Raw genomic sequence first — 139,976 nt, forward strand, 5'->3', positions numbered from 1 at the left:
AAAATATCCGGAGCTACGAAGAAGTACGGTTTCTCTGGGTTTCTCCTTGCTTCTTGATTCATTTTAAGTTTGTCATAGAATCTAGACATGTCTTTTTTATATGCATCAGTACATTCTTCCTTCTCTTCAGATATTATTTTGGGAATAGCCCTTGGTTTCACGGTGGCTTTCTTTGCAGGCGGGGACTGGTTCTTCGTTTGAGGGGCTGGCCTCTTGCTAGGCTTCTTGGTAGGTGGGGGCGGGGGAGGCGTTGGAGACCTCCTTGGAGGTGTTGGCAGCGGCGTTGGAGACCTCCTTGGAGGTGGCGGCTGCGGCGTTGGAGACCTCCTTGGAGAGGGTGTGGATGCAGCCTCGTCTTCCAACACAATGTCATCGTACAGAGCACTATGATGATCTGGCGATTGAACAATTGGATTTAGGTTGGGGGAGGATCTGCTACAAAAAAAAAGAATGACATATTATTATGAGCAGATTGTTAATTATTTAAGCCAATACAAATTAATGATGTAGTGTTTTCATCCGCACGTACCTATGGTGAGGTAGTTCAGGAGGAGGTGGAGCCGACATCCCTGGAATGATGATGTAGCGCTTCCGCCATAGAATGAATGTCTTCTCCGCTTCTCCTAGAGTCTTCTCGCCATCACCTCCAGGAATGTCAAGAGGCAAATCACTAAAACCTTTTTCAGCTTTATCTACCAAGATGGTAGCATATCCTTCTTGGATTATATTCCCATGAATCCTTGGTGTCTTGGTTCGGTCGATAGGATTAACAAGACCGATAGCCACCTTGATTGTGGAATTCTCCTTCGGAATGTGTAGCTCACACGTTGTACAAGGTTCAGTGACGTCATCCATAGGGAAGCACAGTCCTGTGTCCCCTTGATTTGGTATCTCCGTGGAAGCGCAGCTGCTTTTCAACTGAACAGATTGGCTAATGTTGATTCCTGGCTCTGATGCCTGCTTGCTTGCACTCACTGCTATTTGCACTTGCCTTTTAATTTCCTCCTGCATTCTCGCTTCAAGGTTTTTTCCCGCTCATGTGCTTCACGCACCGCTTCCTCCAACCTCTGGAGCCGTTGTGCCTCTTCTTCCTTCTTTCTCTAGCGACTTCTGTAGGAAGGTCTGTCCTGAGGGAATCCATGCTCCCACGAGACACTTCCTTTGCCTCTAGTTCGGCCACCATGTTCAATAGTCCCGATGGCGTATGTCAGCTCATCCTTCTCTCTGTTGGGCCTGAACGCACCACTAGCAGTAGCTCTCTGAGCATAAAACAATCTTTCTGCTGCTTCTTGTAGTCTTGCGCCATAAACGCACTTCCCTGTCTCCTGGTCTAGTGTTCCCCCATGAGCGAAAAATCAATTCTTTGCACGTTCTCCCCACTTGAGTGATTCTGGTCTGATACCCTTGGCAAGAAGGTCTGCTTCCATTTTGTTCCACTTCTTAATGGCAGTCGGGTAGCCACCTGATCCCAAGGTATGGTGGTATGTCTTCTGTTGGGCATTACGTTGGTTCTTTATCACCCGACTCACACCCTCTTCCGAAGTCTTGTACTGTACAAACTCATCCCAATAGGGCCTCTGCTTTGAGATCGGGCCTGGGACAGTAAAATCTGGTGCTATGTTCTTCTTGACATACGTCGTGTATAGGTGTTTCTTCCAAGTCTGAAACTAGGTGGCCATCTTCTTCATTGCCCAATCCCTAACTCGCTCCTTCAATTCATCACCATCTATTATATCATCATAATCATCTGTTTAGAGCGTGAAATGTACCAAGACATCATTCCAAATTAACGCCTTGTCACGATCGGAGACAAAACTGATATGAGGAGCATTGGTCTTCTTCTTCCATTCACGGGTACTAATCGGGAGCCGGTCCTATACAAGGTAACCACAGTGGTGCACAAATTTCATTGTATTCGGCCCCCCGGTTCTCCTGTATCCACATTGAACTCCGAGATGATGAAGCGACCCTCCAATGGCTTTTTGGGACCTCGAACATTTTTACTCTTCGTTGTAGTTGTTGATGTCGATCCAGAGGGCTACAAAACATAAACATTATTTTTAATGTCATGAGCACACATAAGACATATGATAATATATATATATAGCTAATAATAAAAAATATATACTTGGCCAATATGTTGTTGCTCATTTTGTTCAAGAGCTAAGTACTGACTCCCGTCATCTACATCCTCTTGCACGTTATTTTTAGCACCATCATCGCCGGCAACTTGAGTGCCAGTGTTGATCAAATTCATCATCAACTCCTCCTCATCCATATTTCTCGGGTCGGCCATCTAGCTTCAAAAAACAAAACCAATATATAGTACGTCAAATCTTTGCTTATTACATGCGTAAAATCTACAAACAATATGCATTATTAAATCTTGCCCCTTGATCATGGACGCAATTCGCCACACTAGGATGAACTACGTCGGTACTAGGGCGAATTAGGGCACGAGAAAGGGCGGTGTGACAAGAGTGGCGGTGCTCCACTCCGCCGTATATATGTCTGTACACATGGGTGAACGAGGGCGGCGGTGCTCCGCCGTATACATAGAAACGCATGGACGAAATGCATATGAATACAAATGACGTATATATACGTGTCGGCGCGGTGGCCGGTGTGCTGACGACGATGATGTGAGGCGGGCCGGCGTGCTGAAGAAACATTGAAGTTTTCCTTCATTTGTCTGTAGCCATGCATGCAAGTCCAACAAAAACTGCTAACATCATCACATGTGATATTTTTGATAAACTAAAAAACGCTTAGTTTACAAACTGGGTATCAAAATTGAGTTCCTATTTGACCATTATATATCCTACAACAAATCCTTCAAAAAAAAAGACCCTACATGAATATATTTGGATAAAATTTCGTTAACAAACATTGATCTATGAAGATAGAAAAAATTCTTCTATTGAAACTGCATCTTGAAATAATGGCATATCATATAGTGATGAATATATGGCGGTTGATGGGTTGGATCATTAGCGGATGGTTCGTAGCGTTGTTTCCAAATAATATATAGCGTGTTTATTATACAAGCCATGGATTTACATCGATCTAATTAATTTCTAAAGTAATTTCATTGGTGATCCTTAATTATACTTGTCATGAGTTCAGGTCCCAGTGATCTTAAAATGTATTTTTGTACCATAAAATGTAGTTTTTGACACTCTAATTAAACTTGCTAATTTATCCATATAATATCCAAATATTCAAAACTTGCCTTAAGATATGTTTTTATTTAAAATCATTTAGAGTTCCAAATATTCATTTTTAGTTTCTAGATTTTGTGATTCAAAATTTGGAATTTTCAATCGACCTCGACCGTTGACATGGCTTACACCAAAGTTGTAGTTTTCGACGTGATCTATAACTCGGCAGTGGAGGGCTCGGACGAATGTACAAAGAGATCGACGAATATATCACCTCGATCAAGCTCGGCAGTGTACTGGAGGGCCTCGGGCCGGCGCGGTGGGGCAACGCGCGGTGGAGGGCCTCGGGCGCGGTGGAGGGCCACGGGCAAGCGCAGAGGAGGGGCACGGGCGCGCGCGGTGGAGGCCGCACGAGGAAGAAGACGGTGGCGCCGGTGTCACGGAAGGCGAACGGACGCGGCGCGAGGAAGAAGAGGGCGGCGGTGTTCGACGAGGAAGAAGACGAGCGGATCGATCTGCCAGGCGCTGGAGGTTATATAGCAGAGAGAATTACTCCCGGTGCCAGCCACCAACCAGGAGTAAAAACCCTTTACTCCCGGTGCGTATTACCAACCGAGAGTAAAGGTTCCTTTACTCCCGGTGCGTGTTACCAACCGGGAGTAAAGGTATACATTTACTCCCGGTTGGTAACACGCATCGGGAGTAAAGGCTTTTTTTGGCGGGCCACGAAACTGCAGCCCACCTTTACTCCCGGGTGGGCTTCCCACCCAGGAGTAAAGGTGGCCTGCAGTTTTGTTTCCCGCCTGTTTTAAGCAATAGTCTTGTTAAATACAATAGAAATGCAATAGTTTTTATTAAATACATAGTAAATTAAATAAAAAGCATAAAATTATTTTGTTAAAAATATGAATTTTATTTTTGTTTATTGCACATAGGAAAAATCGATAACCTAACTTTTTTTATTTTTTGTTAGAATTATAAAACATAATGTAACTAATATTTATTATTTCGTTAATGCAAAAATGTAGTGTTTAATTAAAATTATTAAAATTATTGGTTTTGGACAGGAAATTTATTTTCACATCATTTTAACGTTAATATTTTAATTTTTCATCACTCAGTATCCTAATTTACCTTTTTGAGAGAGAAATCCCACCAAATCAAACATTGATTTAATTTGAAACATGACATAATAAACATCTGAATTCACAATTATTACATAATATCTCAAACACACACTATATTAAATCACTATATCATCAAGTGGGCACAGCAGTGAACTTCTTCTTTACGTATGTCCCTTGGTTATGATCGCTTCGTAACCATGGAGTGTCCTCATCATTTACCAAGATGCTAGGGTCTTTGTTCACTTTGAAGGGCGGAATTCGGTCATCCTTTTCATATTCTTCTGATATGTCCGACTTGTCCTCAATTCCCACGATGACTCTTTTCCCTGAAAGAACTATGTGGCGCTTTGGCTCTTTGGTTGAGTCATTATCGTTTTTCCCTCTTTTTGGTTTGGTAGACATATCATTGACATAGAACACCTGATTCACATCCTTGACAAGGACGAATGGTTCATCTTTGTACCCAATATTACTAAGGTCTACTGTTATCATTCCATACTCGTTGTCTACTGTTACCCCGCCTCCGGTCACCTTGACCCATTGGCACTTGAACAATGGGATCTTCAAAGTAGGTGCATATTCTAGTTCCCATATTTTATCTATGCGTCTATAATATGTCTGCTTATTCCCATTTGGGTCTGTGGCATCTATGCGGACACCACTGTTTTGGTTGGTACTCCTTTTATCTTGGGCTATTGTGTAGAATATGTTCCCATTTATCTCGTACCCTTTGTATGTGATAATATGCCATGATGGTTGCATAGCCAATAAATACAGTTGCTCATGGATGCTCTCATCACCTTGACATTTTTTTTGCAACCAACCGCCGAAAGTTTCCATGTGCTTATGCGTAATCCAAGCTTCAGTCTTCCCTGGAAACTCGGATCGTAAGAGATCCTTGTGTGTCTCAATATACGGATCTACCAAAGAGGAGTTCTGTAGAACTGTGTAGTGCGCTTTATTGAAATAATCATCATCCGTACCAATATATGTTTTCCTCCCTAGTGTCCCCTTTCCGCTTAGTCTCCCCTCATGTCTCGATTCAGGAACACCAATCGAGTCAAGGTCGGGAATAAAGTCAACACAGAACTCAATGACCTCTTCTGTTCCATAGCCCTTGGCGATGCTTCCTTCTGGGCGAGCACGGTTATGAACATATTTCTTCAGGACTCCCATGAATCTCTCTAAGGGGAACATGTTGTGTAGGAACACAGGACCGAGAGTGAAAATCTCCTTGACTAGGTGAACTAGGAGGTGTGTCATAATATCAAAGAAGGAAGGAGGGAACACTAACTCAAAGCTGACGAGACATTGAACCACATCATTCTGTAGTTTAGCTAGATCAGTTGGATCAATTGCCTTCTGAGAAATTGCATTGAGGAATGCACATAGCTTTACGGTGGCTAGACGTACATTTGGAGGTAGAATTCCTCTTAATGCAACTGGAAGTAATTGCGTCATGAGAACGTGACAGTCATGGGACTTTAAGTTACAGAATTTCTTCTCTGGCACATTTATAATACCCTTTATATTCGAGGAGAATCCAGATGGTACCTTGATGTTGTTTAAGCATTCAAACATGATTTCCTTCTCCTCTTTGCTTAGAGTGTAGCTAGCAGGACGTAAGTAATGGCGTCCATCATCTGTCTTCTCTGGATGCAGGTTGTCTCTTTCTCTCAAACAACGCAGGTCCTGTCGTGCTTCAAATGTGTCCTTAGGCTTTCCATACACACCCATAAAGCCTAGTAGGTTTACACAAAGATTCTTCGTCAGGTGCATCACGTCGATCGAGCTACGGACCTCTAGGACTTGCCAATAGGGTAGGTCCCAAAATATGGACTTTTTCTTCCACATGGGTGCGTGACCGTTAGCGTCTTTCGGAATAGGTTGGCTTCCATGTCCTTTTCCAAAGACGACTTTCACATCATTGACCATATCGAGTACATCCTCACCGGTTCGGTTGCGAGGCTTGGTCAGGTGGTCTGCCTTCCCTTTAAAATGCTTACCTTTCTTTCTTACGGGGTGATTTACAGGAAGAAATCGACGATGGCCAAGGTACACGACCTTTTGACATTTTTTCAAGAATACACCTCTAATATCACCGAAGCAGTGTGTGCATGCATTATATCCCTTGTTTGACTGTCCTGAAAGATTACTTAGAGCAGGCCAATCATTGATTGTTATGAACAACAATGCTCGCAGATCAAAGTGTTCCTGTTTGTACTCATCCCACACACGTACACCTTCTTTATTCCACAAAATGAGAAGTTCGTCAATAAATGGTCTCAGGTACACATCGATGTCATTGCCAGGTTGCTTCGGGCCTTGGATGAGCACAGGCATCATAATGAACTTCCGCTTCATGCATAACCAAGGAGGAATGTTGTAGATACTTAGAGTAACAGGCCAAGTGCTATGACTACTGTTCTGCTCTCCAAAAGGTTTGATACCATCTGTACTTAAAGCAAACCTTAAGTTTCTTGCGTCATTTGCAAACTCCGGGAATTCTCTGTCGATTGCTCTCCACTAGGACCCATCAGTAGGGTGTCTCAACATATTGTCTACCTTACGGTCTTCTTTGTGCCATCGTAACAATTTTGCATGTTCTTTGTTTCTGAACAGACGTTTCAAGCGTGGTATTATAGGAGCATACCACATAACCTTGGCAGGGATTTTCTTACGCGGACGTTCACCCTCAACATCACCAGGGTCATCTCGCCTGATCTTATACCGCGACGCATGGCATACCGGGCATGCATCCAATTTCTCGTACTCTTTGCCACGGTATAGGATGCAGTCATTAGGACATGCATGTATCTTCTCTATTTCTAGCCCCATAGGACAGACAACTTGTTTTGCTTCGTAGGTAGTGGCGGGCAATTCATTGTACTTCGGAAGCATCTTCTTTTGGATTTTTAGTAACTCTCCAAATCCTTTGTCAGATACACTATTCTTTGTCTTCCATTGCAGCAATTCTAGTGTGGTTCCCAATTTTTTCTGCCCTGCATCACAAGTTGGGTACAACAATTTCTTGTGATCTTCTAGCATCCGCTCGAACTTGATCTTCTCCTTTTCACTTTCACATTCTCTTTGTGCATCACGAATGACCTGACAAAGATCATCAGCTGGCTCATCTTCTGCGGCTACCTCTTCTTCAGCTTCTCCCATTGTAGTATCATTGAAGCACGCACCATCAGGAATAATATCATTGTCGTCCCATTGTTCTTCTTCACCTTCTTCCATTACAACACCGGTTTCTCCGTGCTTTGCCCAACAAATATAGTTTGGCATGAAACCCGACTTGAACAAGTGTGAATGAAGAGTCCTTAAGCAAGGATATTCCACCGTATTCTTACATATGGCACATGGGCAGCACATGAAACCATCGCGTTTGTTTGCCTCGGCCGCACGTAACAAAGAATGCACGCCGTCAATGAACTCTTGGGAGCGGCGATCAGCATTATACATCCAATAACGGCTCATCTGCATTACATGATATAAATATCATATTAAAACCTAGATCATAATTAATTATTTATACAACATGCGTGCCACCACAAAAGATACAAATTTATGAAAGCATCGCTACAATATAGACAATCCCAACTACCACTAAAAGAACTAAAATTAAATACATTTCAGGAGCACAAGGATTTCGCGACCAATCTCAACTAAAACAGATAGATCCCCCGATTGTGCAACATCTTTGGGCTTCTTTGGCTGGATCACTGCCTCATTAGCCGCCGTATCTGCCTGTTGTGCAAGATATTTTTGCACGAGTTCAACATACTCTTCCTCCCAGTAGAAGCCTGAACATCGTCCACTGCCATCCCACTGAAATTAAAACAAAAAATTAGAACTTTAATCACAACCATCATGAAAATAGGTATAAACTAACCATAATCATTAAATACGATAAAATAACCCATATTGCGATCCGGACACTTGTAGAAGATACGATCCTTGTTGGGACCCTCCTTCTTCACTCGGTACTCCATCACAATCTTCGTCTCATCACGACACTTGCCGCATGGAATGAGAGGAAGGCCCGGCCTAAGTCGCTTTGGAAACCCATGAGAGGCCGAGGACCCGGAAGCAGTTGCCATCTACTCTCTATACTCATTTTTTAATACACTATAAATTTCTCCTTTTATAAACAAATAAAATTAACAAACTATAAAATTATCTAGATCTCTAAACAATGATATTTTTAATGGTCATTGTGTTCTCGTCTTTTACTGCGGCAGATAAGTAATTCATATGATATTTCCGCAAATTAACAGAAGAATGGGAATGTACACACATAACAGACTACTACGTTTAGGTACGGTGATTGACAGACTACTGCGACGATATCGGGACATGTGAATAAATAACCATCCGTACTAGTTGACCTTGCTTACGTGATCAGCTCGGCGAGCATGTCTCCACCGGACGGCACCGTACTTGGTCAAGGAAGAGCTCCGATTCTACGAGGAAGGGAACATGGTCTTCCACGACCGTTGTCGCTCTCCCTCGTAGAATCAAAGCTCCTCCTTGACGTCCGTTACCGCTCGGCAGAGAACATCCTCGCCGACCTGAACACGGTCCGCAAGTTCAACTAGTAAGGATTTGCTATAATTTTCTAACTATTTTCTAACTTTATATTTATATATACTACGTTTAGGTACGGTGATTGACAGATTACTACGACGATATCGGGACATGTGAATAAATAACCATCCGTACTAGTTGACCTTGCTTACATGATCAGCTCGGCGAGCATTTCTCCACCGAACGACACCGTACTTGGTCAAGGAAGAGCTCCGATTCTACGAGAAAGGGAACACGGTCTTCCACGACCGTTGTCGCTCTCCCTCGTAGAATAAAAGCTCCTCCTTGACGTCCGTTACCGCTCGGTAGAGAACATCCTCGCCGACCTGAACACGGTCCGCAAGTTCAACTAGTAAGGATTTGCTATAATTTTCTAACTATTTTCTAACTTTATATTTATATATACTTTAACCTTCTTTCATGTAAATATACAAGCTTAAAGTGATTTTGAGCTCAAATTGCTTACAAATGAAAAAAACCACAATAAAGAACCATAAATATATATAGTGAACAAAACGGCATAAGATAATGGTAAAAAATGAGAGTATGAGATTGGTAACCTTTACAACTGAAGAATCGACGAAGGAATCGAAGAAATCGACGGAGGAATCGAAGAATGGATGGAGGAACAATGGAGGGAGGGAGGAAGCAAGAACACTACTGCAGTGAGCTTCAAAATGTGCTGAGCTCGGGCTCGGGGCCGGGAGGAAGGAGGAGACGGCCGATTTATAAAGGGAGAACATTTAGTCCCGATTGATGGATCCAACCGGGACTAAAGGTAACTTTCCAACCCCGGGCGCAGCCACAGCCCGGGAATAGACCTTTACTCCCGGTTGGAGCCACCAACCGGGAGTAAAAGTATACCTTTAGTCTCGGTTGGTGGCTCCAACCGGAACTAAAGGTCCCTGCCACCTCTGTCTGGCGCAGTAGCCGTTGGGCAGGGACCTTTAGTCCCGGTTGGAGCCTCCAACCGGGACTAAAAGTATTTCTAGTCCCGGGGGCAAAAAATTCCGAAACTAGAGCTCATTTTGACCGAGGATCAAAGATCTGTTCTCTACTAGTGATCCGAGTCCTAACCCATCCCGTTTACAATCGTGTAGTCCTGAGTCCCAACCTATCCCGTTGACACCATGCCCTGAATCAACGCAAGGGAAAACTGGAATAGATAAGCACGAAGATGTGAATCTGGTGTGTGGCGGCCCCACGAGGAAACCCTCTTCTTTTCCATGTTCGTTAACCATCCGTTCAGTGTTGATGCAAATTAATAAACGCCGTTCTCCCGTCCAACGTTTTCCGTCCTTTTCCATGTTTCTTTTCTGGCGTGTATGTTTTTTCCGTCTAAAGTTGATTTTTTTTCTTCTTTTCTGTATCCCATTTTTCTTATAAATTTTAAAAAATAAATAATAAATACATCATTATGGGTATTTAAAATATTATAACAATCTTTCCATGATACATAAATATTTCACCACTAAATTATTGATGTAATTTTGATTACCGAAATAAAATTTATTATTATTAGAACCTAGATCAACGGATGGTTCAACTAATTAAACCGTAGGCTCAAATCTTGAGCAGTTTGTCCTCCAACCTAATTAAAAGATATGTATCTCCAAACTATACGTATATATCCGTACAATTTTCAATAAAACAGTGAGAGCTGACATGTCAAAATCGAGAGAGGTCTCATTATAGAATAGACCAATCCTCATGATGATAACTAACTCTTTGTTGACTTTTATTTTTAGTCCTCAAAAGGAATCACAGAACTCAATATCTAACTCACCAACACATGGACATTATGAAAAATGAAGCTATGATAAATTTATGAGTACAAACTTTTTGGAGCTTACAATGGGAGAAAAAATATCAAGGTTGTATTTTAATTGATATAGATGTCATAGTCATCATAAAAAATATATAGATGCAAATTCTATAGAAAGAGAAAACCAAATATATAAGTAATATTCGTTTTTCATTAGCGTTTCATAGTATTTTTCTCTTCCGTTGTAACGCACGGGCATGTTTGCTAATATGTAATATATTCAACGAAATTTAGTACCACCAGCACCGAAAAGGAACGACGGCACGAGCAATCAGAATGCACTTGTGAAAGTTCATTTGAGTTTAGTATTATCTATTCGCAATGCGCTCAAGATGGGCACAAGTGTTACCATATCCACCGCAAAATTCGAGTGAGTGAATCCTCGGTGAGGAGGAATGCCGACGCCGTTAGTCTTCTCCATGCATGCCCACCGTTTTTTTGGACAGCGGAAGTTTTTTTTTTGTTAACTTTTTGTTTTGTTTATATATAGAGTAAATTACATCTACAGCAGAATAACTTAGGTGCCGTTTGGATCCCAAAGAATTTTGAGAATCCGAATAAAAATGATCCCAACAGTTTTATTGAATTTCGATTCTAAAAATCCCTGAGTTAAAATCCCTATAAAACTTCATTCAAAAAAAAAATCCCTATAAAACCTAGCTCGATGAGAATCTAGATTGTGGGATTTTTTTTTCTATCCAGATTCTTAGAATCCGGAGGATCCAAACAGGTCCTTAGTAGATGGATGCATATTTGAGTATTTTGTAAGTTGTTGAAGCAATATGTGTCAATGTTCGTGGCACATAGGTCCTGTTCGCTGGGAGGAATCTAGAGGAATTTGTGAGAGAGTGAACAGTATTTTTCAACCCGGCACCGTGATTTCTGGCTGGTTTTCTGACCAGCCAAACGGCGCCATACACTGCAAATTTGCACATAGCCCATGTTTCTTCTCCACATGACCTAGTAACGTTTGGATCGTATATACACCAATCTCCTAAATTGTTGCACTATATAAATTACTTACTAGTTGGATCAGGATCAATCTACCTTCACTGACTATGCTGTACAACGAGTGCAATTTACTCTCATATATACAGTATACTGCAGGAGTTTCACTGACGAGCATGCGTGAACACAGCTTGACTACTTAAGCCCCCTTTGGCACGGCTCATCCAAAATGGCTTCACCGGTGAAGTCAAAGCCAGTTAAGCCAGAAAAACTGGCTTTTCTCGGCTTCTAGTTCATTTTAACCCCGGCTTACAAAAACGGCTTCACGCTACAGTGTCTCGATTTACGCAAAATAGATAAAGCCGAAGTCGGCATAAGCCGTGCCAAAGAGGGCCTTACTCTGCGGCTCTGCGCTTTCGGCATCTATGTTATGTGCTTGCTTACTGACAGGTGAGTCCAGATGAGTTAGGTTCGCGGAAAAAAGGTACCACGCGCGACCGTGACCGCATCGACGAGCCATGCCCGCGCGCGGCGCGGCCGAACCCGAACGGATAGGGACATTCACCAGGGCACAACGACGATCGAGGGGATCCCACGATGGGAGAGTTGCGGCTGCACGGTGCCGTGCGACCTTTGCAGTCGCGCTCGCGCTCGCGCGCGGTGGAAAATCCCGCCAGCATCGCCCACTCGCGTCGGTCGCGCGCGGGGCCGACGCTGCACTGGACGTCCAAATTAAAGCAACGACGACAACGAGAGCGCAAACAGAAAAATAAACCAAGAACCGATCAGCCAACGAGCCCCAACAAATCCCAATGGGCGATCGATCAAGGAAGCGACGCGGGGGACCCGACACCGCGCCGCCGGGCACGGGAGGCGCGCGCCGCGCGACACCGGGAAGCGGCGGGCAACACGATCGCGAGGCGTCATTGCCCGAGATCGACGCGCCCGCGAGCGCGACGGGCGCCCACTCCCTGCCGGCTGCCGCGGGCAGTAAAAACCGAGACGACAGGGGGGATCCGGGGGGGGGGGGGGGGGGGGGGGGGGGAGAACCCACGGCTTTCTTATCCGCAAAACCGCAACCGCCAACCGGCTGGCTGTCCGCGTCTCGGCGAGTCGGTTTGGCCCCTTTTGGGTTTGGGGGCGGCAGACGTCAGCGGCTGGGCTCGAGTACTCGACGATGGATGGATCATGGATGCGTGCGTGCGTGCGCGGCTGTCCGCGTCGCCTTTCGACTTTCGAGTCGGCCAGCATTAGCGTGATGATAACTAATGATAGTGGTTTTGCTGCTCGCTCGACCCAGTAGCTTACCGAAGCAAAGCGACGCTGCTTTGCATTGAACCAAGCTGCTGCGCTTGTTTCGTTCGTGGCACGTACGAAAAGGGTTGGGCGATTAAGGGGTGAATGATCGATGCGAGCAGGCGTAAATCAAATCGATCTTTCTTTCTCGCCGGCGCCGGAGTGAGGTGCCTCGTCACAATAGCCAATCCATGCAAACCGGAGCGGAGAGCCGGAGATCAGCTTTCGTTCTCAAGACAAAATTAAAAAAAAATGAAAAGGATTGGATCCGGAGATCAGCTTTCGTTCACAGGGGAAAAAATGAAAAAAAGGACAAAAGCTTTCGTGCACAGGGAAAAAAAAGAAAAAAAAGGAGAAAAAATTTCCTATTGTACAGTCGCCTGAAATCTGGGCTCTCTCTCAGGCGACGTTCGTACGCTCTGTTTCCTTTGTTGGGTACGATCTTTCTTATCGGGTCCAGGCACTGGAGGCCGCATCCGCTACTACCTAACGGACCGAGAACCCAATTCAGACACTGTTCGTATTCCTCGATTCCCGCGCACAGACAGGAAAGGTATCGTGCTTTCTGGAGCTCGTCGCGGTGGCGATTGTTCTGCCCCTCTCCGTGGTCCTCCCCGTCGAGGCTCGTCGGCGTCCCCTCCTCAGCGATTTGGAGGCTCACTGCTCCGCCATAGCTTGAGGTCAGCAGGTACCTTCTTACGCTGTGCTCTCTCCCTTGATTCGAGCTCTGTTTTTTTGGGTCATCTCTGTTTATGATTCAGTAGATCTACGATTTGATTGCATCTTTGATGTATTTGTGGTTCGATTTCATGGAGGATGAGTCTGCTTGCTTTCGCCTCACCTGGACAGGCGTTGTCTCGCCGAGGATTTGGCTTGTGTCGTCGCTTCAGCGGCAGCCGACGAGCGACCGGGCGGAAGCAAGGTGGGGTGGGGATGATGTCAGGCGAGGTGGAGGAGGGGTGATTTGCGTTTATTTAGCCCCTTGATTTTGCGCTTGTTTGATTTTGTTGCGGGTTTTCGGAAGTCCCCCTGCTCGAGGGGTAGCAGGACAGGCGCCAGGGCAGCTGCAGCTTGCCTCCATGCTGGGATAATGCCTCTTTGGTCTCCATGCTGTGGTCTGGTTTGATTTGCGGCTGGGATCGAGGGGGAGCTAGGATTTGTTTGATTTTTCATTTTTTTAGTCGCCCTGAAGGAACCTGACAATTGTGAAGAGGCTTGCATTGCTGGTAGAAGATTGGATCCAGATGAAGTATAGGGGATCCAGCAGATCCGGAGGAGCATTGCAATATGGCATGGGACAACACGGTCTTCAGTTGTGGCTCCATACTTGTCTACGGATATCATGAATGTTACCATACTTTGAATTGTTTTGCTGGGCACAATCATTTTACTATGCTCGGCAAGTACTACACAGTCTGGTGCTGCATTCGAAAAAAGAATGACTATTGTTTAGTTTCCACAGTTACATCACTTTGTGTTGAGCATGTCTTTATATTTTGGCTTTGAACGTCAAATAAATAATCGTTTCGTCTGTCAGTGAAACGCATTGGACCTATTAATCGAAATGATGTTTTTGTATGTGTTTGATAATCAAGTGTTGGCAACTTCATAACTTTGGTATTAGAAGAATGGAGGTATTCCATATAGCTTATTGATACTTGTTTACGGATATGGTATCAGATTGTAGTGTGGAGTCTGAAATGAGTGTAAGTGTATATAATCGGCTCTGTAATTAGGACATTTCTGAAATAGCATAGCTGTATGGCACTGAGATCCAACCTGGTTCATCAATGTTATAAGTAGTTGATTGTGATACATTGAAAGCTACCAGCACCATATGGATAAGTATAAAGCTAGCTGCTATCATGCAAAGTTTTGGATTAGACTGTTGAATGCTTTATACTTAGAAGATCAATGTTTTACCTATTTTTTTGGCATTATGTTTGGAAATAGAAAATTTATATTCATCAGATTGTCAGGTAAATATCAGTTTAATCACTACAATGCTCTTTGAAGCATTTCTTGCAAACTACAAAATAGGACAATCCATCATGAAACACACAAAATAATGAGCACCTATCTTTTAAAGTTTTAATTTCTTTGTTAGATCTAATCATGTAGAATGTCAGTGGTCCTAAAACTGATTTTGTGTGCCTTTGTTATATAATTTTGATAACTGAATTATGTGTTGTACTATACTATTGTACTATCTGCATATTAATAAGAAACCATGAGAGTGCTATGTATTTCACATTTCAGGACTAAATTTCCTTTGCACAATATATGAAAATTCTATAGGGTGAGCAATACTGTCCACAAGCAGCATGTCAAGCATCTAGGTGTTCTGGTCAAAATCATGCTCCTGTTCTAGTAATTTCCTTCTTTATATAGAAGTCCTCGTACTAGTAATTTTAGCTTCTTATGCACTTGACATGCTAGGCCTTGACCCCTCATCTGTAGAGAGCTTTGCTAAATTTCAATTCGATTGGTTTTTTACTGCAGCTAGCAATGAGATCATTAATCATTTTTTTTATGTAGCCATGGATGATAATGAGTTTCTTTCTGATGGTGAGTCTACAAATGGTGAGAGTGAGGATGATCTTCCCAACAACTCAGAAGAGGAAACCTCTGATCCTTTCAATGATGGCGAGGTACTAAGTTCATTTTGACTTTGTTTTTGTGTGTGCACTTATGTATTATAATAATTTAATATTTGATATATCTTGTTGCCTTTTTTATGATCCAAATCCTGAAGATGATAATATTGATACTAGTGAAATACTGAAAACTTTGAAGCATGTTCAAAAAGTCATTTGTGGAGTATGTTCTGAAACCTTTGTCTGTTAATATCTGATATATCGTGTTGTGGCTGTTTTAGTTTTGTATTACTCCTGTAGTAGTAGTAGTTTAGGGTCCATGTTAGTTTATTGTTCCTGTATATACTGCATGATTATTATACTGTAGATGATTGAGTGATACGGGTGGCATTGGTCCTTGCCTATTTTTCTTTTCTGTTCTTGAATGCTTGATCTCATCATGCACTTTTGTTCTTGTATAGTGCTATTTGCATTTGAATTGTACCTGATATTTTTGTTTCTATTATGTATTCTCAGTTTGCTAAGTTTGTTGAGAAGAAAGAGAAAGCAAGGGGTTCAGGTGTCCAGACTGGAAAGGTAAATTCAGTAGCATTATGATTGAGCGGATACATGATGAGCATGATATTTCTGGGAATAGGTTTTGTTCAAAAAACATAGCCAACTAATCAAGTTTTTTGCTAAATTTGTCACCATGTTTAGTGATTCTAGTATCCTAACCAGATTTTCTTTTTTGTTGCATTGTTTTACAGAGTATCAGAACGGTTAGAGGTAGAGGTAAAGGGAAATTAAGTGGCGCTGCAGGTACATCAGAGAGACTAGGAAGTAGGTTTAATAGCAAGTACTTTGGAGAAAAGATAATAGCAAAGTTGGATGAGCGCAAAAAGAAAATTATCAGCATCATGGCTTTGGAATTTCACTGGAGTACGATGGTTGCTCAGCACCTAGAGGCTTTGTGCAATGGATAGCAGATCAAGTAGATGTGAGTTGTAGTGACATAGTAGTTGGAGGGAAAGTGATTCCATTGGATCCATTGTCAGTCCATCTCTTTTTAGGGCTTTCAAATGATGATGAAGATATTAAGGAGAATTATACTGAGTCTACGAAGAGCAACTTGCTTTCAGCAATCAAAGAGCCCTCTTTGCCCATGATCAAGACATTTGGGGACAAGTTGGTAGGAGGCACGTTATCTAATGATGACGTGCTTCGATACTTCATGGTTGTAGCCTTGTCTACATTTCTTTGTGCTAATTCTAGTACTTATCCGAGCCCACAGTATCTAGGTGCATTGATTGATGTATCTAAGGTGAAAGAATGGAATTGGTCAAAGTTCATCTATGATTGGATGTTTTCTTCCATTACAAACTACAGAAAGAAGCATCGAAGTACAATTAGTGGTTGCAGATACTTTCTAGCTGTAAGTGTGCCTATATTTATATTTTTTTTCCTTTATTCAGTTGTCCATTTTTTGGTTATGCAGCATGTTTTAGTGATGCCTTTGAAATCATATGTAGGGTTATTATCTTGATTATATCAACTTTGGAGTACGTAATCAGCTGCCCCTAGATCTGCCAAGAATCCATTGTTGGAAGGGCTCGATGATCAAGACCTTTGCTTCATATGATCATGTGTCTGGTGACATTTATGGAAAGCGACCGGTGAGTAGTGAACCTGAAAATTCATATTTGTAGTTGTGATGTTGTGTATCTATGAGCTTTATTGATGTATCATGTATCCTTGCTGCATGAGTTTAGATCTTTCTGGAGTTGTATAAATGTTTCTTAGTCTTAGTGCCCTAAGGCTCTTCTTATTCTTACTGTCAGCAAAATATTGACCTTGTGCTTTCTTAGAAAAAATTCTCTTCTGATTCTGCTAACACAACTTTTCATCTATTTATTGTGGTTTTGCTTGCCCAATATACATTGGTGTTGTATTGTCTAGTATGAAAAAAATCTACCAAAAATCTTGAGTGTTGATCTTAGGTTGCTTACTTGATCAAAGGCATTTATTGTAATCACCAATAATATAAATTACAAGTTACGACCATTGCAATTTTAGTTATAAGCATGTGCAATATGCATGTTAAATCTGTGCAAGTGTCATTCTTGTATTAAGTTCATAGCTCAAGATTGTGATTTTCTATAGCGATGTTGTTGGTCTGACTACGATTAATTTCAGAGGCTGCCTGTTTAGTTTTTAGAACCAGTGGCTATCTATTTAGTGAAATTTGGTAATACATTGAAGAAGCATGTTTTAGCCAATTATCTTGATGGATTGATAATGTTCTGTAGTCATAGAAGAACAAATCTTTCTTTAACTTTTTCCTTTTTTATATCTTTGTAGTAGTTGCAGGCAGTGTTTCATTTTGTCCTGTGCAGTATTTATTAAGTTTTAGAAGTAATTTATCTGTTGTGTGATATCTCAAAACTTTCTACATCTACTTGTCCTATCCAAATAAAAGCTCTTCTTTACTTCTCTTAGCCAAATAAATGGTCTGAACACCCTATTGAAAGAAAGTTGTGTTGAAATAGAAAATATCTTCCTCTAAATTTTATTCTAAAAATCATACATGCATGACGAATTCTGGAGCGTTGGATGGTAATCTAATAGCCCCTAGTTCTCTATGAAGTTTGTGTGGCTGCCCATGCCTTGTTAACATTCTGTTATTGGGTTTTTGTTGACTTCTAATGCACATCTAGAGTTGTATTAGCTGTAAGGGTTTTTTGAGATCACTGGTTGAGTTGATTTTATGTAGGTGAAATCCATCGATGACACATGCTATGCTGAAGAGTATCTACCGGAAGAGGCTTGTGCTCTTTTTAGGAGAACTTTGGATAGACGTTGTGATTTTATCGGGACAAATGTATGTGTCTTTATGCAATCCTTTGATTTGATCATTTCATTACTCTTGTATAATGAAATTTACATGATTCATATGTTACTATTAACTTGGCATTACAGGACATGGATAACATGTGCAATATTTTTGAAAACTACCATACAAGACTAGGCTTTAGGAGCCCGGGCACACTTGTTGCTAAGATGTTTATGTACATGCATAGGACTCATGTAATTAATCATGGTGGTGATGCTTCTGATGAGGCTGAGGGTTCTGCTGCTAGAGTGCCCCCTCCAAGACATGATGATGGTGATGATGGAGTTGTTGATGGTATCCCTGCTGAATATGAAGCTCCTCTTCCTTCTCTAGCACATCATAATGGTGATGATGATGCTGTCCGTGCTGAATATGAAGCCCCACTGCCTTCTCCAGGACATTTTGTTGTGCAAGATGATGTCTTTGATGCGGGAATGGCTGGTGATACAAGTAAAACAGCTGTGAAAGAAGTGGATGGTGCTGCTACTATTGCAAATAATACCATTATTGAAGATGTGCATCCTACAGTTGCTGCTCCTACTGAAACAAATGAAGAAAAATGCTCTATGACTGATAAAATTGAATCTGATGGATTATACGATGGATCTGGTGGTGAGAATTGTCGTGCTTCTCAGTCAATTGAAATTATTCCTTCCAAAGACTCATTAGCTGAAGGTACATGGAATGTTGTGTAACATTTATTTCTACATTTAGTTGATTTGTTTGTATGTGTGTTCATAATCTTATGATTATTTTCAGGTTCAGCTATAAGTAAAAGGAAGAGGAAAAGATATGCATCACAATATTCGAGCGCCAATAGTGTAGCGTCTAGGACTCGACTCTCTCAACGTCTTGGCAAGTCCCCTCTGAGTCACATAAAAGATCATAATGCTGAGGTGAATGTTTCTATTTCTCATTTTATTTGTCTTCAGTTGTGTATTTTCTAAATTGTTGGGTCACTTTTGTCTTTTTAGGCAACTATGCCGAAATCAAACTGGAAATGGATGTAACAAGGATAATACTGTAGTTATTGAGGAAGACCAAGTGTTAACTACTAATGTTGCAACTAAACGTCAAAAGCTCCATCTAAAAGTGAGTTTTGCATTATTTGGTTCTTGTTTTTATATGCTTTTGTAGCTGTTCTGCTATTCCATGATCAGATAGGTATAGGTTCCAGCATATTTTTGCTGTTAGTAATATACACTACTAGGTATTGATGTAGTAAATGAAATACCCTACTGAATGGACTTGTTTCATTCTGTTCTCTATTGTTTAGGAAGGCGAAGCAACTAGTGCATATACTGCTTCCCCCTTGGTTCCTACTGTTCATGAAAGCGAGACAACTAATGCGGCCGCTGCTATCCCCTTGGTTGGTACAGTTGAGAGGGCCCCAGGTTTGTCCCGCTGATGAAAAAAAATGCTTTACAAAATCTAAGATATATGAATTGGGCTCATGTTTGAGCATGGTCTCTATGTAGGACAAACAGGAGAAGCACCGAGTCTAAGGAATGCTATTGGTTCTCTGAGTGGTCTTGGTCCTTGTGGAGTGGAGAATGCTCAAGCTGGTTCTAGAGCTGACTTGGATGAAAATGCAGTTTCTGCTCAAGATCTTAATGGTTAGTCCCTATTTTTTATGTTGCATTCTCTTTATCAGTAAATTGCACCTTTGTAATTCTGCAATTGTAGTATTTGAATTGTGCAATATGACTTTTTTTTATTTCATTTAAGTTTCAGCCTTCTTTATTGTCTTATATTTTTTTGCTGGAAAAGCACCTGTCAAGGAACCTTGTCTGAAGACGAAGACTCCATTCTTTCGTAGCCCTAGTGTACCTTCATTCAGAATGTTTGAAGAACTAGATGACTTAGGAAATTATGTTGTAGATCCTAACTTGAGGCGCCATGTTGGTACAACTTGTGATACATCTTGTCCTCTTGATAGAGCATTGTCTATGGTACATGTCCTCTTCCATCTTGTTTATTCTTCCCATGCTAAGTCATTATATATTATGTATATGAAATTTTATTTATTCTTTGTTGCTGCAGTTGAGTAGAGTTTCTACTTCAGGTCAGAAAGTTGGTGCTAATATGTCCCATGGAGGTGTCCCTGGAAATGTATGTTGTTTTGTTTCTGTACATGCCAAGTAGTTTTTGATGTACAAGGAATGTTTTCCCACCTGATTTAGTTTCATTTTTTCATAGGTTGAAACCAAAAGCAACTTGAACTTGAAATCTAGGTCTGCATCTAAAGAATGGGTTTTTGTTGATAAGCCGACGTCTCCTAGAGGTGGTAATGTGAGCAATGAGGAGACCATTGGCACTGGAAATGCTAGGACTAAGATAAATGGGAATGTTGAAAATGTAATCCTCCCTATTGCATTATATCGATTTTGTATTATGATGTAGCTTTTGATCTCTCTGGTCTTATTTCTGTATTTATTGTTGTTTTAGGACGTTATCCGTATGTAGTCTTTAGCTTTAACTGAATATTCTGAGATCGAAGAAGATCCAAGTCAACCTGTTCCTCTTGCTGCAGTCAGTCCTTATGGAGATCCTATAAAAATTGTAAATAGGCGTACCTAATCTTATCATTCTGGAAAGTTTGTGGTGGGAGATAATATGATGGTGCCTGCTTCCTTTTGCTTTATCTTTTTTGGAGACATGGTAGTAGAAGGGGAAGTAGTTAGTACAATGCTACATGGTAGCAGTTGGGGCTACTTTTGGATCATGTAATAGCTTGTATAAGTAGTTGTAGTAATGTTCATACTCTTGCGAACCAGTACTAGTGTTGTATATATATTTGGAGTAAATGCCCCCTTCTTTTTTCTTTGTAAGTGTATCGTATTGTATTTGTGTGATTTTTTGTGATGCAGTTTTAGGATATATTGAAATTATTAGATCCTTGCTCTAACACTATTAGTTTTTCCATTTTTCGAACAATTTTATGTGTTCCTTGTTGTATGTTTTGCAGACACCTATTCAATCATGTCTTCCATCCCATTGTGAAAAGTCTGTGGTTGGTGGGCCTTGCTTGTCTGCAAAGTCTGTTGGCGGCAATGGATTTGTATTGAACTCTGAGTCATCCAGTGAAGCTGTTTGGCAGTCTTCGAGTTCAAAGGTTGCTATTCATCATCCTAGACGGCTTGCGAAGCCCAGCATGTACAAGATCAGCCCTTTTATCATCCCTCAATCCACGATTAGTGTGTCCAAACTTGAATCTGATGTGTATGAAGCTATTTTGAAGATGGGAGAAAGCAGCGAACACTTGAAGTAAGTTTGAAATTTACACAATCTTCCCATTCTTAGCCTTCTGCAGCACCATGTGTTAATACTTGTACCAATTCACTATGAATTGTTTTGTTTTTGTGTTTGCAGTCTAAAAGCGGTGGATTATGGGTTTGTTGTTGTCTTGTTGAGTGCACTTTCATCTTCTCTTCGGCCTGGCGGAAAGGTCAACCATTTTGTAGTGAACGCATTTTGCAAGCTGCTGTTCCTTAGAAAACACCCCAGGGATTCTAAAAAGCATTACTTCTTCTCTAAAGTTGGGGTTAGTAGTCGTTGATGTATTCTTTGTAAATTATATGTTTGCACTATATGGAAATAATATCGGTCAATTTGTTATTGTAGGATTATCTTATTGGAAATCATCGTCATGATGATGAGAAGGAGAAGGAGCTATTTGAGACTGCTGTGAGATGCTTTAAGGGTGCTCATCGTGCCAGGCCTTTAACATCCAGCGACTATGTGCGTAACATATCTTCTCTATTATTTGAAAAAGAGTACTAGCATAAATGTTGTGTTCTAGTCCTACTATGTGATGTTACTAATAATCACAATGTTTGTTATTTTATCAGCTCTATTTTCCAATACTCTTCCATGATCGGTGGTATGTTGTTGTACTGTATTTTAGCCTGAGATGGTGTATAATCTTGGATTCATGCACAGTGTGCTTTGGAGTAGACTCAGCTTTCCACAAAGCTGTGAAAGATGAATTTGTAAGTATCAGTTTGTATTTGTATATGCACCATTTGTCTATTTTTAGTATTGCAGTGGCAGTTTTCCCATTATTTTCAGTGCTACATTAGTTTACTATATCCTTCATCGAAACAAATATTATTTTGCATGGTGTAGTCATTTTCTTTTTGCCTGATTTGTAGCTAGACAACTTGGCCATCGTCTGGAAACAAGTTGTTAATATCGACTATGGCTTACATGCATTCCATGTCTTCTTTGGAACTGTACCCCAGCAATCTGATAAGTATGTGATTGAAATGTAGTCCTTTGATTTATATAGATCATGTGGATTTTGTTTGTGCTTATAGTCCCATTGTTTCCTATTTTTCCCTTTTTGTTTTTCTTTTTTTAGCATAATCAATTATAGTGGTGTGTATGCTATAAAGAATCTAGAGCATTTTGAAGTCCATCTGAATATGTTGGAGAAGTACACCGAAGATGATATTAGTCAACTTCACATCAAACTTGTTAATGACATGGTTTTCAATGAATACAATAGTGCATATGATGGTACATGCAAAGTGAAGGAGGTAATATTAGTTCCAACGTCACTTTGTTTATTATAACTTCATGTTTTTGAATCTAATTGTTTGTTTCTTTTTTTTCTCAGGTCTCTGGCAATTTGAATCAGGGAGCATGATTTGAGGCTTGTCTCTAGATCTTGCGTTTAGGTCAATATAGGGTGTAGGTTCTTGCTATGAGTGCATGCCACTTTGTAAAGAAGTAGCTAGTTTGGTGAGAGCATTTGATGCTAAAGTGGTTGTAAATTTTAATATACATTGAAGAGGCTAAAGTAAACAAGATGATAATATTCTGTTGGATTGCTGATGTTAACTCTTTTGTACCCATTATTCTAGCTTTATGGTTTTCTCTATAAGTGTTTTTTGTTGTGTACTACTAACCTTTTATAGGGAAGACAAGGAGAAGTTTGAGGGTTGTGCATGTTTCTCTTGTCTTCTTGTTTATAGATAGTTCAATTGGGTCTTGTGTTATATTATTATGAGTTTGATTTTGTTCTTACAGACCAAGATGTTGAAGTATGACTTTTGTGCATGGATACTAGAAGCACCATGAGGGTACGCGGTCAGTTAAAATCCAACCAGCATCTTATTGAGATCCTTTGTCCTCAGTACCATGGCAACAGGTGAGTTTTGCATTTTTTTAAATTTAGTCTATGTAGCACTTGCTTTTTAACTCATTGATAGTTGTTGAATTGATCATATGATGACAATATGAGTCGCCTTGTTATATGTTTCTTGTGATTTCTTTGTTATTTGTGATTGTGCTTACCCTCACCAAGTTTTTATCCTTGTCCTTCCATAGAAAGAAATTGTCCTTTGTGATTTGTGCTAACACACCTTGTCTTATGTTTGTTGTGTTTGTGATTTCTTTGTTATTTGTGATTGTGCTAACCCTCACCAAGTTTTTATCCTTGTCCTTCCATAGAAAGAAATTGTCCTTTGTGATTTGTGCTAACACACCTTGTCTTATGTTTGTTGTGTTTTGTGTCAGCCCACACCAAGTTTTTATCCTTGTCCTTCCATAGAAAGAAATTGTCCTTTGTGCTCTATCCTATGTGATCTGTGTTTGTGTTAGATGAAGATTTGTGGAGGTAGGCCAAGATGTGGGGGTTGTTCCATCTGTGTTTTTCAACAAATTCTATGCTTGGTCTGAATATACCAGAGTATTTGTTACTGCATAGTTCACAGGAGGTTCGATGGCCTCATCAATAATTGTTATGTGTTTTTCTTGATCTAGAATAATTTCATCATTTAGTTGTCTTTCATGTTCTGTATATTCTGTGCAACCATTTCTTGCATATTGATTATGTATGCAACCATGCTTTTATTTAATTTGGTTGTTTTCTTTAGGGGTTTAAGAATTTTTCCAAGTCTGCAAGAGAACTAGTAGACCGAATGCAGAAGATTGATAGTCCATGAGGAAGTAAGTTTATCCATTTGCCTTTGTCGTTACAGTTGGATCTGATTTTCCCTTTGCTTTTAGTCTTATGAACTGCATTTATCATGCAGTTCTACTTGTGTCCATGGTACTTTGCAGTATATTATACTGTAACCATGCTGCCATGCTTGCTAATATTTCTGTCAACTTTTTCCTATGTATTGTGATTTGACTACATTATCTTGTTTGTTGGGTTTGTCTGTACAGGAAGATGGGAAGGCCACCTAGCTCCAATTCTGCCGATATCAGGAGTGGGAGGCCACCTGAGCAAGTTAGAGCAGAACATGCCATTGCTCAAGCAGAGGGTCGCCTTTCTTGATATTGCTAGGATTTGTGAACTCTTTGTGTGAGTGATTGAAATATTTATGTGTTGATAATTTTAGTTGTGAAGCGTGATGGTAATTTTCATAACAAGGATAACTCAAAAGTTGTTATTTTTTGCAGCTTGCAACAAAAAAGAAAAATGACAATCCAATTGAAACCATGGATGAAGCATATGGCATGTATGTATGTCTGCACCAAGTTCTCTTAGCAGTAGCAGTAGCTGTAGGCCACTGCATATGTAAACCAAACAACTTAAATATTCAGTCATGTAATTGTAGTTTGATGTAATGTAAATTGCAAGTGTAGGGCACTGCAATTTTAGTTATGAGCACGTGCAATCCATGTTTTATCAAGTTGCGGCCCAGTAGTCTCTTCCAGTAGCCTCAGATAGATACATTTCATTGTAGGTCTAAAGATATAATAGTACTGAATTTACAATTGCTCTATTACTAATAAATTACATAAATTATTTGGCCACTGTAATTGCAGCTATTAGCATTCCATCTCTTGTTTTTGGTTTTCTCAATTCTTGACTTTCCCCTTCTTTGGTTTGCTTACTGCACTTGCACTGCTACTATTTATTGGTGTTGTCAACATCTCCTGCATGATAATATCAACAACATTAGATGAATATACATATGAAGAAGTGACATCTGTTGTTGTAGTGCTAACATTTACTTTTTACCTATGTTTCTCTGTGTTACCTGATTTCCTTTTCTTTGTTTTTTAGGCACAGGAGGAAAATGCTTTTTTTGGCATGTCTTGATGTTATGCCCTCCTTCACGACAGTGTGTACAGGTAAAGTTGCTTTTTGCTTTGCTTCTGATGTCCTCAACTATTCCTATTTGCCTGATCACTTTCTTGGGCCTTCCTCTTTTCTGAGCATTATTATGGTCTTGCAAAAGCATTGTATCACTTTCTTGAGCTGATTCTGTTTGAGGTAGTCTGACTACATCATTAGCATCTTGCAAAACATTAGTACCACTTTGTTGAACAGATTGTGATTGTTGCAGTCTGACTTCATCTGCTGGTTCATTGAGTTTTCTTTGCATTCGCTCGGCTTCTTCTAGAACATAGTTGAATGTTTCCATTGTTCTTGATCCATCTGAAGCAATATTGCTCAACTTGTTTGACAATATGTTGTGCCTCAATGGCCTGCTCTTCTCAATCTCTATTTCTGGTACAGTATTCTACCTTGTCAACTGTTTCCTCTCTTTAGCCCTCCATCTTTCAATGAAATAACTATCATCTAGCTGAGATATATTTAGGTTTGTGAGCACCTTGATGATATGGCAGCATATTATACCATATTTTTCAAATTTGCAACACAGACATCTGTAGTTTTTCTGTGTCAAGTCTACTATCACAATGTATCTCCTTGTTCTGAACTCAAACTGCCTATGGTACTCTGATTTTAACACTGCATAAACTTGATCTTTCTGGAGTTCTTGAGCCTCATACTTTGTTGCCAATATGAGCTCCTTTTGAAACTTGAAGAATATCTTTCTATTGTACAACCTTGCAGCCTGCCTTTCGAACTCATATGTCGTACTCAACCAAGGCATTGATCTGGTTTCAAAGTCATGTTCTGCTTGATTCTTTTCTGTTGTATCTGAAATTCTTTGGAACTCATTCATAAATCTCATAATACTATACCTTGGTGTGACATCCAGTTTGAATAATGCATTTGTGCCTTCACTTCTCGCTATAGAGTTGATGAAAGGGAAGAAATGTTTCTTGAAGTAACATGGAACAAAATTTTCCCTATTAAACCACATGTCATCAAGGTATCTGAAGCCACCGACATCATATGTTTGTGGCAACTTCTTGTACAAGTACTCAAACTCTATTTCGATCAATGAGTTCCTAAGAATGCCAAAGAGATCGTCATGCAGCTTCTTGTTCCTTTCCAATGAAAATATCCTGCCACCTTTCTCCTGAGCTTTCTTCACAATGTGGAAGAAGCAGTTTCGATGAATAGTGTTTGGTAGAACGTTTCTGATAGCAGCCTTCATTGCTAGGTCCTTGTCAGTGATTATAGTTTTAGGGTGCTTTCCTCCCATACAAGTCAGCATTGTCTGAAACAACCACTCAAAAGTTTCTGTAGTTTCATCCATTATGAAAGCACAGCAAAACAGGCAATTGTCCCCATGACCTGTAATACCAACAATTGGTGCAAACTTGAGGGAGTACTTGTTTGTGTTGTAGGTTGTATCAAAACTGATGCAATCTCCAAATTCCTCATAGTACCTTCTGCTTGTACCATTGAACCAGAAAATGTTTTTCACTTTGTTGTTTTCATCTATGGAAAACTTGTAGAAGAACATTGGGTCCTCAGCCTGTTTCTTAGAGAACCAGTCATACACTTGCTGCATGTCATTATCCGATGTTGCCTTATTTATCTTTGTCTTCTCATTGCTGATATGTTTCTTGTTGTATGGAGTGACATCCCCTCTTATATAAGATAGGACTGCCATAATCTTCCTATCTGGTAGGTTCACTTTGTTAAATGTTGCAATAAGTTCCTTCTCCATTTCAGTCATCCTAATCTGTGAAAATAGTTTATTCTTCTGATCCTTGCTTGCAAACGCATGATTATGCTCAAGATTCGACCTGGTTATTGTCCATTCTCCATTCTGTAGTGTGACAACAAGTTCAGCGGGGCACTCGGTTGGTACAAGCGTACTTGTTTTCCTTTTGTTTGGCACAGGATTAGGTGTTGGCGGTGTACCAGAAATCTTCTTTTTGTTATTTCTTGCGCTTTGGACTCCTGAAACAGAAATCTTCCTTTTGTTGTTTCTTGTGCTTCGTACTCCTGAAACATCAGTGCTACCATCCTCCTTTCTCTTACCAGACAAGTTACACTTGTATGTGACCCTTGTTACCTGGCCATAGTTGTGATCTTTCTTGTCTTGGCACTTGTATGTGTGCCATTTGACCAATGAAAACCCGACTATAAATGCGTAGTCATTGTAGAAACTGTACGCATCTTCTGTTGTTTTGAATTTCATGCCTAGCTGAGGAACATGCCTGCTAGCATGTTCGTGAGACAAACGCTCAGCTGCCATAATACTTTGGCTTTCAATCTGAATTGCCCTGAGCTCTTCTTCATCTTGTTCTTCACTTGCTACTAGATGTTGTTTTTTCATGTTGCCCTCTGTATCTTGCTCCCCTTCACTGCCTTGTTCATCTTGTCTTTCCTCATGTACCATGTTTTCTTCATTTGCAAACTTTGGTACTGCTTCTGATTCTTCATTTCGCAGGCCGTCTACATCATCTTGTGGTGGCTCATAGATTCTGTTGGTAGTGATGAACATCCGGTTCTATTTTCACAAGTAAGGAAAAAGGTGTACTGTTAGATATTTCATCTTGTATTGTAGCAAACAAAGTAATTTAGCTGTATATGTAGAGAACAAGTAAATACCTCTAGTGGAAATGGCTCATTGAGTATGTCCATGAAACTTCCTGTCATTTCAGATGATAAAAATTCTTCATAATTCCGATTTGAAGATTTAGCCTGAGCTATGACTTGGTTCATAAGGCTTGTATAGCTTGATCCGCCCTGTGATAGTACATAACTTGTTCCTCCTGGTGACATGATCACCTACAAATTTTGGGGTTCACCATTACAATAAAATCTTAGTTCTTTTGTTAGTACCCATTTTTTTTAAAAAAATGTGAAATGCGAGTTTTAGGAATCTCACTTCTTGTCTCTGCATTTCTTGTTCTTGTCCATAGCTGCTGTAGTTCACTGGTGGTATTGAGCTCTGCTGTTACAGCATGAGGTCAGTCAAATGCCAAGGAGATAGGGAGGAAGACAAAGTAGTGGAATAACACATTGAAGCAAGACAAAGTAAGTCAAACTTGTAGTGCCTGCTGCATTATTATTATTATATTTTTTGCACAGGGTTTGATGAACTTATATATGTCACACTGACAATATGTGTTATAAGTCGAATTCCTTTTTACCTCATGAGTATTGTTGGCATTTTCAATGTTTGTATGAAACATGTAGTAGCTCTTAGGATTGCATTCCACTTCTCTTTCGGACGCACCCTGCATATGAAGAAGACTATCCTGTCCATAACAGTTGTAGTCCAGTAGTGCTGATGAACTATCATGTTCATTACAAACAAACAAAAAGAAACTCAAATATCAGTAGTTGCAATTAGGAATAGTCTAAATTACAAGTTTGTAGCATTGCAATTGTAGTTTTCTTAATATGTAATAACTACAATTTTTATTTACCTCATTAGTATAATTGGGGTTTACAATGTTTGAATCAAAATTGTAGTAACTTTGAATATTGGCTTCTAAATCTCTTGCTAAAGCACTCTGCATATATTAAGATAAACCGATTAGTGAAAGCAACACTGCCAAAGCACTCTGCATATAATAAGATAAATCAATTTTTCAAACATGTTCACAATGTATGTTAGCTGTTATCTCTGATAATTGTGTAAGTTCTAGTCCGGTGTCATCACATCCAATACCCATTTCCCTTAAGAAGTCTTCATCTCCTATTTGATGCAGTCCTTCGTTGTGAACCTACATAAACATGCAACAAACTATTATTTTTAGGTGTAAGAAGATCTTTTGCATTGCAGTCAGCCACTGGGCAGTGACATTTGTGGTGGTCATCTAAACTTACAACCAAAACAAACAAGCAAAAAAGAAGGGTGTCTGCCTCTATTGCAATTCTGTCATGTGCAAGGAATTTCATAAGCTGTTCAATTTGTGATCAAGTTGCCTCTGAGTTCTTTACAAGTTTCCCCAAAATCCTATACAAGTTACCTCTAAATCCTATACTAGTTGCCTCTGAATTCTATACAAGTTCCCCCTAAATCCTATACCAGTTGTCTCTGAATTCTATACAAGTTGCCCCTAAATCCTTTACAAGTTGCCTCTGAATTCTATACAAGTTGCCCCTAAATCCTATACAAGTTGCCTAGGTTCATAACACATTATTCTTGTAGTCATCAACCACCATGTAGGCATGGATCCCACTAGATTTGCTCTATGGTCACTGTTATGATTTGTAATTGTTGGAGACAGATAACTGGAAATCTAAATCGGTTTGACAAGTGTACTTTACTTTGGATAACTATAGAGCTATAGCAACAGCAACAAAGAAGACAGAAGCAAGATGGTTATGGTTCAGGTGTTTCAGTGAACTGATGCAATGAGAAAAAGGAGATGAAGGCAAGAAATAGAATAATCTTGCTGGTTAGTACCTTTTTCCTAGGCAGATCATATCCTTTGCCCTTGTTCATCTTCTTGTATTTTACCTGTGCATTTATTCTCTAATTTTCGCTCTTCTCTCCACTCTAATTCCCCTTCTAGATCCAGATTGATCGGGGATGTTTCTTTCTTGCTGGAGGGTGAAGTGGCAGAGCTGTAATTTCTATGTACTGTTTTATTGGGCCGAATAGCTGCTTTGTGGCTCGAATAAGTAGTTATTTGATATAGCGGGTATCAGATCTTGCACCCGTTAAGGTTTGGCGGGCCCGGTAGCTGCTTTGATTGGGTTTGCGGGTTCATTTGCGGACCCGTTTTGTTGCCTGCTACAGAAAAACAACAGAGAACAGATCTGACCTTTGGATGTAGATCCAAGGGCCCTGGACGTCGCCTGAGATGGAAATATAGCAACCTATTGCGGTTCCCACTGCGCCACTACGATGTTTGGTGGTTGCTATGTACTGGTGTATTATTTGTATTCGATTTTTCGGCCACTGACCAGTCACCATACTCTAGGGGCAACTTTCCCCTGGATTCTACCTGCCATAAGCTAAGACAAATAGTCGAGCTGTTAAGTTGCCTTTGAAATGCTGAAAAGGCTGACTTCCGAACTAATGAACTAAAATCTGAAAGGAATATTGAGATGAGCTTTTCTGGTTTTTGTTGTACCGAGAACATAGCTTAGCAAAAAGGCCATAAAGCCATCTGTTATACCGAGAACATAGCTTAGCAAAAAGGCCATAAAGCCATCTTTTAAGTTAAAAGCTTAAAAATTGTAGCTCAAACAAACATGCCCTAAGTCTATTTGTTAGTTTGTTCCATAGTAGGGTGGTGACCATCTCGTTTCGCCAAACAGACGCCCAACCATAAATATCATAGTATTATATTAAACTAAAAATGGTATTTAGCTCGTAATACCTTTACACTCTTCCATGTTCCACAAGTAATCCGGATATACAATTCGTGCTCATACAAGATAGAACAACAAGTGTCTACGGCGGCACGAAGTTCGATTTCGAAACGTATTGGAATCAATGATGATCATTGAATAAATTTCTAAGCCATGAATGCCTCAAGTGATGGCGTAATAAGTCGCACGTTCCGTTGCAATACACAAACGAGTTTGCTGGTCTATATCAAAGTCTATTTATATTAATATTAAAGAACGAAAATTTCTCTCCATCAAATTTTCGTCACTCTCTCTCTCTTCCCGGTCCATTTGTCCCTCAGAGTCTTGACCGGTTTTAATAAGAATAATATAATACGTGGTAAATTAAAGATAAGAGTTCTAATAGGTGTACTTTCTCGTCTAAAACCTGAACTCGCGACCAAAATAAACAGTTGACACAAGTTATGTGTTCCGTTGCAACATGCAAACATGCTTACTAGTTTAGTATTAAAGTTAAAGGAAGAAAAATTCTTCATCTAGATACTCGTCACACTTTCTCTCCATTGGTCTGTTCCTTCACTCCTCTGAATATGGGAGTTTGTTTTAGCTGGTTTTATAAAGAGTAATATTATGTGACGAATTATAAATTATAATCTCTTATAATTTGTTTGTTGTCGAACATACGACAAGTGCTCGTAAGAGTTGGAATAATACGTGTTCAGTGACGATAAGAATATTAGAACATAATATCACACAGTCTGTAACAAAGAAACCACAAACGCAGTATACACGCCCGACAAACACGCACAGTTGCAGGCAGAGCACAGTGGGGACGAACATGAACAGGGAGGGGCACGCGCTTCGGGCGCGACAAGAAATGGGGGCGCACCAGCGCGAGGGCGACACGCGCCGCGGGGCCCCGCCACACGGGCTTGCTCCTCTGTGGCAGGCAAGGCCGCAGGCCGGGTCGCCGGCCTCCATCCGGTCGTGCGCTCGTGCACCCGCGCGCCGGCCCCCGTCTTCGGCTTTGCCGAGCCGGGTCACCCACCTGGCCATCCCTTCCCCGCTTCCGTCCGCTCGGCCTCGAGTGCTCATGGGTGGGGTGTTGACCCGTCCGGCGTCCGCCGTCCGCCTCCCGCGGCAGCCGGCAGCACTGCCCGATGGGGTTTGAAATTGACCCTCTCGTGGAGTCCGTGGTTCGCCCGGGGCGGCAAGGCGAGTGGCCGCAGCAATCATCGCGCCATGGATTGCCTCCGAGCCTTGGCGCGGCGAAAGCAAGCACACGGACAACACAGGGGCCAGGGCTGGGCTGGCTAAGTGGCCAGGCTAGCTACCTTTGCGTCTACAAGTTGTAGTAGTAGTAGTATGCAATGCATGGTGGATGGAATTTGGACGCTGACGTACGTCTCTTTTGATTTTGATTCAGAGGGTGGCATGTCTCAACATCGTCTCTGCTTTATTTCGTCTCGTCGCAGCGATTTGGCGATTTGCTGTCTGTGCAACTTAAAGCATCCTACGGCTCCGGCCGTGAGATATGCAGTGACTGGAAACTAGCTAGCCTCTATGGCTATAAACAATAGGGGTATGCACGTGTCGGTGAACAATTAGGTGCGTGCTCTTATGGTCACGTACACTACGATGCAACAAAGTGTCAAAACCCATTCTATGGTCTAGAACTCTAGAAATGAACATAGGGAATCGCTATTTCACTAGAGAGGCGTTGTGGGCTTGGGCAGCCTTACACAAAGACACGGATATCTGACTTCTCTTCCGGTGAACCCAATAACTCTAGTCTAGAACGGAAAAAGAACCCTGGAGTTTGGGAAGCTCCAAATATATGAGCCTGCAAGTTTTCTCAAATGTGGAGATGATACATGTTTCTCTGCAGATAGTTTGTGATAGCATGATCTAAAAAGAAGGTATTGACTTATCATTTCCACCATTCACCCATATTTCAATTAATTTCTTTATATACTTTATTATAGTGCTACTAAGGTGATCTAGTACCTTCCACTTCCAGTCGTTGCCATGTTCTTGCACTCGCACTACCCACTAGGGTTATTTTTTTTATAACAGAAAATAAAGGTACGTGCCCTATTCTTGCATGCGCATCATTAAAATGCTGACTTGTAAGCAAGTACTTGACCGTGCTGCGCTGCCCAACCCAGGCGGCTTTTTGAGAGAACAGCAATCGCGTGTAAGCCCTTGTTAAGTTCCATCAATTTGGATTTTGGGACTACTGTAGCACATTCATTTTTATTTGACAAATAGTGTTCAAACATGGACTAATTAGGCTCAAAACGTTCGTCTCGCAATTTTCCACCAAACTGTGTAATTAGTTTTTCTTTTCGTCTACATTTAATGCTCCATGCACATGCCGCAAACATTCGATGTGACAGGTACTGTAGCAACTTTTTGGAAGTTAGGGTGAAACTAAACAAGGGCTAAGTGTGCAGACATCAGCGGGGCTCTAGCACTACCGCCAAAAGGATTCTGCATCGTTTTCCGTAGGCCCGTACCGTCTAGGCGTCTACAACTCCCCACATAACACCCCAAATTAGGTAACCACGGGTCCAGCGTCTCCCAAAGAGAGAGACACACGCAGCCCCTCATGTTTTCTTAGGGCAATGAGAGCTTTCGACGGTGATACGACCCGTGATCGAGCGATCCAACGGCTGAAAGATTCTGTGTCCGGGTCGGTGGATTTACGGGCATGATTGGTGCGGGTGATGGGAGTTGCCGGGTACGAATCTCCCCGCCGTATACGAAAAGAAAGAAACCAATCTTTGTGTAGGCCAACGGGCCTCTGATTTCAGTGTGGGGGCTCTCAGTAGCATTATTGATCGAGGTAGCCACTCAGATCACAGACAGGCAGCCAGAGTCCTCCTCCAAGTAGATCAGTAAACCATGTCCAGTTCAGTCAAAATTGTCGACCTCGACATGCTCGGTCGACCATTAACCACCTCATCCAATTGGTCTTCCGGATAGTGACGTTTTACACTGTTGCACTGGATGAATGGGCATATTCAGACAAAAGGGCACATCCATATGGAAGAGAAGATAGCAAAAGCTTGTTACCTTGTACTTACCTACCTCATGCTTGATGACGGCCTGATAGGAAGTGATCTTCAATTTATCAGGTCGGAGCCCCGATCTTTGACGAGTGTGTTACCACACGAAAGGTGAACCAATCCTAGAAGCAAAGGAAACCAAGAAAAAACAAACAGCCATCTTCTTTACCTCTGATCGTGAACCATCTTTTGTGAGTTTTTTCCCCTTCATTCTTGTGATTCAAGATCCAAAGAGAACCAGATAAGATTTCCATGTCCTCCAAAGATGATGGCCTCATATATAGCTCTTAGGCCATTAAAAGAGTCGAGAACGAGGTGCCTAGGTGCCAAGTGATTTGACTCGAGCCTGGAATCGAATCCTCTCCCCCGTAAACCCCGAAGCCTCTAATTCTTTCTCCAGCTTAAGCCTAGCTATCCTCCTTCGATCCAGTTGACGGATAATCATTATGATTCTTCTTTATCCTGCAGAAGCAACACCAAAAAATTTTCAGCCGATAGCTAACCACAGCATTTCTGTCAACGACATGCTGAATATTCAGATTGTTAAACTGTTGGATCATAGGGATCATAGATCTAGCCATAGACTTGTCCTATTCGGTATAAAAGGTGAAGCAGTAGATCCTAATACATGTAGAACGAACTAGAGAGAGACAGGGAGATGGTGCTGAACCTGACACCGAGGAGGGGGAGGGTTCGGTGGCCGCCATTGGGTTCGTTGGTGATGTCTGCACACGGGCAGCAACGGTCGATGAAGATCGGTCGGAGATGCGGTGCCGGCGGTGAAGATCGACGGCGGCGCAGTGCAGCGGTGGAGGCACTTCACTGGCTGCGCCCCTCACTTAGATCAGGTTTAGGATTTGTCGGTGGGGAGGTCGGCTCAGGTCAACCTCGTAATTAGAGCCGCCGGCCCCAGCTCTTTATATAGCGCAGGGTGACAGGGGCCCTCCAGCCATGGTGGGCTGGGCGCCCCCGATCAGGGCACAAATCAAAGGTCCAACTGGGCCGTTAGGTCCAGTTAGGTTAGAGATCAATCTAACACAGATGACAAAGACGAAAACTGAGGCATCTCTTATTTGCCCTGACATAATGCATCTTCATATCTGGATAGTCTGAACTCAAGGAGGTTGCACTTGAGCATCGGCATACTGAGACACCTTAACTATGCTACCGAGCAATTCAAAGTTTTGATGTTAACATGGTATTGTAGCAAGGAATCAGTACATGCAAAATAACTCAAAACAAAAGAGTTATTGTAGACTGTTCCTAGGCCACCAGATTTAATACTGACCTCAGCATCAAACTCCCTATTAGAGTGAAGCCATGATTAGTATTTCTTTTTGTGAGGCTTATGCATTGACACTCCAATAAAACAGACACCATGGATCAGCGTAGTTCAGATTTTACTTTAAAAACTGGGCTCCTTAAGGCCTGACAAAACCATGTTGCCAACTGGAACAAAATCATCCTAGGAATGAAAACATCACACCGTAGGCCACCAGAACTGTTAGTTTATAAAACTCAGTTAAAGAATGAAAGGTAGGAAGCAACTGGAACTGCACAATGTTTATGTGTCCAAGCATAATAGACAGTGGATATGTTTTTTCCTTTAGTTGATGAAAAAAATAATGCCAAGTTGCCAACTTCAGAAGTGCAAGTTCCTTTTATCCAAGCAAATTTCAACTGGGGGCCACAGCAGTGGACAGAAGACACCAACCTTGGTACCTTTCTGAAATATTCTCCCATCGAATGAGAGCTCTAGCAGAAACTGTTAGCAGCTGCTGCAGAATAAAACAACATTCCTTAGAATTCCCACTGTGATTATCACTTGACCACACTGTTCTAATTGAGAAAAAAATATTACTGGCATCCCAGGCTACAAGTAGATCATACAGCCCTCTGGAAAATTATAACTCGATCACATACCAGACTCAGTATAGCAGCTGATCCATGATGCATTGCTCTCACCTCTCAGGCATACGTATTTTAACCTTAGGGTCCATTTCCATTCCACAATTCTCCACAAATGCCTGTCACTGTTATCCAACCACCATCCCTTTAAATGGCTAGAGCACCTGGTGCTAGTGATGTTATTCAGGGCCTTGCATCCTCACGGCCTTTGTTTGATCGCAAATGGACGGTCTTGATGGAGACACTTTTGGAAGCATGCTGGCCCGGCCCAGTACATTTAGAAAAGCTGGCACAATAATAATAAAAATCATAATTTCCGTCAAGACATTTGGTAACTTCAGTCTCATGTATAATGTGCTACTAGTACTACTGCTGTCCCTGACTTCTGTAAATCAAAGCAGCACAAAAAGGCAAGTTCAACGTTGCAGCTGTGGGTCCTATTCATTTCCATGATTCTTGCACACTATAAATCCACCCCGGTACCCTCTCCCCTTCTTTCACAAGCCACCCTTCCCTCCATTTCATAGCTCGAGTGAACATGTACCCTGCTGAGATTGCTAGTGTTCAATACTTATCTCCTGCAAGTGCAGCCTCTTTCAAACCTCATTACCATGTAGCTACCGACGACTTCCTCTACCAGTATAGCAACCTTCTGGTGCCTCACTCTTCATCCTACCAAGATGTTGCTCACTTGGTTCTTGAAGCTAGCTTCCCAGTTGGTAATAAATCCAATTCGGAGGAGTCAGATGACTATCAACGCAGTCTAGCAGAAGAGCGCAGGAAGAGAAGGATGATATCCAATAGGGAGTCTGCCCGACGATCACGCATGAGAAAGCAGAAGCAGCTGAGCGAGCTCTGGGCGCAGGTTGTTCACCTCCGCAGCACCAACCGTCAACTCCTTGATCAGCTCAACCATGTCATCAGAGACTGTGATCGTGTCCTCCACGAAAACTCCCAGCTGAGAGATGAACAAACCAAATTGCAGCAGCAGCTAGAGAAGCTCCCTGTAGAGACCACAGAGAGTGGTGTCATGAGTCCTGACTCTTGAAGTATTCAGGATTCCAAGTGTTAGATGAGATAATATGAGATTTACTTCCTTCGTCCTATCCTGAGGCTTTCATTTTTGTATCTTTGCTATATGTTTGGTATCAATGCTAGTATGTAGCGGTCATGTGGTAAAATGGCGAGTTCTCCATTTTCTTTCATCATGTTCTGTTGAATGTCACAAAAAAGATCAAGTAACAATGAACTTCAGTAAGTTATTCCTCAGAATAGGGGGACATGATAAAGCTATTAGCAGAATCAATGCTAGATAAAAGACGTCAGTGAGCCACTCATTCCATACTCATCCAGCATAGAAATAAATTCACAAAAACTGGAACACATTTGGTAACTAGGGAAATGCATTAGTCAAGAATCTCTTTTTGGTTACTTGGAAAATGTATGTCTATGATATTCTTAGTTTCTTATAATGAGCTATCAGATAGAGCGGCAGGGTGGATAGATTGAGGAACTATAGAAAACATGACGTATGCCGTAAAATTGTTGCTCAAAACGACAATGAGAACCTGTAATCAACACAAGCATCCGTATGCACTGTTTAAGTATTGATAAAGATTTCATGCTGTTACTCGCAATAGATGGTAGTGGAGCATTCCCATAAAAGAAAAGAAAGGGTGCTGTCAAAGCACTACTGAGTGCAAATGTAGTTACCTTTATTTTTCAGCAAATTTAATCGTCTGCACAGACTCCTAAATAAGTTATGCAAACCCAAACCTGCCCAATCTGAAATATGGCCAATGCACCTGATTGTGCAGATCACTGGAGCTCCTGTCATAAGGCTGTGTGTTACTGGGTTTCCAGTCACAAGGAACCTCCCTGAAACTTCGGGGTCATCCTACAAACTCTTCAAAAACATGAAACCAATAATGTAGAATATGCTACATAGTGCAACATATAATAAAATCTCACCAGTGAATGCAAGGGCCCTTGGGGGATTAGAGTTAATATCATGCATAAGAAAAGGTGAAGTTCCTTTTTCTTTTTCCCAGTATATCAATCATGATATTTTTAGTCATCAATGCAAAAGAACAAAATAGCATATACAATGCTAAATTAACTGTATAAATCCCAAACTACCTGTTTCTGTGTAAGGTAGATGTGTAAGGACATTATGAAATTTCCCTCATCCCTAAATACAAATGTTTGTAACATAAGGACCTGAATGCTAGAATCAATCAAAATAGTTCATGATATCTTTTATGAGCAACAATAATTGATTTTCTCTTGACATATCTCCTAAATTTTCAAACAAGATTCCATCCATCCTAGCTTGGACTCCACTTAGGGCGGTCATGTCCTGGAGCACTCCCTTCACTGCCCTGTCAACTCCAAGCAATGAACCTCCAATGCCGGATAAGATCTCTGGTAATGATGGGGAGGGCTTTGAAACTTCAACTAGCTGGATCTGCAGTGTTTAGCATACAATCAGCATCTGGAAGTGAACTCATTATGCATTTCTTACCAAAGTCACTCCATGAATACAGGAAGCTTGCATAATTTGTCGAGAAGTGAAATAAAGTACGAAAGCAAGACATAAAGAAGTAACAGAACTAAAACAAATCCAAACAGAAACGGATGAACTAAACATGGAAAGCTCTGCTAGTTCAGAGAATGACAACCATTGATAAGGTAACAGCTGAATACTAGAAAAGAAAAATGCTGCACTCATATGCATGCAATATAGGAATTTAATCAAAATACGTAAGTCTTTATAATAGAACATACCTTCTTATCCTTGGGTATATTAGCTTTCTGTTTTGCAATAGCAAGAGCTTGTGAAAGTCCACCTACTGAATCAACCAACCCTCTTGAAATCGCATCATGGCCGCTCCACACTCGACCTTGAGCAACAGTCTCCATCTGATCAACCTGGAGGGACAAGCACTTAGCACATATTTGAAGATCCATTATCTACTCAACATCTGAGATCAGTCCTTACACTCATTGATCGCGACATGGCTGCTTTATCACGAAACAATGCATAAGCATTTTGTGCTGACTTTTCAAAAAGCTCTGCCTCGTCTGGTCTGTGGAAATACATCAAGTACTTCAAATTCAAGGCGGTTCATACGATAGTAAAGCATAAAACAACTAACTGCAAATCTGGAAGCCATGAAATTGGTAGCAGTGCAGACAGCCTGGCCAATCAGTGGTTCCATTGCAACCCAGTTGCATTGATGCTCTGTTATGAATTATGATGGGCAAGCACTATCACAGAAGGCGTCAGGGTGGTCTGCAGTCATTGTCCAGCTGGTATAGATCTTTGCTTGATAGCCAAGTTCAGTTAGTTGCTTGGTTTAGATAAAGACGTTTGTTAGTAAGTTACTGTTTGTTAGTGTCTAGATATGATGGATTCAAACAGCCAGCTACAAATATGATAGTTTTGGGTAAGCAATAAATTAATCTGTTCTCTCATCTCCTTGCTCAGAGCCTCACCGGCGTCAACCACTTACCACTGGCAGGAAACCGGCAGCAGAACGACCAAAGGCCTCCACCTCCCTCAGCTATCCTATTCGGTCAATGCCTCATGGTTGTGACATTCTCCATTAAGGTGGGAGAATAGGTTCAAATGCCGGACTGAACCATTTTCTCAAAAAAAAAAAAGGATAAGGGTGTTTAAACTTATCAACTAAGATTTTTCATAAGAAAAAACAACATGTTAACTAAGAGGAATTACAACAGATGGTCATCTTGGCTTCAGTGCTTCACAACCATAATAGAGGGTCATGGTTTACTTCTTCTCTATTCACACACAAAGCATGGAGGGTCATGGTCTCATGGACTTACTCTCAGTTCTAAAACGAAATATTACACATAACACATCAAATGCCACAGTTAATTATATGATATAAGCCCACAACAAATAACTCGCTCAATAGGCTACATTATGGAAGTTCATGTTCACTGAGGTGCTGTTTGGTTCCACCACTGGCAACATCAGCGTGAAGGGAACGGCTTCCTAGCGGCAACGTAAATGGAATCAGCTACTGCGCTATCTGTTTGGTCCAGCGCTGGTAACAGGAAAACGGTTGCCAGACAGGAGCGCTATCAGCTACCACCAATAATTGGGCGTGATCAGTTTGCTGAAGGCCCGGGTCTACTCCTGTGGTATGTGTTACCATTGTACTCCAGGCAAACAAAAACTAACGTGATCTAATCGCACTGTAATCGATTCACATCGAAAAAGGAACCAACCAAACAGCACCTAAATGTTTGTGTGGTTCATGCAGTCATACTTCAACACTGCAGGAAATTCGCAACTCATAATTTCAAAAATGTTGTCGAGATATCAATGTGAGGAGAGGTAGAGGAAGACCGAAGCTGACGTGGGGGGAGGCAATAAAAAGAGATTTGAAAGGTTGGGTGTCAAGGGCGTCGAACCCTCGACGCGCAGGGCCTCGGCTACGAAGCTCGTAACCTTCGGCCGTCTTCTCCGGTGAGGTTATGCCCCTCTACCGTAGGCTTTAGATAAGATGGGAGATAGGATAATAATCTTGCTTAATTGTTAACACGCTGATACAGAGAGTTTATAGCCTTACGGCTTTAACTAACCGGGAGCCACGCTCCTACAATCAAGGCCGGCCCATGCAAAACAAAACAGAAAGCTATGCCAAAGAAAGGAAACTCCGATCGCCTTCCAGTCAGCCACTGCTCGCGGTGATCGCGCGTGGCTGCTCCTCGCGTGCGCGCTGCATGCGCTCGGCGCGTTCCGCGTCGCGCCGGATGTCACGGGCCCGGCGTCTACGTGTATACGTGCGCCCGACCATGACATCTCCCCCCCCCTCGAGACTCAGCTCGTCCTCGAGCTGAAGGGCAGGGTACTTGACACGGAGAACGTCGATGTCCTCCCAAGTTGCCGAAGCCGGAGACTCGCCCTTCCACTGAACAAGGGCCTGGCGCACGCCTCGCGCCAAACGAAACCGAACAGCACGTTCCGGTTCCGGGGTGATGGCGCCGTGATGGAGAGGAGGCAGCGCTGGTGGTGCACCTGGTGGCGGCCCGTGGAACATCTTGAGCAGGCCAATGTGGAACACATCATGGAGACGAGCTCCGGCCGGGAGCTCCAGACGGACGGCCACATCGTTGATGAGCTCGGTGACGCGGTACGGCCCATAGAAGCGGGGCTTCAGCTTGCCTGTGCCGGACTGAGGGAGCGACGCGGCGGGCCGCTGGCGCAGACGGAGGAGCGCCCAGTCGCCCACCTTGTAGGCAACGTGGCGGTGGTGCCTGTCATAGTGCAGCTTCTGGACCGCCTGAGCTTGCTCGAGCCGGTAGCGGATGTCGGAGAGAAACTCGGCCCGCTCTTCCATGCTCTTGGCGACCGCTGCGACCCGCGTGTCCCCTGGTTCGTAGGAGCGGATGGAGGGTGGATCCCTGCCATAGACGACCCGGAACGGGGTGTCCCGAAGTGATGACTGGTACGCCGTGTTGAAGGTGAACTCCGCCCATGGGAGCCAGCGCAGCCATTGCCGTGGACGGTCCCCTGTCAAGCAACGCAAGTACATAATAATCACCCGGTTAGCCGCCTCGGACTGCCCATCCGACTGCGGGTGGAATGCCGTCGTCATGTGCAACTTGGTGCCCATCAGCCGCATGAGTTCGCGCCAAAATGTCGAGGTGAAGATGGGGTCGCGGTCCGACACCATGGACTGCGGAACGCCATGGAGACGAACGATCTCGGCGAAGAAGGCTTGCGCGACGGACTCGGCGGAGTACGGGTGCGCCAGCGGGATGAAGTGGCAGTATTTGCTGAACCTGTCCACCACCGTCAGGATGACGGATTTGCCGCTAACTCGTGGCAGCGCCTCGACGAAATCTAGAGCGATGTCGGTCCAGACGCCCTGGGGCACCGGCAGGGGCAGCAGGAGGCCGGCCGGGCTTAAGTGCTCGGACTTGTAACGTTGGCACACCACACAGGAACGTACCCAATCCTGGACGAGCTGCTTCATGTTGGGGATGTGGAAATCGCGCCGGAGGCGGTGCAGGGTACGCTGGACACCCTCGTGACCGTCCCCATGTGTAGCCTCGATGATCTCCCGAGCTAAGGGCGATGCCGGAGGAATGTACAGCCGGCTGTTGTACTGCAGCAGGTCATCGACGAGCGCCCAGGGGCCCGTGCGCGTGCCAGCGGTGACCTCGGCGCGAAGGGCAGTGAGCGCCGGGTCCTGGCGCTGCGCGTCAAGCAGCTTGCCGATGAAGTCAAAGCGAGGCGCAGACAGCGCCAAGATGGCGGCCTCCTCCGTGTCGCGGCGTGACAGGGCGTCCGCAACAGCATTCGCAGCGCCCGGCTTGTATTCCACGGCGAAGTCGAACCCCAGCAACTTGCCCACCCAATGATGCTGAGGGATGGTGGCGAGGCGCTGGTCCAGCAGGTACTTGAGGGAGTAGTGGTCGGTCTTGACGACGAAGCGCCGGCCCCAGAGGTACGGCCGCCAGTGACGGACGGCGTGCACCAGGCCGATCAGCTCTCTTTCGTAGGCAGCGAGGGCACGATGACGCGGCGCGACGGGGCGGCTGAAGAACGCCACGGGGTGGCCGTCCTGGACCAGCACAGCGCCGAACCCGTGGGTGGACGCGTCGCACTCGACGGTGAACGGCGAGGTGAAATCCGGCATGGCGAGGACGGGCGCCGATGTCACTGCTGCCTTAAGGGCGTCGAAGGCAGCGGCGGTGTCCGCGGTCCAGGAGAACCCGTCTTTCTTGGTGAGGGCCGTCAGCGGGGCGGCGATGATGCCGTAGTTGTGGACGAACTTCCGGTAGTAACCGGCGAGGCCGAGGAAGCTGCGCACCGCCCGTGCCGAACGGGGAACCGGCCACTCGTGGATAGCCTGAACCTTGGCCGGGTCCATGGCGACGCCCGCCTCGGATATGACGTGGCCGAGGTAGGACACCGAGGGGGAGCCGAAGGTGCACTTGCTGCGCTTGACGAAGAGCCGGTGCTGACGGAGCACGAAGAGGACAGAACGCAGGTGCCGCAGGTGGTCGGTCCAAGTCGCACTGTAAATCAAAATGTCATCAAAGAAGACAAGCACGAAGCGTCGCAGAAACGGTCGGAGCACGTCGTTCATCAGCGCCTGGAACGTTGCCGGGGCGTTGCACAGCCCGAACGGCATGACGAGGAACTCGTAGAGGCCGTCGTGTGTACGGAAGGCGGTCTTGTGGACGTCCTCGGGCCGCATCCGCACTTGGTGATACCCCGACCGCAGGTCGAGTTTGGTGAAGAAACGGGCGCCGTGGAGTTCGTCGAGGAGCTCGTCGACGACGGGAATCGGGAACGCGTCCTTGACGGTGAGGGCGTTGAGGGCGCGGTAATCAACGCAGAAACGCCATGAGCCGTCGGCCTTCTTGACGAGCAGGACCGGCGAGGAAAAAGGCGAGTCGCTGCGGCGGACGACGCCCTGCTCGATCATTGCGGCGCACTGGCGTTCCAGCTCGTCCTTGTGGGCCGCTGGGTAGCGGTATGGACGGACCGCCACGGGAACGGAGCCAGGCTTGAGGACGATGGCGTGGTCTCGGCCACGTGGAGGTGGGAGGCCCGTCGGTTCGCCGAAGACGTCCGCATATGCGACCAGGAGCTCATCCAGGAGCGTCCCACTGGCCGCGGCGATGGTGCGCAGTTGCGCTGTCGCGGTTGAGGCCACGCCCTTCCAGGCGACGCGTTGCCCGTCTCGCTGGAACGCCATCGACCGGGAGGCGAAATCCCACACGATGGGACCCAACGTGCCGAGCCACCGAGTGCCCAGCACCACGTCGAAACCTGCGAGGGGCATCACAAAGAGATCGGTGTGGAATGTGGAGCCGTTGATGGTGAACGCCGCGTCCCGGATGACACCAGGGCAGGCCACGCGTTCGCCGTTGGCGACGATGGCCGTCATGCGCGGGCTGGACTGGATCGGGAGGCCGGCGCGCCGGGCCGCCTCCTCCCCGATGAAGCTGTGCGTCGAGCCTCCATCCAGCAAGGCGAGGAGGGAGGCGTCACCTACGGTCACCTGGAGCTGGATCGTGTCCGCGATGGGCACGCCGGCGACGGCATGCAGGGAGAACACGGGCGCCTCCGTATCCCCGGCGGCGGCCGCCGCGTCACCCTCAACCGCGCCGTTGTCGATCTCCACCCCGTCGACGAAGAAGAGGCGACGGCAGAACCTGTTGTGGCCACGGGTGAATTTCTCGTCGCAGTTGAAACACAGACCTTGGCGGCGGCGTTCGGCCATCGCTTCTGGCGTCAGGCGCCGTGGGTTGGCCGCGTCGCGACCCTGTGGGGCGGCCGCTGGTGGGGCAGGCAGCGCCAACTGCTGCGCGGGCGCGGGTAGCGCGAACCGTGGCGCAGGCGCAGGTAGCAGTCCACGCGGCGGGGCTCGCGGAGGAGGTGGCGCCGGCCGATCGTGCTCCATCAACTCCACCTGGCGTGCCAGGCTCATGGCTGCGGCGAGCGTCTCCGGATGGTGGATGCGGACGGCGTGGCTGAGAGGCGGCAGAAGACCGCCGGTGAAGAGCTGGACTCGCTGGGACTCGTCGAGCCTACCCGCGCGCGGCAGGAGCGCCTGGAAGCGGTTGGAGTATTCCTCCACTGTTCCCGTGCGCCGGCACTCGGAGAGTTCGAAGAGCGGGGCCGAACGCAGGGGTGGCCCGAAACGCAGGTTCACGAGTTCCTTGAAGCGCCCCCACGTCGGGGCTCCCTCATCCTCGAGCAGCTGGGTGTACCAAGTCTGCGCGACGTCGTCCAGGTGGTAGGACGCCATGCCGACGCGTTCTTCGGCCATGGTGCGGTGGTGACGGAAATACGCCTCGAATTTGTTGAGGAAGAGCAGCGGATCCGTGGTGCCGTCGTAGCGGGGAAAATCCCACTTCTTGGGCCGGGGGGGCAGGTCGAGGTCGCGCGGCCCTTCCGGGTGGCGCGTCTCGCTGCTGTCGGTCATGGAGGCCTTGTCCTTCATGGTCGCCATCTCGGCCTTCAGGGAGGTGAGTTCGGCAGACATGTGCTTGATCGCCTGCAAGAGGTCGGCGATGGAGGGCTCAGCCATGTCGGCGGCTGTGTTGGCGGCGGCGGCGGGTGCTGGGGCTGAGGATCGAATGGATCGTGATACCAGGTTGTCAAGGGCGTCGAACCCTCGACGCGCAGGGCCTCGGCTACGAAGCTCGTAACCTTCGGCCGTCTTCTCCGGTGAGGTTATGCCCCTCTACCGTAGGCTTTAGATAAGATGGGAGATAGGATAATAATCTTGCTTAATTGTTAACACGCTGATACAGAGAGTTTATAGCCTTACGGCTTTAACTAACCGGGAGCCACGCTCCTACAATCAAGGCCGGCCCATGCAAAACAAAACAGAAAGCTATGCCAAAGAAAGGAAACTCCGATCGCCTTCCAGTCAGCCACTGCTCGCGGTGATCGCGCGTGGCTGCTCCTCGCGTGCGCGCTGCATGCGCTCGGCGCGTTCCGCGTCGCGCCGGATGTCACGGGCCCGGCGTCTACGTGTATACGTGCGCCCGACCATGACATTGGGATATACCTAGAGATCTTTGTTTGGATAGGAGTGCTTGGAAAGCAGCTATTGACGTGCCTGAACCGTGACTAGGGGCTCATGTTGGGTTTCAACTCTAGCCTACCCCAACTTGTCTGGGACTAAAAGGCTTTGTTGTTGTTGAACAACATATCGTGAGAGAAACTAAGATCCAAAATATACTTTGAAAAACTTTTATCCTACCAAAATATGCCTTACATTAATGGGCGGAGGGAGTTTATGACACCGGAATCACTGCAAACTATACCACAGTTCCAGTGTGCTGCTTTTATGTTGTTCCTATTATTAACTAATGGTCCAGTATTACTAATAACATGATGTAAATAATGCAACATCTGACCTTAAAGGTCGTTGATCAGCAGCATTAAGCTCAGCGTATAGACCCTTGGATAGAATCTCTTTATTGAAATCAATCCTCTCATACAACTTTTGAAGGCAGAACTTCCCTGCAATCCCATAAACCAGTATTAAAACATGAATAAATAAATAACGATAGCTCTACTTACTACCTGAATTCTGAATAGACTAGAGTTAATTCAATTCTGAAGAAGTGACAATTGCAGGTGGATAACCTTAGAACCTTAGATGTTGGAACACAAGATAATAAGGATCACCTGTAACAACTCCAATTGATCCTGTAAGAGTAAGTTTCTCAGCAACAATTACTGGTGCAGCCATTGCCATGTAGTACCCCCCACTTGCAGCAACATCAGACATCGAAGCAACCACAGGTTTAGAGTTAGCTAGAAGTCTGATTTCTCTCCACATCCTAGTTAAAGCAAGAATTCGTAATATGTTACTGAATACTCTGCTGCTGCAGCTGCTGAGAAGTAAATCCTAAGGCGTAACTTACAGGTCAGAAGCAAGAGCATCACCACCAGGGCTGTCTATACGTAAGATAACAGCTTTGTACTTTTCTGATTCTGTAAAGCGTAAGAAGCTATATAATTAGAAGTGATAGAATTGTCAGTTGAAATAACAGGAGTTTGCACAATATGTACATGCTCATGTAAACTACAAGAATCTCCTAGAGTCCATGGGACTACTTCCTCTGATCTTAAAAATAAGTTTCAGAACCTATGCTGCTAAAAGATTCAGTCATGACCATGTAAAGAATTAGATAGATTAACAATGGAAAATTGATGTTAACTGGCCCATACACACACACACACAAAAAAAAAAAAAAAAAAAAAAAAAAAAAAAAAAACTCGATCAGTGGGAGAGACGTCCCCCTGATATTGTTCTAAGACAGGGGCCCGCTGAACCACGAAACAGGCAGAAACCTCCCACATAGTCTTACTTCTTTGGCGCAACCCTATGCTCTTCTATTACTCAGGAAGGTGGGCACAACAATGCAGTGTTTGGTTCAAGCTCAGTTTGGCAGGCTGCTCACAGCAAGCCTTTGCCGCTGCGCTACAACCATATCCACTCAATTGGTCCATATGAAAAGTACTTTCAAGACATAATCATCTTCATCTTATAAATCATATTTTCATATAATTTTCTAGTCAAAGTTCCACCTATTTGTGTAAATGTCCCAATGCCTTTATATTTGTGGTCAGAGAGATAGAGCAGGAGGGTGGGCACAACAATGCAGTGTTTGGTTCAAGCTCAGTTTGGCAGGCTGCTCACAGCAAGCCTTTGCCGCTGCGCTACAACCGTATCCACTCAATTGGTCCATATGAAAAGTACTTTCAAGACATATACATCTTCATCTTATAAATCATATTTTCATATAATTTTCTAGTCAAAGTTCCACCTATTTGTGTAAATGTCCCAATGCCTTTATATTTGTGGTCAGAGAGATCGAGCAGCGCAAGTAAAATTTTGGGGAATAACAAAATAAGGTTGCAAAGTGAGCTTGTAAGGTTTGCTAAAGTGTAAAGGAAGGGATAGTGTTACAGATGGTTTTGCTGAATTTTTTACAAGAAAATATCTTCATCTTCAGCATATCTGGTTTAATTGGGTAAAAAAAATCCTTTGAAGGGGCCAAGAGCGTAAATGAAACAAGTCCTCACTAGCTATGGGATTCCATGAGTTAATTATTCTGAGTGGTTCTGCACAAACTGAAATTGAACAATGAATTGGCATAGATAAGTGGAAATGGAAAGCTTCAATTTTTCATATTAAGCAAAGAGTGACTGAATGCCTTGCTATAAAATGATCTCTATTCAACATTTTTTGGCTGAACCAAAGGGGGTATGGAGAGGCAAATTAAAAAGAGATTATATATCATGTGTTCAGTATCAATTAGAAACCCACATATATGCCTTTTAAATTTGCAGGGGGGCTTGAGCAATGGTTGGTACTAAGTAAATTCCAGATCAGATTCCAAAACAAAGATATAAACTGATCGCTGAAATAATATAGCAAAATTACCTGATCGCTTACAAACAACAAATCAAATTTACTTCTGAAGGAGTATCAACTGATCGCTGAAATAATATTGCAAAATTACCTCTAACAGTTCGTATCTTCTCAATTAACTGCTCAGCGATAATGCCTGAACCAGGAGCACTCAATGGGCTACGGGTCCGTGTTATACTTCCAGAAGCTCTGATTATGGCAATTTGTTCACCTCCTCCTTGTAATCCAAGAGTCTGTTTACTAACACGCGAGTATTTACTGTAAAGAGAATCTTCACTAGTTCAGCACATGAAACAGTAATACTAATAAAAGTATATAGGAATTAACATCCTGGACTAGAAAGCATAGGCAAGCAGGTTCCACTTGTTTTGGGTCACTGGGATGACACAAAACTTGATAAAATGAACTAAGATAGCATACATGTAATATAGGTCTGTTTGACATGTTCGGCTGGAGGAGACCTCTATGGGCCTGTTTGGTTGCCTGCATTAGCCTGTATCGAGGCTTGTGCAATGCAGTTTGCTCATGTTTGGTTGCCCGCGAGAGGCTCTTATGCAGGCTTGTGTAATGCAGTTTGCCCATGTTTGGTTGCTCGCAGAGGCTCTTATGCAGGCTTGTACAGTGCTCAAAGCAGGTCCAATACAGGTTACAGGATTAGTTAGTATGCCAGATTTGGTCATACCAAGCAATGCAGATTTGCACAAACTAATGAGGCACACAAAAATGAAATATTTTAACCTCCCCTGCCTCTACAGACCTCTACTAGAACATGGAGGTGATTGCATGCAACACAATGTGAGCAACCAAACATAATTTTACCGAACACGGCTTGATTGGACAAGGACAACCAAACACCAAGACATTGCAGACGTTTATGCTGGTTTGGGTTATACTGCATAAGCTCTAAGGGCAGCTCCAACGTGCTTGCTAAGCCAGTGCTAGCAGGAGAGAGAAACTAGATACACAGGTGTAATACATTGGAGAGATGGTGCTATGCTAGAACCAGCAAGCACCTGTGGGCTATTTGAGCACCCAGTGCAAACCAAAAAAAAAAAGTTGTGTCAGAGCAATAGATACAGGTTCACCACACCACCTTTACATCCATTGGCCTGTGAACAATATTTTATTTGTTGCAGGTCCCATCTTAGTATGTGCTAAGAAATTTATACACTGGAGACTTTTTTGCTAGCAAAGCACCTCTTGACGTGTCAGATGTTTGCACCTTGGCCAAGATTATACGTCGGAGCTGCCCTAATGCAAGTAAGGTTAATGCAAGCAATCATCACACCCTATGTAAAGCTATATTGCGCAGAATGAGTAAAATAATGCATACTACAGAGCTTATCTATATCTATATCTTGTATAAAGCTAATCTCCACTACAAGTTCTATCTCAACATGCAAGCCATCCACATCATCTCCCACTAACTATCCACATAATCTCCCGCTAATAACCATGTCATACACTCATACTACCAACTTTCAACCTTTTAATGCAAGCTATCCACGTCATCTCCACTAAGCGAATTACTACTTTCAATATATAAGAAATATAGAAGGCATCCATATGTTGCTATTTGTTTTGCCATTCCATCATCTTATAATTCGATCTAATCATGTTTTTTTTATTCGATTCTTTTTTATTGCCTTGCCTGGTCTTGGTAAGAATAGATGTAATGTAAGAACATATAGGTTTAGCTCATACATGCAACTGTTTTATTTCTAAAAAACCTGCAGCAATGCGCAGGGTATCCTTCTAGTCGCATGTGTTTCAAATGTCAGGATTTGAAATGTAACATAAAAATATATGTACAGAAAAAACTAAAAAAATCAGCCAGTTTTCCAGAACAATTGACAGGAGCATTCTGATAGACTACTTTATTCCTAGTGTCACAGAAATACAAAAATTACCTGTAGTCAACCATACGCAGACTTTTCTTGTCTTTCTGCCCTACTCTCTCCTTTAGTAATGTCATTACCTGTTGAATTAGACAATGGCAACAAAGACACATGCAGAAGAAAAGTAAGTTATATCATTAGAACCGCATTTCATTTATGAATTGTTACTATGCATAACAAAAACACATTTGTATTGAACACTAAAGGGGACACTTAATGCTGTCAGTGAAAGAAGTAAAGTAATTGTGTATCAATAGCTTGTTCCATAAGTTCAAAACTTTGGTTTCCTTATTAAAAAGAACCCTTTGGTTCAAAACAAAATATAGCATGGTATATGCATCACGAACATAAATGCCTTGCAGCTTGCACAATGCTGCATCTATTCATCTTCATGCATACTTGATTATCTTTGGCACCATGAATTGCACAGACTGCCAATAATTTATTTCTTGCCAAATTATACAATGGTAAAATAAGGAACCTATGGATAGCTAAAACGTTAATTTACTGTCCTATATGGATCCTAAACTTTTGTCAAAACTTCTTAATAAGAATTGACTAAAAGGCCCTTGCAACCTAATTGAAAAGTTCTTTGTTCCATCATGGATGGGGGAAGGCAATATTTAGAAGGTGGCAAAATGAAGAATAGTCATCTGATGAACACATGGAAGTTAGCAATTCACATGCCAAAACCATAAACTAGAAATCGATATTCTTTCACTCCTACAACTGTTGTGAGCAATATATTGTTAATGTCCATAATTTACTTTCCATTTTGCTTCATGCAGCTCTTTTGGGTTTCTTTTTTTAGGTAAATACACTAGGGGAGCCCCCTACTGCAATAAGACACAATCTTCTCCAGTTTCATCTTTCCGTTGAAAATGACTTAAATAAACAACCAAAATGGATGTGTTCTGAACATGAAATGCTATCTGTAGTAACTATCTGTGCAATTAACTTCACCATGCTAACAGTTAATTCAGTAACCCATACCTCATCATCATACAGTAAATCTGTTATCCAACCTTCTTCCTTGAGTCTGGCAACCTGGTAGACCCCTGAATTAATAAATCCCTCGATTTCTTCTTTTTCCTTCCCTGTAGAGCAAACTCTGCAATGACATTTTCTCTTAACACGAGTAAAACAGATTTGCTGGAATTACCATGTGTAGAAGATATTGTTTCCAGCCAGTTTCCATAAATATTGTCAAGCAGTGTCGCCAGCATCTCCCTGACTTCATTTGACATGCTCTTGCGTGCGAGTTGATCTCCAGCACTTTTGTATTTACCAATTCGTTGAATTTCTGGTTCTATTCCAACTTTCTCAAGGACACCTTACCGATGGAATTCAAAATTATTAGATACCCTCAGACGAACTTAACTGCATTCAAGTTATCTGTGTGTGGAATAATAAAATGTAAAGTATGACCAACTGTACAAAACTTAGCACCCAGTGAGAAGTGAAACTAACAGAAATGCATTAGACAATAGTCTCAGCAGTCATAATTTCATAAAGAAGTAAAACTTTAGGTGATCAATATCATCCCAAGACACAAATTTTATTTTTGCAGAATCAAAGATATAACTAATCACTAGTGTTTCTTCTAACATATTTATAAAACCTAGTATGAGTATTTTCAAGATAAATCTGTGAATACCATTTCTGCAGGCCCTATCTAATATTTGGAGGTAAAGGTCGCCAATATTTTAGAAAGTTAACTGCATGTACTTAATGAATCACTTTGTGTTTAACTGGAGTGGATATACTAAGAGCATAACAATTACTATAATAGAATGAATTATCGCTGTACTAAGAGAAAATACGTATAAGAAAGCACATTCCAGGTAATACACACGAAAACCATCCAATCAGTAATCAGAGCTAACAACTTAACTAGTTCTATTGCACCGCTACAACCATGATAAATCAGCAAAATCTCTTTCCACTATTAAGAGATGACACTTAAAAACAGGTTTTCATAAGAGCATAATGCTTCTTGTTCAACACCCCACCCCCAAGGGCCCAACAGAAAAAAAAGGAAAGTAGATGTTTCATGTCATTTTCGTACAAGAAATTACCTCTGAGAAATGTTTGCCCAACAGTTAGGCCAAACAGAGCAACGTAAGCACTTGGAGGTGCATATAGCTCACCACATGCGCAGGCAAGGTAGTATTCTTTCTCCCCACAAACAGGCATATAACCAACAACAAATTTACCTAAAAGAATGTTCAAAATGTGTTCATCATCCGCCATGCATGGACATAAGTAATGAACAAAATTTAGAGTAGCTTCTATGAGTACCAGACTTCTTGAAATCCACAATGTGCCTTCTGATCTCATCCACCTTCGCCCACCCACATCTCAGTGGCTCTATGTGCAGATAAATCCCTGAGATCCGTGGGTCATATGCTGCCTTAACAAAATTCTCACAGATTTGTGGTAGTGACAGCCCTGACGAGAAGCGTGTCTTCAATTGATCAGATATCTGCAACCATTACCAGCGACAACAAAAATCACAAAGTCACACCATAGAGCATACGCCATACATTAGCAAAGTTGACAACAACTGGGGGAAGAAGACAAAGTCTAGATTACACAATGGTAAGTAATATTGGACGAGAGTGGAGCCAACACCACAAGATTCTATGAAAGCAAAGCTAAACAGCCAGCACAAAAATATTAAGGGTGATCACAACTGGATTATTATAATCTTAGATTACACATAGGATTATTACAGTCTAGATTATGAACTATAATGATGTGAGTGTTTGGATTCCTGGATTATTCTTAGTTCAAGTGAAAAATATTCATGATCACCAAAAATCAGGTCCGCGGTGGATATAATCCAGGTCATAATCTAGGCCTTTTGGGATCAAAATTAGATTATTTTAGCTGATTATTATAAATCACAGTGGACCCAAACAGGCCCTAAGACACACACTACGAAGACCTTCAGAATGTACGAAATGATCAAATCGCATTATAGGAGAGCAAAAACGGCAAGTGCTCCGTGCCGTGCGGAAGCAATCACCTCGCCACGTAGCTTCATCTTGAGGACGCTTCCTTTGCGGACGCGCTGCCACGGCGGCGCCACGAGCATGCGGAGCTTGACGGCGAGCTGGGTCCCCCACCCAAGCTCTTCGACCTCGAACGCCGGCACCGCGGGCGATAGCTGCTCCTGGGCCTCACTGGCGGCCGGAGACGGCTCCTGCTCCTCTTTGGTGGGCCCGGGGGAGGACTCCACTGCGCGGATAGGGACGCGGAGCGGCGAGGGGAGGGTGCGGCGCGCGGCGAAGGGGGGAGGGGAGGGGAAGGAGGCGAAGTGGTGGTGCTGGGAGGGGGAGAGCACGAGGGTGGCAGCGCAGAGGTGGGAGGAGTGGCAGTACGGCGCCGCGCGGAGCACGAGAAGCCTCGCCATTGCCAAGCGAGCTTCTGGACGCTCGGGAATGGCGGATGGCAGCAGTTGGAGTGTGGGGGGACTGGGGAGGAAGGAAGCCGAGGAGGTGTGGTGGACCGGGTCTAGGGATTGTGGGGTCGGGAATGGAGGGGATGGGCCGGACGGGGATAGCTCTGGGGCGGTTGATTTGTTGCCACGTTTATCTCTAAAAAAAATAGTATATGTAAGTTTTGAAGGAAAAACGGCAGTAAAGGCATGTAATCTAATGACGATATTTTATTTGTATATAATAATCGCTTTCATCGTTTCAAACTTCTAGAATGGGTCGATTATTCTGAATTTCTAAGTCAGCTGGCAAATCTCACTTGGTCACAGAAAGGGGAAAGCCACAGGAAGGACCCCACCCCCCGATTGAGCTCTCCCATCTGGCCGTCTCGCATAGATACCCTTCAGCCGCCACGCGACCAAAAGTGAACGAACCGTCGAACCGCACCAGGAAAGTCTTCGCTTCGCTCCTCTCTGGTCTCTGCGGCTCCCTCGGCGATCGGCGATGGCCTTCTCGCCCCCGCTGATCGACTGGGAGGCGGAGAGCTACCCCGCCTACCCAGACTTCGCGGCCATTCCCTTTTTCGTCGTCTTCTTCCTCGTCGTCCGTTTCTTCCTCGACCGCTTCGTATTCGAGGTTGTTGTTTTTCCCGCTCATTTTTTACCTATCATTTTCAGCGATGCTTGAGCCAGTTATATTTCATAAAGTATGAAGAGAGGGAGTCGATTTTTCGACGAACTATGAATTGTGAGCAGGTGCTCGCTGCTCATGATTAACGCGGGTGGAAATCCAGAGGATTTGTCAATCAATCCATTGTCATTTCAGGATTTGCTAGTACTATTTACAGGGTTCGAAATTTCGGCGAAATTTCGCGAAATTCGGTAATTTCGGTGGTGGCCGAAAGAAAAATCTGAAATTTTGTAATACACTAATACATGTGTTATATAACTTTAGACTCAATTTTTTATTGTTTATATTGCATATTTTTGTATTCAATAGATGTGTAGTCATAAATCATACTGATATTTGTTTAGATTTAAATGTTTTTTTATAAAAAAGCATACTTCATGTGCTAGTCTCTAAAAAAAATTCGCCGAAATTTCGGCCGAATTTCACGAAATTCGGTAGTTTCGGTGGTGGCCGAAATTTTTGCAATACCGAAATTGAAAACCCTGCTATTTATCTCACTAACATGTAACTCGTGTAGTTACATGCTGTTGAGACAGGGAGTGGCAAAACCTAAATTCCTATCTGAGTGATTATACTTACGGAGGCGCCTATTAGGCAGAAATTTTCAGAGGCACCGACACGCTAGGTTGCTAAGAGGATGTGCCAATTGTTTATTAAGTAGCTGCATCTACGCTATTCCATAATTGGCTGCTTTTTATTTCTTGCTGTTCAAGCGAATCTAAAGGAGGATTACTTGTGAGCTGTGGCCGTACCTTTTTGGGAATGAATGAGAGTTATTTGACATCTTCCAGATTAACTATTTCTCTTTTTCAGAAGGTAGGCCTATGCATTAGCCCTCATCCAGCATTTTGTGTATAGTGGTTAGCCAGGAAGCTGATTTTCAAGGAGGATGAGAAGCTTGGTCCTACTACATATGCAGGCAAGAGAAAGATCATGAAATTTAAAGAATCAGCTTGGAAATGCATTTATTTCCTTTCTGGGGAGCTATTGGCATTGTCTGTGACGTACAACGAGCCATGGTTCAGAACCACAAGAAATTTCTGGGTTGGACCAGGTGATCAGATCTGGCCAGATCAAAAAATAAAGTATGCCAGACATCTTCTCGTTTTTTGAGGGAGCAAGATCTTCTTTGGCCACCTTTTATTATTTTATTTGTACCAAGTTATAACAAATGGATTTTATTTCCCAGATTTAAACTCAAGGCGGTCTATATGTATGTTGCTGGTTTTTACACATACTCGATATTTGCCCTTTTGTTTTGGGAAACAAGGCGCTCAGACTTTGGTATTTCAATGACTCATCATGTAGCAACCGTTTGTCTGATAGCACTGTCTTACATATTCAGGTACACTGGCTATCTGGATTTTTTTATTTATCTTTGAATCCAAGTCAAGTTGCATTCTCATACATCTTTCTTCTCAACACATACTCAGACACTGACGGTTTGTGAATATTTCTTTATAGTGGCAGTTGCATTTTAAAAATAATATTATCTGGAAATGTTTTTTCTAAAACAGATTTGCTCGGGTGGGTTCAGTTGTCCTTGCCATTCATGATGCAACTGATGTGTTCCTGGAGCTTGGAAAAATTTCCAAGTATAGTGGCCACGAGTTTTTTGCAGATGTTTCATTTCTTGTTTTCGTCAGTTCCTGGGTACTCCTTCGCCTTATATATTATCCATTCTGGATTCTCTGGAGCACGAGGTAAAGATGAGTAACTAATGCATGGGTCTGTGTACTTTAGGCGCTCGGTATTAATAAGACTATGCATTTATTCTTAAATTTCAGCTATGAAGTTGTTCTGACTCTAGACAAGGAGAAGCATAAAGTTGACGGGCCAATATACTACTATGTATTCAACAGTCTTCTCTTCTCACTACTTGTTCTACACATATATTGGTCGGTTTTAATGTATCGGATGCTTGTGAAGCAAATACAGTCTAGAGGGCACGTTGGGGATGATATACGATCTGGTAGGTTCTCCTTTTCGTTAGATTCTTTGGTTATTATATGAGGCTGAAATTGGATAAAACATTCTTTGGAGTTAAATTCTGGTTACAGTTGAATATACCATCAGCTCTTAGTATTCCAGCCATGCATGTATGTCTTGGGGCTCATGCATTATCTATCACTTGCTAAAAGACTAACACGTACTATAAGAATCAGATTTATTTATGTATCATAAGACTCACTGTTACCCACCCTCATGTAGATTCTGAAGGTGAAGAGGAACATGAGGATTGATTGAGCTGTGCAAAGTCTGGAAGATGATAAGGAACATGGGGATTGATTAAGCTGTATAAGTTCCGAAGGCGAAAAGGAACACGTGGATGGATTGAGAAGTGTGAAAAGGAACATGTTGTACTGCAGTATCAGAGCATTCTGCTGTTTTCCTTTTGTGCTGGTTCTTGATAAGTAACAATACATTAGTGCCCTTCTCTAGGTGTGCATCACTATAGATGTCACTTGGGCATTATCTATTGATGTAAAATTAGGTCACATTCTATAGCACACACACAACAGTTAATGGAAAACGTTAGCAGTGCGCATGTCTGCCTGTACCTTGGCCAGTTCGCCCTTTCAATACTGGGCTTAAATCAATGCTAACTTCTCATGAAGTTATGTGAAACAATAAGAATATTGCAATTTATGCTACCTTCTCTAAGCTAAAATTCATGTTCACTTTTACTAAAGATAGCACAGAAGCATATTATAAGTTATGCCCATGAGTCGTTTTTAATTGTTTTGATTGATAACCAGTCTATGGCATTCAAAATATGATATCTTACTTTCAGTTGAGTGCCATTGGCATGGTTGTAGCTTCTATTGCTAGTCATCTGAAACACTGATATTTTACCATTAACCTTTTGTTATCAGAGCATGCTCTAACAATAGAATATTTCAAGTGAACTTACAAAACAAAAGTGTAGTACCAAGATAATGAAATAAGCAGTCTGCCAAAAAAAAAAAAACTATTCATTATATCCTAGAGCTTCTGGTCACAGCAAACCATATGATTGCTGACCCTATCAGATTGTAAACGGAACATAGTATTTCCTCTCATTATATCAGAACCATGGAACGGTACCATAGCTACTATTGGGTAGATCTGGTGGCGAGGACATCTGATCCACTTTAAGCTCTACATCTGATATTTTGGCGAAGCGACCCTTGATCTGGGGCCGTGCTTCAGCATATGCTTTTCTTGTTGCGTACCTTATGGTCTTATCAAACTTTCTTGCCTGCCTTTTCTCCTTGTACCTAAGGATCCTGGCTGCTCTGTCCCTGGGGCTCAAATGCACTGGCATCTGAAACGAGCGGACTGGTAATAGGTCCACCCCACCAGTTGTCAGAATATTGAGGTTTGATATACCTGCTATGGTATTGTCTGGTACTATACCCGCCTCCATTGATGAAAGAGATATCTGAGATGAAATTGGCAAATAGTTACTGAATATGTGAATGATAAATTGCAGGTATACATACCATGCAATAATATTGATCTGGGATCCAATTGTTTTGACTTTTACTCTATAAACTAAAATGTAGTATATCACAAGTTGAGAACTTGTACATGATTAATGGGCTTTGTCAGAATATAGAACTGCAACCACTCTATTGGTTCTTGTTTGGATCCTAATGTAGGGAGATAACTGGAGGAAATTATTTGTCTAAAAGATTTAAAAGGAAGAAAGATAAACATAAAGAGGCAAGCTAATGCAAAATAAGAATATAGAATACAGATGAGTTGCATCCTTTTGCACCCACAGTGAAGTTTTGCAGAGTATTGATTCAATCAATTTGGATGCTTATTCAGAAGATAAATAGATCACTACATGATAGTTTAGAGTACGGCAGTTTATTAATGGATTAACCTGAGACGATGGTGCTTAAGATTAATAGATCAGTTCATGATTAATATAGAAATAGATTACTTACGCTGCTGGTGACAGAGGCCGCGTTTTTTGCCCCTCCAATTCCATAAACACTCTGCTGCTGCTCATATACCATGGCGAGCTGTGAAGGTACTACACACTCACTCCATTCCTTCTCTAGATACCTTCTATGTATCTGCTGTTGCTCTTGCATTCTGTACTGCTCCTCTGGGTATCCGGTGATGTTGCTGTGATAGTACGGATTATATCCACTAAAATCAAAATATTGATCTACATCACCAAAAACCATTTTCTTGTTGCTATTGTTGTTTGCAGTGGCGATGGAGTTGGTACAATTGCTATAATCAGAATCCTCCGTGAGCAGGAGCCAAGAATCCACTTCCTCTTCTTCCTCCTTGATACCATGGGTAATAACAAAAGCTTTTCCCTCATCAAAACAGGAGGCAGCTGGAATAGTAGCAGCTTGAAGTGGCAGCACAGGCACTCGCTGGTGTCTCTGAGCTAGTGTATTTGCAGAGTGCACCTTTGCATTACAGGTGGTACATAGTGTTGGTGCATCTGCACAGCACGTCAACACTGTGGATGCACTCTTGCATACCTCACATACATGCACGCGCTCATGACATGATGCCACTTCATTAGCAGAATGAACCTGTTTATCACATGACACGCAGAGACACTTAGCATCAGAATGACAGTAAACCACGCTTTGCACTGCATGGCGTCCATCGCATGGCCTGGCCGTTGGAGAACTTCTCCCCACAGCTTCCTGCTCGAAAAGGTTAGTACTGAAATTACAATTCATGAACATAGAACCTTGCGACTTGTACTTCTAAAGTATAGAGGTATTAGCTAATTTCGTAGCTTACGTATCTTCTCCCATTCTTCTGGTCTCTCATAGTTTCTTATGGTTTTTTGAACTTAATTTGGAGGTGTGTCAGTGGCAGTTACCACTGTTCGAAGTCCAGTACTTCAGTGTGTAGTCTAATAGTAGGGTGGCACTGGAATCCAGAGAGTAACATGTAGTGCCATTCATGGGGCTGAGCAGAGCTGTGCCCCTAGGCCCTAGCTTGTAGCCTCTGGATGCTGCTAGTGCACTGCCTGCCTTGATGCCAATCTTCAAATGCAGTGTCATTTTCAGATAAGCTTTACTCCAGTTTGTAGAATAGAGAATAAAACAGAGCACTTTTTTCAGGCAAGTCAGGATCGTCTGATTGAATAAGTGCCAAAGAACTTTGGAAACCAGTTTGAAGACTCTCACAGTTAAGGTGTTAAGACTTTGGAAACCAAAGGTCGAAGAATTTATAACAAAAAAAGGAAGTGAAGGGTGCAGATGCCCCTTGCTCTCTTTATGAATATCTTTTGCAAAAGAGAAAGGAAGGGTGGGTGTCTTGGATTCTAGTTTGATTTTTTCTTTTGTGCCAGTGTAACATCCCAGATGTTAAAAGCAATTAAAAACTTGATCATGAGCATCATCAAGCATAATCACCAAGTGTCATGTCATTTATGCATTTCAAATTTCAATTATAGCATGTCCATGTTTCATTGTGGTGTTTCATATGTTGCATATATTATGTTCCACATGTTGCATGAAATGATATCAATAATGGTGATTAAGACACTGTGTGATTTTATATATATGAATTTGCCTAAACAAGTAAAATTTTGTTAAAATAAAACTTGTAGTACAAAAGTGAGTGCTTTCTTATAGAATCAACATGTGATGATGTTTCCAAGTTAAACATGTTTAAATTTGAGCTCAAAGATTGGATTTGGTGCTGAATTTCACACGGCCATTTTGATTAAGTCCCTGAATTTTAGTTATTAAGTTCAATCTTTGGTGATTTATTAAAATGATTTTCATGAATAAAATTTGCCCAACTCTTGTTGCATGAATTGGAGTAATGCTTGAGCTATGTTAATGTGTTATTAGTTGAAATTTTTTATCAATGTTTAGTCCCTAATTAGTTCACCAAAGTTGTTAATCTAACTGATTTTCAAAACCCTAACAGTCAGGGCTGGGAGATTAGTGTTTCAGTGTCATCCTACCCCTGTTCTCGCTCCTTGATCTCTCAATCCAGTTAGAATTAGGAGGTGAGCCTTAAAGCAAAGATGAAGACCTCATGAAGATGAACAACTTTCATTTTTGGTGATCATCGAGCTGCTGTTTGGATTTGGGAGAATAGGGAAGAAGAAGGTGGACTGTCAGGTTGCTACAGTAACATCGCGCGGAGCACTCTGCCTGCTCGCCGCCGCCGCCGCCGACCGTTTCGCGCCGCCTTCGCGCGTGCAAAAACGCAGCTGCTTCGGTGGCAAGACCCCAAGCAGGAGCTGGACGCCTGGACGCTTCGCCCTCGTCAATACCTCGCCCGACCGGCCACCGTCCTCGCCTTTCCCTTCTTCCAGCGCCGTCGTCGAGCTCTTGCTCCGCCGCCGATTCCTCCACCTTTGCTCCACCCGCGCCCAATTGCTCTCGCAGCCAGCTCTGCCATGACTTTGCGCATCTGCTGAGCCATCCAGCGCCAACTCTACCCGCCTGAGTTGGCTAGACGCCATCATCTTCCTCGGCGACGTCCGCAGCGCCGCCGTGACCACCCCCACCGTGGCCAGGCCGCTCCGATGAGCCTCTCGCCAAGACGTTTCGCGTGCTAGCTTCGCCATGATCCCCTGATGCTTATCGGCTTGCCAGTTTTCGCAGATAAGCCACAGACGCGCCAGAACGTCATCACTGCTGCGAGTTCATGACGCCGCCGTCGTCCTAACCGTCGACCACCGAGCTCCGCCTCGTCCCCGTCTCAACCATGACGCGCATCGAAGTCGCGGTGAACTCCGGGTGCTAACCGCGCCGCTCGCTTAGTCTCTACCGCACCATAGCCGCCAGAACGCTGTCGCGCCGCCGTGCCGCCATGGCCGCTGCCAAGCTCGCGCAACGCCCTAATCCGAACAACCAGTACCGTAGTAGTGTCCACGAGGTTGTGGGGAGCATTCAGGTGTAGTCCCCGTCACCGGTAGCCTCGCCGTCGGCCGCCTCCGCCTTGCCGGAGCGCCGTCGTGCCGCCATAGTCACCGGTGTGGTTGCTGCCGTGCCCGTTTCGCTCAACGAGTACCACCAGCGTGTGCGTGAGGTCGAGAGGAGTCCGCCGGGCCAAGCCTCGTCGACGACGACCTCGCCGTCGGCAAGTACCCGCCGGTCAAAGGCGGCGTCGCCGCCGCCGCAGTCTACGCAGGCGCGCTGCGCTGTTGACCGGGTCCCGCGTGTCAGTGACCGCTGAGGGTTGAGTGGAAAATGTTTTCCTCGGTTTTATCTTTTTTAGAAAATGTTAAATGTGCTGATTCTTGTAAAATTCATAACCAAATAATTAGAGCTAATAAAAATGTAAAAAATTTGTGTAGCTTTGTTATGATATGCTTAATCATGGAAAAATATGAATTGGTCATTTTCAGTAGTTTTGGTATGTCTAAAAAATACCTCTTTTAATTAATAAATGTACCTTCTATGATTTTTATAGGCTAAAATAATAATCCTTTAATCATGAAACTTTTTGTGTATGCTTTACATGCTTAGACCTGCCTTCATAAAAATTATGGTACTCTTTTGATAATTTTAATTTATCCACTTAATTACATGCTTTAATTATTAATTAATAAATACCTAAATAATTAGGATAAATCATAAAATGACTTTGGTGTGTCTTTATCCCTTGATTGTAGACCTTGGGACACCAAACCCTTTGTTGTTCCTTGGCAACTTAATCCTTTCCATGTTATGCTTATAATTAATTAACTTGTTAGTTAATAAAGTAGTTTACTTATATGACTAATTAGTTAATGCATGTGATTAGGTCATGTGATGATCCTTGCTTGCTCTCATGGTTGAACCTTGTGTTATGCTAGTTAAATGCCTTGCCTTGCTTGACTAGTGTAATGTGATGAGTGTTGCTTTCTTAATAACCACGTAATCAACTTGTTTATATAATTATTAAAATGGTAATTAGTTTAGTTTTATAAGTTCCTTCTAAAGATCATGGGTTAAGATGAACGTTAATCACTTCTTGCTGATCCATGTTAAGTTATGCCTTTCATGATAAATAACTAATTAACTTGATAGTTAATTAACTAAGATACGTTTATGCTAATAACCTTAGTTTCTTGGTGAAGGAAAGTTGTACTCAATTTTCTTAACTTTGTTAGACTTCTGTTAATGTAATTGTGTGTCTCTCATCATGCACCATGGCATGTAGTCCATCATGTTAAGCAAAACATCATTTTATTACGTATAGTGTACGAGAGTATAGTGTACGAGAGTGAGAAGGCTCATGTTGATCAAACTTTGGAGAAGGTCCATCCACCCGTGGTGTTGGTGCCTAGTCTAACTCCTTTGATCCACCGTGGAATCTAACCTTCTTTGCAACACAGGCAAGCCCCGAGCATAAACCCTTCTCTAGTATTTACAAATCTTTATTACACTTTAAGTCTTGTGAGATGTGCATTAAGTAATTAGGAGTTGGTCAAATACCGTTGCTGCATAATTACCTTGATTTCATGTATTCTTAGTCGTACCCTGCTAGTATGAATAGGTCGGTATCTCTTATGCTTAGTAATGCTTAGACTTCGATAGAAGTCAGATGATGGTTTCATCATTCGCGAGATATAGGTTTTACCTTGGTTCTTCTCGGCTCCGTTTATGGATCGTGAGAATACCATGAATATGTTAATGTTTAAATTGAGACCGGGAGGGTAGCTTGCATCGTGAAATGATTCGATGTAGTGCTCCGCCTGTGTCGATTGAGGACCGTTCATTGTTAGACCTGTGTGAGTCGAGACCTTGTAGTACTAGCCACATACTCCGGCAAGCCTAAGACCTCGGCTATTCCATTATGTGAAAAGCTAACTGCGCACTGGGGGTGGAAGATGGTGAGAGTAGCGTGTACCCACCTTACGAAAACATCACGGATGACGTAGGACGGTGGAGTACTGTATTCTCAGGTAGCGTAGACCGGTTCACGTTTTGGAGGATCCGAGTAAAGGTTGATATATGTAAGTCTTGGACCTACATATGTCGTGTGGTAAGGAAACCCCAGCTAGGCCAAATCGATTCGAATCGTCATGCTTCTCGGAGAAGGAGACTCGATTCCCTGATCTACATCGTTGTTAATCAATGGAACATGGTACTGATAGTAACATGGTTACTTGTGGATAAGAGATGAACATAAGATGAGATGGTTAATGAAGTGATTGAACTAGATCAGGTGCAAACTGGATACTACTAATGACTCAATACAAAGCTAAAACATTGAAAGTAAAGATCCACTCATAGTAAGCTTTTCTGCAAAAGTTACTTCTTGCTTCAATCTTTCCTTTAAGCCAGCATGCCCTTGGAGTCTTCTCTTTTGGTCGGATAAGACTTGTTGAGTACCCTCAAGTACTCACGGTTTGTTAACCCCTGTTGCAGGTTCTGACTTGTGCTGCTAATTGCGGTCATATCGGTGGGCTCGATATGATCTGGCTGTCTCTCCTACCTTAGGTGTTTTACTTAAGTTGCTTCCGCAGTTCTCCCATCTTTTGGAACTTAAGTTTAGTTTTTACTTTGAACATGTTTTGTAACCTAATATTGTAAATCTTTCGCACTCTGATATAAGTTACTTTTGTACCAACTGTTGTAATGTTGTGGTAACTACATATTGATCCTGTATGAGTTGTAAAATGTGGATGATTTGGGGTTTCTCGAGGACACCCGACACACTACCGGAGTTATCCGGCGGGTGCACGCGGGCCATATAATTTGGGTGGTTCTGTCACAGTCAGCTGTTGGCATTTCCCTTAGCCATTCCGCTTTTGGAACCTCATGTGAGGTAGGAACTTGACATACATGGGAAAAGTTCTAAAGCATCCTGTCATGTCACTAGATAGTTTCTCTGGCACCTTGAAATCATTTTGTTAAGAGTTTGTGCCCAAACTTTTCTTTTAGGATTTACCATTGATGGTTTCATTTTGGGTTATTGTAAAATGTATGCTGTTGGATAGCTAATACAACTTTGAGATAGAATGGCCGATGTGGATACTTTGCTTTTGCCTCAAATATTTATTAGAGAATGATTAGTGAGCCTTTTCATTTGAATTTTTAGGACAAACTCAAACAGTCTACAGAAGATACCAGATACTTCATATCATGCAAAAAATAATGAGTCATGACTAAGAATTATAGTGCATTCAATGAGGTTTGATATATATGTGCTTGATAATCTGCCCCTTGAGGACCTTACCTGCTTTCCTCGCAGTATGTATTGGCAATGGAGGAGGTAGGAAGTTCACGCACACACTCAAGTTCTTCGTTGCCACCTGTCTACACTTGGTCTTTGTCAAGCTTTTCGAGTTCTTCGTCGCCAACATCGAGCGCTATCGCCGTCGCCGTACCTTGCGTCCAAACTGGCAAGCGTGTTGGCCCAGACTTCTCGCGTTCAGGGCCGGCGTACCTTGTGTCCAAACTGGCAAGCGTGTTGGCCCAGACTTCTTGTGTTCGGGTGGGAGCGTTTGCTCTTGCACTGCCTCTTCGTCCAGCACAACCATGTCACCGGCATCGTTATCTCTTCACCAACTACTTCCTCTACTTCGATAATCGTGGGCTGCATAAGTATTAGAGATATGTATAGTCCGGTACATGTATATCATGTAACTTGTACTCCAAGTTGTATCTTGAATATATATATGAGTCCACCCTCCATAATAGGTGTGAGGTGTTCCCTAATTCTCTACATGGTATCAAGAGTTTGAGTCCTTCCTGCTCTAATTTCTCTCCTGCGCCACCGACTCCACGGCCGCATGGGCACCCCACCTCACGTTGCCCGCATGTTCCTGACCTCTTCCCCTCCAGCGCTGTCGGCCCCCACGCGCCCCTACAATACCTCACTCTGACTTGCCTAGACCTCGCCTACGCCGTTCAACAGGTGTGCCTCTTCCTACACCGCACCTTACTTTGATCAAGCGCATCCTGCACTATGTTAAGGGCGCCCTCGATGCCGGTCTTCACTTCGGCAGTGGTGGTGTGTCCTCCATCGCTGCCTACTCTGACGCTGACCGGGTCGGCTGCCCAGACTCCTGGTGTTCTACCTCTTACTATTGCATCTTCCTAGACGACAACTTGGTCTCCTGGTCTTCAAAGCGGCAGACTACAGTGTCCCGTTCTAGTGCAGAGGCAGAGAATCGGGCAGTTGCTGAGTGCTGCTGGCTGCGATAGTTGGTTCAGGAGCTTCATGTCTCGATTCCTTCGGCGACTATTTTCTATTGCAACAACGTTAGTGCAGTCTACATGACAGCCAATCCAGTTCATCATTGTCGCACGAAGCACATCGAGATTGACATTCACTTCGTCTGCATTGCTTTGGGGCAGGTCCATGTCCTCCATGTCTCCTCCGCACATCGGTTCCCGGACATCATGACTAAGGGACAGTGACTTTAGGTCCGGTCTCTGTGTCCAGTTTTCTACCACTGTGACTGCGGGCGGGTATTAGATATATGTATAGTCTAGTACATGTATATCATGTAACTTGTACTAAGTTGTATCTTGACTATATACATGAAATCCACCCCCACCCACCCAACCACCCCCATAATTGGTGTGAGGTGTTCCCTAATTCTCTACAAATAGCACCTCCTAACCCCACTATTCTACGCATCACAACCATCGTCGAGACCCTCTCTGCTAGACATTTAAACGCTAACGCATGGTTGGGGCCCTCTACCTAGAACATCCAGTATTGGTAATACTGGCATGTGCCTTCATCCACGACGTGTTCCTGTGGCAAACCCGATGCATGCTTCATCCATGACGGTTTGAATGCATCACCATTTTTGTCTACGTCCTCAATGGCAGTGACTGCGTCGTCCTCGGCGTCGCCTTCTTCCACGATGACTACCTCGACACATCTCCATCATCACTACGACGCATGTTTTGCACCCGCGGTTTCGTGTGCGACCGCCTCGACATCAGCTACCTTGACTACTATGCTAACCACGACTATCTCTAGCACATCTTCTATCATGCCTACTTCGACCCATGCTCGGCTACCTCGACGTTGGCACAAAGGGCTACCGCCTTGCTTGAGCACTCCGGCCACAACATCTGCGACACATCAACCATTTGACTACAAGGGGGATGTCAGTTTGTCAGCTTACTACCTTCAGCTTCTTCTCCACTCTCATCGTCTGCGCCACTCCCGTTGTGACTGCAGGGGTTGTTAGAGTATTGGGATATCTCCAAATATGGTAGATTATGATCATGTAACCCTGACTTGCCTTATCTCTAATGGTGCTTCTTGCCTCCAAGCAATATACTCTTATATAGTCTGCCCATGGGGCTCAACAATACAAATCAACTATTGCACCAATTATCTCCCTCCGATACTCACCACATAGATCTTCGTTACACTTGATTTCTTTTGCTTTTGTTTTAGACTTTGGTGTTTAATTCCTGCCCCCTGTCGGTTCCTTTTTTTTAACAGAATGTTTTTTCTCGAATGCGCAAAAGATTTGGGCATCATTTTAATTAAGGTGGAAGAGTTTAACACAAACGACGCGCTGCTGACGAGCGCCCTAGGAGGTCTAACTATCGTAGGCTGGACCGTCCTGACTTACAGAATCAAATTTTGATATTACACGAAAGGTAGACATGGTCATCATTTTGACAGAATGTTCCAGATGATTCCTAACATGGGCATGCAGATTTTTAGCCTGCTGTAACTTTTTTCGGTTTGAAACTGTAGCCTTCCATATTTGATCCTTATTGCCATCATACAATGTTCTGTTACATGGAGTCAGATATCCACGCAAAATATTTGCTATTTTCTGGTGAAGATTTTGTATTTGTATAGATGTAGGACAGAAGTTGAGTTTCAACAACAATCTGGGAGAGTTGACCAATGCACAGACAACATGGACACTTCCAAGCCTCTGCATTCCAATGGGAAAAGTTTTTGCTTTTTACAAATTATAACTAGAGTAATAGAATATAAAGAAAAAATACAAAAATATCTTACATTAGAAATTGGAAATATTGCTCTATGGTCTTATTCTACCAACAGTTACATAACCTGTAGATGTAGTAATGTACCATGCCTAGACTAGGTTGTGCTCTTTTTTTAATCTTTGTACAGTTCAGCTGATTGAGATCTGCTTCGATTTCTGACAGGATGCAGCATCAGTTGCTTCACTTTGTAGTATTTACATATTCTACTGGGAAACAACTGCTGAATACTTCTTGCCTCGGACCGTCTCCAATGGTATCATCTCGGCCCAGAAAGTTCCACTGCTTGCACCAGCAGCGACGAGTCATCCGTCAGGTCAGAGTGGCAGCGGCTGAAGGAGAACTCAGGCACCTTGAATTTGTGTGACTCAGTGTGTTGCGACGCCTCCCACCGCTCTGCAAGCCCATCGCCTTCCAGCATCCTGACCACCTCTGACATTTTGGGCCTATGACCAGGGAGGAACTGAGTACATAGCAGTGCCACTTGCACCATCTCCTCCAGCTCAATGCGGTCATATTTGCTCCCCAGGCCCTTGTCGACAAGTATGTCCAGCTGCTTCTCTTGGTGCATCTTCTTCACCTGAACAGCATCAATGTCCGTTAGCTCAGGTATGATCATATGCCATGCCTTCTCTATTAAGGGGAATTCCTAACTTTGGGAGGGTACTTATTATTTATTAGTTTACTTGCTAGTAAACTACTCCCTGAACAGCATCAATGTCCCTTTGGGAGTAGCTAGTAAACCTCTAACTAGCTTGTCTATATAATTGTAATTCCTCCCAAGGGTCAGAAACTAGAATGGGGCATTGGCAGGTCAAAGAATAAAAGAACAAGTTATGTAGACCATATTAAACTGATATTGCATTAACTTACCCAGTCTAACATGGCTCCCTTCTGATTTGATGACTTCCCAAACTCCAGTGCCGTCTGACCAGTGATCAGCTCCAGCAGCAGGATTCCAAAACCAAAGACATCTGTTTTCTCAGATGACTGGCCGGTGGAGAGGTACTCAGGAGCGATGTGGCCGACAGTTCCCCGCACAGCTGTGGTGACATGTGATTCACGGTGGTCTAGGAGCTTTGCAAGCCCAAAGTCCCCGACAATTGCTTCGCAACAGTCATCTAGCAGTATGTTTGCTGCCTTAACATCTCTGTGGATGATCTTGGGATCACACTGCTCGTGCAGGTACAGTAGACCTCGTGCTGCACCAAGTGCTATCCTCTTTCTGGTGATCCAGTCCAGTGGTGGCTTCCCTGTAGTTTAAGTTGGTGAAAAAAAGTTAATGTTTTGGTTATAAGGGAATCATATTCTTTGTTCTAATATTCTGCCCAAAGCAGAGGAAATGGAAACAGAACGAAAAAATCAAATTTCAAATCTTCTTTTGTTCTGCTTCTCAGCTTGGGTAGGTTCTGCCTTCAATTATATCAGGTAGTCGCATTGTTTGGGAATAAAATCAAGCAGTCATGTTTAATTCCATATACATTTACTTGAGGAAATTTAATCTTCAACAAAGAAAGGCTCGTGACACTGGTGACTAGTGCATTCATAACTTGAAAAACTGCTTACCTTTCAGGCGCAATGCGACACTCCCATTCGACATGTATGGATAGACTAGTAGCCTCTCACTGGCGGTCATGCAGAATCCATAGAGTCTCAGAAGGTTCCTGTGCACTGCCAAGCTGATCATCTCGACTTCAGTCTGAAACTGTGCTTCCCCGCCTGCAGCATTACCATCTTTGAGCCTCTTGACGGCTACAAGACTTCCATCTGGGAGCTGCCCCCGGTAAACGATACCAAACCCGCCTTTTCCTAATATGTTCTTGCTGCTGAAGTTTTCTGTTGCAGCCTGGAGCTCTCTGAATTGAAACCGCTTCATATTTCCGAGGTTGACGTTCTCTATGTGCTGGTCTGCAGTAGCCAATACAGTAAGATGGAGATCAAACACTGACCATCAAGATTCACGATCAAGGTACTTAGTTCATGAATTGATTAGTAACTTAAGCATTTTACTTACCATCAATGTTGAAAAGAGTCTTCCGGTTTCGCCTACACCTCCACCAGAATAGCAAACCAACGGCAAGGAAAACGAGGCTGATGAAGCCAGTTGTAGCACCAAATGCAATTGCAACTTTATGGCTCTTTGCTTTCGCAGGCACCAGAGTTCCTTTAGATAAAAGTTGTCATTAGATCAATTTGCTATCTACAAAATTATACTTGAATCTGTGAGATAATTGAGCACAAGTGTCCTTAATACAATTGCTAGCATCATGAACTGATTGACTCTGCATACCCTGTGTGTTATTCAGGCCGTAAGACATTGGCATAGGTAAAGACCCATAACAATCTTGTTCCATGGTTGCTGCACAGATCAGTGGATTCCCTACAATGCTGCAAGAGAATTGTGTGAATATTTTTATTCCTGGTAACTCAAAGTTTGAAGGTAAATATGTTTCAGTGGAAGTGGAAATTTTGGTCAAGATAAATAACAGAAGGCTATAGCCTTACTTGAAAGTCCTTGTCAGGGACCCTGGGATTGGACCACTCAAATTATTGTAGGACAGATCCCTGAAAGAATGCAAGTTAACAGTGATCAATGATCACCACATAGCCAACACAGGACACATATCACGGAACAGCAAAACAAGCAATGAGTACTCACAGGAAAATAAGGTGTGATAAATTAGCTGATGATGAAGGGAAGGCACCAGACAATGTGTTGTTGTTAAGCCTCCTAGTAAGAGCACAATGTTGGAGTAATTAAAAGTAAGAATAGACACTTCGTGTCTCCTGAGGAACAACAGGACATGAATAGAAAACCTCCAGAATAGCATTCAAGACAAGTACGGTGGAACAGAAGTCCAACTGTTCAAAGCTAGTACAGTGGAGCAGAATTGCACTCACAGATACTGAAGGCTTTCAAGGTGGCCCACAGAGCTTGGGATTTCACCAGAGAGGTGGTTGCTGGACAGGTCAAGCGTTTTGAGCTTTCTTAGCTTGCCAATCTCTGCTGGGATTAACCCGTTTATGTTGTTGTTCTGCAGAAGACTATAAAGAACACATAGAGAACCAAAATGAGATCTCTTCTTGCCCCAAGAAACATAGTAAATGTAGAAATTTGGCTAAGCTAACCATGGCAGCAAAGCTTACACTGTCTCAAGGTTGGTCAAATTCCCTATACTTGGGGAGAGAATGCCAGAAAGGTTCTGGCTTGGTGTTTCTCTGCCAAATGGAAATAGCCAGAGAAACGATAAGATGCAGAGGAAACATTGATTGAGCTGAAGCGCGCGCACACAAAAAGTGGTAGGTGACTTGCTTACAAGCCGGTGACAAGATTCTCTGGAGAGCAAGTGACCATGGTCCAGCTGCAAGGATCCACAGAGTCTTGGTCCCAGTTCTTTAGCACACCATGAGGATCCTTGAGGTAGTCCTTGATTATCATGAGAGCTTGAACTGCAAACAAATGAGAGACTGTCACTACAACAATGTAGCAAAACGGGAAAAAATGAAGAACCAATTAGAGAGTTGTTTGATTTGAGAGAATCACAAGGATGATTATAAGGACCAATGAAAGAGAACAAACACAAAATAAACAAGATATCTCTTGACATTGACCTTCATAGTTTACACCCTTGGGGGAGAGGAGGCCGCTTGCAGGCCCGCAAGAGCAGAAGAGCAGGAGCAGCAACAGGACCAGGGAGGAAGCAGCAAGAACCACCCCCATTGCCAAGGCAGCGCAAGAGCGTGGCCTCCTCGGCAACGAGTTCAGGAGCTTGCTCCGTGTTCAAACATGGAAGCAAGGGTGAGGCCAAGGCGAGGAAGAATCATGCAGCCTTTCTCTTCCCACGGAACCAAATTGCCAGTGGCAGTGGAAGCCTGGAAGGGGTGCGGGATGCGGGATGCCTCTGCTCTGAGAAGCTGTCAGTATAGCATACAAATGAAACAAAAGAAGATGCCTGTGCTCTGGCCGCAAGCAAGCAGGAGCACAAAAGGAGGGGGCGAGGCCGCGAGGGCCGAGGGGGGGACAAACACGCCTGCTACCTGAGCATGCTTGGAATAGAAAATTACAGAAAAGGAGGCAAGAAAATTCCTCCTCCCTCTCCCCTCTCTCTCTCCCTGTGACTCCCTTTTATGTTCTTGGGGCCTGTGAAGAACGAAACCAGGCTATGAAAAACAGTGACCGTGTTTGTTAACTTAAGGTGCCCAGGCTAATCCAAATCCTGTTTGGTTTGAGGTCCGCTCCTAAAATTCCTGTCACATCGAATATTTAGACACATGCATAGAGTATTAAATATAGATTAATTATAAAACTAATTACATAACTTGCGACTAATTTGCGAGACAAATCTTTTAAGTCTAATTAGTTCATGATTTGACAACGCGGTGCTACAGTAACATATGCTAGTGATAGATTGATTAGGTTTAAAAAAATCGGCTCGTAAATTAGCCTCCATCTATGTAATTGATTTTGTAATTAATCTATATTTAATGTTCTTTATTAGTATCTAAACATTTGATGTGACATGAATTTTAGAAGGGATTAAAGAAACAAATACCCCTTGTCCAAAGTTTACAGATTATTATTGATCCCACTCAAGAAAGACATCAACTTTATCGGAGTGTGGGTGTGTTGCAGTGGAGTGAGACTATGACAGGTCACGACTCACAACAGCACCTTTAAGTTGATTGGGGATTCTTGCAACAAAAGAATTCTCCAAAGCATGGGCAGTTGGACAATTAGCTCGGGAAGTGAGAATTCTGGTGTGAGCGATAAACAACCGGGGCAAAGTGTCTTTAGCTAGTAGGAGAGACTGGGGGAGTGGGGAGGGAGGGAGGATAATGACAGGGAGGAAGTGCCTCTCGGCTCTCACCTGACCTGAAGTGGAGGGGGAAGGGGACAAGGGAATTTTGGTCTTCTTGCAGTGTGGATGGAGAATCAAGAGCCAGCTAAAAGCAACGCAATCCCGGTCACAAGAACAAGAGGGACAATAGGAGTACTACCATCATGTTCCTTATGTCTACTGTAGCAGAATAGCAGTAGCCTGGGCGATGGGTTATCACTTCACTTGGCAGTTAGTACAAAAGAAAGATTACCATCATGCAAATGCTTGCACACATGTACCGAGTATACTTGTAAAAGTTCTTAGTGTTGTCCCACACGATCATAGGCTCGGATGAGTTGACCACTTACCAGTCTTGCCGAGCACTCGCTGGTGTTGCCGAGCATTCACTAGCTAAGCCGACCACGAACGAGCGTTGTCTGACCACACACTATGGCTAGAGGTTGAAGAAGAGGGAGAACAGAGCATACACACACAGTACCAGCACCAGCGTTGGCCGAAGCCCTGTATAGGAGATGACAAATCTGAACTCTTTTTGTTGAGTTGCAGTGTCAAACTATATATACAACTCTATCTATCTAGTCCTAGTACAACTGTCCTGTTGCAACAGTGACTAGATAACACAATAGGACTGACTTCTGCGTCTGTCCCTGCACGTGGCTACAGTCCGGTAGGTGAGCCGTTCGGCGCCTGTCTCTACAGCGGCTACAGTACCACAGCAGTGAGCCTTTTCGGCGCCGCCTTCCCTTGTTGTGTGTTCACACAAGGAAGCAGTAGATTATCTAACAATTCTTCCCCTAATCATGCTGCTATCCCTTGTACCCCCTCCATGCCGATCATCTCCTTCAGCTCCGTGAGTCGAAGACGTCCGAGCGGCTTGGTGAGGACGTCCGCGAGTTGCCGACCAGTTTCGACGAACTCGATGATGATCTACCCTCCATTGACACAGTCCCTGAGGAAGTGGTGGGCCCAAGGGGTCGTCGAGCGGGCGCCGCTCCCTTTGGACCACGGCGTGGTGACAGTACATCCGTCATTTGTAGAGGGCGCGAGTCTCTTCCTGGACCATAGTGGTTGTCGTATGTCTATGTTAGATTTCGTGTCTTAAGACCGAAGGCGGCGCCTACAACAATATTCAGACTCTGCAATTCTGGAATGGTCTAAAGCACCCATCTCGTCGAACCCTGGCGGTACTTTTCCTGTCGCGGCATAGGGCATGGTCCTTGGTGCTGCGTTTGACTCGAATGTCATGTCGTACCCTACGCTTATCCTTATGAAGGAGCAGGGTATACCCGTCGGGTGAGGCGGAGTCTGCCCTCGGCCGTCGAGCGAGGCGGAGGTGGACCTTGGCCGTCGGGTGAGGCGGAATCTGCCCTCGGCCTCAAGTGAAGTGGAGGAGGCCCTTGGCCATCGGGCAAGGCGGAGCCTAGCCCTCGGGGGTCGGGCAAGGCGGAACCAGTCTTCCGTCGTTCGGACAAGAGACGCAATAACGTTCTCATCTGATCGGCACCACTATAGGAGTGCTCAGCCTCAGTCTTGGAGTGGTCGGCACCACTGTAAGACCTCTTGGCTCCGCTATGGGAGTGCTCGGCACCCGTCCTGGAGTGGTCGCCACCACTGCAGAACCTCCTGGCATCACTCCTGGCGTGCTCAACATCCCTCCAGGAGTGCTCGGCACTCCTCCCTGAGTGCTCTACATCCCTCCCAAAGTGCTCGGCACTGCCCCAGGGGTGCTCGGCTCTGTTGCTGGAGTGCTCGGTGTAAGGAAAATGGACTGTTGGACCATTTACTTTGGATTTTGGTGTTTGATGATCAACACAACCAAATTAGACTAATGAAGTTGCAAGTGATTGTTTTGTAGTTCAATAGGATACGAGACGTGACTTGGATGAAGGCGACGTGATGATCCGATGATCAACACCATAAGCAAAACCCTAGGAGCATAAGAGAAGACCCAAGATATCAAGCAAAGTCCAAGCACGAAGATAGGAACCAAGCCGTACGTAAGATCACAAAGAAACGAGCTCATAGAGGTGACCGGACGCTGGAGGAAAGTGATCGGACGCTCCAATCAAGAGGCTCAGCAATAGGTGCGATCGAACGCTGGACCGAACGCTGGCGGCAAATCGACCGGACATAGAACTGCAGCGTCCGATCGAGTACAGAAAGGTTCCAGAGCGGCGAAATTGCGACCGAATGCGTCCGGTGGCATGTGACTGAACGCTGGCAGCGTTCGATCAGTTGATCGCGGCTCTAATGGTCAGGATGGCTGGACGCGTTTGGTCAGGACGTGATCAGCGTCTGGTTAGTAGCAGAAAAGCGAGATTTCATCCCCAACAGCTACTTTCTGAGTGGGGCTTATAAATAGACCCCCAACCGGCCATTTGAGGTGTGTGGAGCTGAGAAAATATATCAAGGGTGTTGATACATCATTTTAGTGATCTCTACTTGCATAGTGCTTAGTGATTCATTAGGTGCTTAGCGTAGGTGCTTTGCGAAGTGCTTAGATTGATTAGACCACCGCTTATGCGCTTGCTCTAGGTTTAGGCCTAGTGTTTAGTGAGGTTTGCATACCTCTTACCACTCGGTACTTGCGCGCACCATTGTTGTACATCGGAAGGCTTGTAGTCTTGCGAGATCACACCAACTGCGTTTATAGTGTGGCCGCCACCGTATACAGGAGGGAACAAGGCCTGCGGCGTTTCGGTCGGAAGCTTGATAGTGAAGACAGTGGGGAGCATCCGAGAGAGGCTTATCGGAAGGCACGTCGGAGACCCACTTACGTGTGGAGAAGGCCCGAGGCTATCCATGGAGTTACCCGACTAGGAGCTTGGCCTTGTGAGGGATTCCTTGCGAGGGGCTCCAACGAGGACTAGGGGGAAGCTTGCGTGCTTCTCGATACCTCGGTAAAAATACCGGAATCGTCGATGGGAGTTTGCATATCTCTACCTTGCTCTTTAGCTTCCGCATTTACATTGATTGTATTACTCCTTTTGCGGTAGAGATAGCAACACATTAGCAACACCATAGTTGCATATTTAGATAGTTTATCTTTTGCATAGGTTATGTTAAGGTTAGAAAAAGAGGTCATAGTTTAGAAGTAGAATTTGAAGTTGCCTAATTCACCCCCCCTCTTAGGCGTCACGGTCCCCTACACTCGGCATCCCTCCTGGAGTGCTCAACACCTCTTCCCCAGCGTCTCCACCACCGTAGATGACCAGGTGCTCGACGACAAAGGTGCTGGTGAAGCCGCTAGCTTTCCCTGTACTCGGACTGCTCCAGTCCTAAGCCGCCTTCTTATCGAACAAGATGTCGTGCGAGACAAGTACCTTGTCTCAGCATAGGTCATAGAGCTGGTACGCCTTGGTACCCTCCATGTAGCCTAGGAATACCATCGGTGTGCTCCTGTCCTCTAGCTTGGTGAGGATCGGCTTTGTCTTCCTGATGTGACCGATGCAGCCGAATGTCCGGAGGAAGGACATGCTCGACTTGCGCCCATACCAAGTTTCGAACTACGTCTTGCCCGTCAGGGCCTTGGTCAGAGCACGGTTGAGGATGAACACCGCCGTGGTCACCGCCTCACCCTAGACCCTTGTTGGCATGCCTTTAGCCTTCATTATGGATCGAGCCATGCTAACCACCATCTGGTTCCGCCTCTCCACCATGCCATTCTGTTGTGGCGAGTATGGTGCGGTGTGGTGTCGCACCACACCCCAATCCATGCAGTACGCAGCGAACTCCACTAAAGTGAATTCGTTGCCACGATCAGTCCTCAGCACGTGGAGCTTCTTGTTGCTCTCGTCCTCCGCACGTATCTTGAACTTCTTGATCGCTACCACCGCTTTATCCTTGCTCGTCAGGAGTTGCAGTCACATGTAGCGACTACAATCATCCATGAGTAGAAGGAAGTACTGCCGACCACTGTTTGTAGCTGGCGTGATCGGCCCACAAAGGTCGCCATGGACAAGCTCGAGAGCATCCTTCGCGCGATACTTGGCCACCTTTGGGAGCGGTAGCCTCCTCTGCTTCCCGGCCAGGCAGTTGTCACACAACTCGCCTCCATGCTTGATGTGGGATAGCCCTTGGACCATCTTCTCTAGCTGACCAAGCGCGTCGAAGCTGAGATGTCCGAACCGGGCTTGCCACATCCATGGTTCCTCGGTGTGCCTTGCCACCAGACACACCGGCTGCTCTACCTTCAGGTTGAGCAGGTATAACCTATTTAGGGACCTTTTCACCTTGGCAAGAAGTCACTGCTCTCAGTCCCTGATCCTAAGGACACCATCCTTGATCAGTATCTCGCTACCGCGCTCATCTAGCTGACCAATGCTGATGATGCTGGAAGCAGCTGCGGGATGTAATATACATCCGTTAGCGCGTGGTGCTCCCCATTCTGGCACTTGAAGATGATGGTGCCACGCCCTTGGATAGCCACCCTTGAGCCGTCACCAAACTTCACCGTACCGGTAACATCGCTGTCGAGCTCGGAGAAAGATGCATTGGAGCTTGTCATGTGGTTACTGGCACCAAAGTCTAGATACCACCGCTGCTCCTGGCCGACGCCCACACGTCTGAGGTGGACTTGGACGCGTGGTTCATCGAGGTTGACAGCCTTTAGGGCCTTCCAAGGTACTTCCACTGTCGTCGCCTCTTCCTTCTCCTCGGCCTCGGCGTTGTGCAATGCATAGAATGTCACCATCAGGATAGTGGTCTCATCATCATCATCAGCTTGCACCAGATGTGCCTCAGCCTTCTTCTCCTGCTTGCGATTTGGGCACTCCTGTGCCCAATGGCCCGTCTTCCCGCAGCGTCGATAGGCATTGGGGTCGACCTACTTCTTCTTCTTTGAAGAAGCCTTGCCGCAGCGTTTGCCATCGCCACCGCGGCTGGAGGAGGCTACCTTCCCGGAGTTCCTCCGAGCAGCCCACTCCTTTTCTGTCAGCAGTAGTTTGCTGTTGTCCTTCATTGCTGTCGCCTGCTCTAGGCGCTCGTCCACCGACCGTATACGGCCTGTTGAAAGGGTCGAGATGGCGACTAGAGGGGGGGTGAATAGTCTTTTCTAAAACTTAATCGCGTCGGCTAACCGAAACAAGTGCGGAATTATAACTATCGGTCTAGCCAATACTACACCCCTCTATCTATATTCACTAGCACCTTTCAAAGATACTAATTAAGCAACAAAGGTGCCAGGCTAGCTAGAGCTCTTCTAACTAATTCTAGAAGCAAGGTCACACAAACCAATGCCACTAGTACTTTAAGCGACAAGGGAGCTCCTACACATGCTAGTAAGCTAAACCACAAAGCCACCTAAGCTCACTAGCAATGCTCAACAACAAGGCAACCAATGCCAAATTAGAGAGCGCAATTACTTAGCTACATAAACTAAGCAATATGACTAACAAGGTTACACAAACCAAATTAGCCACGCAAGGAAGCTACTCCTATGCCACACAAGCAAGAAGGTAACTAGCAAGCTACACAAGCTAACTAATTAAAAGAGCAACTACACAAGCATAATGTATATTAAAAGTAATCACAAGCTTGTGTAATGGGGATGCAAACCAACGGGAAGAACAAGGTTGACACGATGATTTTTCTCCCGAGATTCACGTGTTTGCCAACACGCTAGTCCCCGTTGTGTCGACCGTTCACTTGGTGGTTCGGCGGCTAATTGGCATCACCCGCCAAGCCCGCACGTCGGGCACCGCAAGAACCTACCCCGGAAGTGAGGGTAGCTCAATGACATGCTTTACTAAAGTTGCTCTTCGTGGCTCCCGCGGGGTGAGCACAATACCCCTCACAAGCTCTTCTCCGGAGCACCGCACAAGCTTCTTGCGGGCTTCGACGGAGACCACCACCAAGCCATCTAGGAGGTGGCAACCTCCAAGAGTAACAAGCACCACCGGCTTGCAACTCGATCATCTAGTGCCACTCGATGCAACCTCACGATGCAATCGCACTAGAATCGCTCACTCACATAATCGGATGATCACTATCAAGTATGTGTGAGATAGAGGGCTCCCAAGCACTACTACACAAGCCACCAAGGCTCTAGTGTGCTCTCCAGCCGGCCCAAGGCCGACCATGGCTTCTATTTATAACCCCACGAACAAATAGGGCCGTTACCCCTTCACTGGACGTTTTTCGGGTCGACCGGACGTAGCACCGGACGCACCGGATGCGAATACCGGACGTGTCCGGTCGCTATACCGGACATGTCCAGTAGCTGTCTGACCACCACGTGTCCGACCGTTGCCTCCAACGGCTCTCTGACACGACGACCAGACGCTCAGCACGAAACAACCGAACTCTCTGCTGCTGAGTTCGATCGAGTCCAGTAAGCCTCCAGGGCCGACCAGACGCGTCTGTTAGAAACTGACTGGACGCTGAGCCTCAGCGTCCGGTCGAGTACAGTAAGCACCCACTGACAACCGGATGCGTTCGGTCACACCGGACCGGACGCTACCAGCGTCCGATCGACTGTACTGTCGAACACCGCGTGTTCTGATTCACACCGGACCCGTCCGGTCGCTAAGTACGTCGCCAAATACCGGACGTGTCCGGTCACCATACCAGACGCGTCCGACCACTCTGTAACCAGCGCGACTAACTCGTTTTCACCTCTATCTTCTTCACCCTTGCTCAAATATGCCAACCACCAAGTGTATCACTTTGTGCACATGTGTTAGCATATTTTCACAAACATTTCCAAGGGTGTTAGCCACTCTACTTGCCACGCCACTCGATCCTAGCGATGATGCAAAGTTAGATCACTCGAGTGGCACTAGATGACTGATATGCAAACAAGTTTGCCCCTCTTCATAGTACGGCCATCTATCCTAAACCTGGTCATAAACTTCTCTACACACCTATGACCGGTGAAATGAAATGCCCTAGGTTATACCTTTGCCTTGCGCATTCCATTCCATCTCCTCCAATGTCGATGCAACACATGCACCAACACGATCAATAATGATATGATCCACTTCATATCATCACGTGATCATATTGGTTCATCGATCTTGACTTCACTTGCTTTTCACCGTTGCCTTCGTCCATCGGCGCCAAGTCTTGCTCAAGCTTCACCGTCACACGGTCCATCGCTCCAAAGCCTCTGACTTGCCCTTTACACTTGCAACCGGTCCATCGAGCCAAGTCTTGTCTTGATCTTCTCCACCTTGATCACATGACTCAATGTCATGTCTCATGTGCATTTAAGCTCCTTCATCATCACATGCGTGAGCTTTGCAACATCTCCAAGCCATTTTCACCTTCATAGCATATGTTGCTCACACATATGTACCTGTGGACTAATCACCTGTATATCTCACATAAACACAATTAGTCCACCTAGGTTGTCACTCAATTACCAAAACCACACAAGGACCTTTCACCTGTCACATTCTCAATGGTGAGGGTGAACAAGTCCAGCATCGTCTGTATGGAGAGAGCGATCTGGATGTACTTTGCCGGCATGGAGTGGAGGTACTTGGAGACCGCCTCCTCTTCATCGATGGTGACGCCATGGCTCTTTAGCTTGCTGATGAGCGTCTGCAGGCTAAGGGAGAATTCCTCCACCGTTTCACCATCCTTGAACTTGAGGTTGGCGTACTCCTACTTCAGAAGCTGAGCCGTCGTATTCTTTGCGCGGTCAAAACCGACGTGCATCGCCGCAATAGCCTCCCACGCCTCCTTAGCAGAGCTCTTCGCCCCTAACGGCTCCCTGTACTCCACCGGTACAGCAGCGAGGATAGCCTCCAACGCTGACATGTCATCTTCCTCATTGTCGGTGCCCTTGTCAATAACATTCTAGAGCCGTCGGGTTCTGAACTTGACCTTTATGGTCACCGACCACTCTCCATAGTTGGTGCGAGTCAGTGTCGGCCAACTGGTGCCGCTGACCTCCCGCACTGTGCGAACAACGACCTCCGGTCGTGGTTGGGCAGCCACAGTTGTGCCACTCCTGTCGCCTATTTCCGAACCGTTCGTTATCGCCAGCGGTTAGTCCGGCAACGACGCTTTTACGGCTCTGATACCACTTGTTGTCCCACAGGATCACTGACTCAGGTAAGTTGACCACTCACCAGTCTTGCCGAGCACCCGCTAGTGTTGTCGAGCACTCACTAGCTAAGCCGACCACGAACAAGCGTTGTCCGACCACACACACTATGGCTAGAGGTTGAAGAAGAGAGAGAACAGAGCATACACATAGTACAAACACCAGCGTTGGTCGGAGCCCTGTATAGGAGATGGCAAATCTGAACCCTCTTTGTTGAGTTGCAGTGGCAAACTATATATACAACTCTATCTATCTAGTCCTAATACAACTGTACTGTTGCAACAGTGACTAGATAACACAGTAGGACTGACTTCTGTGCCTGTCCCTGCATGTGGCTACAGTCCGGCAGGTGAGCCGTTCGGCGCCTGCCTCTACAGCGGCTACAGTACCACAGCAGGGAGTTTTTCAGCGTCGCCTTCCCTTATTGTGTGTTCACGCAAGGAAGCAGTAGATTATCTAACACTTAGTAGTGTTTGAGCTGAAAATCTTGTAAGGATTGGCTATGTGTGGTTGCAGTCTCACAGAGACCGGATATTTTCCATTTTCCAAAAAAAAGCATCTAAAAAAGTGGAAAACAAAGCTAGAGATTCTAATAGCTTCTCTTTCATATATATATATATAAACAATTATTAGAGGGTCATCCGTGCTTTCCTGTGTCATGTGATGGGACTTGTTGTTTAGAAGTAGATGGGCGCATGTAGCGTAGTGTTTAAGGAAGGGAGACTGAAAGGTTTATGTGATGTTTAGGGCAAACAGATTGCTATCAGTCTGGTGATGATCCAGGAGGCCATCAACCTCTATTCCTTGTTTGATCTGCAAAGGAGAAGGGATGGGCAGATGGGCATGCTCTTCGCCTCTTCCTGTCCTTAGGTATTGAAATCATTGCAAGGCTAGCTTGCACGAAAGACCTGACCTTTCTTTTCAGTGAAATGAGGGATGCTTTGCTTTGCTGCCTCTGCACCCCCCACCCCCACCCCCTCGCTTTTCTCTTTTCCTCTGCCGCACCTCTCCTTTATGTCATTGTGTGTGTGTGTGTGTGTGTGCAAAGAGCAAAAGCCAATTGCCAATCTGCAATACTGCAATGTGCCATACCATACCATGCCGTACAGGCATTGGTTGGTAGTGCAAAGAGATAAGGAGATTGGAGCGTACACGGGGGCATGAAAAACTGAAAAAGATAGGTCGTCAGGGTAGACAAAGATGATAGCCCGGGTTTTACTGATGTTCCAGCAGAAGTGAGCATGCTTGATAAAGCTCCAAGCATGGGGGCGTGACTCATAATGTTGCTTCACTTGTCCAAATCTCAACTTCCTGTCCAAGGGAAGCCTGCATCATTGGCCTGGTTGGTTTTCTAAGCACGAGCTTTGGATTACCCTTTTGCAACCGTGCAACTTTATGTATGGTCATCATCTGAATGATGGCACTTAGTAGTTGCGAAGAAGATGTGGCCTCATCAGCTGTGCTAGTTTAGGCTGCGGCTGCAGCAACAGCTGCATAGATTCAGTACTACTACTACTACAGCAATCTTCGAGGTCAACAAGAGTACTGACCCAAGGACAACAGAGAATCCATTTCACGCGTATGCACAGAGCATACAGTGGCATGCATGCCAGGAGCCCAGGATACGGCTGTAGAAGATCTGTGCATCCACATCCACTGCTCACAGCCACTGCACTGCACCTTGCAAGTATCATGCACCTTGTATGCTGGGGTTTGACCATTTGACCAGGTGATCTCATCCCTCAAGCATGAACGCATGGTGGCCAGTCAGGTCATCAACAAAAAGGCTCTTTACGCCATTCGCCATTCCTCCCTCAAGTATCTTTGACCAGCATGGTAAAAAGGTTCCACAGGAAGGGCTTTCTACGCAAGTAAAACCGTGCCACGATTCTAGTACGTTTAATTTAATTTTCTTTTCAAACAATAAACCTTTTTTAAACCAAATTTGGATGGTTATTTGCTTTTACAACATAGCTATCTGCAGGTAGTACCATTGAAGTGGCAAGTGAATCTCACAAACTATTGCAAGATAGATGCCATTTTGCCGTTGGATCTTTTGCTTGTCCTTGTTTAGGGCATGACTATCCCAAGGGAATCTCTACATTCCACAAGTTTGGCCACGCATTAGAATCCTACTTAACCCAACCCACTCCTTTGCCTGGCCGGGATTGGAATGAAAGGGTAGTTGGCGCCCCGGCGCGGCAGCTCGAGAGCAGCGCAAATCTCTCAAAGCAAGCACGCAACCACTCCAGCGTGAGCCTCCCTGGCTCGGTAGTCATTCCCACAGTCTCCTAGAGAGACTGGTGCTTGACATATCCCAACAGTAACAAACCACAGAAATCCCGGGGACCCAACTTTGTCGTGTCTCCTGTGTTTGCCACAAGCTTTCAAACAGAAGCGCCGTGAAGCTAAGATCCAGATGAAGCATCAAAAGATCAGAGTACCAGTGCAAAAACCTGAGCTGTTTCCCTACGTACCCACAAACAGCTCTGAATTCTGAAGGGACGGTAGCACAGACACAGCTGCGTACCCGCGAACATCTCTGAATTCTGAAGAGACGGTAGCACAGCTGTATTGTCATAGGGTGTGATGGGTTCTTCGGTCGCTACTAAAAATTTATGTCACATCGAATATTTAGATACCAATAAAAAATATTAAATATAGATTAATTATAAAACCAATTACATAGATAGAGGTTAATTTATGAGACGATTTTTTAAGCCTAATTAATCTATCACTAGCACATGTTAATGTAGCATAACGTTGTCAAATCATGGACTAATTAGGCTAAAAGATTCCTCTCATAAATTAGTTGCAAGTTGTGTAATTAGTTTTATAATTAGTCTATATTTAATACTCTATGTATATATTAAAATATTCGGTGAGACAGAAATTATAGGAGCCGTAGAAACAAACAGGGCCGACTGTGCTTTTATCGATCCGACAATCTTTGCGTGGCTCCAGACACCGGAGGTCAAGAAAACTGTCCATCAAATAAACAGAACGAAGAGCCCTTTGCCGCACGCTGGTCGAACCCAAGAGAACTTCTGAACCATATGCACCCCGTAAAATTTAGCTGCTCCAATCGAGCACAAGCCAGAAACTAATCCTAATATAAGGGCACCTCCAACCAACCCCTCCAAATTTAGCCCCTACTCTTAAAAATGAGGATTCCTCGTCCAGATTTCAAACCTCATTTCTTCCTACTTTTCAACCGAACTCTTATTTCAGGCTTCCTATTTTCTCTCACCTATATTTTATACATAACTTGTAACTACCAAGTCCAGCATTTTATATCTAAACTGCGTTAGTATTATTGGAATGGATATTTCTTAATGATAATTTTATATGGCTAAATATTGAAGGAATTATTTTTTTAAATAATTTAGAACTATATTTTTTTATTTGTCAGTCTTAGAACAGCTATATATTTGAACGGACACTCTTCCAACGGCTATAAATCAAACGATCGCTCTATCTGCAACGGTTATATTTTTCCGTCTATATATATGTGTGGCCATTCCCTTTCCTGAACCAATTCCAACATTGCGCTGCTTCTTGTCCACTGAAAATGAGTCGTCTCTCATGACTAGATTCATCTTCTTCATCCGATGATGGTGATGATACTCTTGAGGAAACTCTTACTGCGTTACACCAAGCACACACTCAATATCACGCTCTCCATGCTCCAAGATGGAGTGGTTCTGTACCTGGGCGTCAGTAATAGTCATGAACTGATATTACGCTCAACGGTGAGAGAAAGAACTGATATTATGCTCGAACTGATATTACGCTCGGACTCAAAAGTCTTGTGCTCATGATAATAGTCATGAATTCGCTTCCAATAAGTACTACGAGTTTGATCAGTGCCTTGAACTGGATCCAAGCTAATTTCTAGCCATGCTTTCATCAACATAGTGTCTTCCTGGGGAATGAAATTTCTAGTCCTCTTCTTACTTGGTTTCAGGAGGGGAGTACAATGTTCAGCAACTTGTTCAACATGTGTTTCAACTTGAAAGTCATCAAAACACAGATCATTGTTGTCACCATTGCCTGAGAGCAAATCAACCCAACTCTCCATTTATTCTTCCTGGATATAGGAATTGACTATATTAACAAATTAACCACAACCTTTTCCTTAAAAAAGAATCAAGCACAAGCCAAAATTGATTAAATAATGCCGGTCTTTACTTCTCACCACACTCTAAATCTTACGCTCACACCACTTGCTCTCTCTGTCTTCGCTTTGCAGCGCTCCCTCTCTCTCTCTCTTCACTCTGCAACCCACGGCACCAACGCACCGCGCCACACAGCAACGCACGGTAGCAGCGGCACAACAGGGTCGCACAGCAGCAAGGGGCGCACAGCAGCGCACGGCAGTAGCGGCACAGCAGGGCCGCACAGCATCGCAGCAGCGCACAGCAGCGCACGGCAGCAGCGGCACAGCAGGGCCACGAGTAGCGCACGACAGCAGGGCGCGCGACCTTGTTGGCCAGCGGAGGGCGACGCGAATCAGGGGCGCAACAGCAGCCCAAGGCGGCCCAGCACAGGCGGCCGGCAAGCGGCGGCGGCCACGCCGCCCAGATCTACGAGGTATATTTCGTATCCCCGTCTCCCATCCATCTAGAAGCCGAGAAAGCAGCCATAGATGCCACAATAACGAGAAGAGGGGAACAGGGACGTACTAGCTCGGAGATCTCCGCGGTGGCACGGGAAGATGGCCGTTGGCCCGCTCGGTGGATGAGGCTCGGGATGAGAGTCGCTCAGATGTGGGGGACGAGGAGAGAGGAACGAGGGATCCTCATCCGTCGGGGTTCAGATAGGACACCGGTTGGAGAAGTTTTTTTTTGCGTTTTAGACCTCAAAATGAGATGAGGGATGGGATAGTATGTTGGCTGAGAGAAAATTGAATATTTGACACCTAATATGTGCGCCCGTGAACATTTGACATCCAATTCGCACGTCGTTGAAAATTTAACACTCTGGATGCGAATTTGTCGAAAGCAGGTGTTTTCTCATTCTTTTCTCCATTCAACATTTTTTTCTATTTTCTTTTGGCTTTCAAGGCAAGGCTGAATGACCACAGTACCCTTGGCCTTTATCCATCCATTTCTTCTGAGAACGAACGCATCTCATACTCTGTTTTCTTCGGCTGGGTGCCGCAGCCACTGGGTCCCGTACTCTCCATCCCTTGCCCGCCGTCGCTGGGTGCAGGAGGCATCGTCGCTGGCTGGGCATGCACTGGGCCGGTCGCAGGGTGCTGGGCGTGGGCCATGCGTTCGCGGGGCCGGTCATCGGTGCTAGACGAGCGGCCATGTGTGCGTGCGCCCGGTCGCCGGTGCTGGGCGCTGGCTCTAGGGCAGTGCCACCGCAGGCAGGAGCAGAACCACTGCAGCTCGTCGTCGGCATGCGACGCGCACCGCTCCAGCAGCACCCCGCACTTCAGGCGTTGAGGAGACCGAGTACAGAAGTTCAAGATGTGATTTTTTTTGTCTGAACCTGTCGGTGGCCAGTGGCAAAGGAGATGAACAATTCTTTTGTGCAGTGCTGTGAATTGTGCATCGGTGCAATTTGTGAATGATGTATATGAAGCTGATTTATGAACAATTCTTTTGTGCAGTGCTGTGAATTGTGCATCGGTGCAATTTGTGAATGATGTATATGAAGCCGATTTGTTCAATCACTTGTAACTGAGTAATCTTGTAATGCAAGAAATTGAAGTAATGGAACCTGTTTCTTGTCAATTTTGAGATATGTTCAGGTGGTCTGAAATTCCAGCAACATATACCATTGACATATGTCATGAAAAATCAAATGAAGTAGTCATGACAAGCAAATTTGACCATACAGCCACAGTACCGCATACATTATAAGGTTTCTTAGGAATTTAAGAGGTCCACAGTTTAACATAGGTAGAGGTATCATCTAGGTGCACATGTCCCTGGGAATTTAGAATTACAAAAGATATGACAATATTCTTGGATTGTCTCATGGGGCATAAATTTTCCCCTTCCTTGGAGTCAGCTTTTTGTTGATAGCTCTCTTTGTTGGAGACTTCTTTGGCCTAGTTGGGGTAGTCATAGGATCTGTTGCTCCACCAATTTGACTGAAAAAATATAAAGTCTTAGGCAAGATGAACGAGCTCCAAAATTTGTCCTTCATTTGAACAAGGATTTTTACCTTCTTTGTAACAGGTCCTGGGTTAATATTGACGTGACTTGTCTCTCCCATATTCTTCATGGTTAATTGCAGTTGGCTAAAAAAAGAGTAAATGTTCAGTTTGGAAACAACTGAGGTTGCAACCAATTCTACAGGTTTCTCTTCCACATCAACATATAGAAACATCTTCTTATCGATCAGTCTTTCGAAGAAGGCAACAGACAAATCTTTATCATCCACTATTTTCCTTTCCCCACCTTTGCTCATATCAAATTCAGATACTACAGGATGCTGGTTGCTTCCCCACTTGGCCCTAATTGTCAGGTCCTTTTTCTAAGTTCTGCAAATTATAATAGCGATAGTCCACCACCCATTCATCATATTTGCGCTGAACATCAACTGAGTTAGCATTATCTAGTTTTGTTGTAAAAGGTGAAACCTGAACACATAGTTTAAATGCCCCATCCGGATCGACCCTACCGAGTTGAAAAAAGAGAGAGAACATAACCATGAGCATCAGCCATGCTTCTCCCCCAAATCCAAAAAAGCAACTTTGGAGAGGACATGGGAGGGATAGGGATCTGCGTTCTTACCCTAGGGGGACCTCGAAGGGGATCATAGCCGACCTGATCCGGTCACCCAAAGCTCCTCCTGCAGTCCAAGGACCAAACCCTAGCAGCTTCTGTTCACTCGTGAGAGAGAGGAGGCAATGAGAGAAAGAGAGAAACAGGAGAGAGAGAGAGAGAGAGAGAGAGAGAGAGAGAGAGGGAAGGAATGCAATGCTTCTCATCCAGCCGATACGTTCCATAAAGAGATAAGGCTAATGGGTACTTTGGTCATTCAGCCTTGCCTCGGAAGCCAAAAGAAAATAGGAAAATGTTGAATGGAAAAAAGGAGAAAACACCTGCTTTCAACGAATTCGCACCCAGAGTGGCCCCGTTCGCTGGTCTAAAACTTGACTGAAACTGGCTAAAAAACACTGTTCCGACTGAATTGTTGTGATAGAACTGAATTGTTGTGATAGAAAATACTGTTCCGGCTGAAAAAAGAAGCCGAACAAGCTGAATATGGGGTAAGCCGAACAGGGCCAGTGTCAAATTTTCAACGGCGTGCAAATTGGATGTCAAATGTTCACATACGTACAGATTGGGTATCAAATATTCAATTTTCTCGTTGGCTGGAGTTGCCCTAAGGCGCTAAGATATCGCAAGATTTACAGGCACATCTTGTGATAAGTCATCAACACAAGACCTGGAACGCACCTACTAAGATTTGACAACCCAAGGAAACAGTGTGCTCACCGAACTGATTATAATTGGCTAAATCTAATCATTAATAGGATAATACGCCAACAAGGATAATCCATAATAATATATAGGCAAACTCATATAGTCATATAGCATCAGCCACCGTGCAAAACATACTGGTGCGGTTCACGCAAGCAGGGCAGGCTAACAGGATCAAGTTACATACTACACCAAGAAAGATGTGCACAGGGAGTTGCCGGATTCTCAGATAATATGGTCCTGGAATGGTCCTCAGAACATTGCAGACGTAGCCTCAGCAACTTCCGTTACAACTTGGTCATAGTCTGACTTCAGTTTATCCTTCACCTCTTCACTGAGCTCCCCCTTGGTTGGTTTGGTCAGAACCAAGACACAACAAGTCGGTCTCTTCGTAGTTCCCGCGGTCGCAAGATCCTGTACAGAAGGTAAATGACACATCAGTATATTGGGCTTCTTTTCTATCATAAGCATTCATTATAAATAAGAAACTGCAATACACTTTAAAGAACTAACTTAACATGTATTATTTCCCCAATTGTTCTACTTTTAATCTCCAAGTATTGATTTTAACTTCAGGTAGAGTATTTTGAGGGTGTTTGGTTGCTAGCCACGACTTGCCATGCTTAAGGTTAGGCAAATTGGAAAAAGTCTACTTAACCCCCCCCACCTATTATACTTGGTCTACTTCACCCCCCAACTATGAAACCGTCTGTTTTACCCCCTGAACTATCTAAAACCGTCTGTTTTACCCCCTGGGTGGTTTTCAGCGGCGGTTTTGCTACAGTAACAGCGGGCTGCTACAGTAACGGTGGTTTGCTACAGCGCCGTGATTTTGAATTTCTTTTTTTCATTTATTTTCGGTGAATTTTTGAAAAATCATAGTAAATCATAGAAAAATCATAAAATGAAAAATCTAATTTTATTGGACTCCACATGAATAGATCTACACAGTGAATATATAATATGGTATGCTTTAGTACAAATTTTTTTTGTAGCTTTAGATTAATTGGAAAATCCAATTTTGTCTGTAATTAATTAGAATTTATCTATAACTAAGTTATACATAGTCCAATGAGTACGAAAATTTTACTATAGTTCAAGCATACAATAATTAGCGTACCATAAAAATTTTACCACAATTGGACCATAGAAGCTGCAGCTATGAATTATTCCAATTAATTACAGACAAAATTAGATTTTCCAATTAATCTAAGGCTACAGTAAAAATTTTGTACTAAAGCATACCGTATTATATATTCACTATGTAGATCTACTCATGTGGAGTCCAATAAAATTAGATTTTTTATTTTATGATTTTTCTATGATTTACTATGATTTTTCAAAAATTCATCGAAAATAAATAAAAAAAGGAAAATTCAAAACCACGGGAACTGTAGCAAACCACCGTTAGTGTAGCAACCCGCTGTTACTGTAGCAAACCGCCGCTGAAAAACCCCCCAGGGGGTAAAACAGACGGTTTTAGATAGTTCAGGGGGTAAAACAGAAGGTTTCATAGTTGGGGGGTGAAGTAGACCAAGTATGATAGGTGGGGGGGTTAAGTAGACTTTTTCCTAGGCAAATTTGACCAACTTTGGCCATTGTTTGGTTACCACCACGAAGTGTGGTAAGATTGCCACCGTTAGATTAGGCCCCGCACGTCAATGACTCAAAAAGTGTAGCAAGATTCTCTTAGGCTTAAGGTGTGGCAAATATTTTGAGCGCTTAACCTTAGGCAAGTGGCAAATTTTTTAGGCTAGGAACCAAACATGCCATATTAGTATTTACATGACCATGGATGTCTTTTAACGATTCATTTAGAATATGTATCAAATGACAAGACAAATAGGTTGTAGTACTTTGTTGTTATGTAACCAGACCTAAAACAGGCCTTCACTAACAAGCAATAGTTACCAGGAAGATGACAGAATTTTCAATGTATAAAGAAATTTACGCATTTTGGTCATCTGATAAGCAACTTTTAGCATTCTTTGTTTATATGGACATGCACCATGCAGTAGTATTTGTCATCTCATAATATGTTACACGGAAGTGACAGAATTTTATACCCACACCACTACCGAATAATTGAGCCTAAATAAAATGGAGGAAATGTGAACCCACCTCTTTTGATGGAACGTATATGTAAGGAACATTAGCTTCCTCACATAGTATTGGAACATGTGTAATCACATCAATAGGAGAAACATTTCCAGCAATCACACACAACCTGCAAAAAAACAAAGCAGATTCCGATGATGCTAACAATTAGGCAATAAATGCTTTAGGAAATCTAAACATCCGGAGAAGCAATTTCTCCACAGTAGACAACAGTTCATTTTGCATCCAAAAAATGGACAATTTCATCACAATAAGTACATTCAATTACCATTTGTTATTCATGTGGGTTTCCAAGTAAATCAAATCCAAATGGTAGGTATTGTTGCAATTTTTTATATGAGTAAAATACCACTACGGTACATAATACCATTTCGTAAGTGAAGATGTATATAAACTCTAAGTGAGAACCATTTGCCCTAAGCTGATTGCCACGAAGCCAATTAGCCAATTCAAAGTTTATCAAGCACTGGACAGGAAGGGAAAAAAAAACTAGATTTGACTTACCCTTTGTTCCCGCGGCGAATGCTCTTGACTACCTCTTTGACTCCGCGCTTGAGGCACTTGGCCTCGGAGGCTGCAAATTCGCCAAGAACCGAATCACAACAGGATGAGAAGAAACTCACAACCGAATGGAGCAAACACGAAATCGAATTGGGCGAGGGCGAGGGCGAGAGCGAGGACGAGGAAGAAAGTCTCACGAACCTCGTCGCACGAGCTTGAGGGTCCGCTTGCATAGCTTCTTTCCAGCGAGGGGCTTCGCGATGGGCATCAGCGCCACCGGGGTCTTCTTCTCCGTCTCCGTGCCGCTCCCCATCGCCGCCGCCGCCTTCGACTAGTGGCTTCGCGGTTGCGGGTTTTAGTTCGTTCTGGAGCTAGGGTTTTAGAAGGCGCAAAGCGTAATCACTATAAACTGGCAGGTCGGGTCCACGCGGCACCTTTGCAAGTCACTGGAACGTGGGAGCCTTTTTTTTTTTTTTTTTTTGAGCAACGGGAGCCACCTTTGTTTGGGTTCATCTGTCTGAAAGGCCCAATACCAGGTCCAAAACCTAAACTCATCGGAGTTCCCCGACGCCGACTGGCGACAGCCGACACCCCTCTCCGGCACCGCCACAGCCTGGGGCAAGTCACGGACGGAGATCTCTGCGGAGCTACCCGTTTGGCTGCTTTCCTCCGTAGGCTTGGTTACTAATCTGTTGCTATGGGGAAATCCGAAGGTTCGGCACTTTCGCCTCTCTGAATTCCGTTGCTTCCTGATTGTATTAGTTCGAATTAGGGAGGGAAAGTGAGAGTTTGCTTCTTTCTAGACAAGAAGGGTTCGCGGGAAGCGAAGGAGGACAAGAAATTGGCGCTTGGGGTGAAGAGGAAGCAGCTGAAGAGGAAGAAGGACAGAGCGTTGGAATGTGCCGTCGATAGCGAACCCGCTGCCGGGCATGGCGTTAAAGAAGGTAATAGTATGGATTTCTTGTCCTTTTCCTCCCATTTCTTTTATATACTTGTGTTTCAGAAATCAGAATCAATAGTTTTATCCGAGAGTAGTTTTATCTTGTACCCTGAACTTTTATTTGTTTCATTGTATCTTACAGTTCTTAAGTTGTTCGCTGTGCTCTGGGTACAACTATCAAGTTTTTTTCCCCTCTTTTTTGGGTAATGAAAATGTGGAACAGGCCTAGAATTGTCTAAGGCAATGTTTTCCATCTTCATCTTTGAATGCCAGATAAAGAATTGGCATGGAGAAAGAAAATTCCATTGGTGAAGCAGAAGAAGAAAAATAAGCATGCCAATGTTAAGAGTAATCATGATAGGGCAGATGATGTGGTGGAATTACTATCAGACAGTAAAGATGCTGCAATGCCTAAGCTGAAGAAGAAGAGCAAAAAGAAGCTAATGGAAATTAGCAGTCCTGCCGTCGTATATGAAAGTTCAGTTGTTACTGATGATGCTGGAGCACCTAAGCTGAAGAAAAAGAAAAGGAAGGTAAAGGGAGGGAAGAGCTCTGCTGGGATTACTGAGGCAGAAGAAATCCTGCATGAAAATCAAAATGAAGAAACTCAAAGTGGTAAGATTGCTTATTGGTGCTGAGCATTTGTCTTGACAAATTGATGGCCTTGATCTTTTCTCATGCTTAAATGGTTTAAGTTGTGAGTTCGTGCAAGAACCAGTTGATATCTATATTATGTCCTAGTGTTCTCATTATATAGTAGTTCTTCCATTTATAATTTACCTTATAGCTAATATTTATGCATCTGATGTCAACCAACTTGCAGCACTGAGTGAAGATGTGGATAATGAAGAGCCTCAAAAATCAAAGAGGGGAAAGAAAAGTAAGACTAGCAGGGTTGTCTCTGAGTCAAAGTTGTTCTGAAGTATGAATTCAATGTTTTGCATAAATGTTCATGCTTTCTGTGGCATGTATGTTCATTGATTGCAGTGGAAGTTAAAAAACCTGGGAAGGCCAAGAAGAAAGATAAGCATGCATCACGTAAAGATAATAACAACTTGGAGAGGCATGTTGAAGTTAGTACTGCAAACGCTGATGAGATTCCATCAGTTGATGAAGACTGTTCCAGAGGAATGAAAAGTAATGTTCTGCTTTTGAGTTCTGATATCTGAGATACTATTTTGCTAGTCTACTCTGACATTTCTTTGTGAAGTTATTTGATGGAAAGTAGTGTTCACAATTAAATACTGAATGTACTATATCCAAAGAACTCTTAGGCCCTGTTTGGATCCTTGGAATTGAATTCATTCCAATGAATTATAATTTAGGCATATATTAATTAAGCTAATATAGTTGTATATGGAATATATTTGTATACTATTGTTAGCTATGCAAAACAGATGCTTATAGGTTGCATTTCTACTATGGGGAAGCGAGTTGAAGAGCGTGCTATAAGTTGTAGAGTAGAAACATAACATGGTGATCTATAGAATCAATTTCCACCTTCCACCCTATGAATTTGAGATAGGCTTATATGTGAACTTTGAAAAGTTGTGGAATCTCAAATTCCAAGCTAAATAGTCTATTCCATTAAGTAGATTCAATTCCTCCAAAATGAAGGGATCCAAACGGCCCCTTAGTGTTGTCTTTTTGAAACTTGCCTAAATATTCACTCCAGTCAATGGACATCAACAGTCTCCACAAGCAACTTCGACCATTTGATGACTATTTCTCTAATGTTATATGTACGGTACCGGTAAATTTGTATATGGTACAACTCTACTCATAGTCTAACTCCCAAAGCAATACTTTCTTTGAACAATGCGGGGAGTAAAAGACTATATATGTGTATTATATATTAAAGGGCGTACCCAGTGCAGAGAGCTCCCGCTCTGTGCAGGGTCTGGGGAAGGGTGTCAATGGCAAGCCTTACCCTCGCCTGTGCAATGCGAGGAGACCGCGACTTGAACCCGGGACCTTCCGGTCACAGGTGGTAAGACTCTACCGCTTGCACCAGGTCCGCCCTTCATGCGTACAACAACAACAACAACAAAGCCTTTAAGTCCCAAACAAGTTGGGGTAGACTAGAGTTGAAACCCAACAGAAGCAATCAAGGTTCAGGCACGCGGATAGCTGTCTTCGAAGCACTCCTATGTAAGGCTAAGTCTTTGGGTCTATTCCATCCTTTCAAGTCTCCTTTTATTGCCTCTACCCAAGTCAACTTCGGTCTTCCTCTGCCTCTCTTCACGTTACTATCCTGGCTTAGGATTCCACTACACACCGGTGCCTCTGGAGGTCTCCGTTGGACATGTCCAAACCATCTTAACCGGTGTTGGACAAGCTTTTCTTCAATTAGGTGCTACCCCTAATCTATCACGTATATCATCGTTCCGAACTTGATCCCTTCTTGTATGACCGCAAATCCAATGCAACATACGCATTTCCCTGACACTTATCTGTTGAACATGTCGTCTTTTCGTAGGCTAACATTCATGCGTATTATATATTAATATATAAATTCCTCCTAGGACCAATACAGATGGAATTCACTTTAAGTGCTAGCTTCAAAAGAAAGCTGACATACAAAGCCAAATATCTTTTAGTCTAACTACTAGCTTGCTGAGTCCTGCGATGCAATAAGTTCTAGAGTTGGCAATATGTGTTGCAGACTTCTTAGTGATTGATGTTGTGATCCAATTAATTTCACATTTTTCTTCTCCTTTTCTGTTAGAATTAGCAGCTTTATGCACCAAAGTCTTAATAGCTTATATGTGATGTCTTGACTCTTGACAGAATGGATCTTGGAGTACAAACAGAAGAGACCTGGCTTGAAAGCCTTGCAGGAAAGGATAGATGAGTTTATTGTTGCTCATGAGGAACAACAAGAGAAGGTGAGTGTTTCCTCCATGACATATATATCGTCTGAAGAAGCAAAACAGGCAAGTTGTTTGTTCCTAATACCTACTTGATTATTTCAGGAGAGGAAAGAAAGAGAGGCCCATGCAGCAGAAGATGGATGGACGGTTGTGGTGCATCACAAGGGGAGGAAAAAGACCACTGATGCTGAAACTGGAACAGCTGTTGGCTCTGTATCTCTTACTGCAATGCAAGAGAAAATGGCTAACAAGAAACCCAAGGAAGTTGATATGAACTTCTACAGATTTCAGAAACGAGAAGCCCACCTCAGTGGTATGTCATCGTTGCTTAACAAGACTGTTTATTTGTTATTCCACTCCGTGATTACTACACATGATAGAACCCAGACTACATTCATGCTGCTTCAACTTGTAAGTTGTAAATGTCGATCAGTTCATCAGCCATGATAAAATGTACTTTTTTCAATTGTTTGCCATTCGATTAACCTGTACCTGCAGCTTGATATTGTCTGTTCTGGTTTTGGGGGTAGTATTTGGTTCTATTATAAGTTTACTGTTTTGCATCTTTAGTTTGGTTGGGTTTTTCATCTTCAGTTTGGTTGGAATCACAAGTCCACAACCATTTTGCCATCTTGATTGGACTTCAAATGAACCATATGTGTCGAAGTTTTTTTCTCTTGCTCTTGTGTGTGTGTGTGATACATTGAGGTTCTAGTTAGTTCAGAAATCCGAAACCGGTTACTATTGTTTTCTGATTTATTTACTTCAAGTTTTTCTTCTCGGCAATTTATTTAGTTCAAGTTATTTTTGACTCATGGAAAGAGTTTCTTTTTTTCCCAGCCATCTGTGCTGCATGATGTCCTTTCTATAATCTGAATGATAGGCCCTGGGAACTTACAGCTTTGTGTTTCTTGTGCAGAACTGGCAATGTTGCAGAGCAAGTTCGAGCAGGATAAGAAAAGGATACAGGAGCTTAGGGCCCAGAGGAAATTCAAGCCTTACTAATTCTGCTCAAATCTTAAAGATGGCCAAAGGATTGGTGGTTGTTGATCAGTGGTCACTCGTTGCTCGACAAAAAAATTTGATTCGCTGGATATTCTCTAGCATGTATGGTTCTTAGCTGAAACAATGTCAACTATACAGTCTTGCATTTGCGGGTGCCAATATATGATACTTTAGTAAAATCTATGATCTGGTGCTGGTGCACTCCTTGTATCGTTCGATCTTGGTGCTTTGCTGCCCGTGCTATTTTCCTGTGTTGCCGAAGCGAACGACGCGCGTGGCTTGCCGGCGTGGCGTGGGGCGAGAGGCCTAGGTGGTGAGCTGGTGGCGCAGCGGTCCGGTGCAAAATTGGCGTGCTCGCTTCGTTCCTCGTGGCCAACTGGCAAGCCCTCTGGGCCTCTGCAGCATTTTTTGGCCAGCCTCCGGAGTCGTCCTGAAGTGCCACATTGCAAACTCCGGGATAAATCTCAGTTCTTAGTAAGGTCAGTCTCGGTGGGAGTTTTATGTGAGTTTCATTTACATTAAATAGGTTGCCACATTGGTATTTTTAATGATATGCTAGTGTATTTAAGAAGAGAGAGAAGAAATGGGTTTCATCTAGATGAAACTCTCTTGGCACGATTACCTACTCTCTATGAGTCTTGGAATTAAATGCCTATGAAACTATGGAATAAAACTCTCTATTGAGAATGAATGTTTCATTCAAGATTCATTTCATTTCAAATAACATGGCAGTCTTGAAAATAACGTAATGAAACTCAAATTGAGACTGGCCTAAGGGCGTAAACTGACTTACTGGAGCACGGCGCAAAGCCGAAGAAAATCAATGTCGTGGCCACATTTCCCTACGCTCTTTTGTTTGCATTCTTGATCCCCAAACAGCAGGCAATGAATGCCAAGCAGGAAGCAGGAGTCCGATGAAGCGAACAAGGGCTGCTGGGCTAGCAAAATCAACCCTGCAACTAGAGCGAGGCAAACACAGAAGCCATTTGTTCTATAGGGGACAGATCGCATACAGACAGACATACTGGGACAAGGAAGGACGTGGGCACGTAGGGTCCACCGGTCCAGCACTCCAGGCGGCCAGGCCTCCAGCCATGGTGAACCTCTCCAACGGCGTCCTGGGCGCCCTGAACTTGGTTTCCCTCCTTGCCTCCGTGGCGCTCATCGGCACGGGCGCCTACGTCCTGGCGCAACCGGCCACCGAGTGCCAGCGCCTGGTGCGGGCGCCCGCCATGGCGCTGGGCGCCGCGTTCCTCCTGCTGTCGCTCCTGGCGCTGGCCGGCGCGTGCTGCCGCGCCACGCCGCTCCTCTGGGCGTACGTCGTGGCCATCTTCGTGATCCTCATCGGCATGTTCGTGGCCACCGCCTTCGCGTTCGCCGTCACCAACAGGGGCGCCGCCGCCGCCGTGTCCGGGGCCGGGTACGGGGAGTACCGGATCGGCGACTACTCCGGCTGGCTGCAGGACAGGGTCGGGGACTACGAGAGGTGGCACCGGATCCAGAGCTGCATCGCGGACGCGGGCGTGTGCGGCGGCTGCTTGGTCCACGGCGGGATCAACGCCAGCGAGCTGTACCAGCCAAGGATGGCAACGGATCGGGTTTGGTGCGGATATCCGCGGGTTTCGGGTTCTGCGGGTTCGGGTTTGGGGATAGTTTTTCACCCACGGTTTTCGGGTTCGGGGCCCCGAAACCAAACGGGTTCGGTTTTCCACCCGTGGATATCCAATGGATATCCGAAATAAATCATTTGGAATTAAAACTCATGTTTTATAATATACTAATAATAATTTGTTTACTTAGATTATTAAATTTATTTAAAGTTGACTCATGAAAATATTTATTATTTGTTGCCTCTTGTTTATACATGTGAATATGTGTATATATATCCGCGGGTTTCGGGTATCCATTCGGGTTTCGGGTATCCGTTCGGGTTTCGGGTATCCGCGGGTTTGGTTTTGGTGATGGATTTCCACCCGAATCGGTTTTCGGGGCGGATTCGGGTTTCGATTTCGGGTTTCGGTTTTGGGTGCACGGAGACTCCACCCGATCCGAACCCGACCCGTTGCCATCCTTAGTACCAGCGGTACCTGCCGCTCGTTCAGGTACGCATGCACGGATCCGCCAGTTGCGTTGCATGGCAATACATGGCGCCACCATGCACGGGCACGGCACGGTTGGTCCACTCGACATGCCAGCGTGGTAATCATCACACGACGACCGTGGTATATAATGTATTCTCTTCTACTATGTAATATATAACGCCAAAGCCCAACGGTGTCTGGCTGCTGCAAGCCGCCGGCGTACTGCGGGTTCCAGTCCGTCAACGCGACGTTCTGGGCACCGCCCGCGTCCGGCGCGTCCACGACGGCGGACGCCATCGACTGCCGCGCGTGGAGCAACGACCAGCGGGTGCTGTGCTTCCAGTGCGACGCGTGCAAGGCCGGCTGGTGGCCACCGCCAGGCTCCACTGGAGGGCCGTGGCCGCGCTTAACGTCGCCGTCCTCCTGCTCCTCCTGCTCGTCTACTCGCTCGGCTGCTGTGCCATCCGCAACAACCACAACCGCCGGTATTACTACTGATCCATCGTCCGTTCATGGGGAATGATGTTGCTCCAGCCCGGTTCCTATCCGGGGGAGATCAGGGGCTACTTGTGTTAGATTCATTTCATTCATATTCAACAGATCAGAATACATAGTAATAGAAATACATGTACACAGTGAAGTAGGGGTACATGTTCTTGTCCCAGTAATCAAAAATCCTAATACTCGATCTACAAAGAGGCAGAGAGAAGGGGAGTGAGAGGTTGCAGACCATCGAAGGCCGTAGTGGTCGAAGCAGTCGGAGTGGTGGAAGCGTCGGCCGGAATCTCGTTAGCGGATGCCATCTGCGCGTCGACAGCGACGTTCGGTGGAGAGAGGAGTCGGTGCAGTGAAGTGGTGGCGCAGTGGAGACGGTGGCGGCTTCCCGTCACTGGCTGCGCCCCTCTCGGATCGGGATGGGGAATATTGGTGGGGAATCGCGGCTCAGGTGAACCTCGTATCGAGAGCCTGCCGGCCCCCACCTTTATTTATAGCGCAGTGTGACGGGGGCCCACCAACCATGTAGGGTTGGGCACCCCCGATCAGGGCGCGAGAACAAGTCCCAAAAGGCCGTTGGGCTTAACTGGTGGGAGATCAAACCTAACATTCTCCTCCTTGATCTCTCATCTATTCTTCGTTCTTTAATTTCATACTAAAAACTTTCAATTCATATTTTTCTTGCTTCTATCATATTCCTTACAGATTAGTGCATAGAGCTGTCTCATCGTCACAGCAATCAGTGTCGTTAGACTAACAGCCACAACACCCCTCTCCGTATTGGAATGAAATTCTCTCTTGGGCCCTTCATATGTTCGGGAGTCATAGGCTTTCCCTTAAACACATGCCGGCTACGTGTTCTCTGAACACGTTGGGTGGTAAGCCCTTTATGAGCGGATCCGCGAGCATTTTGTCTGTATTTATATGCTCAAGATTTATTATATGATCCCGAACTTTATCTTTCACAACATAGTACTTTATGTCAATGTGTTTGGCAGCACCACTTAACCTATTGTTGTGAGCATACTGTACCGCTGGGTTGTTATCACAATACAACCTCATAGGTTCATTTATGTTGTCAATCACTTTCAATCCGAGTATGAATTTCTTCAGCCAATTCACATGCTCCGTTGCCTCATAGCATGCTACAAACTCGGCATACATTGTCGAGGATGTAGTTACGGTTTGTTTGGAGCTTTTCCACGATATAGCCCCTCCTGCGAGAGTAAATACATATCCTGACATGGATTTTCTTTCTTCTCCCGCATAATCAGAATCTGAATACCCCTCTATTTGCAGGGAATCAGATCTTCTATACGTAAGCATGAGGCCTTTCAGTACCCTACAAATAACGCAGGACTTTCTTCACTAATTTCCAATGTTCAATTCCTAGATTCTTTTGATATCTGCCAAGTAACCCGGTAACAAAAGCTAAGTCAGGGCGTGTACACACTTGAGCATATTGTAAACTTCCAACAGCTGAAGCATACGGTACCGCTTTCATTCGGTCAATTTCATATTGGTTCTTGGGACACTGATGTTCCCCAAATCTATCACCCTTGACTATAGGTGCAGGTGAAGAACTACACGCATGCATACTAAATTTTTTCAGGACCTTTTCTATGTATGCCTTTTGCGATAATCCTAGAACCCCATTTCTTCTGTCTCGGTGAATCTCTATTCCCAAAACGAACGAGGCCTCACCGAGATCTTTCATATCAAAGTTTGAGGACAAGAATTTCTTCGTTTCCATTAGTAGATTGATATCACTACTAGCAAGTAAGATATCATCCACATACAAAATTAGGAATATGTACTTTCCATTCTTGAACTTTGCATAAACGCAATTGTCCTCAACATTTTCCTTAAACCCAAAACCTTTTATCGTTCTATCAAACTTTAAATACCACTGTCTTGAAGCTTGCTTCAATCCGTAGATTGATTTCTTTAGGCGGCATCCCTATATTTCCTTTTCTTTTACTGACAAAACCTTTCGGTTGTGCCATATAAACACTTTTCTTTCAAATCCCCGTTAAGGAAAGCCGTCCTTACATTCATTTGATGTAACTCCAAATCATAGTGGGCTACAAGTGCCATTATAATTCTGAAGGAATCTTTACATGAGACTGGAGAAAACGTCTCATTGTAATCAATCCCTTCTCTTTGCGTAAAGCCCTTCGCCACAAGTCGCGCTTTAAATCTTTCTACATTCCCTTGGGAGTAATATTTTGTTTTGTAGATCCATTTACAACCTACTGTTTTGGCTCCTTTAGGAATAATTTCTAAGTCCCAAACTTTATTGGTACTCATTGACTTCATTTCATCTTCCATGGCCTTAAGCCACTCTGATGAGTGGTCGCTTCTCATGGCTTCTTCAAATGAGGTGGGATCATCCCCCATCTGAAATTCTTCTATCTCATAAACTTCATAGTCATCAGTAATAGCTGATCTTCTTATTCTTTGAGACCTTCTAGGTGCCTTCTGGCACTTGTTCCACGTTGGGCTGTTGGTGTTCTTCCTCATGTGCGACATTTGGTTCTATAGGTTCCTCAAGGACAGGTTCCTCAAGGATAGGTTCCTCATGTTCATTCATTGTCGCCACGGGAGAACTTGCAACAGGTGTTGGCACTATAGTGTCTTGCACTATCGGCGCAACAGCAGCAGGTAGCGTGAAGAATGGTTCTTCAACCATCGGAGTAGGGTACATGTACCCGCTTCTCCTGTAGGCTGATTTCTCGTGCTACCATGCTCCCCCTGATCATGTTATCCTCCAAGAACACAGCGTGTCTTGTTTCTACAATCTTCGTATGTCTGTCAGGACAATAGAAGCGATATCCTTTCGATCTTTCTGGATAGCCTAATAAAATGGCAGCTGACTGTCTTGGAGTCTAACTTTCCTATGTTTGGGTTAAACACTTTTGCCTCAGCTGGATAGCCCCACACACGCAAATGGTTAAGTGAGGGTTCCCTTCCTGTCCATAATTCATACGGTGTTTTAGGCACCGATTTACTTGGTACTCGATTAAGTATGTGAATGGCGGTTTTCAGTGCCTCCATCCATAAACTAATCGGTAATGTGGAGTAACCTTATCATGCTTCTTACCATATCCATTAAGGTACGGTTACGTCTTTCAGCCACTCCATTCTGCTGAGGCTCCCCCGGTGTGGAGTACTGAGCAACTATGCCATTTTCCTGTAGGAACCTTTGCAAATGGTCTAGGAATTTGGCCATATGGGGTATGTCGCCCATAGTACTCTCCACCTCGGTCTGATCGTACTATCTTGATTTTCTTATTGTGCTGATTTTCAACTTCAGCTTTAAATATTTTGAATTTATCCAATGCTTCCGATCTTTCTTTAATTGGATAAATATTGCCATAACGAGAGTAGTCGTCTGTGAATGTTATAAACGAATCATAACCATCCACACTTTTCACAGGAAAAGGACCACATATGTCTGTGTGGATTATTTCTAAAATTCCTGTGCTTCGTTTGGCATCTTTCTTAATTTTCTTGACATACTTTCCTTTGATACAATCAACACATTGTTCTAAATCTGAAAATTCTAAGTGCGGGAGAATTGATTCCTTAACCAATCGTTCTATTCTCCCCCTCGAAATATGGCCCAAGCGACAATGCCATAATTTCGAAGAGACAGTAATCAATTCTCTTCCGCTTCTTAGTTACATTCGTAGATGGGGAATCATTCACATTCTCATCGCATACATTGTTCGTCATTCTCAGCAAGAGATAATAAATAAAGCTTGTCTTGTCGGAAGGCAAGACCAACACATTTATTATCAACCAGTATCTTACACTTGCCACCACCAAAGTGGCAATCAATTCCATCATCATCAAGTTTCGAAACGCTTATCAAATTTCTACGCAAAGAGGGAACATAAAGTACTTCTTTAAGTCTAAGTACAAAACCATTATTCAATTCTAAAGAAAAAACTCCAATGGCTTCAACATTGGCTTGCACTCCATTTGCAACTTTAATCGTTCTTTCTCCTCTTTGCAAGGTTCTCGTCCCACTTAACCCCTGTAAGGAATTTGCAACATGAGTAGTTGCTCCTGAATCAACCCACCAAGTGGATTTATCATAACATAAATATAGGGATTCATCTACAAATGTAATAAATTCATCACATTTCTTTAGCAGAGATTTCAGAAAGTCTGGACAATCCCTCTTGTAGTGTCCCTTCTTGAAGCAGTGCTTGCACTGATCTTTTTCAGCTCCACCATACTGCTGATTCTCAGAATCCTGGGGTTTCTTTCCCTGTGAATTGGAGGAAGAGGCCTTATCCCACTTAGGTTTCCCTTGTGGTTTAGAATTCTTGCCATTAAAGTTCTTTCTTTTGTTATCCTTCACAAAATGAGCGGATTCACCCTGTGAGGACTTTATCCTCTCCTCTTCTTGAGCACACATTGAGATGAGTCTTTCTATGCCCCATCTTTCAGGCTGCATATTGTAATTCACAATGAAGGTGTCATATTCTTTTGGCAAAGAAGCAAAAATCAAATGAATCAGGAAATCCTCCTCCTTCAAATTCATTTCCTTTAGCTTAGATGTCGTAGTGTTCATCTTCAAAATGTGCTCTCTTATGCTACCACCAGTGAATTTCTCATTCACAAGCTTCTTAATCAGTGAACTTGCTGTGGCCTTGGTAGACCCAGTAAACTGACTCTTGATTTTCTCAAGATATTCTTTGGCAGTAGCACATTCAGGGATTGAGCCCCTTATCTGTTCTTCTATGGTGGCCTTGGCCACCAACATGCACTTGCGGTTGGAGAGAGTCCATTGCCTATGTTCAAGGTCATATTTCATTCTTATTTCAGCATGATCACGCTTTCGAGTAGCGAAATCAGCGTCAGATTCATTTTCACCTCTCACTGGGTCCTCTGGCTCAGTAGGACACGGTGAGGTGATGGCAAAATCGACCTCTCCCAACGCAAGTTCCAATTCATACTTCTCCCGCCACACACGGTGATTGCTTCCATTGAGTGTCGGAATGTTGGCAATGTTCACAATGCATTTGCCTCCTGAAATCACACCAGAGTAAGTAAGAAACATTTATACATAAAATTTCATGCTTTAACTCAACGTTGGTCAAATTAAAACTTATAATTCATCCATGCAAACATTTTACATCACCGTTGGGCAGAAGTAAAATTAATGCATAATTTCTCATGGATCAAAATTATAATATTGTTATTAACAACGTTGGTCAGAAAATAACAACATCATAATCTCATCAAAATTATCAGAAATTCATCACTTCTCTTAAAATTAAATTATCCTCGTTGGTTCAAATTTAATCAAAGGAGAACGAATAATTATCATGCACAGCGGAAACATTAATAATCTTTCATATTATTATTTTCCAGAAGCACTGAGTACTTTACTGTTTTCTGGCAAAATATCGTTGGATAATGTTTGCACAGAAAAAAATGTATCAAAATCATTCAAATTCATCAAAAAATATGCATTAAAATTGCTCCTGGAAAAAAAATAACAATTTTTTTTTCACTTCAGCCCAGCGCGGCCCAGCTCGCCCATGCGTGCGGCCCGGCCAGCAGCGCGTGCTGCAGCGGCCCAAGACGGCCCAACGTCTGCGTGCGCGCTGTCCTGCGTGCTCCCCCCACGCTCAGGCCGCAACCTGGGCCTGGGCCGAAAATTCGGCCTTGCGCGCTCGCCCGCCTGGGCCGCGACGCTGGCCCACGCATCTGGCGCTGTTGGATTCATCGGACGGCTGCGCGACGTCTTCGGGCGAACAAAAACCGCCCCTGGCCGTGTCCTCCCGAACCCTAGAGGCCATTCAATCCTCCCTCTTCTCTCTCTTCTCTCTCTCAGCCGCAGCAGCGAGGCGAGCGCAACCGAGAGTGACTCGAAGGCGGTGGAGCGAGCGATCCATGGCGCCGTCGCCGGCCCCCTCGCCGGCGCGCGTGCTCCCCAACGGGTGAGCACGCCGCCGTCGAGCGGCCTGGCCGCGGCGCCCCCTTGGCCGAGCCCGGCGAGCGACTGCCCCCCGTGCCCTTCTTCTCCCGCGCCGGCGAAGGGACATCCGACGCGCGGCGAGGTAGACTTTCTTCTCCCTCCGGATTCGATTTCTATCTTCTTTCTTTTCTTTTCACTCGTTCACCCGAAAAGGGGATCTAGGGTTAGGGTTCGGTTGAACCCGATTCGTGTTTTTTTTGTTTGATTCGAGTTCTCCAAGATTATCCCCTTTCCCCTCTTCAGGATTTGGGTCTGCTTTTCTCTTATCCGAACAAGGATTTAGATCTAGGGTTCGGGTTCCAGTCCGGCACGTCGGCGAGGGCCGACGGCTCGGTCTTTGTCCCGCGCGGTGGGGATGCCGCCGGCGGGATGAGGGCCCAGGTAGGACCCCATTCATCCATTCATGTTAGGGTTAGGGTTAGGGTTCGTTCATGTTCTTTCCGATCTGAAATTGGTTCAATCGTTCGATCTTTCTTTTCAATAAAATTGGCTCTGATACCAATATTAGATTCATTTCATTCATATTCAACAGATCAGAATACATAGTAATAGAAATACATGTACACAGTGAAGTAGGGGTACATGTTCTTGAATCCCAGTAATCAAAAATCCTAATACTCGATCTACAAAGAGGCAGAGAGAAGGGGAGTGAGAGGTTGCAGACCATCGAAGGCCGTAGTGGTCGAAGCAGTCGGAGTGGTGGAAGCGTCGGCCGGGATCTCGTTAGCGGATGCCATCTGCGCGCCGGCAGCGACGTTCGGTGGAGAGAGGAGTCGGTGCAGTGAAGTGGTGGCGCAGTGGAGACGGTGGCGGCTTCCCGTCACTGGCTGCGCCCCTCTCGGATCGGGATGGGGAATATCGGTGGGGAGTCGCGGCTCAGGTGAACCTCATATCGAGAGCCTGCCGGCCCCCACCTTTATTTATAGCGCAGTGTGACGGGGGCCCACCAACCATGTAGGGTTGGGCGCCCCCGATCAAGACGCGAGAACAAGGCCCAAAAGGCCGTTGAGCCTAACTGGTGGGAGATCAAACCTAACAACTTGTGTTTGTTTGGTTAGGTTTCAGGGTAGTACCTGTTCGTGACGATCTGTTCTTATTTTCCCCTCTGTTTGGTACAGTTTATAGGTTGTGTATGTACTGTATTATTTGTTCGGCATCGTGTGAAACCAATCAAACTATGAGGTTTGTGTAGCAGCTAACTATAGCTAAGGAAGGAGTGATCCATATATCTGAACTCGGAATTCTTCAGATTGAGCCTGGGTCATGTTGTTGACTTGGGCTTAGCCAAGAAGTCCATCTTGGCATGACCCCATCCATAATCTGGGCTGTGAAGCATGCCATTTCCTTGTTCGGTTGGAGGCCCGGGTTTCCGCCTTTCCGGCCTGCTTGCACAGCCCATCTATACACCGCTCCTTCTCTCCACCGCTAATCGCGTGCTAATGACGTTCCCATGACTGTAATGACGAGTTGCCCCGGGTCACCGCCGCCAGAGTCGCCATCGCCTGTGGCCCCTATCTTCGTCGACCTGGAGTCGCCCGCGGTCCCAGCACGCGACCGCGTCCAGTCCTGCACGCCGTGGCAATCTCGGAGGGCGTCGCTCTCAGTGCGGCCTAGAGACCGGAAGAGCGGATTGGTACTTGGGAGGCTTCGACACTAGATGTGGATTCACAGTAGCTGGCTAGTAGCTGCAAAGCAAAGCACTTGGAAGTTGAGATGGGCACCTTCCTCTTTCTCCATCACGTACGGCTGTTTTTACTCGTCCAGCGAAGCGCTTGAAAAGTCAAGGCGTGCATCTCAGGGAATCGAGGCACTTGGTGGTTCAAAAGTCAAAGCTGCTTTCCCCGTTGGCAAGAACGCAAAGATTAGAGAGTGCACCTTTAGCAAATTAGCATCCGGGCCTTCTTTTTTTATCATTATTTATTTAAAAAAGTAAAAGTATAGTAGTATCTGCTTTTATAGAGCAAATCTGTAGTATGAATGTTCGATACAAACGAGACTGCGGTTTCCAATCCTAGTAGCACAAAAAAAAAAAACAGAAAGGTTAGAGGACACACTTGTGTTTTAGCTTGTCTTGGCACACGAATTTTCTGTGCGTTGGATTGGCATCGTGTGTCTCCTTGCCACCGCCGTTTCTGTCTCTGATTAGGAGGGCCCACTTTTTCGGTACCGTTGAAAAATCGGGAATCGCGCATCTTCCTTTCTGAGCGTTTCATTTCCTCTTCGTCTTCCTTCCCCCGACCCCGACGCTCTGTCGCGTGACGCGCCCGGTGCTGCAGCGATTTGCTTCGGTGAACTCGCGCTCCCTCGGCGATTTGCTCTCGTCGGCGTCGTGGCAATTCGAGAGGTGACCTCACCGCTCCGCCCCACCCCGTCTCTGTTCTTGGCCTCCCCCTCACCGAATCGGTTGCTCGCTCCTCGTCTGCCATTCCTAGAGCTCCGGAGGTACCTGTGTTCGTCACTTTTCTCCCTTGATATGAAGTTTGCCTCATCTGTTGCCTGATGGATGGAGATTTGGGTGGAATTTTTGGATGTAGACGGGGGATTTGCGTTGGATTTGGGGGATTTTGGTTTGTGGATGTGGATTTGGTTGCAGCAGGGGCGGTTGTTGGGGTGCGTGGCGCATCGGCTTTGTTCGTAGGTAGGCAGATGTTCGTTTGCGACTGTGGTTCTTTGCTCGGACGGCAGGCACGACGAATGCGCGGGCCAAGTGGGGCTTGCTGGCGGGGCGCGTGTTTGGCAAGCAATGGCATGGGGGCGGTAGGTTAATCCTTGTTCAATGTCTACATCGGGTGCATCAGGCATGGCGCTTGCCTGATTTGAATGCTTGTGTCGTGTCCACCATCTGCATCGCCGCTACTTAGTTTGGGGTTATGTGGAGTCTCGATCTGTTTTGCAGGTTTCATTCCATCATCTGAATCTCGTGTTGTTGGGTGGGGTGGTCCTTCGGCAGATTTGGGACCTAGGAGGCATGGGGAAACGCCGAGCTATTTCCCCAACTCTTCAGCTGATGACTACCAACTCTAGGCACTTCTGTTGATCTATTTCAGTTTTGGCTGCTAATTTTCGAGGAGCAAGGATCTGCATGCTCTGTGGTTAATATTGCATCTCTAACCTGCTCTATAGTCGTTGAGCCAAATCTTGGTGTAGTTTGTTTGTTTCTTACTTACGCTGTTCTAAATACAGATTAGTTGAAGAAATGAAGATTATGGCATACGAACATATGTTCTCGATTACTGACGGGATTGGAATTTGTAGTTTAGAGAATGAAATGTCAGCTCTACTAGCATGGACCCCTCACCAAGCTTCTGAGATTATTTCTGGCTTCAAAGTATTTATCTAAATTTCTCAATGTCACCAACCATTATTTCGATCTCTGGTCATGCTTTGTTTTTTTCTTCTCATTTCGTCAGATCTTGTTTTCTTAACTGAATGCAGAGCAAATAATGGTTGTTGTTTATGGCACCTTAGTATGAATGGTATGGTAAACAGACTAGCATGGATTAGTTTTGCTTGTTTGCTAAACCGAGTTTGAACACGTGTCTTGTAGTGCTCTGGTTTTTTCTTATCTGATAATGACACACACTTTATTCTAAATAATGGTTGCACTGTTGTGCTCCTTTCCAGCATAGGATCTCTTACTCAGAGAATTGTCTGATGTCCTATTAAATTGTGTTCCACCTGTGATAGTTGTGCAGTCTTGACATGACAGTGTTCATTGTCCCATTGGCTTACTTGTGATGACTATCCTGAAGTAGTGGGCGTGTTTGTTTCTGTAGCCTAGTTTATACATGGTATATTTCAGACTCTTGCCTTGCTGCTGAGGTCAGTGATGTTCTAATGGCATGAACTAGCAGTAGCAGGCCTATTTTGCCAACCTCAATATCTGATTCACTATCTTTAGTTTATATCTATCTGTGGGCTGCTCTTTTTATAAAGAGCTTCATCAGCCTAGTGTGAGATGTCTATATGTTTGTTGGTTTCATCACTCTAGGCCTCATCAGTTCATCATTATGCTTATCCCGATCAACTTGGCAAGTGGAACCCTTGTAGTATATAGGTTCATCCTGAGCCTACACTATCAGTACACATATGCTAGTGTGATTATGGGAGTTGATGAAGATACTTTTATGTTTTGGTTAGACAACTTGGCAAGGAGAATATACAAGTCCTCTGCCTACGAAACTACATGACTATGTCTGTCTTATTTTGGGAATATCATGAAACAATGTTACTAATCCTCTGAAAGAAAATAAATCCCAGGCTTTGGGCTTTATTGGGTTGGATCGATTGACACTCTGTAAGCAGGCTGTCAGTAGGTATCTTTGAGCAAGGCTATAGCAGTAGGAAAATTGGGGCCAAGGAATTGGGGCCAAGGTCAAGCTCTGATCCTCATGATCTTCATGCTTACCAAATCAAACATTTTTTTAAATGAATTCTGCAGAGCAGGTTATATCTGATTGGCCTATACACTAGTTTATTGTTCGAGTTGGTTTTTTAGGGTATACTATCATGTATGTCAACCAAGTAACTGAGTTGCAATACAGACTAAACTAAAGTGAACATGAAATAAAAGAAAGCTAAGAGTGTCTTTTTCCTAGAAACTGACTGAGGTTCTCAAAAATAAGAATGCAGCGCAGAACAGCATAAGCGGAATCCAGAAATTTTCAGCCCTACCAGAACAAACCAAAACATCAAAAAATTGTTTTCTGTGATTTATGCCGATACATTTCAGATATTTTCACATTTGTTTTTTTTTCAAAAGTGTAGGAACTTGGCCGTTAATTAATCTATATTTGGTTCTTTATGTGATACAATTTGGGCACAACTCGTGAAGTGTCTTCTACGACGCAGTGTCTGGCTACGTTAGTTAATAAGCTCAGCCCCAGACCTCTCCAATCTGTCAGAATTAGCATGGTTTTTCTAAGACAACAGGAACTTTGTTCCCTGTATTTTTACTTGTTTGGACAGCTAGAGACATTTTAGTTTGGCTGGTCGATGCTAGGAGTATAGTTGTGGCTGTTGGATCTAGGACAGAAGGAGAAATCTTATCATCGCCAAATTTGAAGGCATTCTCATTTGGTGACAAAGCTGTTTTTGCCTCTCAATAGGTCATGTTTTTTATAACCTCGTCGTTCATCAATTCTTACATTTGATTTTGTTTAGAATTGTATTATTGTAACATCATACTGTCTAGTGGTTAATAATTGTGTTCTTCCTGATATCTTGTAGATAAATTCAATAGGATTTTCTCCCAAACAGTTTAAGGACAACTTTGGCTACTATTCAAGATATAGGACTCCTCTGCGACTATCAACATACTAGGTGTTGTAGTGTTCGTACTTGCATTTGCTTTCCTTCGGCTGTAGCCAATCAATGATAGGGTTTACTTCCCAAAATGGTACCTGAAAGGCTTAAGAGAGAGTTCAAGTCATGGGGGTACATTTGTCCGAAAATTTGTCAATTTGGACATGCGTTCATACTTGAAATTCTTAAGTTGGATGTAAACCATGTAGGTCCACGCTCAAAATGCCTAAAGTTGAGTTGATTAGCCATGTAGGTCTGGATTCAGCTGTGTATCTGAGGATTTACTTGGTCGGGTATGTGACTTGTATACCATGTACAAGCAGTTCGGCATAAGTTTTTTGAGCAAAATAATTGTTTGACCTGCATGTAAATATTGCAGTGAAGTTTTAATGATTTTTTTGTGATGTAGCCATGGAGGATGATGAATTTATACTGCAAATTGCATTAGAATTCTACTAAACTATGATTTCATTCTATTCTTTTATGTACAAGCACCATCTTCTTGATTGCATATTTATTAGTAGTAAATTACACAGTTCAAATACTGCAATTACTGTGTGTAATATGTGCAATATCTAGTCTTTATAAATAACTTTATCACTATTTTGTTTTCCTTTTTACATTTGATTAAGCAGGAAAAACATATGTTCAGGAAGCTTGCCTTTGTGGTTGAATCTATTATATGCCCCCACATTTTGTGTTCAATATCCCTTTCAGTGGGGTGCTCCAACTTTTGATGCGGGTGAAGCTTTTGCAATGATGGCAGCATCATTTGTTGCTCTGATGGAGGTTTAGCTCGCTGCGCTTAGAAAAAAACAAATATTCTAGCACATTATTGCTATATGTGGGCTTGTATGGTGATATAATAATAATCTCACTAACTGGCTATTCCTTGTGTCTGTAGTGCACTGGGGCCTTCATTGCTCTCTCTAGGTATGCTAGTGCTACACCAATCCCACCTTCTGTTCTTAGCTATGGTATTGGCTGGCAAGTACATGTTATTGTTTCATCTACCATATGTTTAGGCTTAAGCGCCATTTTACTAGAAGCACAGTGACATCACCCTCAAAGGACTCCAAGACCATTCTCTTTGGTGACAAGCCAGTTACCGTCTTTGGCATCAGGTACTCTCCTATCCCTTCTCCTGCTTATTTCATACATGGATTGAGTTTATTTGTTCAGGCTTTAGCTTTGAGCTTGTGAGCTGATGCTTGAATTGCTCCAATTCTATAGGAACCCTGATTAGATCCTGTGGGGTGAGGCTGGTGCCAACTATGTCATGGAGTCCACTTGTGTCTTCACTGACAAGGACAAGGCTGCTGCACATCTGAAGGTATAATTTTTCTTCACGATCCTTTATTTGTTTTAGAATGTGTATGCTATTTCACTTGTTTGGGTACCATGTTCTCCTAGATCCTAAATATATCCATTTGGTTGTAAAATGACAGCATGATGCTTGTCTTTAAGCCACCGAGAAGACTTTTGATGGACCCTCAGCCAAGGACTGGAGAGGTGGCAGGGCTGCCAGCTTTAACATCATTCCCAGCAGCGTTGGTGCGGCCAAGGTATATGATAAAACTCATGATGTCTCTTGTGATTTGTGTTAGCACACATTTTCTTCTGTTAATTGTGATTTGTACCTGCCCACGCCAAGTTTTTGTTCTTGTCCTTTCATAGAAAAAAATATTCTTTGTGATTTGTGCTAACGCACCTTGTCCTTTGTTTCTTGTGATTTGTGTCAGCCCACACTAAAATTTTGTCCTTGTCCTTCCATAGAAAAAATTATCTCTTTTGATTTTTTGTGGTAACATATCTTTTAAGTTTGTTAATTATGATTTGTGTCAACACACCTCTTTTTTGTCTTTATCGTTTCATAGAAAAAAATTGTCTCTTGTGATTTGTGCTAACACTTCATAAACTTTGTTAATTCTAATTTGTGTCAACACACATCTCATTTTTCCTTTGTTCAGTGCGTTGTTGTCTCTGAATGCCAGTGCTAGTGATGCGTTGATTTACCCATTTGTGTTTGATAGATTAAGTTTCAGTATATATGCTTATGCTGGACATTGCTTAATAGTAGTCCAGTCTCTATGAACTTGGAGCTTGCCATTTTTTAGGATATATGCTTAGTGTTGTTGTACATTTTCAGTACATTATCACCGCCGTACATATTCAGAGTTGTATTTTCAGTATATATCTTTTATTAAGGACCAAAACCCCCAACTTAACTTATGTCTGCCATTTGTATTGTCCACTTGCTCCTAGCTATTGTGCCATTACAGATTTCTGAATTCTATTTCACCTAGTCTGCAACACGTGCAGGTAGCGTATTAGGGCACAAAGTGCATTTCACATAGAGTAACCAAAAGGATAATGCTAAGGTATGTATGTTTAGCTCTGATTTTCATGATCTTGCTGATGTTTCTGTTGCTCCAAATCAGCTATGTAACTTCAGCCTTTGTTCAATCTCAGGAAGACGGCCATGTCAGATGCCTAGTACAAGGTGGTGTCGGTGCTGCATTCGATGGCCATGGTTTGTTCCAGCATAAGTTTAGTGTAGCCTCCCTGCATTGAAATATAATTTAGTTCAAAAAACAACCTTATCATCTTTATATTTTTGAATCTCAACAATGATTTACTCACCTTTTTGTATCTGTAGGCATTTGAAGGGTCGACATCAGACCCAGTTGTATTTCTACAACATAATTGGTGTTTCTACTATGCTCATCTCTGTCATTGTAACTGATGTTTGATAGATTTGTCAACATAGGATTTGTAAATGCATTCTGTCCAGTCTGCATCTATTTGAACATATATACTTATTGACATATGTCTAGTTGCTCTGAGTAAATGATTATTTGAAGCAATACTTTAATCTAGTACCTGGTTAGTCTGGTACATCAATTGCAGTGTTTCTTGCCACTTCTTGATCCCATGTGCTGTTGTGAGATCAAAGTTTGGTTCTAAGTTTTCACTTGCATGTGTATATAGTACCTGCAGTAGATGATGTACATCATTTAGAAATGTGAAATTTAGGAGGATTCACCTGTATTTGTAGTAAGTCCATGGAAAATAGATTTTTTCTAAACCAAAACTTAATTATTGATATTTATATTACCTGAAAGTTATGCCCATCCATAGTTTCAATGATCTGTAATACTTCCTACTCCAGTCTCAATTTTGCTCGATGCTTTGCCTGCTTTTAGTAATAAATGATGATATGTCATTATGATAAAGTTGAAGCATTATAAAGAATCAGTATTTTAGATTATAGCCACTCATAGGTACAAGTAGCAATATTTGCATGAGTCGGATCTTTAAATTCTATACATGCGCAATATAATTGCATTAGTAGCAAGTACAAGTTGCACTATGTGAAATGTGCAATTTCCATATTTGTGTTTTGTAATTTATTTATAATAGGAATATAGCAAATGTATAACAGATATATTTGTAATTTTAGTTGAGGATTGGTGAGTGGTGTTGCTGCAGAATTACTTTTAGAAATTGGCCCAAAAAATTCGATGTGTGTGTGTGTGATTTCTGCTAGCTACAGGTGTGTGTGATCTCATGCTCTCTGTTTTGCATTATGCTCTCTATGTTTCTAGCCTTTTAGACCACATCACAACCCCCAAGTGCTGGATCTGCTCCTTGTGCACAGTGAGCAACCAGGGCCACGCCCTGCTATTGGAGCAAGCACAAGCAGCAGTCCATCTTTGCCATCCTGACTGTGTTTATAGCTTCCATAATTACATATTTCATGGATCTAGGTTCTCCTAGTCTTTTATCTCAGCTGCTAATTTATTCATTGTTGCTTCATCAGATAAATTGGTTTACCAGAGAAATTGATTGAAAATATTGGTGTACTAACCTTGGTTGATGAGGTATGAATCAGACTTGTAGTGCTTGACATACGTCTGATAGATTTGTCAACATAGAATTTACAAATGCATTCTTTCCGTCCTGCATTTATCTGAACATATATACTTCTTGACATATGTCTAGTTGCACTAATTAAATGATTATTTGAAGCAATATTTACTCTAGTACCTGACTTTTATGGGAGTAAGCAATGATTTTGCTCACCTTTTTGTATCTGTAGAAACAGTCAGTGGAACAATGTGTGCCTCCAAATACTTGATATGGAGCTGACTGCACTGCCTTCATTGCTTCTGTACCATGTGATTCATTGATGTTGGATAATCATCAACTCTGTTTGTTGTCATATGCATACTATTTTGCTTCATAAAAAGATAGAGCACCTGAGTACTTATTTTGCTTTTTATCAGATCTTAATTTTTCATTGCATCTATGAAATGTGTTTTTACCTCAAGTAATTGATCAAACTGGACTGGTGCTTGTATCAAATGCATTAGGGAACCAAATGAATGCTGCAGCAAAATATAGAATTCAGTAGTTGACATATTTTTATTGTTTATGACTGCATTTTAAATTAGGAGTTATTTTACCTCATACATGTCCTTGGTGTTGACATCATTGTTGATGTATCCTTGCACTTTCTTAGAATTCTAAATCTGATATTGTGGCTCTGACATTTGCTCCTGTCTTGTACCTATTCCTTTGTTCATGTTCTGTTAAAACATCTAAAATTGTGTAAGATGTAATATGCTGCTCATGCAATCACCTATAAATAGTTATAATAAGTGTTGTTGTAATCAGGGCTGTTAAAACATTGACTAGGGCTGTTGTAAGCAGTTAGAATCAGATATAAATAAAAAGCATAGTTTGCCACATTCAGAGTTCACAGCTGCTTCTTGCAGCTCATTGTATTGTGTTTGGGCTGTTCTCACCCCCTTGGTTGCAACATCCAAAAATGCTTGTTTAATCAGTATAATTGCATTAGCAGCAAATACCAGTTGCACTTTTTGAAATGTGCAATTTATTTTTCTGTATTCTGTATTTTTGTTTCCTGAGTTCCTTAATCTGTGAATCTGTAATTCTGATTCCTGAATTTGGTTGTAACAAATACTAGTAGTCTGGGATTACATCTTCATGAGAAAGTCGATGTGCTTACCTTGGCTGTTGAGGTTAGTGGTTCCCCTTCAATCTGTTGGTTGCTTGCCCCTTTCCTCTGTCTGCTTGCCCCCACGCAGAGGAGATCTTTATCTTTGATATGCTGGTTGTTTTCTCTTTTCTCCTGCTCTGCGTGGGGGATCTGATCTGATGTGCACGCAGAGCAATGCTCTGCTTGCCCCCACGCAGGGCAGAGGCTTTCCCCTGTTTGCTCTGCTTGTTTCCTAAGTATATCGATTGTTGTTTTTGGGCTTATGTGCTGGCACATCTTTAGTGGACTTCTCTGTCTTCTTAGTTATTGGGTTCTGGGCTGACTTACTCTTTACTTGGACAGAAGATAACCACAAAAAATTTGGACAGAAGACAACAGCAAAAGACAAAAACAACAGAGTCGTGGGCCTTATTTGCCTGATGGAATTTATGTGTTACATTCTCCTAAAATACATGTTTTTCCCATGTTTCAATTCGTGTGTTTTTTAGGCATCCAACAACCATGTGCTAGCTAGTCAAAAAATATATGGTTTTTCCTGTGTTAGAATCTGTGTGTTTTACATGCAGCCAACAACCATGTGTTGGCTTATGCTAAAACACACGTTTGTAGAGTAGACAGACTCAAAAAAAAAGTACAAAAGTACATCGACTGACGTCGATTGCGCTTGTGACGTAGTCCCGTCATCTTCTAGTCTACTATTACCAACTCGAGTCCCTCCGGTTGCCAAAAACAAGTGTTCTGAATTCTGACCGGAGAAATAAGCTAGCTTGGACTAAATTTCGCTGTTAGAACGACTTTTGTTTTACCGAGCGGAGGGAGTACATCATGTTTGCGGGACTGATCAGAAGTTTCAACAAATCTTCTGTACCCACGAGAAGAACAAGCTTCGGTGTACCACTAGCACATCATCGGAAAGGATGGTTGGGAACGGTCTTTCTCAATTCAGAAATGCTGGGTCACGACATTCGATCATTCGGACACTCCACCCACCCCATGCGTCACGGCTGCCGCTCCAACCTGTCATCTTCGCCACCGCCGCCTATGCCGCCCCACACCCACCCTCTGTGCGCCACCATCCAACTCTGCATTGTTGGTGTGCACACGGGTGACCTCCACGCGCCACCCACCTGCCCTCTACGCCACCGCTACCCGTGCCACCCCACCCCTCTAGCCCTCTGTGTGTCGCTGCCCAGCTCTGCACTGCCAGCGAACACACCGATGACCTCCACGCGTCGACAAGCCTCCATTCGCCGAAGCAGCAAGAAGATGTTTATGCTGAAAGAGCATGTTGCAATCATATGTTTTAAGTGTTTCCGATATTTTAGAGGTATATTGCAAGTGTTTTCTATCGATGTTGTAAAAGTAGATCGTGATGTTGCAAAAGTAGATCAGGATGTTGCAATGGCTAGACACGTATGTTTCAAGTGTATGTTCCAAATGTTTCATCTGTATCAGATGTATGTCGCAAGGGTTTTATCTGGATGTTGCGAAAGCAATTCTGGATGTTGCATATACATGCATGTTACAAATGTTTTATCTAGGTGTTGTAAAAGTAGACCTGGTGTTGCATATGTTGTAATAGGACTCACCTGCCGTAGCTGTTGGGTGACGTCCGGGCGGCGTGGGCCCACTGTTGGGCGTAGCCGAGCGGGCACAGACGGGAGTGTGAGAAATCGAGCGCAGGCGTGGGGGCCCACGTGGTGGGGCGCCCGAAAAATAGGCGGTGTAGGCTCCATTTCTCTTGCGTGCGGGGCACCGTCCAACGCTAAGGCTCCAGATTGGACGTCCGGACGCCAGTCCGATCTCAATTCGGTATTATCACCGAGGTACTAATGACATAAATACAAACACCAAAGTAGAAGCTTTCCCTTATGTGAAAAAAAATGATTAACTTTATTTGCTACCCATGCAGAGAGAATCGTAGCCATTTCCCCCTTGGTCCAGTGTCAATAAGAGTGAAAACGTGCCATCCGTTAGAGTGCAATAATCTAACGCGAGATTCGGCTTCCATTTCTGCTTAATACAAGCAGGTCCACACGTAAACCTCTTCACAAAAGTGACACTGGGACAAAATATGTTCAGTACGCTCAGGAATATTGCACAGGGTGCAGTTACACTTCCTTTCCAAAATTTTCCTTTTTCATTCAGCTCAAACCATGTTTGCAGTCTGTCTTCAAAATGCTCATCTGTAGTTCTCTCTGACCAGCTCGTACCGAGTCCTAGTCTTCGGGCTGAAATAAACAACGGTGACTCCTTGATTTCGCGGTGATCCTACTCGGGGTTCGGAAGACGCAAACTGGGCTTCCAGGAATGTGCAGCAACCTGAATTTGACTTTCTTGCGACGTGCTTCGGAATACTGTCGTCATCGGAATTCAGAAAGAAGGCACGGGGTGATGAGAAATAAACGCGGTTATATTATATAATATAACGCTTATAGTCGCTTACGGAGGAGAATGCTTCGTCGTCAGTCTTAAACTAGGAACCCATGCAGCGTACCAGGTTCCGTCGCCAAGAGAGAAATGGCTTGCTCGCGCGACGCGCACTTTGACCCCCACGCGGCCGCCACCACGACAACGGCAACAAGCAAGCTACCTGCAGACGACACGCCCTGCGGGCCGTGCACCTTTTCTTGTTCCATTCCATGCGGCCCTCTCTCCTAACCAAAGCAAGCAAGTAGGTAGCTTCCGGATCCGTATCTCCTCGATCGCGTTCGCGTACGCCGCCGCTCGGCCATGAAGCCCCACAAGATCAACCTATCGTCGCGGAAGATCTCCGTCGCCGTTGCCACGCCGGTGCTCGTCCTGCTGGCGCTCGCCGTCGTCTCGCTCTACGACTTCAACTTCGCTGATAGTTACCTGTACATACGCCGCGCCTCCTCTTCATCCTCTGCGTCGTCGTCGTCGACGCCGTCTCTGGCCACTAACTCCTCGTCATCGACGGTTCCGGACACATCGTCTTCGGCGTCGTCTCCGGTCAACTCCTCCTCGTCTTCGCCGTCTCCGGCCAACGCCATCGAGGCCGCCTGCGACCTTACGCGTGGCCAATGGGTGCCGGACGAAGAGGCGCCGTACTACACGAACCTGACGTGCCCATTCATCGACGACCTCCAGAACTGCATGAAGTTCGGCAAACCGAGCCTCGAGTTCATGCACTGGCGGTGGCAGCCTGACGGGTGCGACCTCCCCCGCTTCGACGCGGCGCGGTTCTTGGACGCCATGAGGGGCAAGTCCATGGCCTTCGTCGGGGACTCCCTCGCCAGGAATCACCTCAAGTCTCTGCTGTGCATCCTCTCCCAGGTACTACACAATCCATGTTGCCGCCGTTGGACAACACGTTGCTCTTGGCAACTCGCACGAGAATATGTCCGCGTCTCATGGCAAGCCGATCCTGCACTTCTTCTGCTCCTCTGCTGCTGATGCAACGGGCGTTCGTACATACATGTTGCAGGTGGCACAGCCGGTGGAGATTGTCACGACGACGGAGATCGACGTGACGGGGCGGGCCGTCCGGCGAGACTTCCACTACGGCAGCCACGGCTTCAACGTCTCCCTGTTCTGGTCGCCCTTCCTGGTCAAGGCCAACCTCTCAGACGCGGAGCTCGGTCTGGGCCTGTGGGACATGCACCTCGACACGCCGGACGCCCGGTGGGCGGCGCACATCGCCGACTTCGACTACATCGTCCTCTCGGGAACCAACTGGTTCTTCCGCCCCTCCGTGTACCACGCGGGCGGCCGGCCCGTCGGGCGCAACAGCGGCGCCAGCGGCGCCCACAACGCCACCGAGATGCCCGTGTCCGGCGCAGTGCGCGCCGCGTTCCGCACGGCGCTCGGCGCCATCGCGGGCCGCGAGGGGTTCCGCGGCAAGGCCCTGGTCCGGACGGTCACGCCCGCGCACTTCGAGAACGGGGAGTGGAACACCGGCGGCGACTGCGTCCGCACGCGGCCGTTCCGCCGCGGCCAGCGCGCCCGGGACGCCGTCGTGGCCGAGTTCCGCGCGGCACAGGTGAGGAACCAGTCCCCATGCCGGCCCATGCCATGCCCTCTCTCTACGCGGCAGCACGAATACTCGCTGCGACGCGGAGACGTGACAAGAATGACTAGTGGTTTGATCTGAATCCGATGGTTGTCTTTTTGGGCCTACGCAGGTTGACGCGCTCCGCGAAACCGAGGCGACGTCGCAGCGAAACGGCGCGGAGCTGCGGCTGCTGGACATCACGGAGGCCATGGAACTGCGGCCGGACGGGCACCCGAGCCGGTACGGACACCCGCCTGGCGGGAGCGTGGAGGGGAGCTTCGTGGTGGACTGCCTGCACTGGTGCTTACCGGGGCCCATTGACCTGTGGAGCGAGCTGCTGTTCCAGTTGCTGGCTGCTCATCGATAGCATTGCTCGTGTAGTCGTGTTGACATCGAGTGAGTGATGCAAAATGCAAATGCATCCAAACTACAAAAGGCTTCTGTAAATTGATGTTTTTGCTATGTCCAGAACAAAGTAAATTCACATTTTTTTTCCACAATCACAAGCCTAACGCAGGCACCGTGGCCTGTGCAGCAGAGTAGTTTTTTTTTTTAAAGTGCAATGCTAACACTAGGTGCTGCCGCTGCCGAGACCTGTGCGGCAGGGTTTTCTGTAAAAGAAACTGAGAAATGGCAGTCGTGCAACGCACACTTTGACCTGCAATCTGCATCGCCTACAGGCACTACAAAGCGCAATCTGCGCTGCACATCCTGCATTTTCTCCGTTCTTCCATTCCCTGCGACCCTGTCTTCTAAGCAAGAAAGCATCCTGAATTGCTTCCATCACACCACAGCTGTGTCCCTCGATCATGAAGCCTCACAAGAGCAGCCCGTCGTCCTCCCCAAAGCGATCGGGCGCCATTGCCACACCTATCATCGTCCTGCTGCTCCTTGCGCTTGTTTCGCTCTACGACATGGCCTTCTCTAATCGTTACCCGCCATTCCACCGCGTCAAGTCGTCCATCTCCTCGTCGTCGGCGTCTCCGGCTGGCGTCGCCAGTGCCTGCGACTTCACGCGGGGCGAGTGGGTGCCGGACACCGAGGCGCCTTACTACACGAACCTGACGTGCCCGTTCATCGACGACCACCAGAACTGCATCAAGTTCGGCAAGCCCAGCCTCGAGTTCATGCGGTGGCGGTGGAGGCCGGACGGGTGCGACCTCCCGCGCTTCGACGCGGCGCGGTTCTTGGAGGCCATGAGGGGCAAGTCCATGGCCTTCGTCGGGGACTCCCTCGCCAGGAATCACGCCAAATCTTTGCTCTGCCTCTTGTCCAAGGTATGCAGCTTGTGTTAATTCGGTTCTTAGTTTCTCGCTCGTCTCGCTCCTCCTGGCTCCTGACGAGACGCGCGGGGCATGTTGCAGGAGGCACAGCCGGTGGCGGTCAGGACGGCGCCGGAGATCGACGTGACGGGGAGAGTCGTCCGGCAAGACTACTACTACGGCCACCACGGTTTCACCATCTCTCTCTTCTGGTCGCCCTTCCTGGTGAAGGCCAACCTGTCGAACGCGACGCTCGGCCAGTGGGACCTCTACCTCGACACGGCGGACGCCCGGTGGGCGGCGCACATCGCCGACTTCCACTACGTCGTCATGTCAGGCACCAACTGGTTCCTGCGCCCATCGGTGTACCGCGAGGGAGGGCGCGTCGTGGGGCGCAACGACGCCGCCCGCAGCGGCGCTGCCGCCGGAAACTCGACCGAGCTGCCCGTGCCCCGGGCCGTGCGCGCCGCGTTCAGCACGGCGCTGGGCGCCATCGCGGCCAGCGAGGGGTTCCGCGGCAAGGTCATCCTCCGCACGGTGACGCCAGCGCACTTCGAGAACGGGCAGTGGAACACAGGCGGCGACTGCGTCCGCACACGCCCGTTCCGGCGCGGCGAACGCGAGCTTGGAGCCGTGGAGGCCGAGTACCGCGCAGCGCAGGTGGGGAACCGACGATGTCCATGCCCCTCGACGTGCCGTCGTTTCTTTGCAACGTGGAACGCGACATCTGAGTATCTGACTTGATGAATCCTTCTGTGCTTTAGGTTGATGCGCTCAGGGAGACGGCGGCGGCGGTGCGGCGGAACGGCGCGGACCTGCTGCTGCTGGACATCACGGAGGCGATGGACCTGAGGCCGGACGGCCACCCGAGCCGGTACGGTCACCCGCCCGGTGGCAGCGTCGACGGGACCTTCGTGGTGGACTGCCTGCATTGGTGCTTGCCGGGGCCGATCGACCTGTGGAGCGAGCTGCTGCTCCAGATACTGCTTTCTCAACAATAGCACTGTTCGTGCTAGCATTCAAGCTCAAGGAAATGCTGCTTGATTTCTTCTGTAAATTTACGAAGCTTTTTCTTTTCTTTTTTGCCATTGTTCGAAGCAAAGTAACTCTGCATTGTTCAAAGCAAGCAAAATAGTTGTGCAGGATACACTTTTCTTTCTTTGTGTAGGGGCCGGCCAGCCATTGTGTCCGGCTCCCGAGTGGTTGACTTGCTTCAGCTTCTCATCGTAGTAATCGCAAGTCGCAATGAGGGGGACATTGTGGAGCTCCATTAGGCTGCATTGGCAATGTCCCATCGATCGGAGACAAAACAGGAGCGGGAAGACGTGCAACGTGCAATCCATGATTCCGCTGTTGTCAGATTTCCTGGACAGGGAATCATTGCCATGACATGCAGGCTGCTCAACTAAACAACTTTAATGGTTGAGCTGGTTGACTTAATCGCATAAGAGGACTTAACACATTTCTTCATTGACCATTAAGTTGATGGCAGTAGCACCTTAAGTTTACGATGCCCTTCTGGAAAGAGGAAAATTTCAAGTGTCCATTTTTTAGCATCGGGTGCAAGTTTCATCAGTTCATCAGAGCTGGATCCTGATCGGCAGGCCGTAATCCATGGCAACGTAGTGACTGTACTACCAAACAGTAACATGCCATCTGCTCAGCGCAATCTGTGCCTTGGATGTTGGATCCACCCCTCTTCTGCACATCACAATTGAAAACATCTGAGGTCTGTAGTTGACTTATGGAGTTATGGTTGATAATAACGTGGTGCTTATTGTTGGCGGCAGATAGCCAACAATAAGCTTAGTTTCCCTGATGGGAGAAGTAGAATAATAGCAGTATGCAGCTTGGACTTGTAGGATGTGCTCAAACGGTGTAGAACGCACAATGGCTGCTATGACACAATAGACAATGCATAACAGAAATGCTATACAACACACATGTGTTTTATCACCAAAAAACACATGGATTTTAGTCCATCGGATTGTAGCCTCTGTTTATCTCCGTCGTCAGATCAGCGAATAGACTCAAAGAAAACAAAACACATGCCGCAGCAACACACGTGACGCGACGCAGCAGTGCACCAGCACACGACGTGAGGTACAGATTCACCAAAAAACGCATGACATGACGCGTGACGCAACAGTGCACCTCTCTATATTTTGTCCTTCCATAGAAAAAAATTGTTTTCTGTGATATGTAATTTGTGATATGTGGATCTGTGATCTTGTGATTGTCTTAAAGTAGAAGAAGGCTAGAGGTAGAAGAAGGATGGATGCTGTTGGATCTTAATCTTAGGGTGTAAAAAAATTCATGTGTTCGAATTATATAAAACACATGGTTATGCAGTAGACAGACTCCGTAACATAAACCATTACACTTCTGCAACCAATTCGATGCAACATGTACAGAATTACAGTATGAACATGCGTGTCGTGCATCAATTAGCGATCAAATGAAGCAACAAGTCGCTCCAAGCATCGATGGGGCCTGGCAAGCACCAGTGCACGCAGTCGATGCCGAAGCCGACCTTCTCGTGCGGCCAGTGCCCGTACTGGCCGGGGTGCCCGTCACCCCTCATCTGCATCATCTCGCTGACGTCCAGCAGCACGAACCGTCCTGGCGCCGCCGCGCTCGCCGCGGCGCGGAACTCTTCCACCTGTGCGGCGTGGAACGCGGCCTCCGTCTCCGGGAGTCCCGTCTCGCCGCTCCGCGAGGGCCGCGTCCGGAGGCAGTTCCCGCCGTCGTACCACTTGCCGTTCTCGTAGTGCGGCGGCGCCACGGTCCGGACGACCACCTTGCCGCGGAACCCCGTGGCCTCGTCCCGCAGCGCGCGGAACGCGGTCCGGAACGAGGCGCGCACGGCGCGGTGCGGCGGCACGTACGTGGCGTTGGGGTCGCCGCAGTCGCTGCAGCCCAGGACGCGGCCGCGCTCGTGGAGCACCACGGGGCGGGTGAACCACTTGGCGCCGTTGAGGACGACGTAGTCGTAGCCCGCGACGGCGCGCGCCCACTCCGGGTCGGCCTCGTCGAGGTACACGTTGTGCGGGTCCATGAACTGCTGCGCCCCGGCGCGCGTCAGGTTCCAGCGCACCAGGAACGGCGTCCAGAACACGGTCACCGTGAAGTTGTGCTCGCGGTAGTGGTAGGTGCGCGTGCAGTGGATGCAGTCCTTGGGCTGAATCTCCTGCGGGTACTCCACCTGCATGCGCGCGGCAACCGATCTAAACGTTGCATTGCAATGCCCGGTGATACGTGCGCTGGCTGAACAAAAGTGTATGTGTGTGTACCTTGGAGAGGAGGCACATGAGTGACTGCATGTGGTTTCGTGCCACGGAGTCGCCGACGAAGGCCATGGACTTGTGGCGCACGAGGCGGAGGAAGGTGGCCGGGTTGAAGCGGGGCAGGTCGCAGCCGTGCGGCTGCCACCGCCACCGGAGGATGGAGTCGATCCCGGGCTTGCCGTACTTCATGCAGTCCTGGCGGCTGTCGATGAACGGGCACGTCGCGTTGGTGTAGGAGGGCGCGGCGGGGTCGGGCACCCACTCGCCCTTCGCGACGTCGCACGCCGCGCTCCCCTCCACCAGGGAGGGCGAAGATGTCGTCGTCTTCGCATGAGACGCGGCATTGGGCGGCACGTCGAGGAGCCGGTCGGTGTTGAGCGACGAGTAGTTGGACGCAGTGAAGACGACGAGCAGCAGGACGAAGAGCAGCCCGGTGGTGGATGCAGCTCTGCGGACGACCTGGCTTCTGCTGCTGCTGTTAGGCTTCATCTTGGAAACTCACGCCGGCTGGAATGAGCAGGAGCTGATGGTTTCATTTTATGTTTTGAGTGCCGATGATCGATCAAGTAGTGTCTATGCTGTTGTGCCAACGTCAACGTGCAAGAACGTGTGAGGGTGAGGGCTCGATCGGCACGAAGCAGTAGCAGTACCGTCTTCTACCGACAACAAGAGGGAGTCAACTCATTGCCCGGAATTTTTTTTTCGGGTTGCTTTTCCTTGGCAAGCTCGCACTGTGCTGTATCCCTGTAATTCTACTAACCTGTCGTGGCAGTGAACTACAAGTGGTTGACATAACTGCAACCAGGCGGCAACTGAGAGGCAGGGGCGAATCTAGGATAAATCATCGCTGGGGTCGGACTATACTTAGAGCCATAACTATAGTAGTATAGTTGACAATAATCTAACACCATACATAAAAGGAATAATATATTATAAATAGTAAGCATTCATACAGGGATAAAAGTGACAATAACATAATCCGACAAAAAAATTATTTACAAAAGTGGTTACCTCTTATAGTTTCACCCTGCGAGTACGATCATCCATATTCTGAAAACGAACTATGATATCATCATTTGGAATTGCATCAAGAAATTCTTGCTCAACGAAGCAAATGACACAATCATTCATAAATCCATCGCCGATTCGGTTTCGCAGGTCCGTCTTCACAATTTTCACTACTGAGAAACACCTTTCCACCGACGCCGTCGCAATAGGAAGAACTAGCACAAGTTTGAGGAGCCGATATACCAAAGGAAAAGAAAGATTTTTGTTTGTATCCACCATCAGTTTACCGAGCTCAGAAATAGTGGCCACTTGGGCAAATCTAGCATCAGCTCGCACATTGTCGATGTAAATATTAAGCTCAATAATAAGATCATCTAGGTCCCTTGGATCAAAGTCATCAGGATATGCCTTAGCCAATTCCATCAAACTCTCAATTTTGAATGCATCAAAAGAATTCTTTGGACTAAAAGCAGCAATGTTGGTAAGCAATTCAGAATTTACCTCGTTGAAACGGTCATTAAATTCTGCAAGCTGTAAATCAATAACTGGGTTCAAGCAATCATATTTGTAGTGTTGATAGTTGGTGCGGTTGGTCTTCTTCCTTGGTTTGTGCCTATCAATGTACTCTTGTTCCATGTCTAACTTTGGGATGCCATGTTCTTCACAAAAAGATAGCACAGAACTTAGTACGGAATCCCAACCATCATCTCTAATTTGCTGAAATTTCTGTTTTGTTAACTGCACCTCTGACATAGCCTCTAAGATGTCTTTATCCTTCCTTTGTAAGGACAGTGACAAACAATTTGCATGTCCCAATATAAGCAACATTAACTGCAAGTGGAACACAAAGTCAAAATCCTTGAGATAGTCCATGAGACCACGGGCTTGACGTCTCTTGGCATCAGTGGGACCTTCTTTTTCAACATATTGGAGCACTTCAATAACATCAGGGAACAAACTATTTATCCTTTGAAGAGTTCTATAATGAGAGGACCAACGAGTGTCACCGGCTCTTTGAAGTGATTGTTCTTGATTTAATCCCGTTCCAGTACTAAGTTGTCCACTGCCTATTGCTTTAGCAACTCTCTCTTGTTGACTTTCTCGAATCATATCCTTCCTTTTGCAAGAGGCTCCAGCAACATTAATCAATAGAGATACCATGTCAAAGAAATCACTAATATCATCATTCTTTTTAGCCACTGCAACAATGACTAACTGCAATTGATGAGCAAAACAGTGAATATAATATGCAGAGCTATTTTCTCTCATGATTAAAGCTCTCAAACCATTAAATTCGCCTCTCATGTTACTTGCTCCATCGTAGCCTTGGCCTCTAACTTGCTTTATGCTCAATCCATACTTACCAAATAGAATATTAATGCTAGATTTGAGACATGAAGCCTGAGGTCTCTCTCACATGAACTATACCAATAAGTCTCTCTTTTATTAACCCACTCTTGTCCACATACCTCAAAACCACTGCCATTTGCTCCTTGCCAGAAACATCAGCTGACTCATCTACCAATAAACAAAACACATCGCCACCAATTTCTTCAACAATTGATTTCACTATGGTCTGAAAAAATATAGACACCATTAATACATTTGTATAAATACGCTATGACAGATATAATATTATATGTAACCAAAGCAATAAATCATTCTTTTTCTTACCTCAGCAAAACAATTTGCAATATCTCTTTGGATGTCTGCAGCCACCATTTGAGCATTCCTCAAAATAAGCCTATTGTTTTTCTCATTTTGCTTTGCCAAAAGCCGCACCAACTCTCGGAAATTTCCCTTATTTTTGGACGTTTCTGATTCATCGTGACCACGAAAAGCTAAACCTTGATGCAACAAGAATCGAACAGCATCAATAGAAGTATTCAATCTAATAAGATACTCCTTTTTATTGACATCTCTCTGGTTCTCGAGGACATTGGCAATGGATCGATCAGGCTTCATCAAATTGTTACATCTTTTGACTGCTGTGTTATGAAAACTATTAGGTCGGGTGCCTACATGATCTTGCAGCCTATCCAATTTGTTAAAGCCATCCCAACCATCTTTTGCAAATGCATCATTCCCACCTTGGCCCTCATTGCTATCCCTGAATAAATAGCAGTATAAACAGAAGCATTTATCCACCTTCTCACTATACTCAAGCCAATCATATTTTGTGTACCATTCAGCTCTAAACCGACGTGGATGGCCTGCTATGATTTTCTGTGGATAATTAAAACCAGGTGGTGGTCTAAATGGACCTCTAATCAAATACTTCCTTCTTATCTCATTTTGTAGCTTTTCACCGATGTAATCTGAAATTCTCCTTCTATCTGCTGGATCATATGGAAGCTCATCAAAATTTACCTCATGTCGTGAGATTCGTGAAGAACGATGAGTTGTATAGTTGGTGTTTGCTGCATTTGCATCTCTTCGGGAAGTTCCTCTATCAAGATTCTCACTGTCATCTCTTCTTGATTTACCTCCATCAAGATTCTCCATTCCATCTCTTCTGGAGGTGCCTCCATCTCCATCAACATTTTCATTATCACTCAATTTCCTTTTCAAAAAACGATCCATTGTGCTTTGGTTGCCTACCAAATTATTCAATCAAGAAAATTAAACACACAAGTAGATATTGAGTGCACAGTTAGGCATTAGCTACACTATGATTAAAAAGTCACTAATTTACTATTTTACTTACGTGACATGTTTGCTGGCAAGATGAACAGATGAACCCTGAACGTAATCTCCACTTCTCCAGTAACTAGTATAGTAGTATCTACTTTGTTGGAATGCAAGCAAATTGCCTTTCGCTGAAAAAAAAAAACATAACCTGCAAGACTGGGGAGCAAAGAATAATTTTGAGATAGGATAGGATTAGGGATTTTCGGTTACCTCGGTAGAATACTTGTAGGGGAATAGGGGATATTCCGTACTTGAGCAGGATTGAATAAACGGATACTCGGAGAGCGGCGGCGGCGGCGGCCGTCCGCCCGTCGCCCTCAACACCGAGAGCAGCTGCAATCACGGAACGCTGCACCTCCAGAAGAGATGGAATGGAGAATCTTTGATGGAGCAGGATTGAACCGCCCGTCCGTCGCCGTCAAGTCGTCAACACCGAGCGACGCTGCAATCAGGCCTGGCTGCAATCACGGAACGGTGACGAGAGCGCCGACACGGACGTTTCGATGGTGGAAGCCGGAAGGCAGGTCTGACAACGGGAGAAGAATCGTGCTTCGTGCATTGTTTCTGTGGGCTGCGGCCTTCTCTCTTGGCTTTCTCCTCTTTCTTGGGCTGTGTTGGGCAGACTCCTGGCTACTGCTTGAAGCGAAGTCAAGCAGGCTTTACGGCAGCCACGAGCCCACGAGAGCGCAAATCATCATGCCGTCCACCCACTCGCCGAGAGCCAGCCGGGCGGAAAGCTAACCGCTCCAACCTCCAAAGTCCAAACACCGAACGGCTCGCCGGGGTCATCGTATTTTTTTTACCGGGGTCATAGCTGGTGAAAAAAATACACGTATAATGGTTTCGTACAAAACCATCGGGGTCACGCGACCCCGGCGACTCCACGTAGATTCGCCCCTGCTGAGAGGCGTGGCCTCCAACGTCGCAAAGCGCGCACTGCCCAGGCGTGGAGGCCGGTCAACTCCTCCCAGTCCCAAAGCAGCTCTCACGGGTCACGGCATATAGGGTCTTACTCACTTCGTCCTTAAAAAAAATATGTACTCTGACTCGGGTGTTTCAGGGTGTGTTTGGTTGGAGAGCGAGGTAGGATGAAACGGTTTACTCATGGTGTTTGGTTGGAAGAACGGAGCGGTTCTATTTTGATGTTTGGTCGGAGGGATAACAGGAAGCAGGATGACAGCTCCGTTAGCCCCATCACTGTAGGTCCCACCTGTCAGTCAAACTAAACCTTATCTTCTTCCTTTGGGCATCGATGGCTGCCCCAGCTCTTGCCGCCATTGCCGGCCTCCAGCTCGCACCAGCGCCGCCCTCCCCTAGCCCGCGCTGCCACCACCCGCCCGCCTCCAGCACGCGCCGCCGCCGCCCGCACGCCTCCAGCACGCGCCGCTCGCCGCCGTCGCCCACGCACGAGCTCGTGCCACCGGTTGGCTGCGCCCGTCCCCAGCACAAGTCGCCCGCTCACGCCACCGCCCGCCCGCGTGAGCCTGCACGCGCCGCCATCGTCTGTCTGTGCGCTCTTGCGGGAAACAGACGACATGAGACGGGAACGAATGAGAGCGAGTGCGTCCGATGGATTTCGGGGAGCGGGGGCGGCCGGCATCTAGAGACAATATTCCTGGACTTGGATGGCTCCATTCTTTTGTCCGTGAACCAAACAGGCTAGAAACTGGGATGGAATGGCTCCATCCTATCTCATCCCATGAACCAAACGCACCTGCCCCTGAAATCTAAGTGTTAGATAGTTGAAAAACACATAAAAATTATCAGATGATACAATTGAGTGTTTCAAGACAATGAAACACTTGATTCTCATAACAGCGAGATCTAGATCAAATGCACCAAATAAAACATATAAAGCACATAAATAAATAATAATAAAAATAATAAACCAAATTTATTCTATGGAAGCCAAATTGAAATAATTCATACCGAATCCAAATAAAACACAAAGTGACAGAAAACAGATTTTTACTATGGAAGCCGAATTTGAATATTTCAAATGAAAACCATATAAAACATACAAATAATAAAAAAATGCCAAAGAACCAGATTACTACTATGGAAGCCAAATAGGAAAATTTCAAAGAGGAGACGTCAAAAAGAGACATCGCAGCCAGGCTGGGCACATTTCAACCGAAAACCGAACCGAACCGAACCGAAAAATCGGTTTTTTTCAGTTGTTCGGTTCGGTTTCGGTTTCTGTGATTGGAAACTTCGGCTTCGGTGCTCGGCTTCGGTTCTTGTGCTCAACCGAACCGAAGGACCGAACCTACAATCGCTGGGACTTCAAAGCACAGAGGCATCCCGTTGTCCGCGTAGCAGGCTAGCAGCAGCCCAAACCAAAGGCCCAACATGGCCCAACGGTGAACACACCACTACATGATCAGCCTGAAACGGGGAAGCACTACCCCAAATTCCCGATCTCATCCATTCCCTTTTTCCGGTTTCTCCTGTCCTGCTCGTCGCGACGGGCCACGGGCGGCGGCGGCGGCAGCGGCACTGGTGCACAGCGGCAGGCGACAGCAAGCGCGGGGCCGACGCAGGCGCGAAGCAGCCACCACCACCGCCGTAGGCCGTATCGGCAAGGCTGCTCGGCGGCAGCATCGGCTGGGTGCCGTGGCGGCGCGCTCCCTCTACTCTACCTCCACGACCGCTCCTGTAGGGTGGTGCACGCGTGTCGGTGGGGCTCCTCAGCGTCGAGTCGACCGACAGCTTTCACAGCTACACGCTCCTCCTCCTCTGTTGCGGCACCGAAGGGGCCACTGACAGCAGGTCAGCAACAGGCTTCGCTGCGTCTTTGCTCCTCTGTTGCGCTGTGTTTTTTCGGTTAAACCGAAAACCGAACCGAGAAAACCGACACCGAAATTGTCGGTTTCTAGTTTTCTGAGAGACCGATCGGTTCCCAGTTTTTAGAAACCGAACTTTCTAACAACCGAAGAAACCAAACCGAATTATCGGTTAAAACCGAATGCCCAGTGTGACATCGCAGGAGGAGACGTCAAGTGCGATGCAAATCTCAACTTCAAGCGGGATGCCACCACCACCACGAGCTCAAAGTGCTCGATTTTCCTTCTCATCCTCGCGAGAGAGGGAATTTCATGCCATGAGGCAAGATGTGAACCAACTCACCAATCGAGCTGGTGAGGTCGGCATCGACCAAGGAGTCATGCGAGGCGGCATTGATCAGAACTACCAACTTCCACTAGCAATACAACAAGAGAACGCGCGCCAATGGACGACGTATTGGCAACAAAGAGGTGTCTACCCACCACCTGGACAGAGCTAGCAAAAACACAAGTTTGGGAAAGGTTCCCTCCCCCGCTAAGGTAAGTTTTTATTTTCAGCATTTGCACTGTTTATTTTTTCCTTTATTGATTTTTTAAAAATTTGCATGTAAAAAATCTAAATATGATAAAAATATCAAAAATATTTCCAATTATATATGCTTCATGAATGTTTAACTCTTCCCATCTTGGAGATGATGGATAGTTGCTCTGTTAATGCTTCTCTAATACCTAGTATACAGCTTGGCATTTCTCTATGTTGGGTTCTTTAGCTCATATGAAACCACCATGAATCTAAAACTTTGTGGCGCAAGTGTTGTAACTAAGTCTAAGTTGTTGTGAGATATGAGATAGCAAGACAAGAGTTACGATAATGTTGTCCCAAATGAGTATGATTATCGAAGTTTTATCTTTGAAAAATAATGAAAACCTTGATGTTCCTCAATGGTGATAAATGCCTATTGAAGCCATATATGATCTTTTCGTGATATAAGCTTTCTACATAAGTTGTTTGCTTTGCGTTGAGTTTTGTCAAGTCTTGTAGACCCTTGTTGAGAGACTTATCATGCTGACAAGATCAAGATCACGTACACACCACATATATGTGTTGCTTCTACACTAAAAGTACGCATAAACATGTCTTTCATTTTCACCAAATAAATGCTCCACGTTCTAAAGGAATAATCTCTCTCTAAATATGTTTTTAGTGGATGAGACATAAGGCTATGCAAAGTATGAAAAGAAAAATATGGACACATGAAGGTCCAAAGTATTGAAAAATATATGAGCATATGAAGGCTCATGCTTAGAAAAAAGAAACTTGAGAAAAGAAAGATAGCCATATCTCAAAATAATAAGTTAGAGAAAGAGATCATATCTACAAAAGGAATATTTTTCATATATCATGTTCTACACACATGCGCATCTTGATCTAAGAGTATGTCACTTCTTCCTTGGATCCAAGCTTTGGCTTTACAATATATGCAAGGTATGTATGCTACATCTTTTATCCTGCCCAAAGCTCCACATAAGCCACTAGAAGTAGGATGAGAAGGCAACTTAAAAAATGTGCCTTGGTGAGGAATCATACACTATATGAGCAACACGAGAGTACCATATGAGGAACATTAAGTCTTTCTTTTGAAAAATATTGCAAAAACCTCCGATATGAAACTTGTGAGGGATTGGATGGGTCATAAGCAAGCAAAACTGTTGTGCCAAGCTGGAATTTTCAGCACATACCCACTATCGGGTTCATAAACCCGGGGTCCCTCATGGACATGCTTCCCAGCAAAAGCTTGGCCCAGCAGACGACGTTGCGAACGACGCGCAACTCCTGGGCTAGCCCAAAAAACCTAACGATAGGCCAGAAGGACGATCCTGGCTCGCTTTCGACTCCGGCCAAGCCTCTCCGACCGGAAGGCCTGGCCAAGGAGGAACGACGCTCGCTTCTGACTCCGGCCCGCCTGACCGAAAAGCCTGGCCAAAGAGGAACGACGCTCGCTTCCGACTCTGGCCCGCCTCTTCGACCGGAAGGCCTAGCCAAGGAGGAACGACGCTCGCTTCCGACTCTGGCCCGCCTCTTCGACTGGAAGGCCTGGCCAGAGAGGAATGACACTCGCTTTCTGACTCCGACCCACCTGACCAGAAGGCCTGGCCAAGGAGGAACGATGCTCGCTTCTGACTTCAGCCCGCCTCTCTGACCAGAAGGCCTAGCCAAGGAGGAACGATGCTCGCTTCTGACTCCAACCAAGAGTACACCGAGCCTCTGCTTACAGATCTTCTCCGACCGGGGACGCCTGCTCGGTGAAGACCTAGGAAACGGATAGAGCAAGGAAGGCGGGGCGCTCCAGTCAACTACAATACCAAGGACCATACCCTGCACACCTGTAGGACAGTACTATCAAGTCATGTCAGAAGGATGCTCCATAACGTTCTAGACATGTCAGAACATGAACAGTGTTGTGGGTGCCGACATTTATCCTACAGTATGGTAGGCGCCGACATTTGCCATACCAGAAGATCATGGTGGAACCAACCACATGCAACCAGGCATCAACAGTATTGCGGGCACCGACGAACCACCTTGTACCTGATGGCATGGGCAACAAGACTAGGTAGCACACACACTCTTTCTCTCACACTCTCTCTTGTAAAGCCATCCCCTTCATCTATAAAAGGGGATGTGCTCTTTCCAAAAGGAGGACGGACGATTCAACCACCGGAGGATCGATTCACGAACGATTCGAACAACCTACGATTCAAATGATTCCATTAGAGCACACGCTCAAATACTTAGCGCACATAGGAGCTCCCATCTCTCTTGGCCTTTCGGTCCAGAGTTCGATCGGACCTCTTGCACCCCCATCTTACTCTCTCTCTTTGTAACCCCACAACAAACTTCGAGCACCTAGGCTCGGGAATAAAGTCACCGATGGACTCAAACTGGACGTAAGGCACGTTGCCTGAACCGGTACAAACCCCGCGTCATTGAGTGCTAGGCCACATCCGATCACAATGTACGGCAAAACTACAAATATTTACATGTTGGTCATTTTCTGCACCGACACCCACTCTACACCAAGTGTGGACCCGCCCCACCAAAGGGGATGGGCCCACAAGGTAGATAGGGGGTCGGCCGACCCCCCTATTCAATCGCCCCCCATCTCAATCCACCGCCTTTATGCAATCACCCATGCAAGGAAGCACAAATGTGGAGCATCATAACCCACCATTTCAAGTCGATTTGATCCAAGGGTTGGTGTAAGGAGCACATGGATCCATGGGTCCACCTCTACCCCTCTATAAATAAAGGCTCACCCCCTCTCCATTCATGACTCAAGCTCCAAGTGAAGAGTAGAAAAGCTCCATCCTACCTTAGTAGTGTAGGATAGCATAGTGGGGGAGTTAAAGAGAGTAGTGAGATATAATCAACAAGCCACCCAACAACAAGCCACCGAGACAATTATAATCAACAAAGAACAATTTCATATTAGAAACACATGCAAAACGATACAGATCCACACAACAAAATGCAAAATGAAATGGAGAATCACGAACCTTAGCCTAGATGATGATCCAACTTCCAGAGCTAGGCGAAGACTACAGATGTAACACCCTCGGTGTTAAGCCATTGATTAAATGCATGCATTTCTTGTGCTACTTTTCTATAAATGCATGTGGTGCACTCTAGTGTCTGTTTTCCTAAGTCTGAGTCCTTAACTTGCTGACCTTGCAATGTTGACATGTTCTGTTCACATTAGTTTAAATGAAGCTTTGGTTAGGACTTAGCTGCTTTGAGGAATTCAAACACCCAATTTCGAGTATGTATGCTGGTTCAGATCGTTACCAAGTTCTTAGACCCCCCTAAAAGCAGGCTCAAAGACCCATGGAATGTGCTGTCAATCCCAACTTAGCACCCTTGCTCTCCTGCTATTCGCACCTTTGCTCTCCCTCCGTGGTTATTGTGCCCTTCGTGTTGATTGTTTTTGTGTGAGTCTTAGCAAAATTGGTAGCCTTAGGTGCCTACTAGAGCCTAATGTCTTGAAATGACCTAGTTACCACGGTAATAGTCAAGAAAATGATGCGTGTCGACGAAATCTAGTCGGCAGTCTACCGAGGGGATGCCCACGGTAGTAGATGAATCAGTGGAGGTGTGCTTGAGGGAACCAGACAGTGACATAGAACGCAAGAGATAGCGATTAGGCAAGTTTAAGCCACCGGCTTGGCGTAATATGCTATGTCATGTGTCTTTCGGTGGGTTGTATTGTGTATGATCAGATGAAAATGATGGGGGTCCCTACCCCTTATATAGCCTGAGGGTAGGGTTCCAGATCGGTTGTTTCTATCCTGATCGGTTTACAAGATAGGAAGTTACAAATATTACGGGATCTAGCATATCCGAACAGATCATCCTTGATTGTCAAGGATCTTCACGTAGTCTTGCAAAGCACACCGACCTGTGTCGTAGAATGCTCTAGTTTGGTTTTGGTGAATTGATGAAACCCTAAGTGCTGACCTAGTTTATCAAGTGATCATGAGACAGGTAGCACATTCCAAGTGGTAAAGCAAATGAAGATCATGACATGAAGATGGCGATGCCATGGTGATGATCAAGTGCTTGGAATTGAAAAAAAAGAGAAAAACAAAAGGCTCAAGGCAAAGGTATAAATGGTAGGAGCCACTTTGTTTTGGTGATCGAGACACTTAGTGAGTGTGATCACATTTAGGATCGATAGCCATACTATTAAGAGGGGTGAAACTCGTATCGAAATACGGTTGTCAAAGTGTCACTAGATGCTCTAACTCATTGCATATGCATTTAGGATCTAGTGGAGTGCTAACACCCTTGAAAATGTTTGTGAAAATATGCTAACACATGTGCACAAGGTGATACACTTGGTGGTTGGCACATTTGAGCAAGGGTGAAGAAGATAGAGTTGAAAAGGAGTTAGTCACGCTGGTCACACAGTGACCGGACGCTGGTCTCAGTGGGATCAGTGTGTCTGGTCAATGATACAGCAAAGACGCTGGCATCGGTCTTCAACCGGACGCTAGGTCACTTGGTGACCGGACGCTGATAGGGTGCGTCCGGTCCGGTTGATGTGGCAGCACACAGAAGAGTCGCCGTGTGACCAGACGCTGGGTGAGTCCAGTCGAGCATGACTGGACACGCCTGGTCGTGAAAAGTCGTCTCTGGATGCTTACTAGACACGACCGGATGCTGGGGCTCAGCGTCCGATCACTTTGAGTTGCTGCGTCTGGTCATCACTTGACCATTGAGATCGAGCGCTCAGTATTTGAAGAGAGGGGATAGTGGCGTGCATCGCACGATCGGACGCTGGGGTCCAGCGTCTGGTCAATCTGACCAGAGCGTCTGGTCACCCCATGTTGTGCCCAGTGAAGGGGTACAACAGCTCTATTTTGTGGGGGCTTCTGATGAGGACATCACTCCTTCGGATGTACCCGCTGATCCTCCAACCATCATGCAAGGTCCAATGACCCGAGCTCGAATGCGTCAACTCAATTTAGAGGTGAGCTCGTTCTTAAGCGATCTTTTTTATACTTTTAAGAATAGACTACTACCTAATGATGTTATCTTGCTTAGGAACATTGAAGAGGGTCTTGAAGGACTTAGAGGATGTGGTGGAGGCGAAGATGACCAGCAAGGACGTCCAACAGGAACCGGAGGCCCGGTCCAACATGATTTCGAGTCTGCCTCGGCCTCCAGGACCATTCTACCTTAAACTGGTCACTCAGGACGCATCCGGACTCCGTTTTTGACGATCCACATATGGATGGAAAGCTAATTTGATAAGGAAGCCAATACAAGTGGTCTCACATCAAAAGCTCTTTAGAATCAATGGGAATCATTGAAACAAGTTAGTATCCAGAATCTGCCAGGGTGCTGCGACACCGACTTTTGGTCCGTTGGACCATATATCGTGTTTGGGCCCATTAGGGGCGCATCCAGGGGTCTTGCACAACCCTAGAGTCTTTATAAATAGCTGCCGCCCCTCCATTAGGGTTTGGGGTTTTGCTTAGATTATTCTGTCAAGAACAGTTTCGCTGTTCATCGGTTTATGAGACCCCAACTCCGTGAGATTAATCATTCATCTGCAATTTGGTTGTGTTCTTTCTTGTTCTTGCTTGTGTTCTTTGTTGCGTAGGTAGAGATTAGCCTTCTTGGTGAGGTCAACCTGGTCTGTGACTTGATTGATAACCAGAGGAGTTGTGGTGCTAAGATTACAGGGTTTGATCTTTCGATCTGAAGCCAGATCGGTGTGTCATTCTCCACCACAACGATAGTTACCTCTACCTGACGAAAGATTGGGATCCCTGTTTCCATTAAGTGGTATTAGAGCATCAAATTGATTTGATTTCGAGAGCAACCTTGCCCAACCGTGCTGCCTATCAAACCAATCCTGAGGAGACTAAGGAAATTCAACGGTAAGTCTAAGACCTTTTGGACCGCGGGTATGTACGTGAAAGCCTTAGTCCTTGTGCTATTCATGTACTTTTGGTTCCTAAGAAACATGGAACTTGGCGTATGTGTGTTGATTGTAGAGCCATCAATAATATTACTATTCGGTATCGTCATCCTATTCCTAGGCTAGACGACATGCTTGATGAGTTGTGTGGTTCTATAATTTTTACTAAGATTGACTTGCGAAGTAGCTACCACCAGATTAGAATGAAACTTGGAGATGAATGGAAAACTGCGTTTAAAACCAAATTCAGGTTGTATGAGTGGTTAGTTATGCCTTTTGGTTTGACAAATGCACCTAGCACTTTCATGCGCTTAATGAATGAGGTTTTAAGAGTTTTTATTGGTCATTTTGTGGTAGTTTACTTTGATGATATATTGATTTACAGCAAGTCTTTTGATGAACATATGGATCATTTACGTGCTGTTTTTAATGCTTTACGTGATGCACGTTTATTTGGTAACCTTAAGAAGTACATCTTTTACACGGATCGAGTTTCTTTTCTTGGCTATGTTGTAACTCCATAGGGAATTGAGGTGGACGAGATGAAAATTGAAGCCATAAAGAGCTGGCCGATTCCCCAAACCGTCACATGGGTGAGGAGTTTTCTTGGTCTTGCAGGATTCTACCGCCGCTTTGTCAAAGATTTCAGCACCATTGCAGCCCCATTGCATGAGTTGACGAAGAAAGGAGTGGTGTTCCATTAGGGAAAGGCACATGAGGAGTCCTTTGACACTTTGAAGGACAAGCTTACGCACGCACCATTGCTGCAACTTCCTAACTTTGGTAAGACTTTTGAGCTAGAATATGATGCTAGTGGAGTTGGCATTGGAGGTGTTTTGATGCAAGATGGTAAACCCATTGCTTACTTTAGTGAAAAATTGCATGGACCTGTTCTTAATTATTCCATGTATAATAAGGAATTGTATGCACTTGTTCGTTCTTTAGAGATGTGGCATCATTATTTGTGGCCTAAAGAATTTGTTATTCATTCTGATCATGAATCACTTAAGTATCTTCGCTCTCAAAATAATCTGAATCGTAGGCATGCTAAATGCATTGAATTTATTGAATCTTTTTCTTATATTATCAAACACAAGAAAGGGAAGGATAATGTGATTGCTGATGCTTTGTCTAGAAGATATACATTGCTGTCCTAACTTGATTGTCGGATTTTTGGTCTTCAATCAATAAAAGAACAATATGCACTTGATCTTGATTTTAAGGATGTGTTGCTTAATTGTAGAGAGGGGTGTACATGGAATAAGTTTATGATCAATGATGTGTTTTTATTTAGAGCTAACCGCCTATGCATTCCAGTTGGTTCCGTTCATCTTTTGTTGCTGCAGGAGGCACGTGGAGGCGGATTGATGGGACATTTTGGTGCTAAGAAGACGGAGGAGGTGCTGCCCACACACTTCTTTTGCCCAAGGATGAGATGAGATGTAGAGCGGTACGTGGCTCGGTGTGCCACGTGTCAAAAAGCTAAGTCGTGGTTGAACCCATATGGTTTGTATATGCCTCTTCCTATTCCTTCTACTCCTTGGGCTGATATATCTATGGATTTTGTGTTGGGTTTGCCAAGGACTAAGAGGGGGAGGGATATTATTTTTGTGGTGGTTGATCATTTTTCTAAGATGGCACATTTTATTCCTTGTCATAAGAGCGATGATGTTGTTCATATTGCTAACCTTTTCTTTCAAGAAATTGTTCGCTTGCATGGTATGCCTTCTACTATTGTTTCAGATCGCGACGCAAAATTCTTGAGTCATTTTTGACGCACGTTGTGAAATAAATTGGGGACCAAGCTGCTGTTTTCTACAACATGTCATCCCCAAACTGATGGGCAAACTGAGGTTGCGAATCAAACATTGTCCACCATGTTGAGAGCAATTTTGAAGCACAATTTGAAGATGTGGGAAGAGTGTTTGCTGCATGTGGAGTTTGCATATAACAGGGTAGAACATTCCACCACCAAGGTAAGTCCTTTTCAGGTGGTGTATGGTTTTAACCCCTGTGCTCCTATTGATCTTTTGCCTTTACCTATCACTAAGAGAATACATAGTGATGCTAGAGAGCGTGCTGATTTTATTCATAAGTTGCACGAAACAACTAAAGCAAATATTGAAAGAATGAATGAAAAGTATAGAATTGCTGGTAGTAAAGATAGAAAAGAGATTAAACTTGAACCGGGTGATTTGGTGTGATTACATTTGAAAAAAGATAGATTTACTGAGCTGCGTAAGTCTAAATTAATGCCAAGAGCAGCTGGTCCTTATAAGATGATTGAGAAAATAAATGATAATGCCTATAAACTTGAGTTGCCACCCGAGTTCGGGGTTAGTCCTACCTTTAATATTACAGATTTGAAACCTTATTTGGGAGAAGAAGATAAGCTTGAGTCGAGGACAACTCCATTTCAAGAGGGGGGGAATGATGAGGACATCACTCCTTCAGATGTACCCGCTGATCCTCCAACCATCATGCAAGGTCCAATGACCTGGGCTTGAATGCGTCAACTCAATTTAGAGGTGAGCTCGTTCTTAAGCGATCCTTTTTATACTTTTGAGAATAGACTACTACCTAATGATGTTATCTTGCTTAGGAACATTGGAGAGGGTCATGAAGGACTTAGAGGACGTGGTGGAGGCAAAATGACCAGCAAGGACGTCCAACAGGAACCGGAGGCCCGGTCCAACATGATTTTGAGTCTGCCTCGGCCTCCAGGACTAGTCTACCTTAAACTGGTCACCCAGGACGTATTCGGACTCCGTTTTTTATGATCCACATATGGATGGAAAGCTAATTTGATAAGGAAGCCAATCCAAGTGCTCACATGTCAAAAGCTCTTTGGAATCAATGGGAATCATTAAAACAAGTCAGCGTCCAGAATCTGCCAGGGTGCTACGACACCGTCTTTTAGTCTGTTGGACCATATATCGTGTTTGGGCCCATTAGGGGCGCGTCTAGGGGTCTTGCACGACCCTAGAGTCTTTATAAATAACCGCCTCCCCTCCATTAGGGTTTGAGGTTTTGCTTAGATTATTCTATCAAGAACAGTTTTGCCGTTCATCGGCTTGTGAGACTCCAACTCCGTGAGATTAATCATTCATCTGCAATTTTATTGTGTTCTTTCTTGTTCTTGCTTGTGTTCTTCGTTGTGCAGGTAGGGATTAGCCTTCTTGGCGAGGTCAACCTGGTCTGTGACTTGGTTGATAACCAGAGGAGCTGTGGTGCTAAGATTGTAGGGTTTGATTTTTTGATCTAAAGCCGGATCGGTGTGTCATTCTCCGTCACAACGATAGTTACCTGTACCTGACGAAAGATCGGGATCCCCATTTCCATTAGTTTCTATTTAAGCCCCATGGCTGGCTCAAGCTCACTCTCTTGGCCATTTGCATTGACATAGCAACCTTGTGATCTTAGCCAAAGCCCTCCCACTCATCTCCATCATTGATTCATCATCTTTGTGAGATTGGGAGAGAATCTAAGTGCATTGCTTGAGTGTTTGCATCTAGAGGCACTTGGTGTTCATGTTTCGCTGTAGGATTCACTTGTTACTCTTGGTGGTTGCCGCCACCTAGATGGCTTGGAGCAGCGAGGATCATCGAGCGAAGGTTGGTGATTGTCTCCGGCTCCGATCGCGGTGATTGTAAGGGGTTCTTGACCTTTGCCCGGCGGAGAGCCAAAAGGTACTCTAGTGGATTGCTCATGGCTTGTGTGATCCTCATCTTGTATTGGTTGTACGGCACCCTATTGAGGGTTTGGCGTGTGATGCCAATTAGCGTGTGAACCTCCAAGTGAGTGAATCACCACAACGAGGAGTAGCTTGCCGGCAAGCAAGTGAACCTCGGTAAAAAATCATTGTGTTCATCATTTGATTCTGAGGTGATTGGTCTTTATTGGTATTCATTCTTGTGATTGATTGGCTCCTTCCTTGACACGCTGGTATAAACATATTTCTCACTCTCTTTACTTTACCACAAACTAGTTGTCAAACTCTTTAGTGTAGCTAGTAGTGAGAGCTTGTTAGTTTGATTAGTGTGGCTCTTTAGTTAGCATTTGAGAGCACATTAACTTAGTGTAGTGTCATAGCTATTGTGTGGATAGAAACTATATAAACTAGAATTGTGGTAGGTGGCTTGCATTTTTAGTAGGCTAGCGCAACACTTGCTTCACCTCATAATTGTCTAACCGGATTGTTAAGTGTTGTTGTAGAATTTTTAATAGGCTATTCACCCCCCTCTAGCCATTAGGACATTTCAAGTGGTATCAGAGCCGAGGTCACCATGATCTGAGGCTTAACAACCTTTGGTGTAAAAATGGCTCAAATCAACAACACCAAGAAGCCACCCCAATTTGATGGCACAAATCATCATCACCCCAATTCTAGTGAGGAGTGGTTTGGACACCATGACACAAAACCAAGTGTTGGAAGATATTATGACCGATGATACATATAGAGATGATGATGAGAAGGAAGAAAAGAAGGAGAAGAAAGATGAGAAGAAGAGTGTGGCATTCAAGGCCACATCATCCAAGGGCAAGGCAAAGCAAGAAACATCAAGTGAAGATGATGGCTCATGGGATGATGATGATAATGAGAAGATGGCTCTCTTTGTCAAGAAATTTGGTAAGTTCATGATGAAGAAAGGGTACCATGCTAGAAGAAAGAAATCTTCATCCAAGAACAAGGAAGAGTCATGAAGGTGCTTCAAATGTGGAAGCAAAGATCATCTTGTTGCTCAATGTCCATATAATAGTGATAATGATGATGACAACAAGAAGAATAAAAAGAAGGAGAAGAAGGAAAAGAAAGATAAGAAGTTTAAGATGTCCTTCAAGAAGAAGAAGGGTGGTTCATATATGGTCACTTGGGATAGTGATGCTTCCTCAAGTGATGATGATGATAGTGATGATGACAAGACCACCAAGAAGAAGGCACTTGCAAGCATTGCTATCAATGAGAAGCCTTCTCTCTTCGACACTCCATCATGCTTCATGGCTAAGGCCACTAAGGTACAAATTTGTGATGATGGAAGTGATGAGG

At 44.8% G+C, this 139,976-nt stretch overlaps 13 protein-coding genes, 2 long non-coding RNA genes and 2 pseudogenes across 15 annotated transcripts; 9 read left to right on the plus strand and 8 right to left on the minus strand.

The window, feature by feature from the left end:
• The first annotated feature begins 15,490 nt into the window (after positions 1-15,490).
• Positions 15,491-19,827, plus strand: LOC136470533 (uncharacterized). The gene is made up of 9 exons (XM_066468350.1): positions 15,491-15,601; positions 16,064-16,123; positions 16,297-16,348; positions 16,600-16,961; positions 17,059-17,202; positions 18,300-18,407; positions 18,506-19,094; positions 19,179-19,315; positions 19,696-19,827. Exons 1-9 carry the CDS (start codon positions 15,491-15,493, stop codon positions 19,825-19,827), a joined length of 1,695 nt encoding a protein of 564 aa, XP_066324447.1.
• A 491-nt stretch (positions 19,828-20,318) lies between these two features.
• Positions 20,319-23,070, plus strand: LOC136470535 (uncharacterized). Its single transcript, XM_066468351.1, has 8 exons — positions 20,319-20,324; positions 20,463-20,531; positions 20,619-20,777; positions 22,044-22,160; positions 22,271-22,411; positions 22,574-22,674; positions 22,783-22,960; positions 23,041-23,070. Exons 1-8 carry the CDS (start codon positions 20,319-20,321, stop codon positions 23,068-23,070), a joined length of 801 nt encoding a protein of 266 aa, XP_066324448.1.
• An 11,903-nt stretch (positions 23,071-34,973) lies between these two features.
• Positions 34,974-37,138, plus strand: LOC136478017 (basic leucine zipper 43-like). Its single transcript, XM_066476338.1, has one exon. It carries the CDS (start codon positions 36,358-36,360, stop codon positions 36,865-36,867), a length of 510 nt encoding a protein of 169 aa, XP_066332435.1. The 5' UTR covers positions 34,974-36,357; the 3' UTR covers positions 36,868-37,138.
• Positions 37,139-37,816: 678 nt separating this feature from the next.
• LOC136478016 (serine protease SPPA, chloroplastic) lies at positions 37,817-53,176 on the minus strand. The gene is made up of 13 exons (XM_066476337.1): positions 52,697-53,176; positions 51,967-52,150; positions 51,744-51,881; positions 50,828-50,998; positions 50,659-50,762; positions 49,678-49,745; positions 47,859-48,025; positions 46,254-46,323; positions 46,015-46,169; positions 45,741-45,846; positions 38,821-38,908; positions 38,607-38,750; positions 37,817-38,286 (listed from the first exon to the last, which is right to left on the minus strand). Exons 1-13 carry the CDS (start codon positions 53,081-53,083, stop codon positions 38,053-38,055), a joined length of 2,016 nt encoding a protein of 671 aa, XP_066332434.1. The 5' UTR covers positions 53,084-53,176; the 3' UTR covers positions 37,817-38,052.
• Positions 53,177-53,518: 342 nt separating this feature from the next.
• Positions 53,519-56,415, plus strand: LOC136478019 (ASC1-like protein 2). Its single transcript, XM_066476340.1, has 6 exons — positions 53,519-53,744; positions 54,657-54,883; positions 54,988-55,143; positions 55,316-55,501; positions 55,586-55,770; positions 56,010-56,415. Exons 1-6 carry the CDS (start codon positions 53,613-53,615, stop codon positions 56,039-56,041), a joined length of 918 nt encoding a protein of 305 aa, XP_066332437.1. The 5' UTR covers positions 53,519-53,612; the 3' UTR covers positions 56,042-56,415.
• Positions 56,416-56,604: 189 nt separating this feature from the next.
• LOC136478018 (zinc finger protein HD1-like) lies at positions 56,605-58,898 on the minus strand. Its single transcript, XM_066476339.1, has 2 exons — positions 57,737-58,898; positions 56,605-57,222 (listed from the first exon to the last, which is right to left on the minus strand). The coding sequence occupies exons 1-2, from the start codon at positions 58,502-58,504 to the stop codon at positions 56,866-56,868; spliced, it is 1,125 nt and encodes a 374-aa protein (XP_066332436.1). The 5' UTR covers positions 58,505-58,898; the 3' UTR covers positions 56,605-56,865.
• Positions 58,899-66,624: 7,726 nt separating this feature from the next.
• On the minus strand, positions 66,625-70,852 carry LOC136474694 (LRR receptor kinase SERL2-like). Its single transcript, XM_066472261.1, has 11 exons — positions 70,325-70,852; positions 70,030-70,162; positions 69,860-69,931; positions 69,614-69,757; positions 69,372-69,443; positions 69,218-69,277; positions 69,003-69,100; positions 68,727-68,876; positions 68,279-68,620; positions 67,586-67,965; positions 66,625-67,292 (listed from the first exon to the last, which is right to left on the minus strand). Exons 1-11 carry the CDS (start codon positions 70,431-70,433, stop codon positions 66,972-66,974), a joined length of 1,881 nt encoding a protein of 626 aa, XP_066328358.1. The 5' UTR covers positions 70,434-70,852; the 3' UTR covers positions 66,625-66,971.
• Positions 70,853-85,426: 14,574 nt separating this feature from the next.
• On the minus strand, positions 85,427-86,499 carry LOC136474695 (uncharacterized). The gene is made up of 3 exons (XR_010762998.1): positions 86,359-86,499; positions 85,787-85,862; positions 85,427-85,712 (listed from the first exon to the last, which is right to left on the minus strand). It is a non-coding gene; the product is annotated as an uncharacterized lncRNA (long non-coding RNA).
• Positions 86,500-87,017: 518 nt separating this feature from the next.
• Positions 87,018-90,121, minus strand: LOC136478022 (H/ACA ribonucleoprotein complex subunit 2-like protein). Its single transcript, XM_066476342.1, has 4 exons — positions 89,872-90,121; positions 89,674-89,743; positions 89,173-89,278; positions 87,018-87,465 (listed from the first exon to the last, which is right to left on the minus strand). The coding sequence occupies exons 1-4, from the start codon at positions 89,981-89,983 to the stop codon at positions 87,304-87,306; spliced, it is 450 nt and encodes a 149-aa protein (XP_066332439.1). The 5' UTR covers positions 89,984-90,121; the 3' UTR covers positions 87,018-87,303.
• A 76-nt stretch (positions 90,122-90,197) lies between these two features.
• LOC136478020 (uncharacterized) lies at positions 90,198-94,677 on the plus strand. The gene is made up of 8 exons (XM_066476341.1): positions 90,198-90,383; positions 90,474-90,614; positions 90,884-91,225; positions 91,434-91,490; positions 91,598-91,747; positions 93,401-93,498; positions 93,586-93,796; positions 94,403-94,677. The coding sequence occupies exons 1-8, from the start codon at positions 90,368-90,370 to the stop codon at positions 94,486-94,488; spliced, it is 1,101 nt and encodes a 366-aa protein (XP_066332438.1). The 5' UTR covers positions 90,198-90,367; the 3' UTR covers positions 94,489-94,677.
• A 128-nt stretch (positions 94,678-94,805) lies between these two features.
• Positions 94,806-109,612, plus strand: LOC136470536 (tetraspanin-7-like; annotated as a pseudogene).
• On the minus strand, positions 100,843-104,561 carry LOC136475451 (uncharacterized). The gene is made up of 3 exons (XM_066472923.1): positions 104,507-104,561; positions 101,214-102,107; positions 100,843-101,106 (listed from the first exon to the last, which is right to left on the minus strand). The coding sequence occupies exons 1-3, from the start codon at positions 104,559-104,561 to the stop codon at positions 101,060-101,062; spliced, it is 996 nt and encodes a 331-aa protein (XP_066329020.1). The 3' UTR covers positions 100,843-101,059.
• Positions 109,613-109,812: 200 nt separating the features above from the next.
• LOC136474696 (uncharacterized) lies at positions 109,813-110,911 on the plus strand. The gene is made up of 3 exons (XR_010762999.1): positions 109,813-109,931; positions 110,689-110,747; positions 110,839-110,911. It is a non-coding gene; the product is annotated as an uncharacterized lncRNA (long non-coding RNA).
• Positions 110,912-115,830: 4,919 nt separating this feature from the next.
• Positions 115,831-117,997, plus strand: LOC136474697 (protein trichome birefringence-like 21). Its single transcript, XM_066472262.1, has 3 exons — positions 115,831-116,689; positions 116,841-117,395; positions 117,538-117,997. Exons 1-3 carry the CDS (start codon positions 116,126-116,128, stop codon positions 117,772-117,774), a joined length of 1,356 nt encoding a protein of 451 aa, XP_066328359.1. The 5' UTR covers positions 115,831-116,125; the 3' UTR covers positions 117,775-117,997.
• A 182-nt stretch (positions 117,998-118,179) lies between these two features.
• On the plus strand, positions 118,180-119,814 carry LOC136474698 (protein trichome birefringence-like 19). Its single transcript, XM_066472263.1, has 3 exons — positions 118,180-118,684; positions 118,772-119,329; positions 119,434-119,814. The coding sequence occupies exons 1-3, from the start codon at positions 118,217-118,219 to the stop codon at positions 119,668-119,670; spliced, it is 1,263 nt and encodes a 420-aa protein (XP_066328360.1). The 5' UTR covers positions 118,180-118,216; the 3' UTR covers positions 119,671-119,814.
• A 1,298-nt stretch (positions 119,815-121,112) lies between these two features.
• LOC136470537 (protein trichome birefringence-like 20) lies at positions 121,113-122,445 on the minus strand. The gene is made up of 2 exons (XM_066468352.1): positions 121,963-122,445; positions 121,113-121,874 (listed from the first exon to the last, which is right to left on the minus strand). The coding sequence occupies exons 1-2, from the start codon at positions 122,443-122,445 to the stop codon at positions 121,113-121,115; spliced, it is 1,245 nt and encodes a 414-aa protein (XP_066324449.1).
• Positions 122,446-122,970: 525 nt separating this feature from the next.
• LOC136470538 (uncharacterized) lies at positions 122,971-125,488 on the minus strand (annotated as a pseudogene).
• Positions 125,489-139,976: the final 14,488 nt, after the last annotated feature.

This window comes from Miscanthus floridulus, chromosome 8 (genome assembly GCF_019320115.1).
Source record: "Miscanthus floridulus cultivar M001 chromosome 8, ASM1932011v1, whole genome shotgun sequence".
Classification (NCBI taxonomy): domain Eukaryota; kingdom Viridiplantae; phylum Streptophyta; class Magnoliopsida; order Poales; family Poaceae; genus Miscanthus; species Miscanthus floridulus.

Bases quoted from the DNA above. Each gene is read 5' to 3' on its own strand.
- LOC136470533 (XM_066468350.1), top strand. From the start codon at position 15,491: ATGGATGATAATGAGTTTCTTTCTGATGGTGAGTCTACAAATGGTGAG. The intron at 15,602-16,063 runs GTACTAAGTTCA...ATGTATTCTCAG, and splicing joins ATCCTTTCAATGATGGCGAG to TTTGCTAAGTTTGTTGAGAA. The intron at 16,124-16,296 runs GTAAATTCAGTA...ATTGTTTTACAG, and splicing joins CAGGTGTCCAGACTGGAAAG to AGTATCAGAACGGTTAGAGG.
- LOC136470535 (XM_066468351.1), top strand. The intron at 20,532-20,618 runs GTATGTTGTTTT...ATTTTTTCATAG, and splicing joins ATGGAGGTGTCCCTGGAAAT to GTTGAAACCAAAAGCAACTT. The intron at 22,675-22,782 runs GTATGTGATTGA...TTCTTTTTTTAG, and splicing joins GTACCCCAGCAATCTGATAA to CATAATCAATTATAGTGGTG.
- LOC136478017 (XM_066476338.1), top strand. From the start codon at position 36,358: ATGTACCCTGCTGAGATTGCTAGTGTTCAATACTTATCTCCTGCAAGT.
- LOC136478016 (XM_066476337.1), bottom strand. From the start codon at position 53,083: ATGGCGAGGCTTCTCGTGCTCCGCGCGGCGCCGTACTGCCACTCCTCC. The intron at 46,324-47,858 runs GTAATTTTGCAA...TACGCTTTACAG, and splicing joins GAAGATACGAACTGTTAGAG to AATCAGAAAAGTACAAAGCT. The intron at 38,909-45,740 runs GTCAGATGTTGC...GTATTTCCACAG, and splicing joins GCTGATCAACGACCTTTAAG to ACCAGACGAGGCAGAGCTTT.
- LOC136478019 (XM_066476340.1), top strand. From the start codon at position 53,613: ATGGCCTTCTCGCCCCCGCTGATCGACTGGGAGGCGGAGAGCTACCCC. The intron at 54,884-54,987 runs GTATGCCAGACA...TTTATTTCCCAG, and splicing joins TGGCCAGATCAAAAAATAAA to ATTTAAACTCAAGGCGGTCT. The intron at 55,502-55,585 runs GTAAAGATGAGT...CTTAAATTTCAG, and splicing joins TGGATTCTCTGGAGCACGAG to CTATGAAGTTGTTCTGACTC.
- LOC136478018 (XM_066476339.1), bottom strand. From the start codon at position 58,504: ATGTTCATGAATTGTAATTTCAGTACTAACCTTTTCGAGCAGGAAGCT. The intron at 57,223-57,736 runs GTAAGTAATCTA...ATTTCATCTCAG, and splicing joins CGGCCTCTGTCACCAGCAGC to ATATCTCTTTCATCAATGGA.
- LOC136474694 (XM_066472261.1), bottom strand. From the start codon at position 70,433: ATGGGGGTGGTTCTTGCTGCTTCCTCCCTGGTCCTGTTGCTGCTCCTG. The intron at 69,278-69,371 runs GTGAGTACTCAT...GCATTCTTTCAG, and splicing joins TTATCACACCTTATTTTCCT to GGATCTGTCCTACAATAATT. The intron at 68,877-69,002 runs GTATGCAGAGTC...TTTTATCTAAAG, and splicing joins CGGCCTGAATAACACACAGG to GAACTCTGGTGCCTGCGAAA.
- LOC136478022 (XM_066476342.1), bottom strand. From the start codon at position 89,983: ATGGGGAGCGGCACGGAGACGGAGAAGAAGACCCCGGTGGCGCTGATG. The intron at 89,744-89,871 runs GTTCGTGAGACT...GCGAATTTGCAG, and splicing joins CCTCAAGCTCGTGCGACGAG to CCTCCGAGGCCAAGTGCCTC. The intron at 89,279-89,673 runs GTAAGTCAAATC...GTTTTTTTGCAG, and splicing joins ATTCGCCGCGGGAACAAAGG to GTTGTGTGTGATTGCTGGAA.
- LOC136478020 (XM_066476341.1), top strand. The intron at 91,491-91,597 runs GTAAGACTAGCA...CATTGATTGCAG, and splicing joins ATCAAAGAGGGGAAAGAAAA to TGGAAGTTAAAAAACCTGGG. The intron at 91,748-93,400 runs GTAATGTTCTGC...GACTCTTGACAG, and splicing joins CTGTTCCAGAGGAATGAAAA to AATGGATCTTGGAGTACAAA.
- LOC136475451 (XM_066472923.1), bottom strand. From the start codon at position 104,561: ATGGCGACTCTGGCGGCGGTGACCCGGGGCAACTCGTCATTACAGTCA. The intron at 102,108-104,506 runs GTCATTAGCACG...GTGTGATTTCAG, and splicing joins GTCATTACAGTCATGGGAAC to GAGGCAAATGCATTGTGAAC. The intron at 101,107-101,213 runs GTGATGAATTTA...AATTCCTTACAG, and splicing joins GAAATCTCTGCTAAAGAAAT to GGGTTAAGTGGGACGAGAAC.
- LOC136474697 (XM_066472262.1), top strand. From the start codon at position 116,126: ATGAAGCCCCACAAGATCAACCTATCGTCGCGGAAGATCTCCGTCGCC. The intron at 116,690-116,840 runs GTACTACACAAT...TACATGTTGCAG, and splicing joins TGCTGTGCATCCTCTCCCAG to GTGGCACAGCCGGTGGAGAT. The intron at 117,396-117,537 runs GTGAGGAACCAG...GGGCCTACGCAG, and splicing joins CCGAGTTCCGCGCGGCACAG to GTTGACGCGCTCCGCGAAAC.
- LOC136474698 (XM_066472263.1), top strand. From the start codon at position 118,217: ATGAAGCCTCACAAGAGCAGCCCGTCGTCCTCCCCAAAGCGATCGGGC. The intron at 118,685-118,771 runs GTATGCAGCTTG...GGCATGTTGCAG, and splicing joins TGCTCTGCCTCTTGTCCAAG to GAGGCACAGCCGGTGGCGGT. The intron at 119,330-119,433 runs GTGGGGAACCGA...TCTGTGCTTTAG, and splicing joins CCGAGTACCGCGCAGCGCAG to GTTGATGCGCTCAGGGAGAC.
- LOC136470537 (XM_066468352.1), bottom strand. From the start codon at position 122,445: ATGAAGCCTAACAGCAGCAGCAGAAGCCAGGTCGTCCGCAGAGCTGCA. The intron at 121,875-121,962 runs GTACACACACAT...GCGCGCATGCAG, and splicing joins TCATGTGCCTCCTCTCCAAG to GTGGAGTACCCGCAGGAGAT.